This window comes from Geotrypetes seraphini, chromosome 2 (genome assembly GCF_902459505.1).
Source record: "Geotrypetes seraphini chromosome 2, aGeoSer1.1, whole genome shotgun sequence".
Lineage (NCBI taxonomy): Eukaryota > Metazoa > Chordata > Amphibia > Gymnophiona > Dermophiidae > Geotrypetes > Geotrypetes seraphini.
Genome location: NC_047085.1, coordinates 263,860,445 through 263,982,340, shown reverse-complemented (window position 1 = coordinate 263,982,340; position 121,896 = coordinate 263,860,445). Strand labels below are relative to the sequence as shown.

General features: G+C 43.6%; 1 protein-coding gene and 1 long non-coding RNA gene across 6 annotated transcripts; one reads left to right on the top strand and one right to left on the bottom strand.

The window, feature by feature from the left end:
- Positions 1-6,589: 6,589 nt before the first annotated feature.
- Positions 6,590-32,005, bottom strand: LOC117353527. Its single transcript, XR_004537968.1, has 3 exons — positions 31,874-32,005; positions 23,787-23,894; positions 6,590-6,990 (listed from the first exon to the last, which is right to left on the bottom strand). It is a non-coding gene; the product is annotated as an uncharacterized LOC117353527 (long non-coding RNA).
- MAFF (MAF bZIP transcription factor F) lies at positions 12,711-111,903 on the top strand. 5 transcript variants are annotated; one of them, XM_033929530.1, is made up of 3 exons: positions 12,711-12,854; positions 108,772-108,837; positions 108,989-111,903. In XM_033929530.1, exons 2-3 carry the CDS (start codon positions 108,808-108,810, stop codon positions 109,415-109,417), a joined length of 459 nt encoding a protein of 152 aa, XP_033785421.1. In that variant the 5' UTR covers positions 12,711-12,854; positions 108,772-108,807; the 3' UTR covers positions 109,418-111,903. The 5 variants fall into 5 exon arrangements, with proteins under 5 accessions (XP_033785421.1, XP_033785419.1, XP_033785420.1 ...); XM_033929528.1 differs by lacking the exon at positions 12,711-12,854 and adding an exon at positions 23,115-23,168; XM_033929529.1 differs by lacking the exon at positions 12,711-12,854 and adding an exon at positions 32,098-32,325.
- The last annotated feature ends 9,993 nt before the right edge of the window (positions 111,904-121,896 follow it).

Sequence of the window (121,896 nt, the reverse complement as noted above, 5' to 3'; positions counted from 1 at the left end):
GTTTTTGTGCAGGACATGGCCAAGGCTCTCGGGTTGGACCTCTCGGTGGGATCCCAGTATTCCAAGGAGTTCCTTGAGGAGCAGGACCTTCCAACTCCGCCTAGGGAGGCTCCTCGGCTCCCATACAATAGGGTCCTCCTGCAGACTTGGTTAAAAAATTTGTCAAACCCTCTTACAGTCCCGTCCGTCCCGTCCAAGATGGAAGGCAAATACAGGACGGTGCCGGCTAAGGGGTTCGACAAGGCGCAGCTCTCTCACCAGTCTTTGCTGGTGGAATCTGCCCTTAAGAAGTCACAACCTTCCCGGGTTTCTGCGGCGGTTCCACCTGGTAGGGAGGGCCGGACCCTGGACAAGTTTGGCCGTCGCCTTTATTCCAATTCCCTGATGGCCACCAGGGTGTTAAATTATGCCTTCACTTTTTCCTCCTATCTCCGGGGTATGGTGAAGGACCTCCCTCAGTTTCGTGACTCCCTACCGGACTCCCAGAGGGCAGGTTTTGATACATTCATGTCCAACCTGTCTCAACTGCGGTTGTACCTGTTTCACGCCTTGTACGACGCATTTGAGCTGGTTTCGAGGGTGTCGGCCTTCGCGGTGGCCATGCGCCGTCTGGCCTGGCTTCGCACCCTCGACATGGACCCAAACCTGCAGGACCGCCTTGCAGATTTGCCTTGTGTGGGGTCCGAATTGTTTGACGAGTCATTAGAGGCGGCGACCAAGAGGTTGTCTGAGCAGGAGCGCTCGTTGGCCTCCTTGGTCCGGCCCAAGCCTAGACCCCCGCCGCAGAAACCCTTCCGCCCTCCCCCGAGGCGGTACCCCCAAAAGTCTACTCCGGCTTTTTCCAGACCGCCACCTAGACGCCAGGCTCAGAGGGGCAGAGGGGGACAAACGCAAGCCCCGGCGCAGGGCCCTTCCAAGCCCGCGCCTTCTTTTTGACGGGCTGGGCGGATGGGGCAGGTCCCCCTCCGCGACCGCTCAGGAATCCCTGCCTATAGGGGGGCGTCTTCGGTCCTTTTACCCAGCCTGGACCGAAATAACATCAGACGCCTGGGTGCTCCGGATCGTCTCCGAGGGCTACTCTCTCAATTTGTTGTCTGTGCCACCGGATATGCCTCCGGGACCTTCCACTTGCAATCGGGGCCAGCTTCCCATCCTGCTGGCCGAGGCCCGGGCCCTGTTGAAGCTTCGGGCGGTCGAACCGGTTCCCGCAGATCAGCGGGGGACCGGGTTTTACTCCCGCTACTTTCTGGTCCCGAAAAAAAACCGGGGACCTGCGCCCTATACTGGACCTCAGGAAGCTCAACAAATTCCTGGTCCGGGAGAAGTTTCGAATGCTGTCTCTCCCGGTTCTATACCCTCTCTTGGAGGAAGGGGACTGGATGTGCTCCCTCGACCTGAAGGAGGCATATACTCATGTTCCGGTGCATCCTGCCTTCCGGAAGTTTTTGAGGTTCCAGGTGGGGGACGTGCACCTTCAGTACAGGGTCCTGCCTTTCGGCCTAGCCTCGTCCCCTCGAGTCTTCACGAAGTGCATGGTCGTGGTCGCGGCGGCCCTGAGAAATCGTGGGCTTCAAGTTTTCCCCTACCTGGACGATTGGCTAATCAAAAGCACGACCAGGGAGGGGGTTATCTCAGCGACCCGACAGTCTATCGCCTTCCTTCAACGACTGGGATTCGAGGTGAATTTCCCCAAGTCACAGTTACAGCCGGCCCAGTCCCTTCAATTTATAGGCGCAGTGCTGGACACTGTGCGCCGGCGTGCGTACCTCCCGCAGCCTCGCTTGGCGGCCTTGGTTCGGCTGGGGCGGTGGGTCTCGCAGCTTCAGGTGGTATCGGCCCAGCGCATGATGATGCTTCTGGGCCACATGGCATCGACGGTCCACGTCACCCCGTTTGCCAGACTGCACCTGAGAATCTCTCAGTGGACCCTGGCCTCCCAGTGGCGTCAGGATTGCGATCCGGTGTCCCGTCTCATTACGGTCACTCCTTCTTTGAAACGATCGCTCCGTTGGTGGACCGACTGTTCCAATCTTTCCGGAGGGTTGCTGTTTCTGGCCCCTCCCTTTCACAAGGTCCTGACCATGGACTCTTCGGAGTATGCGTGGGGGGCCCATCTGGACGGGCTACGGACCCAAGGTCTGTGGTCGTCGGAGGACCGTCGATGTCACATCAATGTGCTGGAACTTCGAGCCATTTACATGGCGGTTCGTGCGTTCGACCACCTCCTTCGCGATCAGGTAGTCCTAGTTCGCACGGACAACCAGGTAGCGATGTACTATGTCAACAAGCAAGGTGGGACGGGCTCTTGGCCCCTCTGCAGGGAGGCACTTCGCCTTTGGGAGTGGGCAATCTCCCGAAACATCTTCCTACAGGCGGTCTATATCCAGGGAGACCAAAACTGCTTGGCAGACAAGCTCAGTCGGCTTCTTCAGCCGCACGAGTGGTCTCTCCACTCCAGAGTCCTGCGCGAGGTCTTCGACCGCTGGGGGACTCCGCAAGTGGACCTGTTTGCCTCCTCGGAGACTCGCAAACTACCCCTATATTGTTCACGGATATACTCCCCGGACCGTCTGGAGGCGGATGCCTTCCTCCTGGACTGGGGGGGGAGGTTCCTGTATGCGTTTCCTCCTTTTCCCTTGATCATGAGAACGTTGGTGCGTCTCAAGTCATCCACGGCCACGATGATTCTCATTGCGCCTCGGTGGCCTCGTCAGCATTGGTTCTCCCTGCTTCTTCAACTCAGTGTCAGGGAACCTCTGCTTCTGCCTGTGTTTCCCTCTCTGCTATCTCAGAGTCGGGGTTCGCTGTTGCATCCCAATCTTCAGTCCTTGCACCTGACTGCTTGGTTCCTTTCCCCTTAACTTCGATCCAGGTTTCTCAGCCGGTGAGGGAAGTTTTGGAAGCCTCGCGCAAGGTTTCGACCAGGCTTTGTTATTCCCAGAAGTGGACCAGATTTTCATCTTGGTGTTCCTCGCGTCATCTGCATCCTGATTCGGTCCCGCTGTCTTCGGTTTTAGACTACTTGTTACATTTGTCTAATTCAGGTCTGAAGACGACATCTGTCCGGGTACATCTCAGTGCCATTTCAGCTTTTCACCGGCACTTGGATGGTCGTGCTCTTTCGCTTCACCCTATGGTGCAACGGTTCATGAAGGGGCTAATCAATGTTTGTCCCCCTCTGAAGCCTCCTCCTGTTGTTTGGGATTTGAATGTTGTCTTGGCTCAACTGATGAAACCTCCCTTTGAGCCTATGGACATGTCTCTTCTCAAATTCCTTACTTGGAAGGTGGTTTTTCTGATTGCTCTCACATCGGCTCGGAGAGTTAGTGAGTTGCAAGCTTTGGTTGCGGATCCACCTTTCACGGTCTTTCATCATGACAAGGTGGTTTTGCGCACGAATCCGAAATTTTTGCCAAAGATTGTATCGGATTTCCACTTGAACCAGTCCATTGTCCTTCCTGTGTTTTTTCCTAAGCCCCACTCCCATCCTGGCGAGACGGCGCTCCATTCTCTTGACTGTAAGAGGGCGTTGGCTTTTTATCTCCAACGTACCAAGTCTCATCGGAAGGTTCCTCAATTATTTTTGTCCTTTGATCCTAATCGTCTGGGACATCCGGTTTCCAAGCGCACCTTGTCCAACTGGGTGGCTGCTTGCATTTCTTTTTGCTACGCTCAGGCTGGTCTCCCGCTCTCGGGGCGTGTTACGGGGCATAGGGTCAGAGCGATGGCAGCTTCGGTTGCTTTCCTCCGATCTACTCCTATGGAGGACATTTGTAAAGCTGCCACTTGGTCTTCGGTTCATACGTTCACCTCCCACTATTGCCTGGACACTTTGTCCAGAAGCGATGGCCGGTTTGGCCAGTCGGTGTTACGTAATCTGTTTTCATAAATTGCCATCCTCCCACCTGCCCTTTTTTGGTTGGCTTGGAGGTCACCCACATGTGAGAATATCATGCCTGCTTGTCCTGGGATAAAGCACAGTTACTTACCGTAACAGGTGTTATCCAGGGACAGCAGGCATATATTCTCACAACCCACCCGCCTCCCCGGGGATGGCTTCTTTGCTAGTGATGGAACTGAGGACCACGAGGTGGAACGCGCCCTCTAGTGGGCGAGGAAGCAGGCACATGCGTGGTGCAGTGTGCAAACTTGAAACTTCTAGCAAGTTTGCTTGAAAAGCTGTCCGCGCTGGGGCTCCATAGATGACGTCACCCACATGTGAGAATATATGCCTGCTGTCCCTGGATAACACCTGTTATGGTAAGTAACTGTGCTTTCTTTGCTCTTCTCTTATCCCTCCCCCCACCTTGGGATATGGTATATAACTCCCCTTCTTCCCTCCTCTCCACAAAAATCCAACATCTCGTTCTCCTCCCTCCCCACACAGGCCAGGCATTTCTCTGCTACTCCCACCCCCTTCTTTGATCCTCAAAATGCATGTGGAGTGGATTGCCAACAGAGACAGTGATTCAAACAGGCTGTCTCTGCCTGGCCCACCTGGAGAAGAGATAGCTCAAGAAGGGATATGATAGAGATCTATAAAATACAGAGTGGAGTGGAACAGGTGTAAATCACTTGTTTACTCTTTCCAAAAATAGTAGGACTAACTAGGGGGCATGCAATGAAGCTACTAAGTAGTAGATTTAAAACAAGCCAGAGAAAATAATTAAACTCTGGAATTTGTAGCCAGAGAATGTGGTGAAAGCAGTTAGCAGGGTTTAAAAAAGGTTTGGATAACTTCATAAAAGAAAAATTCATAAACCATTATTAATTTGAAGGGGGTGTGTGAAGGGACAGTGAGCGAGCGGGAAAACTACATAGTTGAATAGGAAAGAGAGGGTAAAACATTGGTATAGACTCTGCTTCTTGACTGCCAAAGAGCACTGGGAAGAGGGAGCAAGTGAGCATGCTAATGCAAATGCTTACTATCCCAGCTGAATTATTGCAATTCCTACTATGCAGGTATAAACTCTACTCTCCTGAACAAACTACAGGTGATTCAAAACACAGCAGTCAGACTAATATTCAAACTAAAAAATTTGACTCCGTCTCACCCTACTGTAAGAACTTACGTTACATTAGAGATTTCTATTTCACCATTACCTTGCGGTTCAAGGCGGATTACAAAAGATTTATGAATGGAGGTTACAATGGAAGAACATTTGTCATTTCTAGAGTTGTAACAAGTAGATCATTTGTCATTTCTAGAGTTGTAAAGAGTAGGTCATTTGTCAGTTCTTGAGTGGTAAAAAGTGGTGAAGAGTAGGTAGACATTTAAGAATGGAGGGTAACAAGGGAGATCATTTGTCATATCTCAGGTTGTACAGAGAGATCAAGTAGTTTCAGTGTGGTGGGAGGAGGGAGGCAGCCAGTATCACCTTCAAGCAATTCCAAGTTCAGATTAAGGTGTTTTTGTTACATACAGACTTCGCATTCATATAACAGTAAGGTATTGGTAATGGTGATAAGTGATGTTCAGATCTTTCATATGTGATGGGTTTCAAAGTTCTGCGTGTGTTATTGTGATTTCTATGCCTTGGTTTCCTGGTATATAAAGTAATAACTTTTATATTATGTGGTGCCTTGTCAGCACAGTTTAGCAAACATCTCTGGGATTGTGTTTTTGAGATTTTGGTCTAAATGTAGTCCTAATAAGCTTCTGATGGCCATCAGCCATAGGCTTGCAAGTAGTAACCATATCCTTGTGTGTAGGTTAATATGAATGATTCTAGGATGTACATTAAAAAATAAATTAATTAAATCAATGTAGTAGCATCATCGATTGTGGTATTTTGGAATTTTGTAAGTTGGGCTATTAGGAACCTCTATTTTAACTCATTCAGTTTATTAATTTTCTCAGGGAGCTTTCATGGTTAAGAGTCTCTAATGGGTTGTGTTTGTGTCTCCATGTTATTGGTGGAGATTGTGGATTGTTTGGGCTAGAGAAGTTCAGAACAAATACTAGATTCCACAGATAAATTCTAAAGTCCAGAGCATCTTTTTATTCTTAATCTTCTGACGAGAAATCATTGATGAACTTTAAGCCACTTTGGCCAGAAGAAAAACCTGATAGTTTGTGGCATTCAGAACCATCATAAATCCCAAAACTACAAGGACCTAATTTATTGTTAAACTCCATAGGATAGAATAGATGGTCACCTAAAGATAACAATAATAAAAGAAATGTGAAACAAATCAAGGAAACTTATAAAAACCCAAGAAAACTGAAATGACATCTGTTAAATAATAGAACCCCCCCCCCCCAAGCTATTTTGTAGAAAAGAACAGGGAAATAGGATGCCTAAGTCATAGCTTCATCAAGATAAAACATCAGGATGAGCCAAGACCTGTCCATCAAGGCTGCCTTTGCACAATGGTTTCACAGGCCAGTGCATGTTCCCAAAAATCTGTACCTCGACACACTGCTAACATGACATTTTGATATGACATCACAGTTTCTTGTAAAGGTGATACTTTTGCATATCTATGCTTGCTTGCAGTAAATAACATATTAATGTCCATTTTCAGAGGTCATTTATGTGTAAGTCATTTTTATTAAGTAGTAAATTGCAAAAAGACAATTGCCATCACACAAAACATCAGCCAAAGGAAGGATAAAAGATACCTAACAAACTGTGCTGCTATACAATGGTATACTAACAACAGGAAAAATAACACCCCTCCCCCAAAAAAACACACACTCAAAAGATATGAGGCAAATTATAATAACACATATTCAAAAAGTCTGCTTCTCGCCTTAGCAGGAAACGAGCTAAAAACCCACTCCAAATCCTAGTAAAGCACTTTCCAGGGACAGAATCTATATTGTGTATTTGAGTACACTCCAACTTAAGTAAAGTAATCGTATGCATCAGCCATTGCTGCAAAGAGGACTGATGCGCAGCTAGCCAACAGAGCAAGGTCAATTTCTTCCTCATTAAAACAGATCGCTGCAAAAAAGCTGAATATCCGCGAGGTGTAGGTCGGAGTCTGTAAGGAAAAAACATCAAACAAAATGCAAGATTCCAGCTTTACTCCACAATTTCAGAAAGAGGATATACACTTCACCCTCCCGATTCATGCATTTAAGACTCATGACTTTGATTATTTATTTGTGAAATTTTTATAAAACCTAGAAGCACCCCCGCCTCCCTGCCTCCCGGACCTCTATACAGCTTACCTGGTGATCTAGCAGTGAAGTGGGGCAGCAGCACTCTTCCTACGCTCCTGCCCCATGCAGAGCCATCCACAAAAATGGCTGTGTGAGTTCCCATGGTCTCACAAGACTACAGCGGGAATTCACGACAGCCATTTTTGTGGACGGCTCTGTATGGGATAGGAGCGTAGGAAGAGTGCTGCTGCCCCACTTCACTGCTAGACCACCAGGTAAGCTGTATAGAGGTCCGGAAGAGAGGTGGGGGGTGGGTCAGAGTCGGCCCTAAAAGTTATTAACATTTTTTTAATATTCGTGGGCCGGCTCTTCCCCTAACCCCCGTGAATATTGAGGGGGAAATGTAGAGTGAAGCAAGTTCCGCCAAAAGCTTTGAATATGAGGGTAAAATCAAAACATATGTCCCAATGAAGTGGCCAGGGAGCCGCATTTCGGGCACCAATGAGAAACAGCAATACCAGCTAATTGGGCCTGCCACGGAGAAAAAAGGAGTCTCAATGCAAACTTATATTGTAATTCCCAATTGTTGATGCTGTCTGTCACTTTACAAATGGATAGGACAAAAGAGTGATAAACCTTTTTAGATAGGTTAAAACCCAGATCTTCTTCCCACGCCTGGGCGTATGAATGGTATGGTAATTCCTTCTGGTGGTATGATAGAGGCACCCCATCTTGAGCTCCCAAGGTATAGAGAGAAGTCAAATCAGTCCAAGGCAAGCTGGCAATGTAATGCTTTAATTGTAAATATAGAAAAACATCTGCAGCTGTTAAGGAAAATTCTGTTTAAATGTCCTTAAAGGGTTTCATTTTTGCCTTCTATAGTCACAACTTGTAGCAAATATTTGATTCCTTTCTGATCCCAGTGCTGGAGGGAAGGAGGGGTTAATTCAAATAGGCCAATAAGGAGAGACTTCCACTGAAAAGTGGTGTCTCCTATCCACCCTTCACTAGACAGAAATCACTGAAGGCAAGATATGAGACAATGTCAAAATGTCAGGTTGTTGCAGGCCCATTGAGTGCAAATAACAACTAAAATGGATGTTATTCATCAAAGATAATCTCAAATGACAAAACAGTAAAGTCTCCAGTCAAGCGATACCAGTCATTTATGTGTCGCATTCCACAGGCAACTGTAAGATAACAAATGTTTAACAACCCAAGCCCCTTATACAAAGATGGTATACATACAACAGAAAAAAGGACCTAGCCCACCGCCCTTGAGATCAAATAAAAGTTTGCAATATTTTGCACAATCTTTTCTCATCACTGGCTTTGAGGAATAAAGGTAACATTTGAAAAATATAAAGCCACTTAGGAGCCAGCAACATATTAAAGAGCTGAATGCGACCAAGCAGGGAAAGCGGGTAGGCTCACCAGATGTTTAATCTAACACAGGTCTCCTGTAACAAGTAGGACACTTTAACAGCATGCAACTGAGATAATTGGGCAGGAATACGTACTCCTAAATAAGTATGGTCTACCCACTGTAAAGGAAAGATCCCTTGCCAAACCGCCTGTACTTTTGGAAGTATGGGAAGTGCTTTAGATTTAGTTAGATTTAAAGAGAAATCTGAAAAACTGCCATACTCGCTTATAAGTATTAAAGTGGGGAGAGACCAAGAAGGGTCCGTGAGAGTTACCAAAAGATCATCTGCATATGCTAACACTTTGATGGGTGCTGAAGAGAGATGGACCTCTTGTATCTCCAAGGAAGATTTAAGAACATGAAGCAGGGTTCCAAAGTAAGCATAAACAGGAGGGGAGACAATGGACACCCCTGCCTCGTGCCTCTCTGAATAGGGAAGGGTAGTGTTTGAACCCCATTGAGTTGGGAAGTCATATAGGGTTAGCAAGACCTGTAAGAACCAGCCCTGAAGGCCCATGTGGGACAAGACAGCATACATGAATCTCCTGGAATCTTTATCAAAAGCCTTCTCGGCATCAAAGCTAATTGTGAGGGAAGGCAATTTATGGTGCTGACAATAAGCCATGGCTAAAAGTAACTTCTAGACATTCACAACTGACTGACATACATGAACAAACCCAGTTTGCTCATCACCAATAAAAGTGGGCAACACCTCCACCAGCCTGGAAGCCAACACACTAGAGAGCAACTTGAAATCTACATTGATTAAGGAAATGGGATGATAAGAAGTTACTAATTCCAGGGAAACATTACACTTAGGTAGTAATGTGATTAAGGCCTTGTTCTCATGCAAGAGAAAGGATCCATCCTGAATCACGGTGTCATAATATGCAAGTAGCGGACCCAGAAACAAGCCCTGAAGAAGTCTGTAAAATCACTAGAAAAGCTGTTGGGGCCTGGGGCAGAGCCCAGTTTTAAAGATTTTATCGCTCGCTATAATTCCTTGGCTGTAAGTGGGGAAATCCAACTGAGACAGGTGGTTTGGGGATAGTGTACCCAAGCCTAGCTGTTGTATATAAATAGTATCACAGAATACAGTTACAGTAGAGACCCAATTGTAATAGAAAAAAAACTTCTACGATGGTCGGATATCAGTTGTCTACAGATGGAATAAAGACAGGTGCAGGTTCAATGTAGATATCAACAGAGGAAAAAGCCTCAGACAAGGGCCCTCCCACCTCCACAATGGTGGAATAGCGGTGGTAAGGCGTTCACCTCATTGGCTAAAAAAACCTCCTGAAATAGTGTGTATATAAATAGTGTGTCATCTGTAGTCGGTTGAGCCCCAAAAGAATAAAAGGAAGTGAAATAATCTTCAAAAACATGGGCAATTTGATTGGCCTGTGTATGAGTCTGATTTTGCAGGTCCTGAATTGCCACAATGTGTCTATTAACCCCCCACTCCACAACTTAACTATTTGAGCAAGCATCTTCCTAGGCATATTAGTGCCGTATTTATAAAATTTCTCTTTGCGATACAAAAGCATATGAGAAATACGCTCATGAATCAAAGAATCTAAAGGTATCTGAATAGCATGGAATGTGTCCTTGTTACTATGGGAGGGACTCTTTTTAACCTGCTGCAGTTGGCGTTCTAAATTTAATATGCCTGCCACCAGGCATTTATTCCTAGCACTCATATAGGCAATCACATCATTCCGCAGTACTACTGTAGCTGTAGTCCAAAAGAGCTTCGGCTACATCAGTGGTTCCCAAACCTGTCCTGGGGGACCCCCAGCAAGTCAGGTTTTCAAGATATCCCTAATGAATATGCATGAGAGAGATTTGCATACCTGTCACGTCCATTATATGCAAATCTCTCTCATGCATATTCATTAGGGATATCTTGAAAACCTGACTGGCTGGGGGTCCCCCAGGACAGGTTTGGGAACCAATGGGCTACATGATATGTTGAGAGTTGTTCCGAGCATAATCATTCCACTTAGCTTGAAGATACTGCAAAAAATGGGGGTCTTTGAAAAGATACCTTGGTAAAAGGCTAGAGGGTCCACTTCTACCCACATCATACAGTGATCTGATATCTCCCCAGGGCCCACCATTGCCATAGAAATAAAGGGGGAAAAATGAGTGTGAGCAAAAATATAATCCAACCGGGAATAAGTACAGTGGGCCCTGGAGGGTGAAACGATCACCATGTATCTACTAAATTTAAGGCAGAGGTAAAAAATGTTAAATCATTAACAGATTCTCCATTCACCAGAGGAGATCCAGTGGATCTATTCAGCTGAACATTCATCACCTGGTTCATATCACCTACTACACAGAAAAAAAGAGAAAAAAAACTAAGGGCTCCTTTTACAAAGGTGTGCTAGCGGTTTTAGCGCGCGCCAAAATGCCGCATGCGCTAGCCGCTACCTCCTCCTTTTAAGCAGGCGGTAATTTTTTGGCTAGCGCGCACTAATCTTGTACATGCGCTAAAAACGCTAGCGCAGCTTTGTAAAAGGAGCCCTAATTCAATTCAATAAAATGTTAAAAAAGAAAAAGAAATGAGAGGAAGTTCATGTGTTTATGGTGTATTTAGATATTTCAAAAACAAGGCAAAGGACCTCAAACGCCCAAACCTCACCCTCCAGTGATTAACACTCTAATGATTCTTGAGAAAAAAACACACCATAAATATTAGGGAAGACCAAAATACTGGCTAGTATATCCTTAAATAAAAGATCTCTACTGATCAAACATTATCATTTGCAATTCAGTTTGAATTATTGAATGAATGTGTGATGTATATAATCATGATAAGCCCCCTTTAAAAAAGGATGATTATTTGAATCATTAAAGAGTGTTAATCATTGAAGAGCGTTAACACCAGTTGGAAATCCACATATTTACCCCCCTCTTCTACAAAGCCGCACGGTAATGGCCCCGAAGCCCATAAAGATTTAAAGGGGTTCAGGGCTATTGCCGCGCGGCTTTGGAGAAGAGGGGGGGTTAATGTTTTCATAACATGTCCCTGATGAAGCAATGAAATTGTGAAACGGTTAAGCCGTCGGATCTTACAGCAGATTCCAAAGGGATCTTTGCAGGCCTTTCTGGCCCTGAACCATATAAAGCTAAGTTCTTTTTTGGTTGTCTCACAAATATGTGGATAGAGTTTTTAAGATTTTGGGGTGAAAATTTCCACTTAATTTTGAAATAAATTAATTTTTAAAACCAACAAGGTTTTTGGACCGATGATAAAATTCATACCCCAGTAAGACACTCACTGGAGGGTGAGGTTTGGGCATTTGAGGTCCTTTTCCTTGTTTTTTAAATATCTAAATACACTTCTCCCTCCGTATCTGCGGTTTCCATATCTGCGGATTCGCTAATTCGTGATTTTTCAGCTGCTGGCTCCGCCCCTTAATTTTCATCACTGAACCTGGCGTTTCACATTTCAAATCGCTGCTCCCGGTGGTTCCTGGAGGAAATCGCTGCTCCCGGCGTACGGAGCAAATTGCAGGTCGAGTTATTCATGGTTTATTATCTTTTTCAGGTCTATTTTACCAAAAAACCACAAATAACATGCAAAAAGTTATTTGTGGTTTTTCGGTATTCACGGCTATGTTCTGCCTGCAACCCCCGCAAATACGGAGGGAGAAGTGTACACCATAAACACATTAACTTTCTCTCATATCACCTATTACCATTAAATTGTGATGTTCATAAGGAAAACAAAGAGACAAGAAGTGTCTATAAAAGTGTTTATACCTATACACTGGACCATATAACACCAACAAGACCAACTCCCTGCCCTGTAAATCAAGTTGAAGTAATAAGAATCTGCCTGCCGTGTCCGTCTGCAAAGGTGTTACTTGGCACTGCAAAGACTTATGAATTAACACAGCTACTCCCCCTCATCTACAGCCAGAAGAGGAATAGAATAAGGGGTCATTTATAAAACTACATGGCTGAAGAGCCCTAGCCACTTTAGCCTTTCCTCATAGGGAAGTCATCCCATCCCTTTTATCATTTTCATTGTCCTTCTCTGTACCTTTTCTAATTCTGCTATATATTTTTTGAGATACGGCAACCAGAACTGCACACAGTATTTGAAGTGTGACCTTACCATAGTGATACAAGGACATTATAACATTTCATCAACATTTTCAGAGCTGACGTAAAAGGGAAGGCTTGTGGGTCAGCCATGTGCAGCATGTCAGAGCTGCTGCCTGCATCCCTGTGCGGCTGAAGGCAAGAAGGAGCAGCCCAGCTGGATGCCACTGAAGGGAACAAGTACAGCCCTGGAACAAACAAGTAAGGGAGAGAGGGGACATATCGTGGGACTAAGGGAGAAAGGAAGGGAGGGGGAAGGGGTGCTTTGGGACATGGGAGGGGCATGAATTTGGACAAAAGCTGGAAGGCAGGGAGGGGAGCTTGAACTCAGGATACAGAAGAAAGGGAGGTGCATAAACATGAGACATGGGAGGGAGGAAGTGGGCACTAACTTGGGACATAGGAGGGAGGGAGGGAATAGAAAGGGAGAATTGTTGAGCATGAGTGTGTGAGTGAGAGGGAAAGAGATGGAGCGCCTGGGGAAAGGAACAAAGAGGAAAATTGGGCATAGAGATAGAGAGAAGTGAGGTAGAGATGCATGACGAATAGAAGGCTGAGGGAGAAATGTTGGATATAGTGGTGAAGAGGGACCAGACTCTAAGGGATGCAAGGGGGAGAAATGTTGGACATAGTGATGGAGGGAGAGATCTGGCATGGTGCTGGAGAAGAGTGATATTGGGTATTTATAACAGGCTCTGTGTGATGCAAAAACTAGTGTCACAAAATAGATGAAGTTGAAGTTTTTTTTCATCTATTTTGTGAAACTCTAGTTTTTGCATCACATAGAGCCTAAGTTATAAATACCCAATATCAAGGATGTTTTTTTCTGCCTATGAGGTTTTAGCCTGAACACCTTATATCCATTCGTGGATGGTGGGAAGGGCTTGTATCTGAGGCTTTTTCCATCCTTGACATATTGTGCTTTTGGCCTGTGTATATGCAATTAATACCTTGTTGCACAGTCCATGCAGATGTGTAATTTATTACTATAATTGGATTTTCACTATATCTGTGTTTTTTTGCTATTGCATATTTTAAAGTCATCTGCCTTGACCGCTTTGGAAAAAAAAACCAAACCCAAATATGATAATTAACACATTTTCTGCATATAGCAGAGGTGTCAAACTCAATCACATTAAGGGGCCGAAATCCAAAACATAAGCTAAGTTGTGGGCCAGACTCCGCCCCCCATAATAGTACTAATTGTAACTCCATTTTTTTCATTCATTTTTCATACATACACACACACAATATAATCTTATTAACAATACATAATGGTTGGAGAAAGTTCCTGGCCATTTGGCCTCCTGTTTGGGATAGTCTGTCTCATGGAGCCCAAAGTGCCCTGTTGAATTTTTGATTTTTTTTGGCGTTTTGACACTAGAGTGCTGGGGAGGGGGGTATGGAGTGGGATTGGGGGGGATGGTTTTTGACTTGTCTTGTTGAGGTCTTTAGTCTCTGTGCAGAAACCCCGCGGATGACTATCTTATCTTTAGCTTTGTATCGGTTATGTACATGTTCCGACTGTTGTATTTCCTTTGTATGTGACTTTGTTAAAATAAAAATTTTGGAAATAACAACCCCCCAAAAAAAAAACCAATACATAATGGTTAACCACAAAATGAAACTACACAAAGCACACTGTTTGCTTCTCAACATTCATTCCTACCAAAACACAGATAAACCCTATGCAAATACAGGACCAAAAACTAAAAGTATTAATATATATAAATGAAACTCTAAGATTCAAGACTCTGCGTGCAGTACAAACCCAGAGAAAAAGAAACAAATGTATTTCTTCCTGAACAGTGCAAAATACAGACAGCAGATGTAAATTCTGACACAATTCAATCACTAAATTCAAAATAAAATCAATTCCCCTACCTTTGTTGTCTCCCTCCCTCCATGCTGTGCCTCAACTAGGTGCCTCCCTCTGGCAGGTGTCTTACTTTCTGGCCAGCTCCCGCCTGGCTGTTTTATGCAGCCCGCGGTGCGATACCCCCGGTGTTATCTTCTGGCTGGCTTCCTCCTCCTCACTGCCGCAGTGTGCACAAAGCCGCAAGCAGCGGCTCCTTGCACATCCTGCGCTTGAACCAGAAACCTTCTCTCTGACATCGCATCGTCAGAAGGAATTCTTCCAGATGAGGCATGGGAACTGGTGAGGAACCTCCGCCTCCAGTAGCTTTGTGCACGCTGCAGCAGTGAGGAGGAGGGAGCCGGCCAGAAGATAACACCGGGAGCATCGCACCGCAGACCTCATAAAACAGCCAAGTGGGCCGGATTCAGCCCGTGGGTCTTGAGTTTGACACCTGTGGCATACAGTGTGCTTTGTGTCTTTTTTTTATTTTGTAGTTACCATTACGTATTAATTAGATTATATTGTGTGTGTATGAAAAATTAATGGAAGAAATTGCATTACAATTAGTACTATTATTATGGGGGTGGGGTCAGGGATGGAGCTTGGGTGCGTCTGGGGCGGAGCTTCGGCAGGGGTATTCGGTTGATATTTGTTAAACTAAGGGGGCACTTGGCTTGAAGAAGAGAAACACTAATTTAAGAGACACATCATTAGCTTGAATAACCCCTTGTACGCAGAAACACAACTTAGGTTGGGTCAATAAAGACTTTCCTTTTCATTGAGGCTCTTTGTGCTTTTTATATGAGCGAAGGGTTTGAAATCCGATGCAATTTACTGACATTTTTTAGAGAGAGAGAAGGCAGTTATTGGTAATATAAGTGTGTACTTTTAGCAACACGTTAGCAGTTAGCACTTTTAGTGGCTGACAGCAACATTTATTTATTTACTAATTCATTCAATTTTCTATGCCATTCTCCCAGGGGAGCTCAGAACAGTTTTTATGAATTTATTCAGGTACCCTAGCATTTTTCCCTGTCTGACATAATGTATGTAGCCGTCAGTAGTCAATATTGGGCACATGATGTAGGGAGAGCGTGTGAGGGTTTCACTAATCATTTAAAATGGTTCAGAAAGCAAAAAAGGTTAAACCTCCTCACCTATATTTTCAAAGGAAGAAAATTCTAAAGCCTGCTCTTGTGCGGTATTTTAGAGGTGATACATTTGAGAATGGGCCTGAGTACCAGAGGCTTTTCAGTGGGGAAAGTTATCCAGAATGGAGGAGAGCTGAAGGATCCCTTTAAGTTCCAGGCTGCTGAGTTGTTCCTGCTTTTCATGGCTGGCTAGGCTTTGTACAGTAAGAGGGTTTTCCCAAATCAACTTAGCCAAGCCAGTAAAGAGGAGCTGAAGGGAATGCATGCAGACTTAGGGGAGGTTTGAAAGGCTGGATTCATACTATACAGCTGTGATTAGCTACAGAAAGCAGCAGATGTTTACAGGCACTCAGCCAGAGCCTCTGAAAGAATTTAAGCTGCAAGACTGAACTTGAGCACTTTGAAAGGTTTGTGAAACCTATAGGGTGCATCCCTTTAACATCTTAAGAAGTTGTAAGGGACCAAAAATCTCAAGTACACAGGGCAATTAGCTGGGGGATGCACTAAACTTAACGATTGTCGCTAAACTGATCGATCGGGTTGCCCGACCCGATGCACAAAACTGCTGTCCGATGTGTTTCTCCAAGTGCTCACTCAGTCTATGATCTGAGCATGTTAATGAGGGGATTAGTATTGAAATGCCATGCAAAGTAGGCAAGCAATTGATGCTCAAAAAGGCTTCAACCAGAAGAAGAAATACCGATGGGGTTTGCCGATCTGAAAAAGAGCGATTAGTGGAGACCAGTCGCTCACTATCTTTGCCAACTCTTCTGCCCTGAAATATCAGTATCAAGGTTACAATCCCCCAGAATTAAACTATAAAAATGATAAAAACAACCATTAAAAATAACTATAGATATGCACAAGAACTCATTTGTGTGTTATATGTTGTATCATGTGCGCATTATGAGCGTGTGTTTAAAGCGCATGTTCAAATTCTGTTAGAAGCATGCCCGTAGGCTGCGTACACAAACCAAAAAAATATAAGGCATGGCGCCAAAGAGGGGTGGTCACAAATCTTTCCTTTTTAAAAATTACCAACTAGTAGGGCCAGCACTAGTAAATTGCATCCATCCCTCCCCCTTCCTTATGGGCTTGATGGTCACGTGTATATGATGTCACAGGTCGCATTGTCTGCTTCACGCTTCACAGCACAAGAAGCCACAGAGCATCATGGGATTGCTATACTGTATAAAAGAGCGTGTGATACCAGCGTTTGTTAACCAAATGTGTTAGCTGTGTGTACTTTTGCCTGCATGGGATGCATCCAACAGCTCCTATGCTTTTACAGGAGCACCATCCAACAGTTTGTGATTGCTCCTTCCAAACCTTCAAATGAACTCCGTCCAACAGCTCCAATGAACTCCAGCTCCATCCACAGCTTCAACAGCTACCACCAACTCCCAAGACAAGGGAAATCTCTTTCGGTATTCCTTATATTACATTTTTCACAACAACAATGCTTTGCGGCCGATGCATTTGACATGCACCAATTATGTCCCCGAATAAACCACACCTATGAACTGCTTACAACAGGCGCATGCATACATTGCATCAAGAACCAACATGAATACTCTGCACATGCGTTTAAATCGCTCTTTCAGTGATCGATCGGATCGCTGTAGAGCGTGCATCTGCTCAAATAATTTGCATGTAAACTCAATTGTGCATCAGTCGCTCAGCAAAAATCAGTCAGAGAATTGGCCAACAGCGATCCCTTCGGTAATACTGACTGGCTTTAGTGCATCTAGGCCTAGGTATCTTGCTAGTTTTGTCTTCCCCTTGTGTTTTTCCCCAATAATGCAACTGTGTTTTGTGGATTGTACTGTATTTTGTTAGCATTTTCCATAGTAACATAATAAATGTCAGCAGATAAAGATCTGTACAGTCCATCCAGTTTGCTCAACAGGTTTGCCAGAGTTGTATTTGGCATTCTGCACAGGTTACACTTCTTCATGATTAAACACTGACATCGTAGACAGGGCAGTTGGCAACTTGCCACCTTGACAACCTCATAGGTAGAGGCAGTTATATGACTGAGTCTAAACATGATGCCATTGCTTTCAACCCTAAGCATGTCTCCCCACAACCACCGCTAACTAGCAACATTTATTTGCTAATATCAACTTTATGATTTTATCCTTCCCCCTACAGAGGTAACATATGCTGTGAATGTGATATGATATATGCATACCTAATTTCTATCACTCCCTATAAATTTTGCTTCACAAATGTAGAAGTCTGTCTGGAACTAGTTCTACATCCCAACTATTGGAGTTGTCATCGAAGCCCACTCCAACCTTAATCCTGATCTGTTTTTGCCATTTACACAGGGTTACTATATGACTCCAGAAAAAGTAGGATGGATTGAGACATCTGAATTTTATTTCCATTGCATTCAATGAAAGTAAAGCCTGGATGTCTCAATCCATCTTCCTTTATCTTGAGCCATATGATAATGCTGCATTTACAGGACCCAGACAGTATTTATTTATAGGAACAAAGGACACGGACCTGCGGCTGGAGAGATAGACATACACCAGGGACACGGACCTGCGAATGGAGAATCAAGAGAAGAAAGAGAGGACAGCAATCGTCGTGAGGGACTCTATCATCATGCAAGTTGATAGCCACATAGCGGGAGGAAGACTGGATCAACTGGTGACCTGTCTACCCAGAGCTAAGGTAGAAGATGTAGTGAGCTGCATCGATAGGATTGTCGATAGTGTGGAAGAACAGGACACGGCAGTGGTGATCCATGTGGGGACGAACAATGTGAGCAACAGGAACTACAACAGAGAAGTACTGAAGGACCAGTTCCGGATGCTAGGAGAGAAGCTGAAGACCAGAACGCAGAGGATAGCATTCTCGGAGATCCTGCCGGTACCCAGGGCAGATGAAAAGAGACAGATAGAGCTGCAAGCAATCAACGCGTGGATGCGGTGCTGGTGTGAGGAAGAAGGATTCCACTTCGTGCACAACTGGACAACGTTCTGGGAGAAGAGCAAGCTATTCAGGAAGGACGGACTCTATCTCAGCAGAGACGGAACAAGCAACATCAAGAGAGAAGTTGATAAGTTTTTAAACTAGGAAGAAGGGGAAAGCTGACAGTCGACAGAGAGAGAGAGAGTTGATGATTCAGGAACCGGTATACCCGGAGGATACCGTGCAGGAAGATGGAGAGGAGGACTCACCAGATCACGGTCAGGACAGACCGAAAGAGACACAAGAGGGAAGGACACGCAAGAAGGGAACAGGCTGCAAATTCAAGTGTATGTACAGGAACGCAAGGAGCCTTAGAAATAAGATGGGTGAACTAGAAGCTGTGGCACAAAAGGATGATGTCGTCATCATTGGCATCATGGAAACATGGTGGACTGATGAAAATGCCTGGGACACAGTGCTACCGGATACAAACTATACCGCAAAGACAGAGTGGCTCAAAAGGGAGGAGGCATTGCCATATACGTCAAAGAGGGAATTGAATCTACTGGAGAGAACATGACACAACGGACAGATAAGTTAGAGTCTCTATGGATCAAAATTCCAGGAACAAATGGACCAGAAACGAGGATAGGCATCTACTACCGACTCCCAGGGCCGTCCGAAGAAATTGATGAAGAAATGGCGGATGAGATTGAACGCAACTGCAAGGGACACAATGCAGTTGTCATGGGCGACTTCAACTATCCGGGGATAGAATGGAACCTAGGCACCTCCGACTGTGCTAGAGAGACCAAGTTCCTAGAAACTGTAGGTGATTGCTTCCTGGAACAACTTATCAAGGAAAACACAAGAAGAAAAGCAATTCTGGACTTAGCTCTAAATGGGCTGCGAGGACCGCCACAGGATGTAGAAGTAGAAGGGATGCTGGGAAACAGTGAGCACAATATGATCCGCTTCAACCTAGAAATAGGGGGCGAAACGTCGGCCCAGAACGACAGCCATGGCCCTAAACTTCCAAAAAGGAAACTACGAAGGGATGAGACGCATGGTGGGGAAGAAAATTAAGAAGAGGATAAACAATATAAGAATGCTGGAGCAAGCTTTGTCTCTTTTTAAGGATATGGTCAACGAGGCGCAAAATCTATATATACCACATATCAACAAGGGATCAAAGAGGAAAAAGAAAGAACCGGCATGGCTCACTGTAGAGGTTAAGGAAGCCATCAAAGACAAAAAAAAACCTTGTTTATTGAATGGAAAAGATCAAAAACGGATGAAAACTGGAGTAAGCGCAACCAACGCAGGTGCCATAAGGCGGTAAAAGTGGCAAAAAGAGACTAAGAAGAAAAAATAGCCAAGGAGACGAAAAACTTCAAGCCGTTCTTTCAATATATTAAAGGAAAACGACCCACGAAGGAAGCGGTGGGACCGTTGGATGACCAAGGAATACAGGGAGCGCTAAAGGAGGACAAAGAAATCGCCAATAGACTGAACACATTTTTTGCATCTGTATTTACCAGAGAGGATATACACAGCATACCGGAACTCATCAGGTTATATGCTGGAAGTGAAAACGGGAAACTGACAGGGTTGACGGTCAGCCTAGAAGAGGTATACAGGCAGATTGATAGGCTTAAGAGCGATAAATCCCCGGGACTGGATGGCATCCATCCGAGAGTCATCAAGGAACTGAAAGGGACCATAGTTTAACTATTTCAACTAATAGCCAATCTATCGATCAAAATGGGAAAGATTCCGGAGGACTGGAAGGTGGCGAATGTTACGCCGATCTTCAAAAAAGGTTCGAGGGGAGATCCTGGAAACTACAGACCGGTGAGTCTGACCTTGATACTGGGGAAGATGGTAGAGGCGCTGATAAAGGACCGCATCATTGATCACCTTGACGGACACGGTCTGATGAGGACCAGCCAGCACGGGTTCAGCAAAGGCAGATCTTGTTTGATGAACTTGCTGCACTTCTTCGAGGGAGTAAACAGGCAAATAGATAAGGGTAACCCGGTTGATATTGTATATCTGGACTTTCAGAAGGCGTTCGACAAGGTTCCACATGAACAACTACTTCGGAAAATTGTGTGCCATGGAATCGAGGGAGAAATACTCCCATGGATTAAAAACTGGCTGGAGCATAGGAAACAGAGAGTGGGGATGAATGGGCAATACTCAGACTGGAAGAGCGTCACCAGTGGGGTGCCGCAGGGCTCGGTGCTTGGACCCATACTCTTCAACATCTTTATAAACGATCTGGTGATGTGGGAGTGGAGGGATGTGACTGATATGTCTTCTCACCAGGGCCGCCTTTTCCAGTCTACTTGGGAACCTTTTTGGTCTACTTTGACCTCTCTGGCTCGTAGCCGGATACTCAATTGATGCTCTTGTTCGTATGTACTCTTTTGTTTCCTTTGGTGTTTTACTCTCTTTTCTCATTTTTGCTACCATGTGTTTTGAAGGAGGACCCAGGGGTGGGATTGGGGATGGGGGGGGGGTTGTTTTGGTTGGGGTTATGGGGGGGGTTATTGGGGCCACTTTATAATCTATTGAGCTGGTTTTGTATTTTGTTGTGTTGCTTGTTGCTTTCTTGATTGCTCAATAAAAAATATATTTGACCATAAACGATCTGGACATAGGTACGACGAGCGAGGTGATTAAATTTGCGGACGACACAAAGTTATTCAGAGTAGTGAAGAAGCAGAGGGATTGCGAAGATCTACAAGATGACATAACCAGGTTCGAGGAATGGGCATCGACATGGCAGATGAGATTCAATGTGGATAAATGTAAAGTAATGCATGTCGGTAAGAAAAATCTCAGGCAAGAGTACAGGATGTCCGGGGCGGTACTTGGAGAGACCGCCCAGGAAAGCGATTTGGGAGTTCTGATTGACAAGTCAATGAAGCCGTCCACACAATGTGCTGCGGCGGTGAAAAGGGCGAACAGAATGCTAGGAATGATTAAGAAGGTCGGAGAAGGTTATCATGCCACTGTACCGGGCCAAGGTGCGCCCTCACCTGGAGTACTGCATCCAGCACTGGTCGCCATACATGAAGAAGGACACGGTAATACTCGAAAGGGTCCAAAGAAGAGCGACTAAGATGGTTAAGGGGTTGGAGGAGCTGCCGTACAGTGACAGATTAGAGAAACTAGGCCTCTTCTCCCTCGAACAGAGGAGAATGAGAGGGGACATGATCAAAACATTCAAGATACTGAAGGGGATAGACTTAGTAAATAAGGACAGGTTGTTCACCCTCTCCAAGGTAGGGAGAACGAAGGGGCACTCTCTAAAATTGAAAGGGGATAGATTCCATACGAATGTAAGGAAGTTCTTCTTCACCCAGAAAGTGGTGGAAAACTGGAATGCTCTCCCGGAGGCTATCATAGTGGAAAACACCCTCCAGGGATTCAAGACAAAGTTAGACAAGTTCCTACTGAACAAGGACGTACGCTGGTAAGGCTATTCTCAGTTAGGGCACTCGTCTTTGACCAAAAGGGCCGCCGTGTGAGCGGGCTGCTGGGCGCGATGGACCACTGGTCTGAGCCAGCAGCGGCATCTCTTATGTTCTTATGTTACATGAATTTATTCAGGTACTGAAGTATTTTTCCCCATCTGTTCCAATGAATTCATTGTTTCATCTCTTAATATTAAGACGCCCTCTCAAAGTCAACCTTTTACCTTGGAAGTCATCTCTCTGAACACCTTTCTGTTCCAATATAAAAGGAAACCTTATGAGGCGCCTGATTGATCTGTGATGATGCTCTCCCCCTACCCCCTTTCAAACCTTGAATTCACCAGATGATGTAGAGGCTGGAGAAGAAGACCATGGGTGGGTGAAGGGAAAGGAAAGAAGCACCCCCTCTCTTTCAAACCTCGTAGCTTCAGCAAGGTAAGCACCCGCCATTACAAGAGCCACAATTAAACAGCTGCAGTTAAACGGCATCCTAAACAGTCTACACTGAAATGGCTGTGCTGAACTGGCCGTATTGAATCGTCCTAGGCCCCTACTCCCCAGGGTCAGTATAAGTTGGGCAATTAGAATGTTAGTTGTTCAAAAAGGTAGTAAAGTTTTAATTGCATTGTTCAAAATTACGCTGGTGTCTCTTGAGCATTCCAAATTCATAAACCATTTTCCAAGTTTATTTATTACTCGATATACCCCTCTATTATACAATAACTAAACAGTTTACAATAATTTTGTAGTAAAATACAACTAAAAAAAATAAATAAAAACAATGCTAAGTACAATAAACTAATATAGCTGAGGTTTACAAACCAGAATAAACTGACATTATCAAGCTTTTATCAAGATATGATTGAACTGAAAGCCTCTTTTTTAACAGTAAGATACTTCTGCAAATGTAAGATGATTTGTGGAAAGGATGTACATTATTTTGATCTTGTTAACTTACTATCTTTGTGGAACACACATAAATCAGTGGGAGAAGGTGAATTATTATCTTTTTATTCTTTTTTGCAGACGTGTTCAGCTTTAAATCTTATTTAACCAGATGTGGGTCATAATAGAGGGAAACTGGAAGGTGTCAATGGTAAGAAGTGGTGCGAGGGAATGACCTAGAAGGAAATGAGTTGTGGGGAAAAAATAGAGAGGTCTAGAAAGGGGTAGAAGGGATTGAAAAGGATTGCTGACAGGGAGAATTATGTTGTGAATGGCTGGAAGAGGCAGAAAGGAGTTGTAAAGGGAAGAGAGGCTTCATAATGGGGATAGGCTGTGAATGGAGCTGTAGGGAGAGGAATTGGAAGGAGTTACTGCCTGGGAGTGAGAATATTGCTCTAAAAGGCTAGAAGGAGCAGTTGGGAGATGGGCTGTGTCATTAGGATAGGCATTGATAGTGGAGTTGTGATGATGGTTAAGAGGGCTAGGAAGGGATTTGAAAGGGTTATTGTCTGGGAGAGAGAATATTGCTGTAAAGAGCTTGAAATGTCTGAAAGCAAAAGGGAAAGGAGCTGGGAGAAGGAGACAGAGATACCAAGAGCAGTCCATCCCAAAGCTGGTGTTTTACCACTGCTATAATGGAGATTAAAGGCCAATGAGTGAGTTTTGTCTCGCAGGCCCCAGTCATATCTAAAAATAGTTCTGGTAGAAGCACATTCCAAAAACTGACATATTCTAATCAATAAATTGAAAATAAAATTATATTATCTACCTTTATTGCCTGGTCATTTTATTTTTCTTATGATGTTCTATTCTCTGGTTTCCTCTTTTTTTTCTTAACTGTCTTGTCAGAGTCTTAGAAAATAACAGGGCAGGCAGTCTGCAAAATCAAAAATGATAGTCAACGAAAAGCAGAGCAACACAGAAGAGGCAAGAGATTTGTCTATACCAACTCACAGTTACATTTATTAAAACTGACAACAAATGTCCTTGAAAAAAAAAGATCATATGTGGTCACAATGTAGGAGTTCCAGGAAAGTCCCGACTAGGAACTGAGTTTCGGCAAACAAATTGCCTTTTTCAGGGGACAACAACTGAGCTCTAGAAGTCAAATGGTAAACAAATAAATAGCATGCCGGCGTCTTCATATTCCAAGCATGCCAAGAGCCAACGAAAAGCAGCACAGCTAAAAAATGTGTAGAAACCAAGTTTAATTTTATTGTGCAGACATTAGATAAAACTCATCACATAAAATCCAATACAGGCCATGTTTCGCCCACATTTGCATCAAGGGTTAATAAAACTAAAAAACAATAACAAAACCTGCGACTGGTTCCGTGACTAGGAAGTGACTTCAGAGGGACGGCCAAGGCTGGCACGAACAGCAGGTTGGAGATGCTGCTCATGCCGGTAAAGAGTTACAGGTACGGGAGAAGGGGTGTGCACATGGTGGGGGAGGGGCAGGAAAGGAGCGAGGAGGGTGAAGAGAAGTGCTGGCATCCCCACCAGGACCGCTCGGGGTGGTCCAACCCCCTTTCCCCCCCTTATTATGTCACTGCCTGACAGGAAACTGGCTGCAAAAATCATTGACTGACTGATTCTGTTATGGAGAGTGCAATAGGCTGTTTATTGTGCTGAGCATGTGCTTGGTTGAATTGGCAGCTTATTCCATGCATTGTGAGAAATATTATTTTATGGCTGTTGTTAAGACTTGGGAGTTACTTTGTGCTATGTTTCCTACACTTCAGCCTGTCCTCGTCCAGGTGAGATTTATGACATCTATCCAGTTTTGATTCTTTACATTTATGAGTCAAATTTTGGTGAGAACTAAGGTGTGCATTTGTGAGAGGGGCATAAGACTTTTTTAGTGGTGCAATTTTCTCTAGGGCCTTAGCTAAGCATGTAGGCCAAATATTAGCCGGTTTTGACACTGCAATTTCAGCCATATCTGGATAGTCCACGGCCTTTAGGAAATTCTCAGTAGTCAGCTTTTTTGGTCTTTGATCTTCTAAACTCTGAAAAGTGCCATTTGTTTTACATAGAGAAAATTTTGATTTAAAAGAGGTCTGTCCATGATAGAGGTGTTATTTTGACATGGGCATCGGAACGGGGGAGGCCCCAGGGCCAAGGCCTCACCAAAGACTGTCAGTTGGAGGAGGCAGTTATAGGTGGCTTTACTCCCCCACCCACCTCCTCCCTGTCATTGTAATTTTAAGTCTTTGGGCAGCCGCCGTGCAGCGTCAACGAGCGTTGCTGTAGAATGAACACTTTCGGGCCAGGCCTGCTCATTGATGCTGCATGAAGACTTAAAATTACAGTGACCAGGAGGAGGTGGGTGGGGGGAGGGGGGAGTCAGGAGCTGGAGAGATGTGCTGCAGGATCCTGTTGGGTGGAGCTCCTGCACCTCCCCAACAAAAAGCATTCCACTGCCTATGTTTGATACTGTTATACTATTCCTTTCACCAAATCTAGTATCATGGTTGGAGAATTGACTACCAGTGTGAATCCTAGTGCTGTCACTGTGACCAGGATGTTCACCTGTTATAGCAATTTTATTTCCTGAAGCAGATTAACACCCCCCCCCCACCCCACTAGGATATTGGGATGAGGGGGATGGTCTTGTAGGCATATACATCAGCTTATTAGACCTGTGTGTGATGCATCTTGTGTTCTTGCTTGCAGGGCCAGATTAAAGGGTAGGCCCAGTAGGTACGGGCCTAGGGCCCGAAATGGTTAGGGGGGCCCACCGGGTCCGTAACCACCCTTCCTATTCTCAGGGCTGGTGTTAGGGGGTGGAAAACAGGGCAGCTGCCTGGGCCGCACAGCTCAAGGGGGTCCTGTGATCCAGGCAGCTCACTTAGCTGCCATCAGTCCTGCCTACGGCAAAAACGAAATTTTCTGTGTATTAAGAGTCCTCCACTCTTTGGGCCGAAACTGAGAGAAAATAAAACGGAACCCAGTAAGAAGAAGGAAGGGAAACATTAAAGCTAGAAAACAATGTTCTCCTGTTTATCCCATCACTCCGAAGGTTAATTGTTTGAAGGGGGGGTGCATATCAACCATAAGATTCCCACAGTTTCGGCAGCTCCTATTAAAAGTGTTTGAGTATGCCGAAAAGCTTGGCGCTCTGATTTTTTTTGTTCATTTGGTTTTTTTTAATCCCCAGCCGGACAAGTGGAAGTATTGGCTTGGAAAGCAACCTACTCAAAGGACTAGCTTTGTGGGAGTCATTGACTTGGCCACCAGGGTAGATCTGCAGATAAAAGCCAATGCCCACCGTACAGTAGAGACTCCTCAACCCGCTGCCCCTAAGAGCCACCGAGGAGGGGGAGGTGGAAAAGTGAATCTGCTGGTTCGGCCTCAGGCTCTCGCTCCAAGTGGCACTCTGGGTGCCACGTGCTCTTTTTCTATCCAGGCGATAAGGATCAGGTAGAGAAGCAGTAAGAGCAAGCTTATTCTTCTGGCGGGAGGGGTCCCGAGGGCATTTTGCTGCTCCCTTTTCCCCGCTGTAATTTACTGGGGTTCTGTGCTTAGGAACACACGGGTGCGCGGGGGTGGGGAGTAGATAAGCAGTCTGCCTCGGGTCTCCAAGGACTGGTGTTATGAACTTCTTCGGGCAGCAACAGCGTTTACAATTCACTGCTTCATTAGGTAGGACCCGACAGAGAAGAAAGTCCGAAGCCGGCAACAGCAGCGAATTGTGAATGCTGCTGCTGCTGCCCGAAGAAGTTCATGACGCCAGGCCTTGGGTGACAGAAGGAGGAAAGGGAGCAGAGGGGGAGAGAATTGCTGCACCCAACTGGAGGGAGAAAGAAGATGAGGGAGGGAATGAAAGGAGATGCCAGGGTTTGGAGGGAGGAAGAGATGCCAGGGCACGGAGGGAAGGAGGAAGGTATGCCAGACCAAGGGAAAAGGAAGGGGGAAAGGAAGGAGGAGATGTCAGAGCATGGAGGGGGAGGGGGAGATGGAAGGAAAGGAGAGAGATGCCAGGGAATCAGGGAAGGGAAGATGCCAGACCTTGAGGTGGGAAGGAAAGAAAGAAGAGAGAGATGCCAGAGCATAGGGGATGGGGTGGAGACAGAAGGGTGGAGAGGGGGTGAAGCTGAAATGAATCATGTACAAAGGAGAGAAGGGGCACAGGATAGACAGTTTATGGAAGGAGCATAGAAAGAGGGAAGAAACCATATGGAACAGACAGAGGGCAGACAGTGGATGGAAGGAGCAGACAGAGGGCAGACAGTAAATGGAAGGGGCTGTTGCTGCATGTAAGACAGTGAGAGGACAGATGCTGGCTAGAAAGAAGAGAGTGAAGACAAGATGATTAAAGCAGAAACGACAAAAGGTAGAAAAAATATTTTTTTTTGTTGCTTTAGAATAAAATAGTATTGTAGTTGTATTGATAAATATTTTATAAACAGAAAATAAGGTAATCTTTTTATTGGACTAATTTTAATACAATTTTTAACTAACTTTTAGAGATCAAAACCCCCTTTCTCAGTTCAGTATAATGTAATAGCAGTATACTATTTTGACCTGAAGAAGGAGGCTATGGCCTCTGAAAGTTAATTGAAAAATGGATTAGTCCAATAAAATGGTACATTCTTATTTTCAATTTTTGTTTTATTTCTATTTGTTAATTTGTAAAGTGGTGATTGTTTATCAGTTTCTTCAAATGTACATCTGCTATATTTATATTTTGCAGAGTATTAGGGGGCTATGTGTTATTGTTTCTGTGGTGTTTAACTGTATGCAGTTTGGCTTCTTGGCTGTTCAGTTTAACCTTTATCTACATATTTCTATTTTTAGTTTGTAATTACTTATTCCATATTGGGTGAGGGTGTATCTGAGTTCTGTGTGTATGAAAGATATGGTTTTCAGTTAGTGTTGACTAGCCTTGTTTCGCGAAATGCATCGGGCATGGTTCTTGGGAGCACCTTGAATAAACCTGATGAATCTCCTTATCTTCTGCCGATCTTCTTTTGTTTCATGTTGGATTCTTTGGTGGACTGCTTGCCTTGTTGTTTCATTATAAGTTAACATACATGGAGTGGAACGAACTAGAGGAGTTACAGATTTGGTCGTTTATCCATACATATGGGTTACGGTTGGTTGACATAGAGTGAGGCAGTTGAGAGGCTTTGTAAACTTGGTTATTAATATAGACTTATATTTTGGATAGTATTACTGCTTTATGATATATTTGAACACTTATATATGTACGGAAAGGGTTCTGAGTTAAAGTCCTGGATGAGTAGGTGGAAAGGGAAGGAAGGGGGATTTGTTCAGAGATGTTTGGGGGTTGCATAGAAGAAAAACTGTGCACTGGTATGCTAATCTTTGTTTGTATTTAATTTAAAAAAAAAACAACAAGAAGTGGAAATAAAGAAGTAAATAAGAAAACATAAGTGTGGTTGGGGCATAGGCAGAGCTAGGGGGCAGTGGCGTACTAGGGGGGGGGGGCGGTCCGCCCCGGGTGCAAGCCGCCCCGGGTGCAAGCCATGAGGGGGTGCTCCCGGCCTTGGAGTCCCTTCTCATGGCCCGACCCCAAGGCTTTCGCCTCCCTTTACGCGCGATTCCTCTACAAAGCAACCTGCAGAAAGGATCGCGGGTACTTCAGCGATCCTTGCAGGTTGCCATAGGCCTCCCGAGTTGTCCCTCTGCCACGGTCCCGCCCCTCCTCTGACATCAAGGGGGGACAGGCCTTCGGGGGGGACAGACCTTCGGGGGGGACAAGCCTTCAGCTGGGGGTGCAGGCCTTCAGAGGTTCAAGGTGGGGACAGACCTTCGGGGAGGGGACAGGCCTTCAGGTAGAGGTGCAGGCCTTCAGGGGGGTGCAGGCCTTCAGGGGTTCAGGGGTGGACAGGCCTTCACTTGGGACAGACCTTCGAGGGGGGAGGTGCAGTCCTTCGGGGGAGGGGGGTTGCAGGCCTTCAGGGATGGGGTGTAGGCCTTCAGGGTGGACAGACCTTCGGGGGGAGGTTCAGCCCTTGGGGGGGGACAGACCTCCAGGGGAGGGGGTTCTGGTGTAGAAGTACACGGAGGGAGGGAGGGAAGGGGAGGGTTCAAAGATACGTGCATATGCCGGACTTTGGGAGAAGAAATAATGGGTCTAAAAACAGAGGAGTGGGAGAAAGATGGTGGATAATGGGATTTAGGGAGTGAAGGAACAGAAAGGGAGAGAAGTTGGACACAAGGGATGGTGTGGAGGGGGGATAGAGATACTGGATAGGAGGATAGTTGGGAAGAGAAAGGGAGAGATGGTGGACCCTGGGATGGTGGGGAAGGAGGGAGAGATCTTGGATGAAAGGGTAGTTGAGAAAAGATGAATCTGTGGATGGAGACCAAAAAAAAGGAAAGATGCCAGACCTCCGGGGGAGGGAAGGTAAACGGAAGTGGAGGACAGAGATGGCAGATTGATGGTCAGCACGGAGAAAGAAAAAAGAAGGAGACCATGGCAAGCAAGACAACCAGAGCCTGGGACCAAGAAGAGCCTGGGACCAACAAGATTTGAATATTGACCAGACAACAAAAGGTAGAAAAAATAATTTTATTTTCTGTTTTGTGATTACAATATGTCAGATTTGAAAAGTGTATCCTGCCAGAGCTGGTGTTAGACCACAATTGTGAGCTAGGATTTAACAGAGAGGAAAAGTCCTTTTTGTTTCTTTATTTTGTTTACACCACTGGTTCCCAACCTTGTCCTGGAGGACCACCAGGCCAATCGGGTTTTCAGGCTAGCCTTAATGAATATGCATGAGAGAGATTTGCATATAATGGAAGTGAGAGGCATGCAAATCAGCTCCATGCATATTCATTAGGGCTATCCTGAAAACCTGATTGGCCTTGTGGTCCTCCAGGACAGGGTTGGGAACCACTGGTTTACACCACAGCGCCAGTGTGTTAGGAGAAGCCAAAGGGGGTGAAAAAGCTATAAAATAAACCCACCAGGATGTTTGAAAAAAACACCCAATTGGGCAGGAAAATCGAATTGAAAAACCAATTCAATAGGCTGAATCGAATCGAAATTTTTTTTCCTGAATCGGGCAGCACTAGTTTGCGCTACTGTCTTAGACTTTAGGACCTGGGATTGGGGAGAGATGGCATCCTCAGTACTTTATAATGCAAGTGAAACAAGGATTTGATCAGACTTTTGAAGGGTCTGCAGAAGAAAAATATTGTATAGGCCGGGGGAAATGGGAACTTTTCTTCCTTCTATTTTTGTGAATGGCAAGGCTGAGGATGTCGGAGAGTTCAGTTAAAAAATGTGCTTTATAAGAAAATATAATAATGTGTTTTATAACGTTTATAAGCATTGCTGGCCTACCCGGTGAGGTGTTCCTAATGGTGGTGATGGTGGTGGCAGCGTGTCAATGTGTTGAGAGGAAGAGGTGGTCTGGGAAATTCTGCTGAGCAAACACCGGGCCCATTTCTACCCCACAGTTAGTCCACTCCACTCAACTGGTTCACACACTGAGTGGGTCTTTGGATGTTGTGCCTGGGTGGTTGTTTTGGGATCTCTTCCAGTGGTTTGTCAGTATCTCCTTGTGGTTGAAGGAAGGAAACTTTGTTAACCTTAGCATTGACCTTCAGAATATGTTTGTAACAGCGCTGCTTGTGTGGCATTAGGCTATGTAATGATCGAAAGAAAAAACCAGACCTTTGCATATTTTTGCACTATATGGTGGGTGTATGAGGAGATTCACATTTCCTGCACAGCTAAGTTACCTTATGCTGTATTTGACAGCTAGCAAGGTCTCTGTTTGGAAGGAAAGATCTAAGCTTAAAAATGAAGTGGCCAGAAGTTATGGTAAAAGCAGATAGTGTTGCTGGTTTTAAGAAAGGTTTGGACAAATTCCTGGAGGAAAAGTCCATAGTCTGTTATTAAGACATGGGGGAAGTGTCTGCTTGCCCTGGATCAGTAGCATGGAATGTTGCTACTCTTTGGGTTTTGACCAGGTACTAGTGACCTGGATTGGCTACCATGAGAATGGGCTACTGGGCATGATGGACTATTGGTCTGACCCAGTTAGGCTACTCTTATGTTATGTTCTCATCTTTAGAGGCCTTTGTTTTCACTTCTTATTTTAATGTATTTTTTTTCTGGGAACTTATCAATGTTTTTTATAATGGGAACAAAAATGGAAGAGAATGAATGTGTGTGGAATGGGGAGTAATTAATTTATTCAGCTAAATAATTCAATCCACCTCAACCAGACATAGGAGAACTCACGCACCATTCACATACCCTCCAACCAAAAACCTCAAAAGAAAAAAAGTTTGACAACCTCCTAACATTCGACCCCCCAACTCTACAACCTATTGACCTCAACCACAGACTACAAAACCTTCAAAAAAGAAATAAAAACCCTTCTATTCAAAAAACACATAAAACTGAACTAACACAATCAGAACTGTCCCAAGCATCACCTACAACTACTCCATATGTACTTCTGATGTCATGACAATTCAGACATAATTTATGTTATGGTATGTTTGGAATAATGGTTACATATATAAGGTTCAATAAAAGAAAATTTTCACTTCCTGTTTCTATTATGACCATTTATTCCAGCATGGTTATTACAAAAAAAAAAAAAAATTTTACATGGGGGGGGGGGGGGGGGGGTGTCAAAAAATGATGGGCCCTGGGTGCCACATACCCTAGGTATGCCACTGCCAGGAGGGGCCCAGTGTATTTGTGTGTCTAGGGGCCCTCGAAGAATTAATCCTGCCCTGCTTGCTTGCCCGCCCATGCACACACTCTGTTTACAACTTTTGCACACTGCCCACAACATTATTTCTCTCAAGCCTGCGTTAGGAAGCCGTGCTTTGAGAAAAGACAGGACTTTCTGCACCGACCTCTACAGCACTACCAATGACAAGACAGCAAACGGCCCTGCTGTCACTGCTGCGAGCACCCCACGGCGCTGCGTCAGCTCCCTAGAATCCACGCGCCACCACCTCCGGCAAAAATGCAACAACACGTCCAAGCCGCCCCCTTACGTCAACGTCTTTACGTACGTCAAACGTCGTGCCCCGCCCCTCTCCCTCCCTCTCGCTCCCTGGGGCGGGGAGGGGGGTGACGTAAGTGCATGACTGTGTTTTTATGAATGAAAGGAATCTCTGAGTGAGTAATTCCAGGAAACGCGCCTCTTACAACTCAGCAAAAGAAGCAGCAGCTCCCAAACAAGCGGCGCTGGGAGCGGGACGAGAAGCAGCATTGGTGGCGCCGCCGAACTACAGTGTTTGTTCGCCGAAATCTAGAACCACCCGCCACCCAGGACGGGGGGGAAAAAAGTCCGGATCAGCAGGTGAGCCTCTGCTTGCTGGGCAGGGAGGATCGGCGAGGGCGCTCAGTCTGGGTTTCGGTGTGTTGCAATTCGGAAGCGTGTTTGCCTCGCTTTGGGAGGAGGAGGAAAAAACAACCTGCCGCCGCCAGTTCCCCCCCCCCTGTTAGGAAAAGGAGGGTCCGATCCAGTAGCGGCCCCCACCTCCATGAGTTGATACCGTGAAAGGCAACAGACGTAGATTCTTGCCCTGGCTTCATTTTTTTTTTTTTTTGGAAGGGGGGAAGCGATCTGTTCGTGGCTTGACGTGGGGAGGGTGCGGGGATAGTTGGCTTCGTTTGAGAAGACCCTCCAGAAATGGAAAACGTGACCCTTTTTTTTAATGTGCCTTGTGGCTGAAGCCGATCGAAAGAGAATCTCTTGAACGCAAGTAGTGGTTGTGTCTCGGCGCTGTCTCTGGATTTTGGTGAGGGGAAGGGGATGAGTGCGCTTATTTTCTGCGGGTACTGGAAATAAGTCACAAAGTTGATCCGGCCCTCGCAGCCTTGATTTTTTTTTGGGGGGGGGGGAAGAGGAAAGGACAGTCTAGTTCCATGGAGCTAAAAATAATGGTAGACTGTTGGGCGTGACGTCAGCGGGGCTCTGCGCGAGCTCTGCGCAGGGCTCTGAAGCTGCCTGTCCCGGGCGGGGGTAAGTGCAGGTACAGCCTCCAACACGTTGGTGTGTCATTGCGTACCTGAAGCAGCCAGGACACCATCAACATGTCTCTGTGATAGAAACTTTACTAAATAAATAAAACAGAAAGAGAAAGCAAAGGAGCAGTTTCAGAGTCCTAAAACAAAAATGATTGTGGGTGATAAAAATCCAAAATGCTTTAGAGATGATATATATATATATATATATATTTTTTTTTTTTTTTTTCCTTTCCAAAATCAGCCCTGTTTTTAAAATGTCAAACTTTTTTTTTCCAGTTCCTTGTTGGTAGCTCACTTGCCTACTGTACAACCTGAGTTCCAATCCTACACTGAGATTTCTGTCAGAAAGCTAGCCTCTGGCCAACTTGGCTATCCATTTATTTTCGATTGGCAAATGAGTAGCAGGCCCTAGTATGCAGGGTAAAGATAACTGAATAAGGTAGTTGCCAAGAAACCATTATACATTATATGGAGAAATTGAGAGGGGACAGGTTTAGAACAAACGCGAGGAAGTTCTTTTTTACCCAGAGGGTGGTGGACACATGGAACGCGCTTCCGGAGATTGTGATAGGCCAGAGCACACTACAGGGTTTCAAGGAAGGTTTAGATAGGTTCCTAAAGGATGAGGGGATTGAGGGTTACAGATAGATGTAGAGGTAGGTTACAGAAATGGTCAGGAACCACTTCACAGGTCACAGACCTGATGGGCCGCCGTGGAAGCGGACCGCTGGGCGCGATGGACCTCTGGTCTTACTTACTTTCGTACAGAGGACTACCTCTTCTTTTCTGTCTATTGCCAAAGCGAGATGACTATAATTACTCTAAAGAGCCACAAATGCTGCCCTTTTATTATGGGTTTTCACTATTCTCCCGCAAGAGCCTTAAGAACATTTTACACTTACTTTTGGAGGCTCTGCACTTCTAAGTGCTACTATATTAATGATTTTTTTTTTTCAGCCATAGAGCTAAATATTAGATTTTGGAACATTTAACATAATTATCTAGTTGTAGTTAGGTAGCATTAGGCTGGGAGTAAAAAAAAATTTTTATTCCTGCCGCAGTGGGAGTCTACACTAATCATCCAGGCTCTCTTTTACTAAGCCACCGTAGAGGTTTGCACTGGGGCACTAAATACTCTGATGCTCACAGGAATTCTATGAGCATTGGAGCATTTAGCGGTCCGGGTTGCAGTACAGATATCTACTGCAGCTTAGTAAAAGGAAGGGACTTTTTCTTTTGCTTGTAACTGTAGTGCAGTATCCCTAAGCCTAGTGATTAAACCAGTAAACTACTATGAGTCAGCATATATGACTCTCAAGTCTTTGAATAGGAAGTATTGTTTCTTAAAATAAATTATTTACCAACATATCTAGATTATATTTATATATTTCTGAGAGCTATGTTACATAAGTTCTTCAGGTGGTGGTCTCTGTTTTCCTGCAAAACAGAATAGATCTGCAACAGTGACAACATCCCTTTGTGTACTTGCAACACTCTATAACAGTGAGTAGGGTCTGACAAGTTGACAGGTAAAAAGATGGTATCCTCAACAGATCCTGAGTTTAGTGATATGGTCAAAAATAAGATACTTTTCTTTACAAGTAGATACAGAGGTTCATTTTCAAAGCACTTACCCTCTAAATCACTTGTGGTACTTTGTGGGCCAAATTCTGTAAAGGACTAATTTTAGGCATCCACATAAAGTGGATAAGTACAATTAATGACTTTAACAGGCATTAATTGGAACTTAGGCATCTAAACATTGGATGCAATTCTCAAAAAATCATCGGAAAAAATCATGCCTAAAAATGGGTGTGGCTTAGGCATGGCATGGGAGTGGCTTCAGTATGGATGTCCACTTACAGACTCGCATGCTGCTTGGCACCCAAACACGTCTACCTAACACCTAAAATGTAGGCGTTGCAAAACCAGTTCTACTTTTGAGCGTGAGCTGGACGCTAGGTAGACGTGAGTTAGGTGGACATGACTTAGATGTCACATAGGTGGCTTTTATTTTGGGGGGTATAGAGGACTCCAGGTTGATATTAAGCTCCAGGTTGATATTAATAATGCATTTCTTAAGCAAAGCACATGAAAAAAATGTATATATTGTATACTAAACCTCATATCCAAAAGGTTAATAAAAAGAAAAAGAGATACACTACTCTCAACAATGGCTGTGCTTCAGAGCAAGTGGACTTGTCTGATGCACTGTCTTGACATCATCAATATGCACCTAGATGCCATTTTTACTGCTAACAAAAAATAAAGGGAGTACAACAATTATTATATTCCCATATTCACTGGACACTGTAAAAAAAAACAAAAAAAAACCTCACTAAATAGGGGGTTATACATACAAAATCTTTTACTGCTGCCAGAAAATAGGCAATTTTTTAAATTTTATTTTATGACTTGATTTAACCATGCAATAAAATCCCACCCCCCTTATTTGTTTATTTATTTTTTTAGACTGGTATCACAAACCTAATTGGCTTGGGGTAGGAAAAGCCTCAGAGCAGCAGCCATTTAGAATTTCTTGGCCAGTTGCACACTTCAATCATCGTCAAAAAAATCTCCCCCAGTTTACTTTCTTCTTCTGATATAAATATTTACTTCAAAGTTAGTAAAGTTATTAAATTTTCATATTTTTCTTATATAATACAAACCTTATTCCTCTTCTCTTTGAATTTTCTTTAGATCATTGATATCTAAGGGCTCCTTTTACTAAACAGCACTAGAGGTTTTTAGCGCGGGCTGGCGAGGTAAATGCTCCAATGCTATAGGAATTCTGAGTGTCGGAGCATTTACCTCGCCAGCCCACGCTAAAAACCTCTATCGCCATTTAATAAAACTCAGCGTAAATCACTTGTCTGTCTTATGAAAATTTTATCGGCATTTCAGGCCACTCCATATTCCATTAGCGCATTAATTTTAGCACTAATTGGCACAAAGCAATATAGATGCACTTATTTAGGGCAAACACCCCCCCACCCTCCCAGAAAAATTAATTTTTGTAGCACCTGGCTGGTATGTGCACACACTCAGAACTTACCACAGAATGCCTCGGCCCTTCCTTGCTTACCACAGCTTAGTAAAAATAGCCCTATGTCATACTGCCTTCAGTTGTGTTAGCCCATCTCTGTGGAGTGCACTTCCAGTGGATAGCAGGCTCGAACCTTCCATTCCCGACGTAAAACATGCTGTTTCAGAGTACGTACCAGGATGCAACCGGAATGCTTTTCTCCTGCTTCCCTTTTGCATTTATTTTACGTTAGGGGAGGAATTCAATAAACAAGAGGCCAAAAGAATTTTGCACTAATTTTATAAAGGGTATGCATTTTATATACGAGTAGAATAATGTTTAGCATGGATCCCGCACCTAACTTTTGGACACCAGACTTATGCCTGCTGAAACCTGGGGTAAAAAACAGTTCCTAATTTAAGTACACACCAGACCACAAGACGTTCAGAAAAGAAATAAAAACTATACTCCTCAAGAAATTCCTGAAACAGCCATAACTTCAAACTTACCGTCCTTTCTCTCCCCCTCTTCCCGCCACACAGAAACTACATAACCTACTCTTTACCTCTCTAGAAAGGACAAAAGTTCTTCCATTGTAACCCAACGTTTTTCATCTCCTTTGTAATCCGCCTTGAACCGCAAGGTAATGGCAGAATAGAAATCTCTAATGTAATGTAATGTTTTGGAATGCTCATGGCCATGCTCCCTTTTAAGATGCCCGTCATGGGAGTTAAGCTTTATAGAATTGTACACGTCCCGGAGTATGCGTACATTTTTAATAAGTACCAATTAACTTTTAATTGATTGTTGGCATCCAGGTATTGATGTTCAGACCTCATTTCAGAAGCGCACCCAAAGTTGGACACCATGTATAGAAGCAGGGGTAAATGACCTGACTTTATTCCTCCTTTAATTGGGATTTTCCCTTCTTTCTTTGCTCTTGTCCTTTCCTCATTTACCTACTGTTACTAAAACTATTGCATGCCACATGCCAAGCCAATAAAGCACTTTATTTTTCTGTACAAGTGATATTTGGATTGTAAATTGAAAATTATAAATAAAAAATAAAAAAAACTATTGCATGCCACTTTGCTGGCGTATATCAGGTCTCAAATAAGTGCTCGCACCTAACAGCACGGCATGTTTGTATCCTGTTAAGGTAGCATTTTATAAAAGGAGACACTTGCTTTCCTTTCTAGAATTTGTACTTATTGGGCACCTTACAGATGTCTTGATATAGACGCAGTTACTCAAGTGATTTTGGAGGGTAATTCTACAACATTGCTATAGGGCAAAGTGGATCTCAGTCCCTCAGATTTACTGCAAGTGTTCACTTGCATTATGCCAAAGAGAGTCGCCTCCTGGAGTTTAGAGGGTATAATACTTGTATAAATGGGCAACTTCAAGATACTGGTAAACTTTAAGCTAATGGCACCCAATTTAGTTGGAACAGTTTGTATCTTTCTGCTATATTTGTTTGGTCTCTGATTTGCAGTTGATGTTCGGTACTGCTAACATGTGCAGGAGCATTCTTCAAATATTTCTCCTTTGTCACAATGTTCAGTTTTCTTCTACGGAGCTTGTCATGGATGGGAGTAGGAATGGTTCAGGTTTTTCCACATTTCTGCCAATGTTGTGATACTGGTCTTTTTCTAGTACCATGATGTTAGAGCATGTACACAGATTTCCAGTGGATGAGCTGTGTTACCTCATTTTGCCCTTTCGCATGCTTGACATCAGCATGTCACACCCAGGGACAGGATGTGGAACTGTTTCCACTCTGCCTTTGGATGTTCACTGGATATTTTCTTTGCTGACTGTGAACCATCTTGTCTGTATGCTGCTGCCTTGTTCCACGGTTAAGCTCTCAGATTTAGCTTGTTCATGTCTGTAACCATTCCTGTGTCAGGCATTTGAAGTAACTCATTGAGTTTTTTTTTCTACTGTCCATTTGTGCTTTAATCACTGATTCTTGTTTGCTTAAATAATTTTAAAAATTTTGCCAGTTTTGTTTGCTTCTTTCCCCGTATGTGCCAAAGGAGTGTCTCTCATTCCATTTTGGCATAATGCTGTCCAAGTGTAAGAATAAAGACCCCCCCCCCTTTATGGAATTTACTTTCATCCTTGAGCACATTTGTTTATTTTGATAGTTTATAAAACAGTCTAATATATGATGTGCTTATATGCCCAGACAATTCTTAGAAACATGTTTTCTGCTTTTTGAATTGGGCTGTTAATGAGGGCATATCACACCCTGGCAGTGTCCAGCATTTCTCTTCCTCCCCATTGATGACTGACTGGATTTCTCATACTTCTTCACCCAAGGGTTGGGGTGGGGGCTTTGAGCATGTGCAGATGCCCATGGTCCCACACCAGCCCAGTGCCATAACCTTGATGGCAATATCAGTCAGGAGAACAGATAAGAAGAGAAATGCAGTCATCAGAAGGGGGTGGAGGAGAGCAACAAATGACATTTCTGTCTCCCCCCCCCCCCCCATGACTGGTATCACAAGTGAGGGGGAGAAATAGGTAAATTCCAGGATGAGCAGTTATTGCAAGAAACTAAGTTTTGTATTGTAGACTAAAATTACAAGGTTTTTTTGGTTCGGGGTGGGGAAACTATTAAAAAAACCCAACAACATTGTACTTGATATCCACCTTTCATCAATAGCACCAAAGCAGCTTACAGTTCAGTAAAACAAAGGGTAGGAACAATCAGTCAACTGAAAAGATGAACGATGGATCAAGACAGGTTACATTGTTAGCAAACAGGACTATCCTCCACTTAGCTTAGGCCATAATCTTCCTCACCACTAGATTCCAGCCTTTCAAGTTCAATCACATGAAGTTGAGGGGTTGGGGGAAGGAGTCTAAGTTTTTTTCAAAAGTTTCCTAAATGCTGCTTCCTTTTTTTCCCCTCATAGCTCATACATTAAGGCTGGGATTTCACTGCATTGGAGCCTGATATGAGAATTCTGTGTGATCTGTGAATAGACGGCTAAAAGGCTCTCAGTTTGACCAAGTGATTAGCTGAATAACTGGGTTGACCAGACCAAAGAATTTTCAATGACGTTGAGCCTGGAGGTTTAACTTAGTGGCTGTGTATAACCTCTGTCTGTACCACTTTCAGCTTTTGGGATGTACTGTCGTGGGATATACTGATTACTAATTGAGCAAGGAGGAGTTTATTTTCTTAAGATTTTGATGAGGCCAATCCCCCAAAAATCTAAAGCCGTATGACAGTAGGGAGCTTAGTTGGCAGTTTGTATCTTGTTCATGCTGATAAGCACTTAAGTGTCGCTTTTGGTCTATGAGTATGCCTTGCTGCTGTTTTCTGTCAGTAATTTCTGCTGGATTCTTGCTCCTCCTTCTACTCCCAGATATTTATACACAACTTCCTGTTCAAGTTCCTTTCTGTTACAATCTTTAGTCAGAGAGCCATTTTTAGTTTTGCTGACTTTTTTTTTTCCGTGAAGAAAGGTCGCCTTAGCACATTTTTGGCCAAGCCAAAAGTTATCCTGATGTCATCCGAGAAGCTTGTCACTGCTCAGTCGTTCTGCTAAGTGACAGTAACAGGAGCTGCAAAGCTTTGAATCATCTACAAACAGCAGGTGCGATGTTACTGGTGGGTCATTACTATCTCTGGACTCAAGGCTAAATCTGAAGGCCCAAAGAGTGAATAAATTCTTTTTCTGTTTGGCTCTTTACATACTCTGTACTTTTATTCCCTCCCCCTCCCCCCCCCCTTGTAGTCGGCCTCTCCTCTTTAACACTGCTCACTCATTGTCTGTCCATGCACTCATTTTCTTAGTAGACTCTTCCACCTTTTTCTTCCCTCCTTCTATTTTGTCTCCGATTTTCGTGTTTTTAGATAGTGATTTTCTCTTCATTGCCATCACTTATTCAGTGAATTCTTTCTCCATATCTCTGAAGCGCTTGGAGCAGTAGCACTCAAAATAGTGAGTGTATGTTCCCTAACGTGTCTCCTCTTCCTACTGGCCTTTAATATCCATCCTAAGTAGGAAGAAGGCATCAGGAGGCAGAAGCTTACTTCTGTGGCTGGTGGGATGGTATCACGCTACGGACCATAGGAGTATTTTTTCCATTCGGTGGTTGGCATATTACATCAACTGCTCATCTCTCATTTGTCAATACCCTGCCTCGATTACCATTTCATTTTTTATTTTTTTTGTCTTATTTATGTCATGTTTTGATTTGGGGGAGTAAAATGAATAACAGTTTGTAATAGCCACAGACCCTGTTTTTTTAAAGTGCCCTTTAGCTGTGGGCTGTATCAGCTTTTTCCACATGTCATAGATGCTCTGATGTGTAGACTCCTAAAAGTGTAAGCAAGCAGGCATTTTCAAATCGTTTGAAGCACTAATAATCTTCAGAATGAAGCATAAATAAAATGAAAAGAGATGTGTACTGTTATAAACAAGAATATTTATGATCCCACTCTCCACCTGAAACAAGAATGGTGAACTCTAGACTTACCCCCTCTTCTATTAAACTGCGCTAGCAGTTTGTAGGCAGAGAGATGCGCTGAATGGCCCGCACTGCTCCCGATGCTCGTAGAGTTCCTATGAGCGCGGGAGCAGAGCAGGCCATTCAGTGCGGCTCTCTGCCTACAAACTGCTAGCGCAGTTTCGTAGAAGAGGGGGTTAGTGTCAGACAGATCTGCCTTTGACACTTCACACTGAAAAATATTCATGGGCTAATTTTTTTTATACGCATGCTCCAAAAGCTGCATTTATTTTCATAATCAATCTATCCTGACATTCAGACCTAAGAATTAAGGATATACATTCTCCTTCATGAACCTAAAAGGAAAACTTATTTTTTTAAACTGTGGCCTTCACAGTTGGAGGCACTGCAAGCACATATGTCATGTATATTCACAAAAGGTTTGGGAACCACTATTATGCATATTAAATTTGTCGTGACCTGGGAAGCAGCTGCCTCTGCCTATCCTCCTCTAGGTGAGCAGGTGCCTCCCATAGACTCAGCAGGGGGCTACAGTCCTGCAAAGGAAGGAATAAGACCCGATCTTCTCGGACTTGTCCGAGGCAGACATGTTGTCAGGATAGCTCCCACAATGATCTGTATGTGATCATTTTGTTGACTTCTCATGCATAGATATCCTGAAAACTCTTGTCTCCCTATCACAGGTTGGAAAAGCTCTGAAATGGTCATGCCCAGCCCTTGAAGGCTGCAAACAAGTGAGGTTTTCAGGATCCCTTTTAAGAAATAATTTTGAAGTAGATTTGCAAGCACTCTGCCTCAGTTCTATACACTTTTCAAGCATAGTTATTCAGGGTCTTGTGAAAACCTCTGAGTTGCCACATACCTCCAGGGCTAAGCTGATCAGATCTGTTTTTGCCCCATTGCATGCAGGGATCTGTACCGTAGTCTTGGGGAAGTCGGTAGGAAGACTGTAACTATAAATTCCTGCAAAGAATTGGGAGGGGGGGTTGGATCAGTACCGAACCATCTGGTGAAACTGCCTGTAAAAGAGGCCAAGCTTCTGCCACAAGGAAAAACAGTTTCTTCTGGTGAGTTGTTGCACAGTCACTACTAAGCTTTAATTTTCTGGTAATTTTTCAGTACTGCTCCACAGCATGCCCTAGAAACAAATGTTTACATTTTTTGATGTTTGATATTTCATAGAATCTTAAAGCATTTTCCACCTGTTGCTTTGATAAACTTCAAAAGGAATCTGTAAAATGAAATTTACTGTGTTTCTTCTCCTGCAGCCTCTCTAGTGTAGGGGTAAGGCAGTTAACAGCAGAGTAGGACTGTGCTATACGAATAGGCTGCATTACTGCTACTGGACATATTTGCCTACATGTGTTTTCTACTGAGAAACATGTTGATTTTGCATGACACACACACTTCCGTGGGAGATGACTCCATGCTTTGTAGAAAGTCCATGAAACGTTAAATACTAGTTCTCACTGCCAGAGCAAGTGGTAAAAGCAATTAATGATGCTGGATTAAATTTTAGACAAGTTCCTGGAGGGAAAATCCCCCCATCCCATTATTAAGACAAAGAACAGCCAGAATTCATCAACAGATTACTAATCTCATATTAACCCTCAAGAACATTAAGATCGCAAAATTAGAACCTTTTAGTAATACCCACACCATAACAAATAATTTATGATACTACATGCTCTTTCATATTTTCAGTCACAGCCCCACAATTGGGGAACTCCATCCCCTCTTATCTCCGCAAAGAAACTTCTATGGATAAATTTAAATCGAACCTGAAGCCCTTACTCAAGGATGCATTTGATTTATGAGCTGCTTTCCTTCTCCATATCTTCTACACAAACGGAATTCTTGCCTTCCCTAGTGTATTTACCTTAAATGTTTCTTTTTTTTTTTTCCAATTCTTTATTCATTTTCATATCTCATAACAAGTATACAATAATCATTCAATATTCATACAATTCACTTGTATACTTCATATAATATTAAATCTTATATTATCCCCCCTCCCCCCTTCCCTTCCACACATATCAACATTTTATTTGAATCTCACACATTATACCCTCCCAATCCCATATCATATTATTCTTCTATTAAAAAAAAGTGTCTAATCATTCGAATATTCAATCAATGGCCCCCAAATTTTTTTAAACTTGTTATAATTTCCTTTTTGCATAGCAAGAATTCGTTCCATTTTATAAATATAACATATAGAATTCCACCAAAAAGTATAGTTAAGTCTTGTATAATCTTTCCAATTTCTAGTTATATTTTGAATGGCAACCCCTGTCATAATCATTAGTAATTTATTATTATTTGCTGAAATTTGACTCTTTGCTCTCATCATTGTTCCAAACAAAATTGTATCATATGACAGAGCAACTGGATTTTCTAGAAAATAATTAATTTGAGACCAAATTGATTTCCAGAAGGCGTTAATACAAGGACAATAAAAAATTAGATGAACCAAAGTCCCTGCTTCTAGATTACAGTGCCAACATTTATTAGATCTAGAGCTATCAAACTTTTGTAAACGTACTGGGGTCAAAAGAGCTCTATGCAACAAAAAGAACCAAGTCTGTCTCATAGATGCCGACACTGTACATCTAATTCTCCAAGACCAAATTTGTGGCCATTGAGAAGCAGAAATTTGATGCTTAATCTCAATGCTCCAAATGTCTCTTAGACCCGTTTTTTGTTTTTTATTTGTAAAACCATATATCAATTTATACCACTTAGCGGCTTGGTGACCCAAGAAATCCGCCTGGAAACACAGGATTTCCAAACTATATTGAGTATCAAGATCTTTCCATTCAGGGAACCCCTCCTGAATAGCCTGCTTCAGCTGCAACCATTTAAAACTTTGTGACTTAGTAAAACCATATTTATGTTGCAGCTGTGAAAAACTAAGCAGCTTACCATTTGAAATAACATCATTTAAAGTTCTTATTTCTGCAATGATCCATTGTTTCCAGAGAATTTAAAATTGTAGTTCTCCCCTCTAATCCCTTGTAATTAACAAAATGAATGTTATGTCTGTCCAAAATGTAAGTGTTATATTTGTTTTCCATATTTTATAATTTGACTATTGTACACCGCCTAGAAGTTACTATAGTCGGTATAACAAGTTTTAATAAAACTTGAAGGTAGAGCTGGATCTGCTCTTTTCATTCTACCTTCCCATTCATGATAATCAAAGGTGGGAGCTAAATGATTAAAAATTGGGACCATAGAACTGGTGGTTCTATTTTTTTAATGTTACATGGGATGATTGATTGCATTATGAAGTAGTAAATTTCTAACAATTTCTTTTATTTTTGATTTCTCTCTGTGATCCTGAATAAAAATGTGTTTCTACATTTGACCTGGGAAGCTACTGCTTATCTCTGAAGTTCAGACTCCTTTCTACTACTTGGGACTCTGCCAGGTCCTTGTGATCTGGACTGGCCACTGTTGGAATAAATGGACCCTGGTCTGATTGACGCTTATGTTTTTAAGAGGTGTTCCTTTGCTGCATTGGAACTGTGTTTAGGATCCTAGTGTTTGTCTTCATTTGTGACCTAGGGATTTATTTTTCTCTGTTTGTCTTCTTCCACTTTCCTTCTATGCCTGTTACTGCAGTAATGATCCTTGGCTAGAGGCCATGAAGTGTTGGACCTTAGATCTGTTCAATAGATACAGCCATTCACAATGACTGGTATTGCTGGGAGTCCAATTCAGGTCCTTATCTCTAGTACCACCTTCAGGCTCCTGGGGCCTAGTTCATTTATCTATTTCTAACTGACATTTCTCTAGGGGTTTGTTTGTTTTTTTGCTGTCTTTAAATGTAAAAATTAAACTAAAACTACCAGTAAATCTTATTTTAATTGTAGGTTGACTTAAAAATATACCCCCTTTTTTTTTTTTTTTTTTTTTACAAAAGATAGTGCGGTTTTTAACACCGCCAGCCACGGCGGTAAGAGCTCCAACACTCATAGGATTCCTATGAGCGTCGGAGTTCTTACCTCTGTGGCTGGCGCTAAAATCACGCTATGGTTTTGTAAAATTGGGGGGAGGATAGTTAATTATTTTCTAAATTAGCTTTGTACTAGTTCCCTGGCTAGATGGGTTATACATCAGAGGATGTTTAAACATGCTGGGGCTCATGGCAGAACTTTAGCAGGGAGCCCTCAAAGCCCACCAGCAGGCTGTATGTCCTTCAACTTCAGGTAGGCTTGGGGCCCAGGGTAGTTCCCCTGTTTGCATCACCCTTACGCTGGCCTTGCTATAAGTACTGAATTAATTTAACACTAGTTTTTTTAGCCCATTCCATTAACAGGTGCTAGAATAGATGTGTAGACTTTCTTTCCCCCCTGTCCAGAAGCACCCCTTCCCTGCTCCCCCTGTCCAGCTGTAGCCCTTCTCCCTTACTTTTACCTTCCCCCTGTCTCTCTCAGGCAAGCTCTCCTCCCTTTTACCTCTGGCTCCTACACAATGCCGAAGAGTCGCGGCCATGTTCCCACACGCTGTCTGTGCGCCTGGCAGTGATACCTTGACCCCTAGAGGCCTGGACATTTGCCGTTCATTGAGGCGCAAGCTGGCTGGGGTGTGGGAGAGGGAAAGCCATTGCCGCGTATGTGCATGAGAACGAAACCGCCGCAGGCTCCTACTGCGCATGCGGCGTAGCGGATCACGGAGACATGCAGATTGAAGTGTGCATGTGCGCTAAGGGTTTTATTATAGCGGATGCAATGCCTAGGGTTACAATATAGTTCCAGAAAAAGGACAACGGATCGAGATATCTGGGTTTTACTTCCGTTGCTTGATCCATTCTCCATTTGGGATATTTTATTTATTTTTAAATCCTTTTAGATAGGATAGGATATTATATATAATGGTATGGAGCTAGTTGAAGTGTTCAAGCTGGGATAGTAGAGGTCAAAACTAGGCCTCTTCCACTACAAATAGTATACACGAGAACCTCAGTTTTAAAGAAGTCTGCCAATATATATATATATATATATATATATATATATATATATATATATATATATTTTTATTTATTTTTAAATCCTTTTAGATAGGATAGGATATTATATATATATATATATATATATATATATATATATATATATATATATATATATAATATATAGATAGGATATATAATATTTAGATAGGATAGGATATTATATATATATATATATATATATATATAATATCCTATCCTATCTAAAAGGATTTAAAAATAAATAAAATATATATATATATATATAATATCCTATCCTATCTAAAAGGATTTAAAAATAAATAAAATATATATATATATATATATATATATATATATATATATATATATATATATATATATATATATATATATATTGGCAGACTTCTTTAAAACTGAGGTTCTCGTGTATACTATTTGTAGTGGAAGAGGCCTAGTTTTGACCTCTACTATCCCAGCTTGAACACTTCAACTAGCTCCATACCATACACTTAAAGTGCAAAGCCTGCAGTTCAAATAGCTTGCTGGGTTGTAAAAGAGAGAGCCTGCTGCTGTGAAGTACAACTTGCTCTGCAGAACACTGTGTGTAAGTAGTGGTGTCGGACAGGAGGCAGATTGTTGGCTCCTGGTACTGGCAGCACATGTCACAAGTCCTCACAAAGAGCTGAAAACATGGTATGTAGTAGCTGAAATGACTGTTCGGGCTAATAGGGCCAGTTCTGAGCTGCCTTTCACCAAAATTCAATAATGAAAGCGGATGGGGTGCTCTAGTCAGAAAAAAAAGAACGCTAAGCACATTTTTTTAAGATAAGAACACTTTCCAAAATATTAGCTTAATAGCCTTTATTTCTTGTTTACATAAGGAAAAGTGTTTATCTCCCTACCAGACCTCAGTCCCAAGAGTTTATATATCAGGGGTGGGCAATTCCGGTCCTCGAGGGTCAGAATCCAGTCGGGTTTTCAGGATTTCCCCAATGAATATGCATGAGATCTATTTGTAGGCACTGCTTTCAATGCATATTCATTGGGGAAATCCTGAAAACCCGACTGGATTCTGGTCCTTGAGGACCGGAGTTGCCCACCCCCTGGTCTATATCTTCTCACAGCCAGAGATGACCGGGATCCTTTGTAACACCGAAAGACTCTGACCGGATAATAATAATTTTTTAAAAAACCTCAAGCAGAGCAGACAGGCTCCCTATCCTTGCTTGTAGAGAGTAAGATCGATGGGGGTGGAGCTCGTCCTACAGGGATGGGAGGTAGAGCATGAAAACAAATAGTGGTCTCTCTACAACTCTTGGAACTAATGGGGGTTTATTTAACCCGATGGTCAATACGACCAGTCCTGTTGCACAAGAAAAGTAGCTTAAAGTTTACAAAGTGCCAACTTAGCTGCAAAACCTTACATTGTTCCAAACCTTACAGTGCCCAAAGTCACAAGGAGCAGACTGGGATCAATCGCACAACCTCGGGGTGTCGAGGCAACCGTTCTAACCACTAGTCCGCTTCCCTCCCCATTTGCATGATTGAATCAATGTGGTTGCCAGACTATATTACTTGATAATAAAAGTGACAAAAGAAATAATCTCTCTTGGTAATAATTAAGCCAAATAATCGCAGTTCAGCTTTGGCAGTATGATTCCACTAGCTGGGACAGTGACTTGCTTATATGTCTCTGTTATGGTCTCTGCTGTTGCTTACAGGGCATTAGAATAAACAAACTCCAAGACAGGGACGTGTCCAAAGGGGAAGTTTCAGATGGACACTATTTTCTGCTAGTTTTCTAGGGCTATTCTAAAAGTACCTTATTGTTTGTACTTTAACTTAAACTGCATTTTTCTACATGCATGACTGATGCTCCCAGGCATTCTACCTGTACCTGGTGGTGATTGCTTGCTATGGCTCTCTAGTTTTGAAGTGATATTTTAAGCTTCACAAACTTCCTCCAGAGTCCTCTGACAAGAATGGTGAGGCCAGAATGCTACGATCTCTCCCACCTCTTATCCGCTTTTTCTGAAGTCCAGCCAGGAGCATCTTCTGCTGCTGATGCTAGATGGCCAAACTACATAACACTGTCGTGTCCCAATGCAGAACTTCCTGTGCCACCTGCTAGTGCTGTAGGTGTTGGTGGCACAGTAGAGCCATAGGGAAGCCCCCCCCCCCCCCCCCGCCCCCATCTCAGCTGCCCAGTAAGATTGCAGCAAAGTCTTAATACCAGACAAGCTCTCCTTTTGAGGGGCTAAAGGAGTGCTGTACCTGCTGGGGGAATTGCACCTTAGAAATCTTTCCTAGCTTTGTCTTCTCTCACTCACTGTCTCTTTTTTCTTCATTTTGATTTGTTTTTTTATTGTTGTTGTTTTTTTAAATACTTTTAACCGCATCGAGCTCCTTGTTTGGAGATGATCCGGTATACTAAGGTTTAGTTTAGGAGGAGGGAGTTTAAAAAGTTAAGTCAGATGAAGGGAAGCCCTTCTTCCATCATTTGCCACCTCCCTAAGCTAAAAATTGCCCTGTTTCCATATACAGTGTTGTAATTGCTTCCCGTCCCCCCCCCCCTTTTTTCTCTCTGCAAGAGTTTAGTTTAGCTGATGGGAGGGAGGGGATTCATTATAGGGTATCTGGAGTGGAAGAATAGCCTGTTGGGTAGCACAATGGGCTGAGATCCTGGGGAACAGGGTTTTAAGCCCCACTGTGGCTTTATGTAACTCTGGTCAAGTCACTTAACCCTTAGTTACCCCAGGCACAAACACATAGAGTATGAGCCCATTAGGGACAGGGAAAGTACCTACATATAATAAGTGTAAACTGTTTTGGTTGTACCACAGCAAGGCAGTACATCTGTCTTGAAGGTTCAGCTCTTGTATCCATAGAAAATAATATTAAAAATCCCATGATACTCACAATTCAGAACTTTCTAAGGACGTTCTTGCTCTTATAAATTTTTTCCACCCTTTCATCGTAGCTCTGCCAATTGTATTCACTGTGGTAGTTCTTGACTGCTGGAACCCTTCTTGTTGACAATTGATCCCAAAAGGCAGAAACTGTTTGACTTTTTTTGTCTTAGTTATCAGCTTTGAAACTTGTGATTGGACCTGTTGACAAATTATGACATCTTTTAGATTTACACTGTATATATGGCGTGGTCAATAAATAGATATCAAATAATCAGCAGTAACCCATACAAAAAACCTTTGTTATCTATACATTTATAATTGTAATCATCCTCAAATTAATCTTTTAAATTTTTGACTTTTAGAAGGTAGGAAAAGCCTCCAATATTGGAGCAATGTATCGCACACAGAGAAACACCTACAATAATCATCGGCAATATTTCAATTAATTATTTTTAACTAAGTCTACAGAAATTTAGATAATCTTGTCTTCGTACATTTAGCTAATCTTCTTTCATTTAATTATTCTTATATTGTTATATTCAAGGTGGTCTTCTTTTGTTCAAAAGTAACCTCATGCATAACCCAGTGGATAGAACCATAAACGCTCAGTATGGAAAAAACAACTGACTTATCTCAGAATTAACATGTTTGTTTATTTGATATTTATCTTTTAGTCACAATTATTTCACTTTCCTTTTTTATTTCTTGCATATTGCAGCTGTTATTGTTTCTTCCTCCTGCTTTGAATTCATATTCCTCTTGTAGTCTCTCTTAATGTAGTTCACATATAAGCTAAATATACTGTTTACTAGTTTTTTAGCCCATTACATTAACGGGTGCTAGCAGCTCTTCTCCCTTCCTTTTACCTCCCCCCTGTCCAGCAGCACCCCGTCCCTGCTCCCCCTGTCCAGCAGTAGCCCATGACCCTTCCTTTTACCTCCCCCCTGTCCAGCAGCACCCCTTCCCTGCTCCCCCTGTCCAGCAGTAGCCCTTCTCCCTTCCTTTTACCTCCCCCCCTTTCCAGCATCCGCTAGCCCGGGCAGCCTCGGGGCTTTTGCTAGGCCAGCCTGCCTCGCATTATCGAAGTGGGTCGGCCTAGCAAATGGCCCACAGCTGCTTTATGAAACTGCGGCTGCTTGCGCTGATGGTCCGGCCTCAAGCTGGGGAAACGCCACTAGTCCCTGTCTGTGCGCCGTTCATCAAGGTGCAGGCTGACTGGGGTATGGGAGGGGGGGAAGCCATTGTCGCATATGCGCATGAGAACGGAGGCTGATGGAGAAACTGCCGCAGGGTCCTACTGCGCATGCATCGCCACGGAGGCAGGGATTGCGGCGTTTGAAGTGTGCATGCGCGCTTAGGGTTTTATTATGATAGATGGTGAAAGAATACAACCTCATCTTTTTCAGTTGAAAACCAATCTTGACTGTTGCTGCTTGTCCAGAGTAAGGACTCTTCATTAGAGTAATAAGATGTTCAGGAACATACATTTTCCTAAGGGCTTTCCACATGTTAATATGATCAATACAGTCAAAGTTCTTGATGTAGCCGATAAAGCACATGCCCATTGGATAATCAAAAAGCCAAAGAATACCAGAAGGAAGTACACATTGGCAAGGATGGCTTTTTCCCCCTTTCTAGGAATCCTGTTCGTACATAGGGCAATTCCCTTTCCTTGTGCAGCTGCAGCTTTTAAGGAATAGCATTATTTTGCTAGTATGAAACTAAGGAGATAGTATGATTCTTTGCGCATTCCTTTAGGTCTTCCATGAAAGTTGTATGTAGCCTGACCTTTTTCAATCTGCTGGCTGTTTTTACAGTTTTCCATATTTGTTGGCAGATATTGGTGTAGCCCCTGGACTCCTACGACTGGTTATGTGCACAGGAGGTAGGCCAGAAGGTAAAAAGAAGGTAACTAAGACAAATAGAAAATCTAGCTTCTTAGAAAGATTCTGTCTCTGTGTGTGTGTGTGTCTCTCTCCTCCAAAATTGTTTCCTTCCCCTTCTCCCACCAACTGCCTTCTGCTCTTGGCAGTGGGAGGAGTCCATACAGTGTGCGTGATAGCTTCACTGTTGCTATGACAGAGGCCTGCCTGCTGAATCTCTGCACCTAGACAGATTCAGGGAACACTGGAATCCCCCTCCTCACTACACTTTAAAACATGCAGTGAGCATAGAAATCCCTTTCCTCACGTTGGTAAGTACTTTGATTGAGATCTTAAACAGGTTGTAGCAAAACAATTGCAATGCCATCTATTCCTGTGGCCTTTTCTTTCAGTAGTTCATCAAAGTTGCTCTTCCAAAACCTGTGGGTTCATATGTGTAATCAGTGTTCTCTATGGCAGGCCTGCACAACTCCAGTCCTTGAGGGCTGAATCCGGTCGGGATTTCCCCAATGAATATGCATTGAAAGCAGTGCATGCAAATAGATCTCATGCATATTTATTGGGGAAAACCTGGCCTGGCGAGGGCCAAAGTTGTGTAGGCCTGCTCTAGAGTATTGTCTGTGTCGGTGTCCCTTCTGTACAGATTCCTATATATTCTATCTACTTTTGCTTGATCTGCAGTGTTTTGCCCATTGTTACTTTTCAACATACCAGTTTGTGGTTGGAACTTCTTGATATCATGGATTTGTTGAAAAATAGTTCTTATATTTCTGAAACAATTTGGAAATATAAAAACTATTTTTCAACAAATCCATGCAGTGGTTGTGTCTTCTAGACCTGTAGAAATCCCTCTAGTTCTTTCATAAGATCTTTTCTCTCTTCTTTCTGGTTTCTTTCCTCTAATGTTATATTTCTACCAATATCTCAGTCAAAGCAAATGGTTATCCGATCTTGATTTATAATCTTGATTCATCTTTTATATTCTATTTCTGGCCATAGTTCTTCTGTATCTCTATTGAATAAATTTAACTCTGCAAATTGATTTTGGAATACTTTCAAGGTCATATTTTGGTAGCAGAATGAGATTGTTCTTCAATTTAACTTTGTACTTTATATACAAGGAGTTCATGATCTGTTCTATAATCTGCTCCAGGCCTTGTCTTTTTGCCATCTAAATTCTATCGATTTCATGCTGCGAATGTAGTCGGTCTGGGTTTGATGTTCTTTGCCTGAAATCCACATCTTTAAGTGTGTTTTGGCTGAATGAAGAAAATAGGTCATTGGCTTAATAAACAAAATCCTCTTGCTTCATTTTTTGACCCCCCCCTAGAGACCATAAGGTACTATTATATTATCTGCCTTTCCATTACCAATGTTGGTATTCCAGTCACTCAATTAATAGCACATCCAGTTTACATGTTCTATCAGTTTTTTAGATTGAACTTGTTCATAAAATTGGACTAAATTTCTTCTTCATATGCATTAGTTGTTGGAGTATAAAGATGAATTATTGTCAAGTTAAAGGTTTGTCCATGAAGTCTGATTGCTATATTGGTCATTAACCGCATTTATATTCCATTACTGTCCTTGCAAGGTCATCCTTTTTTGTGTACTGAGTAGATTGTATATTTATCTGACCAAGAGTATCTAATTCCTATCCATTCCAGCTTGCTAGTGCCCAGATTGTCAATCCTTAGATGGTCCATTTCAACATTACATGGTGTTTTCCTTAGTCCATAGTTCCACTTGAAATTCTAAGTTTACAGCTATGGATTTTATTTCCATAATAATGGCAGCCACAGCAGACACCAGGCTAGCTACATTATATAAAAAAAATCTTGGCTCTTCCTCAGTGTCTTCCAACTGGAGGGTCCCATCTTACAAGCACTATGATATTCTTTACTATTCAATTCTCCATACCGTTTTCTTGGCCATATGAGCTACCCCCATACTGCTGTTGCCTATTATGGAGGTAGCGTGTCTTGGTCTGACATCGCTGCTTGATCTGTCTGCCATGTGAAATCTTATCGAGAGTTAAAACTGCTTACAACCTAGCTTCAAAGATAGATACGAATCTCTACTTGCACAATATTGATTTGATAGACTACCATTCAAAACATCATAGTAACTTTAATCTATTTTTATATGCTTCTAATAAGGTTGTAAGTTCAATCCCAGCCCACTCTGTGTGACTCTGGTCAAGTCGCTTAACCCTCCATTGCTCCAGGTACCACAGTTAAATTGTGAGTCTGCTGAGACGGATAGGAAAAATACTTAGAGTGCCTGATTACTATTCAAAGTATTGTAAATCATTTTGGGTGAATCTCTTCATGAAAAGGCAGTTAATAAATCCAAATAAATAGACATTATGGAGGTAATTCTCTATAGGTTGCTTAAAATTAGGTGCCAGGATGTTGTGCTGAGCGCAGATTCTAATAACGGTAATTGTACTAGGGCTATACCAAATATATAAATATTTAGAATAAATAAATATAAAAGAAATAACTTAAATTGAACAATTAAATGGTAATTGGTTTTAACATGATGTGCATGCAGTTTCCAGAACATGTAACAGCAGAATATTTCCCGTTACGCACTTAAACTGCCTAGACTTAAGTCTACTTAAAGCCCAAGTATATATGGCTGTAATATAGTGTCCTTAATATCAGTCCAAGTATTGAAGTATCACATTAGAAATGTGGACCTAGATTTCATTCTAGAGTCGGATGGCAGTAGCAACCTCGGGAGACCCTTGATAAAGCGTAACAACGCGAAACATGTCGGGTCTGACTCCCAGGTTTTGGCGGATGCAAAGATAAGTGCATATCAATTTTAAAAGAGTTATATAAAATATTTAAGTTTTATTTATAAAAATATCAAAAAACGTATATAAAAATGATTCACATAGTGGAACATAAGAATGCGGGACAGCCAATGATGAATGGCACCACGTAATTCTTCCCGCAGTTAGAAAAGCTACAGCGGTGGAGTAGTGGGGCTGAGGCTTCCTCATTTATTTATTCACTAACCTAGAAGAGGGTGTAATATCTAGGTCCACATTTCTAATGTAGACTTAAGTCTCTGCATTTACACCAGCCATTTGGCTAGTGCAAAGTGCTCATACCTAAATTTAGGCGAGTAACTGTGGACTTATGCAAGTATTCTATAACGGCATATTTTACTATTCGGCCGAATACAAATAATGGGCATTGAGCTCTAACATAAATGATCTGATTTTACATTGTTTCTTTTATTAGTTCAGTAGGATTAAGCACAGTAGAGCCCTGGATTATTCATATTCAAATTTAAAATCACTATTCGGTCAAATACGAATAATGTATTTTGAGGCTGAATCAAATATGAATGCTGCTTATAGCCTAAGGAGTTTACATTCAGGGACTCGCGTAATTCTTCTATGTGTCCCGGTGGGCTCACAATCTGACTAATGTGCCTGGGGCATTGGAATGTTAAGTGACTTGCCGAGGGTCACAAGGAGCAGTTCTGGGCTTGAACTTGCAACCTCAGAGTGCTGAGGCTGGAGCCCTAACCACTATGCCACTCTTCCATGCCAGCTGAACTTTATTCTGCAAGTTAGGTACATAACTTTTTACATATAAAGGGCTCCTTTTAGAAAGGTGCGTTAGGGCCTTAACGCGCGGAATGGCGCACGCTAGCCGCTTCCGCCTCCTCTTGAGCAGGCGGTAGTTTTTTGGGTAGCACGCACTAATCCGGTGCGTGCGCTAAAAATGCTAGCACACCTTTGTAAAAGGAGCCCAAAGTGTCAAGCAGTGGTACAGCCCAGGTGGGCACAGACCCAACAGCAGCACAGCTGTAATGTGGCCGATGGGGGGATCTCCAAGCCCTGCCAGCTAGAGACTGCTGCCATCTTTCCTTCCCCAGCACTGAGCAGTGACTCGTGCCCCAAGCCTTCCCCTGACACAATTTCCTGATCCTGCCTCTGTAAAACCAGAAAGCTGTGTTAGAGGAAAAGCTTGGGGCCAGCATGAGCAGTCAGTATGAACCTTCAGCTCACTGCTGCTGAAGAACTGAAGGCTTGAAAAGCTATTGGGGGGGGGGAAGATAAGGAGAGATGCCAGAAGGAGGCCAATGTTGTGCCCACCCATTTTGGGCTCAGACCTAGCCTGTGCAATTTTATAGAGAGAGGGGGTACATCCTTTTCAAATACACCCATAAGATAGCATTAACAAATTTTACAATCCAAATTAAAGACATTAAAATTGTTAGGAACTGCAGTCCCTTGTCAGTATTCAATAGAGTTTCTTTTTATTAAAGGCCAGAAAAAAAAAAATCCATGTCTTTAACCCTTGTCTAAAACTCTCTAGTAAATTCCTGATCTTAAGAAAATCCAGACATAACCCACCTCTGACTTAGTTACCTGCTTTTTATCGATTGTGGCTCTCGGTAGTGTTTAGTCTTTATAATAAGGTCACCTGACGACCCCTTGACGAGTATGATGGTAACTGAAACTTCTTATAACCAAACTGACTCCCACTGAATTTGGGAGGGGCAGTGGTGTGTTAATGGATAAGGAAGGATAGCAGAAGATTATAGTATTAAGTTTAGGTTACAGCCCTCCCCTGTAGTGAGTTGATTTTGAAACCTAGAAGTGCACCCCACTTAATTCCTCAATCTAGAAACATACTTTACTCCCCATACTAATTATTGTATGAAAGGCTTAAAAAAAATAGCTGTTTAACTTATAGGCATCTTATTATAATCTGAAGACATTATTTCTTTTATCATTTATAGCAAAAGTATGTTGCAATGTTTTTCTAATATGAAAATTTTTCAATAAATATTATTTCAAAAAAGGAAAATGTTTCTATAGCAGCTGGCTAGACAGGTGCAAAATAAGCATAGCTGTATGGCTAATTAGATAAACCACAACTTGCTTCTCAAGGAATACTTCAAGTGGTTCAGCTAACTGAATGACTAAGTGCTCTCCAGGAGTAATTTGTGGTTTAAATAATTAATCCAATATCTGTGTTTACCTTATACCCAGCCAGTCGCTGTAGATATTATGACAGGAGATAGGTAAGTACTTGCTGAAATTCAGTGGCAGAGAGGGAGTGAGAGAGAAAAAATACTAACAGTGGTGAGAGGATACTCCAGTTTGAATACTCCACCCCGATTATAAAGTGGTGGTGTCTGTGGGATTTTATTTTATTTTTTACTATTTTAAAATCTGGTTTTGGACTTGATGGAAGCCATTCAATAAATTGGTGCCTCCATTTAAGCGTGACAAATACCGCCTGGTAGGCGCCAATCCTATAATGGCAGCTGTGCGCCAAGATACTGTTACAGAATATTGGCATAAGCCAACACAGGCATATCTTAAGTTTTTAGGCATGACCATTTTGTCAAGGGCAAGTATCAGTGATGTGCATAACTGATAGTCTTTCCTAGAAGTTTCGTGCATCACCCATGGTCCATCCGAGTATACTCTTCCCCCTCCCCTTGCAGTTCTGCGCTAAAGCACTTTGTGCACCAGGCACTATTCTATACGGTAGTACCTTTCATATGTAGCTACCAATGATTGGTGGGGCCCACATTTAGGTACCAATTTATAGAATTACCTCTAATACAGTGTGTCGCAAACTGTGTGCCGCGAGATGCTGGAAAGGAGGAGAGGTGCCATTTGACTGCTTACAGGATGTGCCTCTCCCCCTCTCTCCCACCGGTGAATGTCGACGTGGCTGCGGCACTAGGTTTAGTGTGCCCCAGTGCTGAAAAGTTTGCAGGACACTGCTCTAATATGTAGGAGTGAGACATTAAGATCCACTAAATACAAAAAGTTAAATCTGATTTAGTGGGATTTAATTTCCTGTTTAATTTACTTTGCCAAAGGTCATAACATTGTAGAGGTTTGGCCTTTAGAGGGAAAAAGCAGTAGGCTCATAGGCTAGGACTCCTCACATCGATCTTGTTCATAAAGAAAAATATTGACCGTTGAAACCATAGGAAAGATTTGTTGTGCTAGTCCCACACACCAAGATCTGGAACTTCTTTAGTTTGAGTCATTAAAGCAGGGGTAGGGAACTCCGGTCCTCGAGAGCCGTATTCCAGTCGGGTTTTCAGGATTTCCCCAATGAATATGCATTGAAAGCAGTGCATGCAAATCCTGAAAACCTGACTGGAATATGGCTCTCTAGGACCGGAGTTCCCTACCCCTGCATTAAAGGTAAAGGGAATGAGACTTTTTTTTTTTCTGTGTGGTTAGTCAAAGCAGTTTACATATTTTAGACAGGTACTTTATTTTGTATATGGGGCAATGAAGTGTTAAATGATTTGCCCAGAGCCACAAAGAGCTGCAGTGGGAGTCAAACTCACAATGCTGGGGCATTAATTACTACATAAATGGCCGTGTTCCCTCCCTGCCCCCTTCCCTTTTCCAAGGCATGTATGAAGGTTCTCATTCATGTACCTGTCTGTAACTAACCTTGAGCTACTACCAAAGAAAGGTGTAAGCTAGATCCAAAATCCCTTTCCTCAAAAAGTTAGTAGCCAGTGAAGGGGACATGGTTAATTCCCAAGTAGTTGCCTCTGCAATGTGCCTGCGGCAGTGCTGTTTTTATGCAAATATGCTTTCTGTTTTAACAAGAAAAAAAAGAGGATTGAATCTCGATTAAACTGGTAGTTAACTTCCTCTTAAACTTCCTGCTTTGGAAGTCTCTGGGTTTAGTGTGGTCTAATGATTAACTTGAAGTCACCCTCCCTTTCAGTTTGGAATTATCTCTCTTCAGGAGTGCGGGGTCAGTCTTAGGAAGAGTTCTTCCACTGTTTTGTTATATTAATTATCCAGAAAACCCATCCCGTTCTTGATTTTTAATGTCCCTCCTTTCTGTAAAGGGATACCATGAACCAGACTGACACGATGAGGGATTTAGAGGAATTAATTTTTCTAGCATGCGGAGCTTCTAGAACTTGATGGAAAACAGACTACTATGGAGCCTTCTTTCATGCACCTGTTCTCTAGATTTTCTTTGCTTTGGAGGTAGAATTGCTCTAGACCAGTGTCTCTCAAACCTTTTTTTTTTTTTTTTTTTAGCTCCGGCACACTAAACGGAGCAAATGTTTTTTACGGCACATTATAATTAAAATGATAAAATTGCAAAAACAAAAAAAAATTAAAATTTTGAGTTATTTAAAGTTCTTCAAGCTTTGTATAGGTAATTGTAACAAATGGTGAAACTAAAGTAGATATAATAGAATTGCTAATCAATGCGATGGATGAGCTTGTTTTAGAGTTCAAATGATGCTTGGTAGTTAACAATTAAACTTGCTTTTCATCATCCACAATTTGCAGTGGTTTTCTTTTTCGATTTAATTTGTCAGAGCTGAAAATCCAGGTTCGCAAAGATAAGAAGATCCAAATGGTATCAAAGCCTTAATTGCTTTGTTGTTCAAGTTAGGATAACTACTGCATAAAAAATAAAAATACAGCTAAAATTACTTGTTAGTTTTCAAGGACCATCACGTCAAAGAATGATGCTTCTCTGGATGGTTGTATCATTATGCACACTCATAACATTGACAGACTTTTGCATACGTGATGTACATGTCATCTATTGTAGTGTATACCGTATTTTCACGCATATAACGCGCGCGTTATACACGATTTTACAAACTATGCATAACCATGCGCATTATACGTGTGAGCGTGTTTTATAATTTTTTTTTTTACATTCTGATCCGGCATTCCCCCTGCGAACCGGCATCCTCCCTCCCCTGCGATCCTACATCCCCTCCCAGCACCGCAAAGACAACTCTTACCCGATTGGGCACCAGCACCAATGCACAGCATGTGCCAGTGCCAGTGGCCGAAGATCCTCCCTTGTTGGTTTGGGCTGGGCTGGCCTGGGCTGGCCTGGGCCGGGCGGTGCGAGAGAGATCCTCCTTCTTCCTCTGCCGGGCTGGACTAGGCTTTGAGCATTTGCGCATGCTCAAAGTCTTCTGGTCTCACTCTCTCGCACCGCCCGGCCCAGCCCAGCCCAAACCAACGAGGGAGGATCTTCGGGCACTGGCACATGCTGTGCATTGGTGCTGGTGCCGGTGCCCAATCGGGTAAGAGTTGTCTTTGCGGTGCTGGGTGGGATGTAGGATCGCGGGGGAGGGTGGGTGACGCGAGCGGGGGGGGGAGGATGCCGGTTCGGAGTAGGCGGGAGGAGGTTTTAGCATGCGCGGTAAACGCGTGTGCACGCTATATTAACATTTTATTACATAAATTTGTGTTCCCCGCGCGGTATACTCGTGTGTGCGTTTTACACGGGTGTGTGGTATATGAGTGAAAATACGGTACTTATGAAGGGAATTTTTGAAAATAAAGTAAAATTCTGGAATTTTTCATGGCACACTCAATCTCTTCGGGACACACAGTTTGTGAGACACTGCTCTAGACTGTCTTCTAGCTGTAGGACCAGGGGAGGGGAATATTCCTCCTCATCTCTATCTCTTATCTCAGTTAAATGGTATAGTTTCAGCGAGGACAAGCCCAAAACCTTCTCTTTAAGTGAGATCCTGAGAAAGAGTTGGGGAAAGCCACCAAAAGTGGTATTAATTCTGGTCCGTTAGTAGTCCCTGGTGGGAGAGGATGGATTCCTTTGTTTCTGGTCTGGGAGCTCTCTTTAAAATTGTCACTTGGGGCCCTTAAGTTAGTCATGCCACTGAGCAGCAACATACCACAGAAAGCAAATGTTAACATTTATATAAACAAAATTTGTTGAATATTTAATAAAGGACTTCTGATTATTTTCCTGTGGATTATCTGTTTTTGTTGTTGCCACCTTGCAGTTTGTAGACTGCCTGCTGCTTTCTAGGACCACCTTCACCCATAATGAGATTAAACTTGGACTTGATCAACCCTGTCAGGTGAATCTGGAACCAGTTGGCAACCATAGTGCACAGATACAGAACTAGCTAGCCCTTCTACACCTCACATCCCCGCTTAGAAATTCAAGCTCCCTCCAACTTTTCCGCAAACACCTGAAAACTTGGCTCTTTTCTAAAATGTAATACCCCCCCCCCTCTCTGGTACCTTGGCCCCTCCATACCCTCTTAGTTCCTATCCTATAACCCTTCATTGGAGTTCCTTTCCATCCTAACTCTGTAAACCGTGCCGAGCTCTACGCTTGCGGAGATGGCGCGGTATACAAACCTAAAGTTTAGTTTAGTTAAAGCCTCAGTGTTGTGCTCATCCTTAGTCTTTTTGTGCATTTCTCTGCAGCAGGACAAAATAACTAATAGCCTCATTACCAGCGTGATTTTATTTTATATTTTATTTTTTAATTCACTATGCACTGGTGTCCAATTTAAGCTTTTGCACAAGGTTAGCTTCTGTGCAAAAAGCAAAGTTACTCACTTGTAGCAGGTATTATCCGATGAGAGCAGGCAGATATTCTCACATGTGGGATAACTTCATCCACAGAGCTCAGTACAGACAGTGCAAAAGTGTAGTGTCAGTTTAAAAATCTTGAGACTGCCCATATCGTGTGTATACAAGTGCCATCCCACCTAATCCTGGCTTACGGGACTGTCGGTTCAGTAGAATAGCTAACTAGGGAAGGTAGATGGGTTATGAAAATATTTGCCTGCTGTCCTTGGATAATACTAGCTACAGGAGAGTTACTTCACTTTATCCGAGGACAAGCAGGCAGCATATTCTCACATGTGGGACTCATAGCTGCCAGGATCATGCCTCTGAGAAGAGAGTTATTAACAACTACCATGAGCCTGGCGAAACCACAAGGGTTGGAGGGAAGTTAGCATCAAAGTGGTGAATAAATTTTGTAGAACTAATTGGACAAACTGGCTATCCCATCTGGAATGATTCTCCAAACAATAGTGGGATGTGAATGTATGAAGAGAGGACAAGATGGCTGTTCTAAAGATGTCCTCAATGGGAGTGGAATGTAGCTGAGCTACTGAAGTCATTATGCACAATAACCAGAGCCTTCAAACTTCAGCCCAGTCTGAGCAAAGCAAAAGGAGATACAGTCCTCCGGCCATGTGGAGATGGTTCTCTTGATGACAGGAGCAGCTTAGTTGAAGTTCTGTGAAGTTTGGTGTGACTTAAGTGATAAGCAAGAGCACATTTACAGTCCAATATGTGGAATGCAGGTTCACCAGGGTGAAAATGTAGTTTAGGAAAAAATATAGAAAGAACAGACTGGTTTAGATGAAATCAGAGACATCCTTCAAGAGGAACATAAGAATAGCCTTACTGGGTCAGACCAATGGTCCATCAAGCCCAGTAGCCCGTTCTCACGGTGGCCAATCCAGGTCACTAGTACCTGGCTAAAACCCAATACAGGACGAGCAGTTGCTTCCCCCATGTCTTTCTCAATAACAGACTATGGACTTTTTCTGCAGGAACTTGTCCAAACCTTTCTTAAAACCAGCTACGCTACTGTTGTACCGGGCGATGGTGCGCTCGCATCTGGAGTACTGCGTCCAATATTGGTCACCATACCTAAAGAAGGATATGGCGATATTCGAGAGGGTTCAGAAGAGAGTGACACGGTTGATTAAAGGTATGGAAAACCTTTCATACGCTGAAAGACTGGAGAAACTGGGGTTCTTTTCCCTGGAGAAGCGGAGACTTAAAGGGGATATGATTGAGACTTATAAGATCATGAAGGGCATAGAGAAAGTGGAGAGGGACAGATTCTTCAAACTTTCGAAAACAACAAGAACGAGAGGGCATTCGGAAAAATTAAAAGGGGAACAGATTCAGAACCAATGCTAGGAAGTTCTTCTTCACCCAACGGGTGGTGGACACCTGGAATGCGCTTCCGGAGGGTGTGATAGGACAGGGTACGGTATTGGAGTTCAAGAAGGGATTGGACCCCTTTCTGAAAGTAAAGGGGATAGAAAGGTATAGATAGAGGGTGACGTACAGGTCTGGACCTGATGGGCCGCCGTGTGAGTGGAATGCTGGGCATGATGGACCTCTGGTCTGACCCAACAGAGGCACTGCTTATGTTCTTTTTGTGGTACAATGTTGTATAAGGTGGATCTGACACAAGCACTTGCTTCCCTAGCCAGCAGTTAACTATCCCCTCTAACTGTACCCCCTACCCTGGTATCCAGTTTGTCTGTTTTGATTGTTTAGATCACATGTGTCAAACACAAGGCCCGCGGGCCAAATCCGGCCCGCCAGGCCTTGCAATGTGGCCCGCACCGCGCTGTCATCACTGCACGCCGCTGCGTTCCATCACAATGACGCGCGGTGACATAGGAGGCTTGTGATCTCGCCGGCCGTACTTGCTATCTATCTCCCCCCATCGACCGCCCCCCCCCCCCCAAGACCCTCCGACCGCCCCCCCAGCCGACCCGCGACCCCCCTGGCTGACCCCCACGACCCCCCCACCCCCCTTCCCCGTACCTTTCTGTAGTTGGCCGGACAGACGGGAGCCAAACCCGCCTGTCCGGCAGGCAGCCAACGACGGAATGAGGCCGGATTGGCCCCGCCTACTGGTGGGGCCTAAGGCGCCTGGGCCAATCAGAATAAACCCGGGAGCCTTAGGTCCCACCAGTAGGCGGAGCTTTGAGACGGATGGGCCAATCCGGCCTCATTCCGTCGTTGGCTGCCTGCCGGACAGGCGGGTTTGGCTCCGGTCTGTCCGGCCAACTACAGAAAGGTACGGGGAAGGGGGGTGGGGGTCGGCCAGGGAGGTCGGAGGTTCTTGGGGGGGCGGTCGATGGGGGGAGGGGGGTTTGCGTCGAGGGCAGGAGGGCCTGGGATCCCTCCTGCCCGTAATGTAGTGCGGGGTGGGGGTAGGGGGTCGCCGTGGTCAGGAGGGTTTGGGCTCCCTCCTGGCCCGAACAACTAGCAGGGGGAGGTCGCCAGGGCCAGGAGGACTTGGGCTCCCTCCTGGCCCGATATTGTCGGGGAGTTGGGGAATCAGCAGGGCAAGAGGGCTTGGGCTCCTTTTTGCACCGATCGTGTCGGGGAGTCGGGGGGGCAAGAGGGCTTGAGCTCCCTCTTGCCCCGATCGTGTTGGGATTCGGGGAGTCGGCGGTCCTTCGGGGTGGGGGTGCAGGTGCGTGCGAGCGGTCCTGCTTGGGGTGAATCGGACGTCGGGGGGGGGGGGGTGGAACTATGTAAAAAAAATACACAGCAGAAGCTGCCAGTTCCTGGCATAAAGTGTAGGCATAAAAATCGCAACAGAATCTGCTATCTGTACCCAGCCAGGCATTTATTGACTGACTTTTTCATTCTAACGCAGATTTCCAATAAACTACATCTTTTACTGCCAATATTGATCCCAAAATGTCCAGGAAAAGAAAAGTTGACGGTGAAGGCAGACAATTTAATGACAAATGGGAAAATGAATACATGTTTGTGCTTAGTGAGGGCAAACCAGTGTGTATATTGTGTTATGAGACAGTGTCGGTGATGAAAGAGTACAATATACGTCGTCATTTTGACACCAAACATAATGTTAAGTATGGCAAATATACTTTGGAAGAAAAGCATAAAATTGTTAAAGAACTAAAAGGCAAACTACAATCACAGCAGCAAATGTTTACAAAGGCTACAGCGAAAAATGATGCTGCAGTGAAAGCAAGCTTTATAGTGGCTGAAGAAATTGCCCGTACTTCAAGGTGTTTTTCAGAGGGTGCCTTTTTGAAGCAATGCATGCTAAAAGTGTGTGAGAAAGTATGCCCAGACCAGATACAGAGTTTTCAAACTGTCAGTTTGTCAAGAAACACCATTGCAGACAGAGTTCAAGAACTCTCAGGAAATCTATCATCACAGCTGGCCGAACAGGCATGCAGTTATCTCGCTTTTTCACTTGCTATTGATGAAAGCACAGACAACACTGATACAGCGCAGCTGTCCATCTTTATACGTGCTACGAAGACCGACCTCTCTGTCACTGAGGAACTTTTGGATGTAGCTGCCATGCATGGGATGACGACTGGTAGAGATATATTTGAGGCTGTGGAGAAATCTATAAATAATTTTAAATTACCCTGGGAAAAGTTGGTGGGGCTAACTACCGATGGCGCACCTTCAATGTGCGGAGAAAAGAAAGGCTTGGTTGGACTAATGAAGGAAAGAATGCAAAAAAGTCACTGCCACACACCCTTGATTACTTATCATTGCATTATCCACCAAGAGGCTATGTGTGGAAAAATTCTGGACATGAATGACATAATGACCACAGTCATTAAAACTATTAACTTTATAAGGGCACGTGGCCTGAATCATCGCCAGTTCCAGCAGTTTTTACAGGAGGTGGGTGCAGAGCATGGAGACGTGCCATACCACACAGAAGTAAGATGGCTGAGCAAGAGCGCAGTCCTCAAAAGATTTTTTGAGCTCAGAGAACAAATTGCTCTTTTCATGGAAAGTAAAGGAAAGCCCTTGCCTGAACTGTCGGATCCCGCCTGGCTATGTGATTTTGCTATGATGTGTGACATATGCGAGCATCTCGCCCAACTGAATCTGAAGCTGCAGAGACGCAAACAAGTCATCACGAAGATGTCTGACATGATCACAGCATTCCAGCGTAAACTTCAACTATGGAAGTCCCAACTGGAACAGGCAATCTTGCCCACTTTCCCGTTTGTTTGAGTATCTCAACCACTATTTCTGGTACTTTTCCTTGCAGTCGGCTGGCTACCAAAGTTAGCCGTTTACTAAGTGAATTTGAGCGGCGCTTCTCTGACTTTAGAATACAGCACTCAGGCTTTGACATCTTTGCCAATCCTTTTACAGTTGATGTCAACAATGTGCCCCATCACCTTCAGATGGAGATAATCGAGCTTCAGTCTGACAGTGGCCTGAAATCAAGGTTTCAGGATGTTGAAATTGAGGACTTCTACCCTCTACTGCCCCCTGACTCAATGCCAGAGCTCCGACTTCATGCTGCCCATATTCTATCCATGTTCGGGAGCACCTATCTTTGTGAACAGATGTTTTCAATAATGAATCTGAACAAAAAAAAGCACAGATCACGCATTACCGATGACAACCTCCATGCTGTTTTGCGGGTTGCTACAGCCCAAGAAATAAAACCGAACATTGACTCATTGATACGGGGAAAACGGTGTCAGACATCTAGCCAGAAAACAAAACAATGAGCATTTTAGGTACATTCCAATATTACTGTTTTGCTTGATACCAATATTACTGTTTTGCTTGATAGCATGTGAGTTGGTTAACAGCACTGTTAAGGAAAAGATTGTTCCACTCATTTTAAATTCACATTTCTGGTTAACATTGTCAGTTTATGACTGTTCAGTAAACCATTCGGCCCGCGATTTAGGCTGGATTTTAGATTTTGGCCCCTTCTCTGATTGAGTTCGACACCCCTGGTTTAGATTGTAAGCTCCTTCGAGCAGGGACTTCCTTTGTGACTCTGTACAGCGCTGCATATGTCTGGTAGTGCTGTAGAAATAATTAATAGTAGTAAATTCACTGACTCTGCATGCAGATGTGAGAGAAATGAGAAATACAGTTTTTTCAAGTGAGATATTTGAGGGATGAAGTCAAGAGCAGTTCAAGTGGAGACTTCATTAGAGTGGATAGTATACATTTAAGGTCCCAAGTCATCAGTGGAGGCTTAAGAGGAGGTCTTGTATGAAAAAAGCCTTTCATGAATTTAGAAACCAAAGAATGTCCAAACTAGAGAATGACACGGGGACAAATTTGTCCCCAACCCTGTTGGATCACTCTATCCCCATCCTGTCCCCATGAGTACTGTTCCTGTCCATCCCTGCAAACTCTGTTCTCATCTACATAGGCCTCAAACACTTTGAGGACATAGCTTGCAGGGATGGGGACAAATTTGTCCCTGTGTCATTCTCTAGTACAGACAATATTTTTTGTCTAATTTGAGTATGGAAAGCACTAATAACACTGAGATGAACTCTGAATTGTTTTTAGACCAGAGTCAGAGAGATGTAGAAGATAATCTAAGACCAATAGAAGAGGATAGGTGATTGGATTAGTGAGTTATTACACCAGATTGTAAAACGAGTCCATTTGAAATGATAGCAGTGCTATGTAGAAGGCTTTCTAGAGACTTCAATGATGGCTGACTCTTGTGCAGATACTGCTAAGACATTCAGTAGTTTGGAGAGAGATACCATGCTGTGAGAGCTAGTAAATGTAGATTGGAATGGAGAAGAGAGCCCTCGCTCTGTGTCAGCAAGGTTGGAAAGATTTGAAGTGTTTTGGGTTCCCTTTACTGAGTTGTAGGAGAAGAGGAAACCACGGTTGACGTGGCCACCAAGGAGCTAGGAGAATCATTGTGGCTTGTTCTTGACAAAGTTTGAGAAGTGTTTTCCTTGGTAGAGAATTGGAAGGAAAGCATAAAGAAACTTGTTTCACCATTTGAGGACAAAAGTATCCGACTCCAGACAGTTGAAGTTTGTGATTGTAGGGGGAAGCAAAGAGATCTAATTCTGGGGTTTCCCAATCTGCAAATATCTAATTGTAAGGTGGTAGAATTGAGTGACCAGCAGAATTCTACTCAATTTGTCCGCCAAGATAATATGCTTTCAGGAAAATGTTGAAGTATTGTCCAGGACCAGATTTTGATCACTTCTTGACAGAGCAGACAAGACCCTGTTCCACCCTGCTTATTTACGTAGTACATGGCTACCTGGTTGTATGTGCGGATGAGCACCATTTGATTGAGGAGATGATCCTAGAATGTGTACAAAACATTGCGAATTGCCTGAAGCTCTAGGATATAGAAAGCTTTTTCAGGAGGAGTCCAGGAGTCTTGGGTATGGAGGCCATCGAGATGGGCTCCTCCTCTGACCATGGAAGCATCAGTTGTCAATATCTTTTGATGTAGTGGTGCTTGGAATAGAAGGCCCCTGGAGAGATTGGTTGGTGATAACCACCACTGAAGAGACTGAAGATGTGAGGTTACTCTGATCTTTTGACATAGTAGCCAGTGGCTTGAGACCACTGGGTTGAAAGTGCCATTGCAGTTCCCTGAGATGTAGATAGGCAAATGGGGATACATGTACTGTAGAGGCCATGTGGCCAAGGAGTTGGAGACTTTCTGACATATTTGAAGCAGTGTGTTGAGTCTTTGTTGAGGTAGAAAGGCATGAGTTTTGGTCATGTCTAAGAGGGTTACAATGAACTCTAGAGTCTGAGTGGGTTCTAGGTATGATTTCTCTTAGTTTACTGCAAAGCCTAGGAGTTCTAGTAGACAAACTGTTATATTTATGGCTAGAAGAGCCTTTTGAGAAGTCGAGGCCTTGATCAACTAGTTGCTTAGGTAAGCGAACACGTGTAAACCATGTGAGCAGTGGGCTTCCGCTACTACCATCAAGCATTTTGTGAATATCCTGGGTGGTAAAGCCAGTCCAAGTGGAAGTACTTTGTACTGAAAATGAACTGGGAGGATGGGAATATGTGTGTAGGTGTCTTTTTAAGATCTAGAAAGCAGAGCCAGTCATTCTTTAACAATGGTAACAGGGTTCGCAGGGAGACCATGCAAACTTTCTCCTTCACCAAGTATTTATTGAAAGCTCGGAAGTCCAGAATAGGACGAAGACCTCCAGTCCTCTTTGGTATAAGAAAATACTTTGGCCCATCTCTTGCATAGATATTTGTTCTATGGCATTGAGCTGGAGGAGGGCTGAGAGCTGCTGAAGGAGGAGGGCTTTCTGATGGGAGTTGAAAGAGGACTGGTTTGGAGGTATTTAATGGAAATGAAGGGCATAATCCTGACTAATGTTAATCAGGGACCACTGATGAGAATAGTGGGTGAGTTGACCAATACCTGTATCGGTAACATAGAATATTGCTACTCCTTGGGTTTTGGCCAGGTACTAGTGACCTGGATTGGCCACTGTGAGAACGGGCTACTGGGCTTGATGGCCTATTGGTCTGACTCAGTAAGGCTATTCTTATGTACTTAAGATTGATAAATTCCGGCAATGCTCTCTAGTATGATGTTGAAAAGACTGCTGTTGCTTGGGCTCAGGCTTTGGCTGGGTCTTTTTCTGCCTTTGCTATCTGAGATGCTTCTGATTTTTAAAGAGCAAGTGGATGTGGAAGGCTGGCTGTATTTCTATTTGGCATAACAAGTGAAACATCTGGAGATAGTAGAATATCTCCATGGTGCTTAAGACTGGGTTGACTAAGAAGAAGACAAGGTGGTCATACAATCAGTATGTCTTTTGAATTGACTCTTCTATTCAGTTTCCAAAAAGATTATCTCCTATACTGGGCATATTGGAGAGTTGATCTTGTTTGTTGACGTCTAGGTCTGAAAGTTACAGCCAAGCTTGTCTATGCATGGCAATAGACACTATGTCAAAAGCATCAAAAGTGAAATGCAGTCTGTACTTTCTAGTCTCCAGAGAACATTAATTAGTCAGGTGTTGGTGCATATCGATCAAACAATAACATTTTTGGATGAATGATTTCATGTTGTAGTTCACTTTTCTGTTAGCCAGCATGGAGCCTTGGAAAATTCTGCACCCAAACTTATCTAGTGTTCTGCCTTCTCTGCCTGAGGGAGTACTTGCATAAGTTCTGGAACTATTAGCTCTTTATAAGGCAGATTCCACAACCAAGGACTGGTGTTGCAACTGCGGTTTGTCAAAGACTGGATATGATTGGAATCTGTAAAGAATATCCAATTTTCATAGAGCTACTGGGACAAAGTTGAGCTTCCCAGTTCTAAAATAAGGCATCTTTCATAAGATTGTTTAAAGGGACCTTTATACAGTCCTTAGGCCACTCTTTGTAGTCAAGAGCATTCAAGTGCTCTGCTCGAGGCTCTAATTCAGATCCCATATTACTAGGAAGTGCCTGCCTCATTTGTCTGGCAGCCATTGAAGAGGTGTAGGAGATGAATCAGTAGGATTCTTCTGCAGACAAGTCAGGGTAGTCGCTAGAAGAGCGTGGTGATAAGTCCGAGTCATACTCCTCCATATCAGCCCTAGTATATGTAGAACATTGAGGAGAGCATCAAGAGGAGTGTCGAGATGAGCTGTGCTCCCTAGAAGAAGATGGAAGTTTCCTAAACCTAGAAACTTTACGTTGATGTCTGAGAACGATTGCCCGATGGAGTTTGAGGATGGTGCTCAATCTGGCTGAAACTGGGTGCGTTGAAGCAGATTTTTGCATTGTGTGACTGCAGCAACTTTATTAGTTCCTTCTGCAACAGCCCTCAGAGCTGATCCTGCAGTGATGGTGCTGGTACTGATATTGGCAAGGGTACAGTAGGCGCAGTCTGTATCGGGTGTCAAAGCATTGGGGACCTCAGTTGTTGAGGCATGCTTCAGAGGAGACACCAATTGTAAGAATGGCATGATATTGGCATGGGTACAGTAGGCGCAGTCTGTATCGGGTGTCGAAGCGTTGGGGGACCTCAGTTGTTGAGGCACGCTTCTGAGGAGACACCAGTTGTAAGGATGGCAATCTTGCATCGGTGTGTCAACTCTTAGAGTGCATCAATGGTGATGACACCTGGGACTATGCTGATATCTGTTAGAGGGAGAAAGATATGTATGCTTTTTAGACTTTTTATGAAATTCCCCTGATGCAGGTGTTGATGTCATCAGTACCAGTGTCAATGCTGGTATTGATCGATGTTGATATCGGCATCTAAAGCCATAGTTGATGCAGTTGACCTGAAAAAATTTCCAAACTGCAATTTCCTAGCCTTAAGCGACCTCTTCTTCAACTTAGAGTAAGAAGTATCCTGATGAGAACCAAGACCAGGGGTGTCAAACTCAATCACATAAGGGGCTGAAATCTCTAACATAGGCTTAGTCATGGGCCAAACTTTTTATTAAGATACTTAGGGGTCGGGAGCAGTTACCGGCTGGAGGAGAGTTGTGGGGTGACCCGTGGCTGGTCCTAGATTCCACAGCGGCGGCTTCTCTTCCTGCTGGGCGGCGCAGACAGGCATTCACAGAGACGGACCTCTGACGTCACTGGGTCCGTCTCCAACATCGCTAAAGGCAGCCGCTGCTGTGGCAGTGCTTGGAGCAGTTACCGGCTGGAGGAGAGTTGTGGGGTGACCCGTGGCTGGTCCTGGATTCCACAGCGGCAGCTTCTCTTCCTGCTGGGCGGCGCAGACAGGCATTCACAGAGACGGACCCCTGACGTCACTGGGTCCGTCTCCAACATCGCTAAAGGCAGCCGCTGCTGTGGTTGCGGCCGCAGGCCCCTTGGGAGCCCCTTAGGAGCCACGTGGAGACCAGGAGCCCATAGTGGGCAACCTTCATTAGGGGTACATAGATCCAGCTTGGATCCTGCTTCCTATTATTGGATCCAAGAAGTTTATCCTATGTCTGCTGCAGTGAGGACGTCGTTGGAATTTTTCTTATTTTAACAATGCCGAAAAGACGGGGAAGGAATACCGGAGGAGCCTCCCGGCGATCCTTAACCCCAGCGGTTACTATTGATGATTTTCTCCGACGCCTACAACGGGAACAAGAAGGGTCGGGTTCTAGCTCGTTGGGGACACCGCCGGAGAGCGGTGCGGTGGGTGCCCCTGAGCATGATGTCACTCTTAGTCCCGATGTTAGGACGCCACCCCTTCAACCGACGCCACAAGCTGCAAGCTCTCCAAGGGACCAGAATCCACCTGAGGAGGTGGGTTTCTCTTTGTCCACAGAGGCTAGTATGGAGAGCTCGCTGAATATGACAACGCAGAGAGGAATGATCTCTCTGCAAGGACTTGTGACCGGGACAGAAGTTGGGGGAATACAAGACGTCACTGAGGTAAAGCTAATTTCAGAACATTTAGTTACTACACCATTACAACTTTTCTCACCTACAAAACCTCCTACAGTCACACTCGAAGCATTATGGGACTTGGTGGTGAATTTGGGAAATTCCTTAAATCCTCAAATAAAAAGTCTGGATAAAGAATTAAAAGAACAAAAGGAAGAAATAAAAGTTTTAAAGCAGGATATGTTACAATTTAAAACAGTCACAAGATACAAATAAGGAGTTAATGTTATTAAAACAAAATCAAGATATGTTGTTAAAAGATAATATATTACTCAGGAAGAAGTTGGAAATGCAGGAGAATAATGGCGAATAAATAATTTGAGATTTATAAATTTTCCAAAGATCCTGTCAACTTCTCCCAGAGAAATGGTGAAAAGATATTTTATGGAAATTTTGGAAATTCCTGAAAATTCCTTACCTCCTCTTACAAGAGTGTATTACTTACCTGCTAAGCCCCAATTCAAAGAAGAAAACATGGAGGAACCCCGGGAGAGGTCATTGGACATTTCAGCAATATTGGAACAATCAGATAGAGAGTTGGCGGTTCCAGCTACTCTCTTGTTGTCTGTGGCTTTGGCTCCAGACAAGGATTGGATATTAAAACTTTTCTTTAAAAATAGGTCTTAAAGACTTCCTGGGGCAACATATTCAGATTTTCCCTGATGTCTCCAGAGAGACTCAAAAAAGAAGGAAAGAATTTTTAATTTTAAAACCTGGAGTGACTCAAATAGGGGGTAGTTTTTTCTTGAGATATCCATGTAAATGTGTAGTTAGATATTTATCATTGAAATATATATTTACAGAGCCATCTCAATTGATTAGTTTTCTCTCAATGAAACGTCTTGAAAAAGGAATAACAACGTAATAACGCCTATGAGAAATTAGTTCCCCGCACTTTAGTTAGACAAGGATTTTTCTTGCTTAATTAATTTGAAGTATATAAGTTCTGCTCTTAATAATGGATCCAATAATATTGAGGACTAGTGTGAGAACAGCTAGATTGGTATTTCCTTGTAGCAAATATTAATTTTGGAATTATAGTTTAATATGTAGTTTGATCTCACTTTTCTGTACAAGATGTATATGCTTGGTAATATTGTAAAATGTTATAAATAAAATATTAAAAAAAAAAAAGATACTTAGGGGTCCTTTTATTAAGGTACGCTAACCGAGTTAGCGTGCGCACCTTAATAAAAGGACCCCTTAGTCTTAGTAGAAGTATAGGGTTACAACCTCTCCAACCCCACACCCCACTGTGATGTAAACAAAATAAATAGACTTTTCCTCTCAAGTTCTAGTTCACGCCTGCTGTCTAACCAACTCTGGCAGGATACATATTTCAAATCTGACATAATGTAATCACAAAACAGAAAATAAAATTATTTTTTGTAACTATTGTTGTCTAGTCATTATTCAGATCGTATTGTGGTCCCAGGCTCTGTTGTCTTCTGATAACTCGCTTGCCAGGGTCTCCTTATTTCTTCTTTCCTTCCCTCCCCCGGAGGTCTGGCATCTTTCCCTTTGGCCCGAGATTTGGCCCTCCATCCTGGTCTTACATTAAAGCAGCCTGTAGAGGATAGCTGGTCAGCTGTAGCGATCCTAGGAGCCGTCAGCCTCCGCAGCACTTTCCCTTTGCCGCAGTCCCGCCCCTCCTCTGACATATTGACGTGTTGATGCCCTTTTAATTGTATACATTTTTAAAGATATGTGCATCGCTTAGAAATTTGAGTAAGCGATTAATCAAATATACAATAAACTTGAAACTTAATGTTGCTTGTTTTGTTTAGTTTTATATATATGCTTTTAATGCATTGTATTTGCACAATTTTAGCCTACAATGCTGTTTTACATTTAAAACTGTAATTAATAAATGCTACATTCACTAACCCCATCAAAAAAATTTTCATTCATTCAGTTCATCCACATATAAACGCTTCAGAAATAGCGAATAAATATCAAAATATGAAAAAAAAGATTTTTAATGACCTCAGCGGCTACACTAAAAAAAAGCTAGTTATACGGTAGCCAGCCTCCTCATCGGTCATTCTTATATATCTTATCTTATAAATAAATAACTTAGTAGTGAAACCTTTAAAGCCCAAAGTGACTTATCTTATACAAAAAGCTTGGAGCTTGTATAAGATAAGTCACTTTGGGCTTTAAAGATTTCTCTAAGTTATTTATTTATAAGATAAGATATATAAGAATGACCGATGAGGAGGCTGGCTACGGTATAACTAGCTTTTTTTAGTGTAGCCGCTGAGGTCATTAAAAATCTTTTTTTTCATATTTTGATATTTATTTGCTATTTCTGAAGCGTTTATATGAAAATTTTTTTTATGGTGTTAGTGAATGTAGCATTTATTAATTATAGTTATTTATTAACTTCACTCAGAAGGAATAGTTTTCTAAACTACCTAAGGCCGATATAGAATGTGGTTTTACTTTATATACATGTTCCATGATGCTTTTGCATTAAGATGCTCAGTCATGTTTTGTTTTTAATTATGTTTTGTTTTGTTCTAACCTGGTCTTTTTAGATTCTTAATAAAGGCATGTATGCCGAATGGTGTCAGGTCAAAAGCGCGCTGGGACAAAGGCACGCCCAGACAATTGAGCGCAGCACGGAGGCGCACGCTGCTCTAAATTACTGTTTTTAGGGCTCCGACGGGGGAGCGTGGGGGGGGGAACCCCCCCACTTTACTTAATAGACATCGCGCCTCGTTGTGGGGGGTTTGGGGGGTTGTAACCCCCCACATTTTACTGAAAACTTCACTTTTTCCCTGTTTTTAGGGAAAAAGTTAAGTTTACAGTAAAATGTGGAGGGCTACAACCCCCCAAACCCCCCATAACGCCGGCGCGATGTCTATTAAGTAAAGGGGGGTGTTCCCCCCCACGCCCCCCGTCGGAGTCCTAAAAACAGTAATTTAGAGTGGCGCGCGCCTCCGCGCTGCGCTCAATTGTCCGGGCGCACCTTTGTCTTTCGCGCCATTGTCTATGAACCATGCCGAATCACTGCCAGTGTTGAGTCTTTGAGTTATTGTGACATATTCATCAATAAAGTGACTTTTTGAACTATACGCCCTTGGCTGGATTTCTGACATCTTGTCTTCACGACTCCCTGTTGTGTGTTCCTGTCTCATCGTTGAGGCCAGTCTTTGGCTTCTGATTCAGGACCAGCTTAAGTGAAATTGTAATTGTCTAGTGGGCCAAATTTTATTACACCACGAGCCAGAGTTTGACATGTCTGACCTAGACACTGGATCCACCAGTTATGTGGATCCTTACCTCAAATGGTCCTGTGACACTAAGTGCATCGTTTGAATCCACTGGGCACTTTGGGTATGGAGGGAAAAGTCTATAAAAGTTTATTAGGATTTTATATACCGCCTATCAAGGTTATCTAAGCGGTTTTACAATCAGGTACTCGAGCATTTTCCCTATCTGTCCCGGTGGGCTCACAATCTATTTAACGTACTTGGGGCTCTGGAAGATTAAGTGACCTGCCCAGGGTCACAAGGAAGAAGTCACTGCTTGCCCTGGATCGGTGGCATGGAATGCTGCTACTATTTGGGTTTTTAGCAGGTACTTGTGACTTGAATTGGCCTCTCTGAAGACGGGATACTGGGCTAGATGGACCATTGGTCTGATCCAGCAAGGCGGTTCTTAAGGAAAAACCACTGATGTGAAATCAAAGGACTCAATATTCCGGGGAGGTCAAGTAGGTAGTAAACTGAAAACAAGTCGATGCTCCCAGCCTGAGAACAGGCTGAAAAGTGCCCGCAGGTCCAAAACAAAAAAGTAATCAAAAATTGAGAATTTTGATATGTAACAAAAGAGAACAGAAATAATGACACAAATGATGGGAAGGCACAAAAAACGTACAAAATATGAGCACTTAGTAAAACCTAAGAACAGCTCCTCCGTTCTGCAGAAAACTAAGGACGGACAGTCCCATGAACCAGAATTCAGGAAGGCACTTCCACATGCGCGGTACTGGCAGTCTCAAGATTTAAAAAGTGACAGTACACTTTTGCACGGTCTGTACCAGGCTCTTTGGATGACATCGCCCCACATGTGAGAACATGCTGCCTGTTTGTCCTTGGATACACATTTTCTTCTGCAGTGGCACCTGTGAGGATTTAATGCCTGCTTTTTCCGGAACCCGCTAGCTTTTGCTTGACCTTCATAATAGAGCATTGGTTAAAAAAAGACAGAATGGGGGCAGCTGTGCTGAAGAGCTGGTTCTGTTTTCGGGGCAGCTAGAGCTGAACAGAAAAAAGTTGTACCCGAAACATCTGTATATGTACTGGAATGCTATTCTGTGTATTAAATGTTTGCAATCTAGCAAATGTGTGCTGAAAGATTTTTCTGTTCAGGCATGAACACACCATTAGCTGCCTTAGATGCAGAATCATATATGCGTGCGTCAGTTGTGCTCTCTGTTAGCATAAAGTTTATACACAGATCATATTTGCATACAAGTTGTTTACTGCATCAGTGCACAAATTTACCATTACACTTGTGTCAGGAAGCTGTGCACTCTACTGTAAGCTTACTGCATTATCCTGTCTATATGTATATGCCAGGTGCCCAGGTTTGTAGAGATGAAATCAAAAGATGGCAAGATTTGGCTTCAGTATGAATATAGCTGCATCCCTAAAGTGAAAGAGAAACATAAGAACATAAGCAGTGCCTCTGCTGGGTCAGACCAGAGGTCCATCGTGCTAGCAGTCCACTCACGCAGCGGCCCATCAGTAATCCTCTATCTATACCCTTCTATTCCCTTTTTGCTTCAAGAAATTATCTAATCCCTTCTTGAACCCCAAAACCATACTCTGTCCTATCACACACTCTGGAAACGCATTCCAGGTGTCCACCATCCCGCTGGGTGAAGAAGAACTTCCTAGCATTGGTTTTGAATCCGTCTCCTTTTAATTTTTCCGAATGCCCTCGCATTCTTGTACCGTATTTTCACGCAAATAACACGCACCCGTATAAAACGCGCACACGTGTATAGCGCGCAGAAACCACGATGATAAGCACAAAAACTTTGGTATAACGCGCTCACGATTATACCGCGCATGCTGCCCGACTCTCCGTTCACCCACCCTGACTTCCGTGCACTGCCCCGCCTCTCCGTGCGCTGTCCCGCCTCTCCGTTCACCCCCCCCCCTGACTTCCGTGCACTGCCCTGACTTTCCGTGCGCTGTCCCGACTCTCCGTTCACCCCCCCCTGACTTCCGTGCACTGCCCTGACTTTCCGTGCGCTGTCCCGACTCTCCGTTCACCCCCCCTGACTTCCGTGCACTGTCCCCCCCTTGAAGGTCTGTCCCCATCCTGAAAGCCTGATGCCCCCCCCGACGTCCGATACATCCCTCCCCCCGAAGGACCGCCGACTCCCCAACAATATCGGGCCAGGAGGGAGCCCAAATCCTCCTGGCCACGGCGACCCCCTAACCCCACCCCGCACTACATTACGGGCAGGAGGGATCCCAGGCCCTCCTGCCCTCGACGCAAACCCCCCTCCCCCCAACGACCGCCCCCCCCCAAGAACCTCCGACCGCCCCCCAGCCGACCCGCGATCCCCCTGACGACCCCCACGACCCCCCCACCCCCCTTCCCCGTACCTTTGGTAGTTGGGCCAGAAGGGAGCCCAAACCCTCCTGGCCACGGCGACCCCCTAACCCCACCCCGCACTACATTACGGGCAGGAGGGATCCCAGGCCCTCCTGCCCTCGACGCAAACCCCCCTCCCCCCCAACGACCGCCCCCCCCAAGAACCTCCGACCGCCCACCCAGCCGACCCGCGACCCCCCTGGCGACCCCCACGACCCCCCCACCCCCCTTCCCCGTACCTTTGGTAGTTGGCCGGACAGACGGGAGCCAAACCCGCCTGTCCGGCAGGCAGCCAACGAAGGAATGAGGCCGGATTGGCCCATCCATCCTAAAGCTCCGCCTACTGGTGGGGCCTAAGGCGCGTGGGCCAATCAGAATAGGCCCTGGAGCCTTAGGTCCCACCTGGGGGCGCGGCCTGAGGCACATGGTCGGGTTGGGCCCATGTGCCTCAGGCCGCGCCCCCAGGTGGGACCTAAGGCTCCAGGGCCTATTCTGATTGGCCCACGCGCCTTAGGTCCCACCAGTAGGCGGAGCTTTAGGATGGATGGGCCAATCCGGCCTCATTCCTTCGTTGGCTGCCTGCCGGACAGGCGGGTTTGGCTCCCGTCTGTCCGGCCAACTACCAAAGGTACGGGGAAGGGGGGTGGGGGGGTCGTGGGGGTCGCCAGGGGGATCGCGGGTCGGCTGGGGGGCGGTCGGAGGTTCTTGGGGGGGGGCGGTCGTTGGGGGGGAGGGGGGTTTGCGTCGAGGGCAGGAGGGCCTGGGATCCCTCCTGCCCGTAATGTAGTGCGGGGTGGGGTTAGGGGGTCGCCGTGGCCAGGAGGGTTTGGGCTCCCTTCTGGCCCAACTACCAAAGGTACGGGGAAGGGGGGGTGGGGGGTCGTGGGGGTCGCCAGGGGGGTCGCGGGTCGGCTGGGGGGGGCGGTCGGAGGTTCTTGGGGGGGGGCGATCGTTGGAGGGAGGGGGGTTTGCGTCGAGGGCAGGAGGGCCTGGGATCCCTCCTGCCCGTAATGTAGTGCGGGGTGGGGTTAGGGGGTCGCCGTGGCCAGGAGGGTTTGGGCTCCCTTCTGGCCCGATATTGTCGGGAAGTCGGCGGTCCTTCGGGGTGGGGGTGCGAGTGGTCCTGCCGGGGGGGGGGATGTATCGGACGTCGGGGAGTCGGCCGGGCAAGAGGGCTTGGGCTCCCTCTTGCTCCGATCGTGGATGCGGGTGCGGGTGGGAGCGCGTGCGAGCGGTCGTTCGGGATGGGGGTGCGAGCGGTCCTGCTGGGGGGGTGAATCGGGCGTCGGGCGGGGGGTGGGAACTATGTTTTAAAACTTTTGTATACCGCGCTCACGCATATAACGCGCGAGGGGTATGCGCGGTAGGTAAAAACGCGTATAACGCGCGCGTTATATGCGTGAAAATACGGTAGTTTTCGAAAGTTCGAAGAATCTGTCCCTCTCCACTTTCTCTATGCCCTTCATGATCTTGTAAGTCTCTATCATGTCCCCTCTAAGCCTCCGCTTTTCCAGGGAAAAGAGCCCCAGTTTCTCTAATCTTTCAGCATATGAAACAGTTCTTCAAACAGAAGCCCTTCTTCCCGGTGACACGTAATTGGTTTTATTGTTTTGCACCAGAGCTAGTTCCTCCCTCCTTTCACCAGAACTAAGATTAACTAAAGCAATACCTGTTTCTTGCAATAATGAAACTGAAATAAAGGCAAGTGATCGTGAAACCTGACGAGCAGAGAAATGCAGCAGGTGCGAAGGGCCCTGGCATGAGATGAAAGCTATTCTCTGTCATTTCTGCTGGAATCCTGAATTAACAGCCTGCTCATTTACCAGTATATTCCTCTCTCCATAGGCTCTGTGCTTCTTTATTGCATATTTGTGAGGCACTCTATGGTATCGGTTTCTTTCTACTTCTCCATCTAAATAGGAACAAGCTTTGACCACAGAAAGATTTAATGCATTTTAGAGAAGTCTGAGAAACTGAAGTTTGCACCTTAGTTGATGGCAGCCCTACTTCTTTCTTCTAAATTGATTCTGCCTTCATTTTCAATTAGGCTGTGGGTGATGATCCCGGGGTTGAGTATTTATCTGCCAGCAGGTGGATAGAGCATAGGTTTGCTTATTTGCACCTCTGCTCAGCACAGAGAATGTAGGCGGAGCCTGCTGAAACTTTCAGTGGTTATTATATACAAAAGATATGGCCTTTACGTCCATAACTGATACCCTTTCATGATCCTCTCTTTGCCTTTAGTACAACAGAAGTAAGCTGTTAAGAGTTCATTATCTTGTCTGGCTCTTAGCAGTTATGGCTGCCTCCTCCATATTCGAAGCTGTAGGTTACCTTAAAGGCATGTAAGAACGCTGTAATATCTGTAGCCAAAAGTACTCTTTCCTCGGCATACAGATTGTAAAGGGTTCCCTGCTATTTAGTGTGCTTACAATTATTAAACATAAAAAGAGTTTAATACAGCAAATACCAAAAGTAGAACGCTGGTGACCAGAGTGGCTTTATGATAAAAAAAATAGTCCTTTTATTGGGTACTACCTATATTTTAACATACAACATAAGAGAAATAAGACATGGAGGGGCAATTTGAAACGTACATCTAAGAGCCTCTTCTATCAAACTGCACTAGCAGTTTGTAGTGTGGTGAACTACGCTGAATGACCCGTGCTGCTCCTGACACTCAGAGTTCTATGAGCGTCGGGAGCAGTTTGGGCCATTCAGCACGGCTCTCTGCACTAAAAACTGCTAGCGCGGTTTGATAGAAGAGGCCCTTAGTCCGATTTGGATGTATAGCACTAGATGTCCAGAGTCAGCAGTAAGAAAATGCCTATTTTCGAAAGGCAAACCACTCACCATACGTGTAGAAATTATTTATTTATTTTTTTTTTTTTAAATCCTATATCTAGACGTCTGGGCCATTGGGACGCCCAGACCGCCAGGACGTCTTGTCTTTATACCACATTTTCAACCAAAATTTTGTCCAAGTCCCAAGCGCCCAGAACAAGACCATTTGCACATGGGGTGGGGGGCCAATCCTGTAATGGACTGGCCACCCAGATATGGCAACAGCAAAGGGGCACCTTACAGGGTACTGCTGTGAACTTCACAAAAAGAGAGACATTAACATCTCACCAGAACTCCCTTATAGGTTTTGGTGAGCCCCCCAATACCCACCTGCTTTCAACCCCAATAATCCTTATGGCTGCAGGTGGCACCTATATGGCAGTAGAGTAGGGTTTGGGGTTTTTGGTGGGCTCACATTTTCCACCATGAATGTAGTGGCTTAGGGGCTTGCTACTCCTCTCTGTAGTTAACTAACTAACCCCCCTCCCCAAGGCTACTTAAGACACCTGTGTGCAGCTCAAAAGGCTTTCCTATACCAGGCGCTGGTGTTCTGGAGACAGGTATGTACGTTTGTATTCTGATTTTTGTGGGTCTAAGGGGGGGTGTCTTACCTTGATGCATGCAGTGGTCAGTTTGGGCACCTTTGTGGCACTTAGCCCCTTCTAAAACAGGTCTAGTTCCAAACATATAAGTTCTGTCCAGGATGTCTTGCAAAATGTTTGATTATCACAGCAAGACGTCTATGTCTAACCCACCCTTGAGACTGCCCAAAACATGCTCATAACATACCTCCCCCATGCCCATCTCGTACTCTGAACGTACAGAGGCTGGAATACCATGGTAGATGTAAGAAAGACGGTTTTGATTATCATCAATTGGATGTCTTGGCAATTAGGACATCCAAATGCAGATTTAGGATGCTTTTTTGGATGTCTGTGTTTTTTGATTATGGGCCCCACAGTGTCCATAATGTTAAAGCAAATTGATGTTCAGTTAGTGAAGACATTCTGTACAGTAGCTGTTGCTTCCAATTAGTAGTGAATATGTAGAAGGGTGTCACGTTAAAACTGTGAACTCCTCCCCTTCTGCAGTGGAGAGTTTTTCCTTCTGCAAGTGAACTCAGAAGGTGTGTTCTGTTCTGCTCTGCTTCTTTTTTGTTATTTTTAGGTATTTTTGCTGTCTTTAGATTTTTCTGCGTGGCTTCGATTCTTGGAGGTCCTCTTCTTGGGCTTAGCCCGCCAGGGAAAGGACGCAGTCCCATGTGGATGGATTACTGCTCCCAGCCCAATCTCTTTTGAGTACCTGTGGAGCCAACCTGTTGGGTGCCCTTTAGGAGCTCAGGATCTGTTCCCCTGAGAGCTACTTGCTTACTGATTTATCAGAGGCTTGAGCACAGGCTGTGGGGCCCCTGTTTCGCAAGGACTTTTAGGGGTGGGAGTCCTTGGAGTCTGCCCATCCGACAACCAGAAGAGCTCGGTGAACTTGTGCTGGCTAATCTCTGAGGCAGAAATCCTTTCCCTGCAGGCAGGCTAATTCAAGCCAACAGGCACCAAAAGTCATAGCGAGTACTCCCATTATTCCCTATGGGGAAAATGTGGGTGGGGGGAGACTAAAAAACCCAGTTATGAAGGTTTTAGAGGTTAAGTTTCCCAACCTCCAAAACCCCCCCCCCTTTTTTTTTTTTTTTTTTTTTTTTTTTTACTATTTCTAATTTTTTATTTTTCTGTTTGGCTTCAACGGGCTGTTTTTTTTGGCACAGTGGGTTTTTTTGGGTTTTTTTTCAAAGTCCTATTTTCTGCCTCAAAACCCCTCATTTTGCCCATCTGTTATGGATGTCCTAGGTCAGACTAGTCCCAATTCCTGTGTTTATTGTGCAGATTTACCAGCTGAGGAGCAGCCATGTTCCATGTGCTGCAGGGTGTGTGGGGGGGAAGAGGTTAGAGCTTTGGGCTCAGCCTCTAATCGGTCCTCCAGGGCACTGGAACCCCAAAAAGCCTGGTCTGGGAAGAGATTCCACAGACCAGGAGGTGATGATGATGGAGGTGATAGAGGAGAGCCTTATTCCCCAGTCTGGGGTCTTCAGGGGCATGCCGGCTCTACATCTTGGGGATCCTTTTCCCAAGCAGTTGTCTCCACCTCATACCATGCCGGCTCCTAGTGTCAATGACCCTTCGAAGCAGAATTAGGATGATTGGAAGTCTCTTTCCATGCCCTTATATTTACATGGCTCCTCTGCATCTGTGGATGATGTGGGATCCCTTTTGGAGTCAGGAGGGGATGCAGATCAGCAACAATCTCTCAGTGCATTGCCTTTTCAAATCAGCTTCTATTTCTTCTATTTCACATGTCATTTCTGACACCCTCTCTGCGCTAAAGTTTGTTGCCCAGCAGCCTTTCACCTCTCGGTGCTCCACTGTGAGCCATACTAATGCATATATGACCTTTTTTCTTGCTTATTCGGACATCACTTTCTTAGTCACTAACCAATAGGAGTCCCTTGAAGGCTCTCTAAAAGCGACCAGAGCTATGTCTAGGCTCTATCCTATGGTTCTGGACTTCCAACAGCTGTTTGTGCAGCCGAAAATGGATTCCACAGTATTGCAAGTGACCAAGCGCACATCCCCTTCCTAGTGAGGATAGAGTTGACGTGGTCCTTAAAAAAAAAAAAAAAAAAAAGTTTGAAGCACTGGCTTTGGGTATCAAAGCTGCAACAGCTGTCACCTCCTTGGCATGGGCCTGTCATACCAGATTGTAGACTAGTTCCTCAAAACTTAAGAATGCCCGTCTCCACATGTTTAAGGAAGGAGTGGATTAGATGGTCAATGTTTTTTGATATCATCAAAGTCCTGAGTAAGGTTTCGCCTTACTTCATTTCTGCCTGCCTGCCAAATGCTCTGTATAAGACAATGGGTGGGTGACTCAGCCTCCAAGGTGACTCTCGGCAGATTACCTTTCAAGGGGCAGATGCATTTTGGCAAAGGGCTGGATGACCTCATAGCCAGTGTGGTGGATTGTTGTCCCAAGTCCCTCCTGGACAGCAGGAGCCATCATTCTCCTGGGGGCGACAGAAGCAGTTTTTATGCCTCTAGGAGATCCTGCCAGTTTTCCTTCGGTTAATCTTTAGAGGCCCTTTCAGGGGTCCAGACAGGGATTTGGCAGATACAAGCACCAGCAACCCACAAGTTCCTGCGGTTGCTTACTTGATTAAGATTTGTAGAGCAGCTACTTGGTCTACTTTCCACACAATTTTAAGCGATTATTGAAAAGGTATTTATTTTGCAAGATGAAGTATGGGGTTTAAGCTGCTCGTGTGTATTTGAGCGCTGCCACCAATTTGTCCTTTTGTCTTAAATTTGTAATGTATGTATTAGTATTTTGTTTTCTTTTGCTTTTGTGTGTGTTATTTGTTGTGAACTGCTTTGTATAAAGCAGGATACAAACGAATAAATTAAAAATTACTTGTGCAAGTTCGACACAGTGGATGTGGCAACTCAAGAGGATGCCGCTTTTGGGTCCTCGGCATTGCGGGCAGGTTCATCTGTGCCTAGTTAGATGTCTGGCACTGCTTTGGTATGTCAGCTACTGTAAAAAAAAATCCTATGTCTTCGCTACTGAATGAAAGATTAGGTTCTTACCTTGCTAATCTTCTTATAGATAGAAGACATAGGATTCTGTATGCTCCACCCTTTCAGAGCCTTTGATTCACCTGATTTCTGCCTCGGACATTGCCAGAGTCCCTCACGACCTTCTCCTGTATTTTAAGATTAAGGAAAGACAATACTATAGGAACAATTGGGCCTCTATTCCCTTTCTCCTTTTGGGGTGGGGGTGTTTAAAACTCCTACTAGTTGCACTTAGCAACAGGGAAGCTGGATGTTGGGGAGTCCCTGGACATCGTATACCTGGACTTTATCAAGGCATTCGATAGCGTGCTACACCGCAGGTTGCTGAGCAAGATGAGTTCTATAGGATTGGGTGACACATTGACTAAATGGGTTGGGAACTGGCTTGGAGGTAGGCTTCAGAGGGTGGTGATGAACGGCACCCCCTCCGAGATGACGGAGGTGATCAGTGGAGTGCCCCAGGGCTCGGTCTTGGGCCCGATCCTATTCAACATCTTTATAAGAGACTTGGCAGAAGGGCTCCGAGGTAAAATAACATTATTCGCCGATGATGCCAAACTAAGCAATGTAGTGGGCTAAAGCACAACGGACAAAAATTCAATGCCCGACAACATGACGCACGACCTACTCCTACTGGAGCGCTGGTCTAGGACCTGGCAACTCAGCTTCAACGCCAAAAAATGCAAAGTTATGCACCTGGGCAGCCAAAATCCATGCAAGACTTATACCCTTAATGGCGAGATCCTAACAAGAACGGTAGCAGAATGAGACTTAGGGGTGATCGTCAGTGAGGATATAAAGGTTGCTAAGCAAGTGGAGCATGCTTCATCTAAGGCAAGACAAATTATGGGTTGCATACGCAGGGGTTTCGTCAGCCGTAAGCCTGAAGTCATTATGCCATTGTATAGATCCATGGTGAGGCCCCACCTGGAATACTGTGTGCAATTCTGGAGGCCGCATGATTGCAAGGATGTGCTGAGACTGTAGTCGGTCCAGTGAATGGCCACCCGGATGGTCTCGGGACTCAAGGATCTCCCGTAAGAACGGCTAGATAAATTACAGCTATACTCGCTCGAGGAGCGCAGAGAGAGGGGAGACATGATCGAGACATTCAAGTATCTCACGGGTCGTATCGAGGCGGAGGAAGATATCTTCTTTTTCAAGGGTCCCACGGCAACAAGAGGGCACCCATGGAAAATCAGGGGCGGGAAACTGCGCAGTGACACCAGGAAATTCTTTTTCACTGAGAGGGTGGTTGATCGCTAGAATAATCTTCCACTCCAGGTGATTGAGGCCAGCAGTGTGCCTGATTTTAAGGCCAAATGGGATCAACATGTGGGATCTATTCACAGAGGAAAGATAGGGGAGGGTCATTAGGGTGGGCAGACTGGATGGGCCGTGGCCCTTATCTGCCGTCTATTTCTATGTTTCTATAGCAGGCTGGTTCCTAGCTACTCATGTGCGGAATTGTTTTTCAGTGTTAAATGTTTGTTAATTATTATTCTTATCATAAGTTACAGAACATAATTTAATTTGTTGCCAAGGACCCTCCCTGTACCCCTCCTTCTCTTTTCAGTGCAGTTTGATTGCTTTGGTACCATCTGAAGAGGGAGTTTTCTTCACTGCAAAAGGAAAGGAGTTCAGAGTTTTAAAGTGACACCCTTCTGCAGATTTGTAACTAATGGGAAGTAACAGCTACTGTACAGAATCCTATGTCTTCTAATCTTTCAATAACACTGGTTATAACACTATTTTTTTGTTGTTTGAATGTCTTTATTGAATTTCATAAAATACAATAATTCAACAATTAATCTAATGACATTTAAGCCCTTCCTCTCTCCCATCAAAATTGTAAAAGTAGACAAATTGGGAGTACAAACAAGAAAGACAAGTCAATTAGCATGTTTTCTACAATAGTCATCTAAAAGAGCCCAAACCCTCTTGAAATATTGAACTGAACATCACCTAACATCAGCTACTTCTTCATATTTATGCATAGGACAGACTTCTGCCCACCCTGCAAGAAAAGAAAGAACTGTACTACATTTCCATTCTGATAAAATATGCAGAATTGCTAGACCCATAAGATCATCAAATAATTTGGCCTTATATTTTTTTTAACTAAAGGCGAAAGATAACAGAATGCAAAATGACAATTTCATGTCCGCTCTATACAGAATCCAAAGATTTCTTTCGCTTGCTGCTAGATTTCATCCCAAAACATTTAACAGCATGGCATAACACTTCTACCATTTCTTGGTTGATAGTCTCCTTGAAAGAATTTCTTTTGCTTCCAGCTCCAAGCTCTCATACTTAGTAGTAAATATACTCCTTACTTTCTAATATTTATCTCCACATCTATCACAGCTATTTTGTATACTGTCTCCTTTCAGCTAGATGTTATAGTACAGTGTTCTTCAACTGCCGGTCTGCAGAAAATTCCTTCCGGTCCGCACAGGGCTGGTGATTGGATTGGGGCCATCGGCAGCGTCTGGGTGCCCCCCCCCCTCGCAACGCAATTCAAGTTCGGCAACGGGCCTCGTTCTCCCCCCAGCATCAATAGCACTTCAGATCGGCAACGCGGTACTCAATCCAAAGCTTCCCCCTGACTCAGCTTCCTGTTTCTGCCCAGGCAGTTCGAGTCAGATGGAAGCTTTGGATTTAGCACTGCGTTGCCGATCTGAAATGCTGTTGATGCTGGGGGGGAGAAGGAGGCCCCGTTGCCGATCTTGAGTGTCATCGCGGGGGATGGGGGGCTCGTATATATGAATGAAACTTGAACTTTTGAGACACCACCACTTTTTGAGAGCAAGGAGCCAATGAGAGGGACTGCTATTCTGGATTTAATCCTCAATGGGCTGAAAGGACCTGCCAAGGAAGTGGAAGTAGTGGGACCATTAGGAAACAGTGATCACAACATGATCCAGTTCAAAGTAGAAATAGAAATGCCAAAGGGGAAGAGAGAACCATTGCAACAACGTTTAACTTCAAGAAAGGGAACTATGATGCCATGAGACAAATGGTGAAGAAGAAACTCAAGAACAGCTCCAGGAAAGCGCAGACAGTGGAGCAAGCCTGGTCTTTATTCAAGGACACGGTAAACGAGGCGCAAAACCTGTATATACCCAGATTTAGAAAAGGGTGCAAAAAGAATCAAGCAAAAGACCCGGCATGGATAACCAATGTGGTTAAGAATGTGATAGGAGACAAGAAAAAATCATTCCAGAAATGGAAAAAGGATAAAACTGAGGAAAATTGGAAAGAGCACAGGAAGCATCAAAAAGAATGTCACCGCGTGGTCAGAAAAGCAAAAAAAGAATATGAAGAGAGCCTTGCCAGGGAGGCACAAAATTTTAAACCATTCTTCCGATATGTGAAAGGAAAACAGCCGGTGAGGAAGGAGGTGGGACCTCTGGATGAGGGAGACAGGAAGGGAGTGGTGAAGGAGGAAGAAGAGGTGGCAGACAGGCTAAACATGTTCTTCTCGATGGTCTTCACAAGAGAGGATACATCCAACGTACTGGAACTGGTAAAAATCTTCAAGGGAAAATTATCATGCATGGAGGTAAGCCTCAAAGACGTACTCAAACAGATAGATAGATTAAAAATTGACAAATCTCTGGGCCCAGACGGAATCCACCCGAGAATACTGAAAGAGCTCGGAGATGAAACAGCGGAGTTACTGCAGTAGATTTGTAACCTATCCTTGAAAACAGGGGTAATCCCGGAGGACTGGAGGATAGCGAATGTTACACCTATCTTCAAAAAAGGATCGAGAGGCTACCCAGGGAACTACAGACCAGTGAGCTTAACTTCAATTCCAGGGAAGATGGCCGAATCATTGATCAAGGCCAGTAACAATGAGCATATAGAAAAAATAATCTGATGAGAACAAGCCAGCATGGTTTCTGTAAAGGAAGATCATGCCAAACGAACCTACTGCACTTCTTTGAGAGGATAAGCGAACAATTGGACAAAGGTGACCCCATAGACATCGTATATCTGGACTTCCAAAAAGCCTTTAACAAGGTACTCCATGAGCACCTACTAAGGAAACTGTGGAACCACGGGGTGGAAGGGGACGTGCAAAGATGGATCAGAAATTGGCTGGCAGACAGGAAACAGAGGGTAGGAGTAAAGGGAAACTACTCTGACTGGAATCGGGGACGAAGTGCGAAGTTATAAAATTCGCGGACGACACAAAACTCTCCAGTAGGGTTAGAACTGTTGAGGAATGTAAAGAACTACAAAGGGACCTGAACAAACTGAGTGAGTGGGCAAATAAATGGCAGATGAGCTTCAATGTAGAGAAATGTAAAGTCTTGCACATAGGGAAAGGAAACCCGATGTATAACTACATGATGGGGGGCTGGTATTGGGGGAAGGCAACCTAGAAAAGGACTTGGGGTTTTAGTGGATAAAACAATGAAGCCGGCGGCACAATGCGCAGCGGCCTCAAAGAAGGCGAACAGAATGTTGGGCATTATCAAAAAAGGTATCACTACCAGAACGAAGGAAGTTATCCTGCCACTGTATTGGGCGATGGTGCGCCCGCATCTGTAGTATTGCGTTCAATACTAGTCGCCGTACCTTAAGAAAGATATGGCGATACTCGAGAGGGTCCAGAGAAGAGCAACAAGGATGATAAAAGGCATAGAAAACCTTTCATATGCTGAAAGGCTAGAGAAGCTGGGGCTCTTTTCCCTGGAAAAGCGGAGACTTAGAGGGGACATGATAGAAACTTATATGATCATGAAAGACATAGAGTAGGTAGAGCGGGACAGATTCTTCAGACTAGCGGGGGCAACAAAAACAAGAGGGCATTCAAAAAAATTGAAAGGAGACAGATTCAGAACAAATGCTAGGAAGTTCTTCTTCACTCAGAGGGTGGTGGACACCTGGAATGCGCTTCCAGAGGAGGTGGTAGGGCAGAGTACGATTTTGGGTTTCAAAATGGGATTGGATGATTTCCTGAAGGAAAAGGGGATTGAAGGGTATACCGTATTTTCACGCATATAACGCGCATACGTGTATAACACGCATACGCGTATAGCGCGCGGGTCCAAACCATTTGTATAAAAAAAATTTTATATAGCACGCACACGCGTATACCGCACATGCTGGTATAACCTCCTCCCGCCACTCCCGCTTACTCCCTCTTCTAGCCTGCGAACGGCATCTTCCCCCCCAGCACCGCAAAGACATCGGTCGCTTACCCGATTGGGCACCGGCACCAGCACCAATGCACAGGACGTGCCAGTGCCCGAAGATCCTCCCTCGTTGGGCTGGGCTGGGCGAGGGAGATCCTCCCTCTTCCCTGTGCCGGGTTGGACTGGGCTTTGAGCATTCGCGCATGCTCAAAGCCTTCTGGTCTCGCTCAGAGCAAGACCAGAAGGCTTTGAGCATGCGCAAATGCTCAAAGCCCAGTCCAGCCCGGCACGGCACAGGGAAGAGGGAGGATCTCCCTCGCACCGCCCAGCCCAGCCCAGCGAGGGAGGATCTTCGGGCACTGGCACTGGCACGTCCTGTGCGTTGGTGCTGGTGCCCAATCGGGTAAGTGACCGATGTCTTTGCGGTGCTGGGGGGGGATGTAGGATCGTGGGGGAGGGGGGGTTACGCGAGCGGGGGGGGGGGGGAGGATGCCGGTTCGCAGGGGGGATGCCGGATCGCACTGAAAAAAAAATTGTATAACGCGCGTGGTCATACTCGGTTTGTAAAATTGTGTGTAACGAGCGCATTATATGCGTGAAAATACGGTAGATAGAGGGTTACTATACAGGATATTAAATAATTAGGGAATAAAAAGTTTTAGGTAAAGGATTACTTACAGGTCATAGACCCGGGGGGCTGCCGCGGGAGCGGACTGCTGGGCATGATGGACCCATGGTCTGACTCGGCAGAGGCGATGCTTATGTTCTTATGTTCCCTGACGCAGGATCAAAACGGGCCCCGTCGGAACCTTTGATCAAGCTAAGTGTTTGCTTGTGACAGTTCAAAGTATAAGATCTTTTTCTATGCTAGTTTGCAGCAATGAATTTTGTTTTCCACTAGAATTTACAATATGCAATGATTGGGTGGTGAGGCAATGATTGGGGCTGCGGCTCCATGTTGTTGCCTTCGTGTATCTGAGCATATTTTTGAATTCTAAGTTCTAGAAGTATTAATTTCACTATTACACCTGTTGAGTGATTTTTTTTGACTTCTGTATGTTTCCCTTTAATCACTCTTCTTAGTAGAGTACCAGTTTTTTGGTTTTCCCCATATATATTTGGACTTAGGCAGAGGGAGTAGGCATCCCTCCATCATAAGGTAAGAGGGATGGAGGGTGGGTGTGGCGCGGCAGCAGGAGGGAGTGGGCATCTCTCACTCTCTGCCTGGGTGGATTGTCAGGAGGGCTTTGCTTGTCGGAGGGAGCAAGCATCTCTCCTGCTGCAGGGGTGGGGGCGGTTAGTGTCAGGTGATCTCTCCTGCCGATCTTCAATTTTTTTTTATTATTATTTAATTTAAGTGGGGAGAGGGGGAGTCTGAGCTGTTACTTTCCTGTTGGTGCCTGAGGCAATAGGCGCTCTGGCACTGATAAGAAATTAAGGCCACGACCCGCAAATGTGGCACAACAAGGTTAGAGAATCACTTAGAGTGATAATGTTAATACTACCTCATTGTACTACATTTGCATGGCAGTATCAGAGACTGCTAGAAAAGTCAGAGAAGATCTCAGTAAGCTGTTTTTATAATCTGCCGCTAAAATACATGTATGCTGAACGGGTTTAACGAGCATGTTAAAGGCAGACTTTAGCTTTGAGAATCTGCCTCTTAGTTCCTTATTCAGGGAGCTAATATTCTGACGGGCGCTGGGTGGAGTCTCTTCTACATGCTTCTTGAGAACATAAGAATAACTATACTGGGTCAAACCAATGCTCCATCTAGTCCAGTATCTCACTTCAAACAGTAGCTATTGAAACCGTGAATAACTAGAGACTCTGCAGCTGAAGGTACCTGGGAGTGTGCCGGATGCTGCGTTTGTGAGCACCTCTCGCTCTCTCTCGATCTCGCTGGCTGGGCTTCGTGCAGGCTCTGCTTCTTCTCCATGTCGCAATGAGAGAGAACGGGAGTCTGCGTGAAGGACGCGTCAGTTTTCAAAGCGCTCGGCGCTTGCGTTTCCTGTCTTCTAGGTTGTTATGTTGCCCTGTGGATTGAGTGGAGCTGTTCTCCTCAAAGCTTCGTAGATTCGCCATCACACAGGTGTTTCTGTCTGAGCCCTCCAAAAGGTTCTGTTTTTACTTTAATTGCTCTCTGTGATGTAACTCAGATTTTGCATGTGAATATTCAGTGGGTGAGGAAATGAACTGTAGTAGCCCAAGGCAGAAGCACTCCTCGTTTGTTTTCATTTTTATTTGAATCAAGAGTGGCAAGGCAAAATGTATCATACAGGACGATTCTTTTACTTGAAGGTTGATCACCTGCATCTTGGTTTCAAACGTAGTTTGGGTTCAGAGTTGATTTATTTTTGGGGGTGGAGTCTGCATGTGAAAAATTGCGAATAAGCGAATCCGCGAGTGCAGAAACCGTGAATACGAAGGGAGAAGTGTAGACAATTTTAGGGAAAGGACCAGACTTGTTGGATGCTCTGCCTCCTGAAAATAGAACTCTTATTAGTTATTTGAAGTTTAGAAGCTGGGTTGAACCCTGGTTATTTCAAAGATATTTGGTTTTAAATATTTTATTGGTGATGTCGCTCGCTTTTAGTTGGTATTTATGTGTTTGCTTAGGATTTTGCAACGCCAAACAGTATATCACCTCTTTTGGACAATACTTCAGAACACAGCATCAATGATTTTATGCTGAAAATGCTAAAAAGGGAAATTTTAAGACAATCCAGGAACATAAGACCTTTGAAATCAAAATGATAAAACATTTTGACACCCACCAAACAGGACTTAACAAAGACATTGGTTTTCTATCACATTACAAAACATGAATTTATACTATTTTGTTACATTCATATCATCTATCCATATCATCTGTCTCTCATCCACCACCCAGCCCTCCCTGTTTCTCACCTTGCCCACCCCTCCTTTCTGTGAGACTGTCATTAATTTGGAATGTAACATACATAACATAGTAACATAGTAGATGACAGCAGATAAAGACCTCAATGATTCAGTCTAATAAAATTGTTGGTTTTTTCTTCTTGGCTATTTTTGGGCAAGAATCTAAAGCTCTGCCTTGTACTGTTCTTAGGTTCCAACTATTAAAGTCTCTGTCAAAGCTCACTCCAGTCCATCTACACTAGTGTTATCAAACCTGCGGCCCGAGGGCCACATGTGGTCCACCAGGTACTATTTTGAGGCCCTCAGTATGTTTATCATAATCACAAAAGTAAAATAAAGCTGTTTCTTGATCATATGTCTCTTTAGCTTATAAATTACAATATTATTATTAAGACTTAGCCAAAAGGAAAGATTTATAAACTATAAAGAGTTTTACCTCATGCAAAATTGTCATTGCTTTAATAAGACATTAACTATTTTTTTCTGAGGCCCTCCAAGTACCTACAAATCCAAAATGTGGGCCTGTAAAGGAGTTTGAGACCACTGATCTACACCCTCCCCGCCACTGAAGCCCTCCCCAGCACATCCTCCCCCCAAATGGCCATATACAGACACAGACCATGCAAGTCTGCCCAGTACCAAAGAAGTGAAGAGAGCGATAGGTGATAAGAAGAATTCATTCAGGAAATGGAAAAAGGGCAAAACTGAGGAGAACTGGAAAGAGCACAGGAAGCATCAAAAAGAATGTCACCGTGTGGTTAGAAAAGCCAAAAGAGAATATGAAGAAAGGCTAGCCAAGGAAGCACAAAATTTCAAACCGTTCTTCAGATATGTTAAAGGGAGGAGGTGGGACCGCTAGGGAGGAGGTGGGACCGCTGGATGACGGAGACAAGAAGGGAGTGATGAAGGAGGAGAAAGAAGTGGCGGAAAGACTAAACATGTTCTTTTCGTCTGTATTTACAAAAGAGGAAACATCCAACATACCAGAACCTGAGCAAATCTTCAAAGGAGCCCAAACAGAAAAACTAACATCCATGGAAGTAAGCCTTGAAAACGTAAGCAGGCAGTTAGAAAAATTAAAAACTGACAAATCGCCGGGCCCGGACGGAATCCACCCAAGGGTTCTGAAAAAACTAAAGGAGGAAATAGCAAAACTACTACAGCAAGTTTGCAATCTATCCCTGAAAACAGGCGTGATCCCAGAGGATTGGAAGATAGCCATGTTACGCCCATCTTCAAGAAGGGATCGAGAAGTGTCCTGGGGAACTACAGACTGGTGAGTCTGACCTCGGTTCCGGGGAAATAGCAGAAGCGCTGATAAAAGACAGCATCGATGAGCATTTTGAAAGAAATAAACTTCTAATCACAAGCCAACATGGATTCTGTAAGGGGAGATCATGCCTAACGAACTTACTGCACTTCTTTGAAGGAATTAGCAAACAGATGGACAAAGGGGACCCCATAGACATCGTATATTTAGATTTCCAAAAAGCCTTTGACAAGGTACCCCATGAACACCTACTTCGGAAATTGAAGAACCATGGGATGGAAGGAGACGTACACACATGGATCAGAAATTGGTTGGCGGGGAGGAAGCGGAGGGTAGGAGTAAAAGGCCACTACTCAGACTGGAGGAGGGTCACGAGTGGTGTTCCGCAGGGGTCGGTGCTCAGACCGCTGCTATTCAATATATTTATAAATGATATAGCAACAGGGACGAAGTGCGAAATAATAAAATTTGCAGACGATACCAAACTATTTAGTGCTGCTCAGACTAAAGCGGACTGCAAGGAATTTACAAAGGGACCTGAATAAGCTAGGGGAGTGGGCGACGAGATGGCAGATGAAGTTCAATGTAGAGAAATGTAAAGTATTGCATGTGGTAAGCTGAAACCCGAGGTATAGCTATACGATGGGAGGGATGTTATTGACTGAGAGTACCCACTTGGGGGTAATAGTGGATAAGACAATGAAGCAGTCAGCACAGTGCACGGTGGCCACTAAGAAAGCGAATAGAATGCTAGGTATAATCAAGAAGGTTATTACAACCAGAACGAAAGAAGTTATCCTGCCGTTGTATCGGGCGATGGTGCGCCCGCATCTGGAGTACTGTGTTCAATATTGGTCGCCATACCTTAAGAAGGATATGGCGATACACGAGAGGGTTCAGAGGAGAGCGACGTGTTTGATAAAAGGTATGGAAAACCTTTCATACACGGAGAGACTGGAGAAACTGGGGCTCTTTTCCCTGGAGAAGAAGAGGATTAGAAGGGATTTGATAGAGACTTACAAGATCATGAAGGGCATAGAGAGAGTGGAGAGGGACAGATTCTTCAAACTTTCGAAAACTACAAGAATGAGAGGGCATTCGGAAAAGCTGAAAGGGGATTGATTCAAAACCAATGCTAGGAAGTTTTTCTTCACCCAGCGGGTGGTGGACACCTGGAATGAGCTTCCAGAGGGCGTGATAGGACAGAGTACGGTAATAGGGTTCAAGAAGGGATTGGACAATTTTCTGAAGGAAAAGGGGATAGAAGGGTATAGATAGAGGACTACTACACATGGACATGTTGGGCCGCCGCACGAGCGGACTGCTGGGCACGATGGACCTCTGGTCTGACCCAGCATAGACACTTCTTATGTTCTTACTGGCCTTAGTTCTTCAATATTTACTATTATTTTCTGATTCTAGATCCTCTGTGTTCATCCCACGCTTTTTTGAACTCCGTCACTTGTATATACTGATATTTGTCAACATTTGCTTATTTCTGATCTTAAGAAGTGTTACCTTTGAAAGCTAATAAAAAATGCATTGTTAGTCCAATAAAAAAGGTATCGCCTTATTTTCTATTTTGTTTTGTTTTTTTCTACATATGCACTTTTAGATAGACATTGATCCTGTATTAAACAGACGTGGGACTTTGGGTTGCACTGTTACCTGGAATTTTATATATTAATTCTTTCCTCTCTCTACCATACGCATTATATTCAGGAAATTGTTATTTTGTTATTGTGGCCCACTTTGGACTTTTGGTTAGGAGGAATATAGCTAAAATTCAATTACTTTCCCTTTGAAAATCACCAGCTGAAATAGTACTCGCAGATCCCTGAACCTGCATTTCCCATGGTTACTTTTTCCGACCAAAAGTACAGTATGTGTGTTGCTGTATTCCCTGTCCTATCCCTAGGAATGCGTCTACTCACAGTAGACCTGGGGGCCACCTCGGGAGCGGACTGCTGGGCACGATGGACCACTGGTCTGACCTAGCAGCGGCAAATTCTTATGTTCAATTCAGGTCACAAGTACTTGGCAGAATCCCATGCTACCAATTCCAGGGACAGCAGTGGCTTTCCCATTTCTATCTCAATAGCAGGACTCCTTCATGGGAGGAAAGAGCTATGGCTCCTCCTTGTAACTGAGTTTTATACTTCCCTCCAGATCTTCTGTTGGAATCCAATTGGATCAGAATCTCTACATTAACACCTACTATTTCCCTTTGACACAAACTTTGGAGCAAGGGCCAGAATGTTCTGTGCAACTGTTGACATAGCATCTTGATGAGCTCCTAAAAATACTGTAAATAGACACGCATACCAGATGCCAAGTGCAAGCAAGTTCCCTCAAGTGCAGGGAAATTCAATTTCTAAATGAATAGTTGAGTTGAGTCTATCCTATTTCGCATGCCCTCTTAACATGCATGTACTTGATATAACAATGCAAAGCCATTCACTTCAGTGTTTACACCAGGACCTAAGAAGAAGTGATTAAACCTTTTTCTAGTTGGCTACTGTCTGGAATGAGTTGCTGGTGTTCAGTTCCCATCATAAGAATCAAGATGCCTAGGTCTATTTGTTTCTTTGTTTTGTGTGCTAGCAACTTTATCTGCCATGTGACTTGGAGCAGGGTTGAGATGCTATGGTGGTGCAGTAAATAATGTAATCAAAACATCAGCAGCCTCCCTAGACAGAGCAGTAAATTATTCAACTTCATCATGTGCACTGCTTTGAAGTAGCAGATAAAAGTACTTATTTTTTCTTCTCTCCCTCTCACCAACACTTTTTCTTACACTATGACAACTTCCAGTTGATGCACTGATCTTGATCTACTCCCTGACTTGTCAATTCTGGGATGAAATAGTTGTAAGGTTTTAAACCTTTGTCATCTCTCTTCTGTCAGTTCTAAACTGTCGCAGATCCAAGCCTGCCCTCTTGTTTCCTCAGGAAAAGGAAGTTTGTCTTTTTTTGGTTTCCGGAGGCAGGATGTCCAGTGTGTGTGTGTGTGTGTGTGAGAAGAGGACAGGGAGTGGCAAAGGTGAGATGAGGATGAAAATCTAGGAATTAACAGCTGGAGTAGCTGGTGAGAGGGGGGGGATGGGTGGGAACTAGTAAGATGAATCTTTACTCTGAAGTCTAAGTATTCACAGTATGCCCTTGTTAGTAGTCCGTAAAAGGAATACACAACCCTTCTGCAAACTCCCTATACTCTAACACAGGAGTAGGTAACAATATAAGATACTAGCTGATGCCCCGGCGTTGCACGGGTATTTAATTATAGCAATAACACAGTAAATGGATTGAAATAAAGATACTTTATAGTGGTGAATGAAATTATTTTTTTACAGCTTTATAAAAAGTACAATAATCAAATTATAATGTGAAATATTTGACAAAATGAATACAATACAACTAACACAAAACTTGATTATAAACAACAATTTTAGTTTCACCTCCAGGAGCAAGAACATATAAATTCTTGGGTGAACCCACCCTTGATCAAGCAACATAGAGTTGTCCATGGGGAAAACAGGGGGATCTTAAATCCACTCCACAGTATGTAATAGTCTGTCCCTGTGATTTGTTGATTGTGATAGAGAATGCAAGTCTCACTGGAATTTGCAATCTCTTAAACTGAAAAGGAAGATCTGTTGGAATAAGTGGCATCCAAAAGTTTCAGTATTGATTTAAACAACTCAATATGTGGAAACTCAGGTTGAAAAGAAACTCCATGCAGTTTGTTCCCGGTTCAGAATGGAACCTGTGTTCCTAGTTCAGGATATGTGAGTACTCATGTAATGTAATAACATTATGAACTGGGGTGCATGAAGGAAACAGTTACAAACACAGTTAGAACATACAAACTCTATATGTATGGTGTCCGTGGTAGAATAGAAACGATGTCCCTAGTGGTTATAGTGTCATAGAAAGTGTTTTATAGTTGGAATTAGTGTTTTATAGTTGGATTTTCTGTTTGTAGCTCCGCCCACGTGTGCAGGTGGGCCGCGAGACCCCCCAGAACATATCACCCCAGGTAGTGAGGGATCTGCATACCAAGTTACGTTCAAATCGGTCAAGTCGTTTTTGAATTACTGTGAGAATGGCAGCGTTTTACATTTTTTCCATTGACATGAATGGGTGAAATCCGATTTTATGTTTGTAGCTCCGCCCACGTGTGCAGGTGGGCCGCGAGACCCCCAAAACATATCACCCCAGGTAGTGAGGGATCTGCATACCAAGTTTCGTTCACATCGGTCAAGCCGTTTTTGAATTACTGTGAGAATGGCAGCTTTTTACATTTTTTCCATTAACATGAATGGGTGAAATGTGAATTTCTGTTTGTAGCTTTGCCTACGTGTGCAGGTGGGCCGCGAGACCCCAGAACATATCACCCCAGGTAGTGAGGGATCTGCATACCAAGTTTCGTTCAAATCTGTCAAGCCGTTTTTGAATTACGGTGAGAATGGCAGCTTTTTACATTTTTTCCATTAACATGAATGGGTGAAATGTGAATTTCTGTTTGTAGCTTTGCCTACGTGTGCAGGTGGGCCGCGAGACCCCAGAACATATCACCCCAGGTAGTGAGGGATCAGCATACCAAGTTTCGTTCAAATCGGTCAAGCCGTTTTTGCGTGATCGCGGCACATACACACACACACACACACACACATACATACATACACACATACATACCTCCGATTTTATATATATATATATATATATATATATATATATAGATAAAGAAGTCCAAGTGCTGAAGCCTCTCAATGAGCTGGTCATCAGACCAAAAATGTGTCATTGTTTAACTGTTTCTTAAAAACTTGCAAGATATCAAATAGTCACAGGGAGTCTATACCATTCTAAGAAACCTGCACATGAAAAGGAACCCTTCCTCATAGACTGTAAATGCATTTGTTGACTAGAAGGCACAAGTCCATTTGTGGTAGCAGAACACAGTGTCCATGAAGGCACATAGACTTTCAAGCATATCTGCAAATATTCAGGTGATATAAAATTTAAGAGGGAAAAGGAAAAAAAAGGTGAAGGAAGAGAGACAGAAAGGGAGGAGGAGAAAACAGTTGGGGGAATGGAGAAAGGAGGAAAGTTAACAAAGGATATCTTGAATCCTTATTCACTATATTTAAATGCCTCAAGTCTGAAGTAAGAGGGCAATGAATTCCAGAGTTGCAGTTAAAGGTATGTGAAGACATTTTCCTGAGAAATGATGGGATAGAGGGAAAAACATGGCGGAAGATAGAAAAGGCCACTGTCAGAAGAATAGAAAGTGTGACTGGGAGAATAGAGAAAGAATACTGTTGATGTATGCTGGAGTAGTAGGGAAATGACCTTTTGAAGACAAGAGTATTTTGAATTTAATCATGAAAAAGAGGGAGTTAGTGTTCAGAGTGTAACCAGAAGAGTGATATGATCAAAACAGGTGGAGGAGCTTAACAGTGATGGACTGAATGAGTTGGAGATGTTTCAAGGGATAAAGGGGGAGGCCTGCAGAGAGTTGCAGTAATTTAGATGGGCAATGTTGAGGCTCAGGATTAAGGTGCAGATAGAGCATGGCATGGATACTGTGCAAAGCAAAAAAAGATTAAACAACACTAATACATAGAATAGCAGGTTGTACACCAGAGAAATCAGGAGTTAAAAACCACTGGGACTCCTTGTGACTTTGGACACGTCATTAACTTTCCATTGTCTCAGGAAGAAACAAATGTTAAGGCCCCTAGAGACAGAAAAATACCTACAATACCTGAACGTAACTCACTTTGAAGTGCTACTGAAAAAGAGCAAGCTAGATCCATTTTGGTATACAGTGCTACATGTGAAGGAGAGCAAGCCTGAAGATGCGCAGTGGGGGAGAGCGTTTGCAGAAATGATGTAAAAAATCTAAAGGACCTGGGAAGGAGTTTAGAGGAGCTGTAAAGCGACAAGGACTGGAAGGGGTAAGATGTGGAAATGAGATTGGAGAGCAGAGGTGTGAGGAGAAATGGGAAACGAGGTAGGAGGGTAATAGAAAATAAGAGTGAGTGCCAGGAGGGGTTTGAGTGAAAGCAAAGGAGATGAGGCTAGGGAGGAAATGAGAATCAGAAGGTGGTAGATGAGGATTTGAGAGGGGGGGTAAGTACAGAGAATGGAAGTGGGCAATTGAGTGATGAATGAGACAGCAGAAAAGGTAGGGAGGTGGTAGGAAACTGGTAGGGAGGTGAAAAGATAAGACACTTTTTACCCCTCATTTCTGAATAGAGAGGCAAAGAAGAGAGAAATGTAGAAAAAAAGTTACCAACCAGTATATGACATATGTAGAGAAGGAAGGGAAGACAAGAAATATAAAGGAGACCCTGGGAAAGAACTTAGGAAAGTAGAGGAAAGACTGAGACCAACCTGATTAGAAAAAAAAATACCCAGACAACAAAGGTAGGTGGGGGGTGGTGAATGTAAATTTATATGGTCTGAATGAAGTCAGGCTTGGGAAATCGCAAAATACAAAAAACAGATGCACAAGTATTGGAGGAAATGCATTTGTTTCTCTTTTACCAATACCAAATTCAGGTACTTCAATTTCAGTTTTGCCAGTATGTTAATTTCTTATTTATTCTATTTTCTATACTGTTGTCCCAGGGGAGTCCAGAATGGTTTATATGAATTTATTCAGGTACTCAAGCATTTTTCTCATTTCTAATTTGTGATCTCCTATTTTGTATTAGCTGAGGGTTTGTCCATGTTTATGTAACAAGAGGTGAATGATTTTGCTAATCTGCAATGATCTGTCTCATTCAGACTTCGTAGTAGGAGGCGTACGAGGGGCTTTCAGTAATTTATCTACCTCCAGTAGGAAACAAAAATTTTCAAAAACATTTTTGTCCTATTTTTCAGTATCGTCCCCTGATAGCTCCATACGCTTTATTCACTTTTGCTGCAATGACTTTAACCCCTTTGAAAAGAATTCCTCTGTCTGACTTTCAAACCAGGACATCAGTTTCCTTGACATCTTCATCATTTGAAAACTGTTGTCCATGGAGAGGTTTCTTCAAAACCCAGAACAGGAAATAATCTGAGGGAGCCAGGTCAGAACTGTAGGGTGGATGGTTCAGCTGCTGAAACCCACATTCTTGTATGGCAGCCTGTGATTGTCGTGAAGAAGCAGCATGCCTGCTGTGAGTTTTCCTCGTCTTTTCTCCTTGATTGACTCCTGCAAAGCAATCGTTGTGTTGGCATAACTCTCCCCAACTTATGTGGCATGAACTCCAGAAGCAAAAGTCCTTCATTCCAGAAGACAGTTGCCATGACTTTGCCTGCAGATTTTTCTGTTTCATTGACTTCTGCTTCCAGTGCATTGACTCCATTTTGGACTCAGGATTTTTGATGGACCTAAGTCTCATCTCCAGTCACCAAACGATGAAAAAAATTCACTTGGTCTTCATGGAGCATCTCCAAGTTCTCCTGACAGCACTGGAACCTCGTGGCCTTCTGACATGGCAACAGCATTCTTAGAACCTTCTTATACTAACCCTGCCCAACTTTTAATGAATTAAATTTTCCAAACTGTACCTGCTGAGATGCCCATTTCGTCAACTATTTGGGAAACCTTAATTCATCTGTCTGACAAAAATTAAATTCTTGACTTTCTTGCACATTTCTGCAGAAGTTGCTTCCATAGGCCGTCCAGTGTGAGGGTTATCTTCAATGGACTCTCTACCACACTTAAACTGCTTGCTCCAAAATTTTACTTTGTAGGATGATGGGGCAGACTCGCTATAAACTGCAGTCATGCGTTCATGGATCTCCTTTGGCTTTTTCCCTTCTTTTGTGAGAAATTTTATCACGGAAATCTAGCAGTTTCTTACTTGATTCGCATGAGGATTCTGACATCCTGCCTCTTGGAATGTTAGAGTCACACTGAGCTGCAACTGTGCATGAGTAACCTTGAGACATGTCATAGCATGCACAGACTTGTTTCAACATGTTTGCTACTTTCTTTCATACTCGGGTAGATAAATTAAACAACCTTTGTATTAATGTTCTAGAACAGTGTTCTTCAACCACCGGTCCATAGAAATTTTCTGCCAGTCCATAGAACCGGCACGTCCATCAGGCAGAAGAGTGTTCTTCAGCCGCCGGTCCACAGTGCGATCGACACAGCGCCTTTGGGCCGGCTCTCCAAGTGCTGCAGTGCACAAAGCCGTGGGGAAAGGCTGCTAAGCGCGTCCTGCGCCTGAACTGGAAGCCTTCTCTCTGACATCACGACAGAGGGAAGGCTTCCAGATGAGGTGCGCAAGGAGCCACTGCCCACAGCACTCGGCGAGTCGGCCAGAAGATGCCGCGTTGATCGCACCGTGGACCGGCCCAAAGGGGGGGGGCAGGCCAGAAGGCAAGGCGCAGCATAGAGGGAGAGAGACGACAACGGTACAGGGAATGCTTTTAGATTGATTTACATCTGCTGTCTGAAGAAATGCATTTGTTTCTTTTTTTTTTTTAACATTTATTAAAATTTTTGGTAATAGAGAGCATAAAACAATACACAGGTGAACAAATCTAGGAATGTACAAAATATGAAAAATGAATGGAAAAAATGGTGTTACAATTAGTTTTATTATGGGGGCAGAGATTGGGTGGAGATGGGCATGACTTAGCCCAATATTCTTCAACTGCCACAAAATAATTATTTTATTTCCGCCGGTCCAAAGATGTCAAAAGGTTGAAGAACACTGTTCTAGACTATTGGTCTTCATTGCAAGGCCAGCAGGCCAATGGTGGCCCTTTGAGATCTCTGGGGTAGCCTGCAGAGTCTGTCCAGAATTTCATCCCCCACTCCCATGGGATCCGGCACTTTTCTACCCTTTTTCCCTAGCGTTGCACTCTTCAGGCCACAGACAGCATGAGTGACCTTTGGCCCTGGAAGCTTTCCTTTTGCTGCATCTTCCTGTCCCCATGGAATAAAGCTGTAGAAAATGGAAAGCTTCCGGGGCCACTTAAGGCAACATGTTTACTTCACTCACGCTGCCTGCAACCCAAAGAGTGTACACTTCTCCCTCCTTATTCACAGTGATTAACGGACCCGCGAATACAGAAAAACCGAGAATAATTTTCATAAGTTATTTGCAGTTTTCTATTAAAAACCATCGTGAATATGGTGAAACCGCAAATAACAAGAGACCACATTCGCGATTTTAGTTGAAAACATTTACAGCATTTATTGCAGTTTTTAATAAGTGTTGTACATTAAATATTGGTGATACAGTATAGAGTACAGTACTTATCTCTTACTCAGTCGGTGTCTTCCTCCTCCTCGTCCAGTACATGTACTGCATGCAGTGCAGGAGGAGGAGAAAAAGAGGATAAGTGAGCACCAGGTGCCTCCTCAAGCAGTGGAAGTGGATCTTCAGTATGCGTTACAGGTATAGAAGGAAGATGAAGAGATGAAGGGGATACCTCATGGGTGGTAGAGGTGGATGGACAGGCAGTGACTCCAGGTATCTTTTGCAAATACATTGTGATTTCCGTCTGGCTCTTCTGCTTCATTTCTTTATATATATAATTTGTATATATACAAATCGCTGCTTCTGCTAACTCCTTCACCTTTAACACACATACCATGGATGGGTCGATTGTCATAGAAAAAGTCCATTACACCATTGAACCTGTGTATGCCCTCTGCAGTATTATCCACTGTAAACTTGTCTTCTAGCACTTCTTCTACTCCTTCCTCCTCTTCATCTGGTATTGCCTCTCCTTCAGGAGCAGTCAGGTCAATTAGGTCATCTTCCGTTAGTTCTTTTGCTCTGGTGTCTCTTCCGTTAGTTCTTTTGCTCTTGTGTCTAAGTCTTGAATATCCTCAATTCCATATTTTCAAAGCCTTCCCAACCCACCTGCTTTGCCAAGTCCACGATGTCTTCCATAATTTCTTGCAGCAAAAATCCCAAGACAAAAATCCTTAAAAGACACCAAAATATAAGTTGGGCGTGCCCTAGGGCATTGCAGGAAAGTTGACTCGCTAGACTCCACACCAGAAAAAAAAATATATACTTCAATTCTAAATTCTTGGATAGGCTCTGTGATATTGAGTGGTCTCCCATTTTACACATTCAGGCCAAAGATTTTTCCAGCACAAGTTCAATGTCTCTGGCATCCATCCGAGGGTAATCAAGGAACTGAAAGGGGCTATAGCTGAACTGCTTCAACTAATAGCCAATCTGTCGATCAAATCAGGAAGGATTCCGGAAGACTGGAAAGTGGCAAATGTTACGCCGATCTTCAAGAAAGGTTCGAGGGGAGATTCGGTAAACTACAGACTGGCGAGTCTGACCTCGGTACCGGAAAAGATGGTAGAAGCACTGATAAAGGACCGCATCATTGATCACCTTGACGGACACAATCTGATGAGGACCAGCCAGCACGGTTTCAGCAAAAGAAGATCTTGCTTGACGAACATGCTGCACTTCTTCGAGGGAGTAAACAGGCAGATAGACAAGGGTGACTCGGTCTACATTGTATATCTGGATTTTCAGAAGGCGTTCAAGGTCCCACATGAACGACTATTTTGAAAAATTGCGAGCCATGGAATAGAGGGTGAAATACTCATGTTGATTAAAAGCTGGCTGGTGGTTAGAAAACAGAGAGTGGGGGTAAATAGACAATACTTGGGACTGGGAAACGTGGAGTGCCGCAGGGTTCGGTGCTTGGACCTGTGCTCTTCAAAAATATTTATAAACGACCTGGAAATTGATACGATGAGTGAGGTGATTAAATTTGCAGACGATATGAAGTTATTCAGAGTAGTGAAAACACAGAAGGATTGCGAAGACCTGCAACGTGACATAAGCACACTCAAGAAATGGGTTGCGACGTGGAAAATGAGGATTACTGTGGATAAGTGTAAGGTGATGCATGCCAGTAACAAAAATCTTATACACGAATACAGGATGTCCGGTGCAGTACTCAGAGAGACCCCCCAGGAAAGAGACTTGGGAGTACTGGTCGAGAAGTCAATGAAGCTGTCCGCACAATGTGCAGCGGCGGCGAAAAGGGCGAACAGAATGCTAGGAATTATTAAGAAGAGGATCACAGACAGATCGGAGGTTATCATGCCACTGTACCGGGTCATGGTACACCCTCATCTGGAATACTGCATCCAGCACTGGTCGCCGTACATGAAGGACACAATACTACTCGAAAGGGTCCAGAGAAGAGCAACTAAAATGGTTAAAGGGCTGGAGGAGTTGCCGTACAATGAAAGATTAGAGAAACTGGGCCTCTTCTCCCTTGAAAGAGCAGACAAAGGGGACATGATCGAAACATTCAAGATAATGAAGGGAATAGACTTAGTACATAAAGACAGGTTGTTCACCCTCTCTCATTCTCTAAAGTTAAAAGGGGCTAGATTCCGTACAAACGTAAGGAAGTTCTTTTTCACCCAGAGAGTGGTAGAAAACTGGAATGCTCTTCCGGAGGCTGTTATAGGGGAATACACCCTTCAGGGATTCAAAACAAAGTTAGACAAGTTCCCGCTGAATCAGAAAGTACGCAGGTAAGGCTAGTCTCAGTTAGGGCACTGGTCTTTGACCTAAGGGCCACCGCAGAAGCGGACTGCTGGGCACAATGGACCACTGGTCTGACCCAGCAGTGGCAATTTTTATGTTCTTAATATTGATGGCATCAGCAATAGTGAAGTCCTTCCACTTTTTCATGATGTTCTCCACATTTGTGCCTTTGTCCATCACATGGACAATCCTCTCCAATGAATACCGTGTGTAGTATGCCTTGAATGTCCTAATTCCCTTGGTCAAGAGGCTGGTTGAGAGATGTTGGGCTGGGGGGCATGTAGAAAATCGTAACACCCTCAATGTGGAACTCAAGTGGGTCTGGGTGTCCAAGGGCATTGTCCAATATCAAAAGAACCTTGAATTCCATTCCTTTATTGGCCAGGTATTTTTTTTTTACTCCAGGCACAAAACACTGATGAAACCACTGTTAGAACAGTGCTCTGGTTGTCCAAGCTGCCTTGTTGCTCATCCAGTAAACAGGCAGCTGGAACTTATCTTCTCCCTTCAAGGCTCAGAGGTTCACTGCTTTATAAATCAGTGTTGGCTTTATTATATGGCCTACTGCATTTGCACAAAGCAGCATGGTTACTCTATCCCTTGCAGCCTTGAAACCTGGTGCTTGCTTATCCTCTTTGCTAATGAAAGTCCTCTGTTGCATTTTCTTCCAAAATAGAGCAGTTTCATCAGCATTGAATGCCTGCTCAGGTTCATATCCCTTCTCTTCAATAATTTCCTTAAAGGTAGCAAGGAACGCTCTAGCTGCCTCGTGGTTGGCAGATGCTGCTTCTCTTCTCACTCTCACATTACGCAGACTTTACCTGTGATGGAATTTATCAAACCACCCTTTGTGACAATCCACCTTTCCTGCTCTTCAAATTATCATACAAAGACTTTGCCTTTCCTCTTATCATCCCAGAGTCTACCAGAATTTTCTTCTTGTAGCAATCCTGTACCCACAAAAATGTTGCAGCTTGCATACAAGAGAGATTACATGTTGTGCGAGATGCCAATGTCTTCGCACCTGCAGGAAAAGCTGCTGCAACAGCTTCATGGATTGCTTTTTCATTCTTCTTTATGTACCTAACGGTAGACTAATGCCATAATGCCACGCAACAGCAAAGGATGACTTTAGCCTCTGATGCATATCCAATAATTCAACCTTTTCTTGTAAGGTTTTCACTTTTTTTCCCTCTTGGGAGCACTTTCAGGAGCACCTGAAGTCTTGTGCTTTGTAGCCATGGTGGGATACATGGCCTGTTCCTGAAGGAGAGGCAAAACACGGTGAAGAAAGTGCTGGGAATCAGCGATTTTTCTATGTGCACGGTGGGAATCAGTGCTTAGAAAAACGTGCCAAAATTTTTATCTGCACTCATGGATAATATGAACTTTTTTTTTTTTTTTTTTTTTATTTGGGGGGGGGGGGTGCCAAATCACGAATACAAAGGGAGAAGTGTAGTGCTAAAAAAAAAGGGTAATTGGATTCTGCCAGGAAGAGGGCACTACAGAGATGCTGGACTGTGGAGATGGGGAGGAAAGGGTAAGAAGATGCCAGACCTCCTATAGGAAAAAAGAAGGGAGGATAGCGATGCCAAATCACAAGGAGGAGGAGGGGAGAGAGAGCAGACCAAGGGGAGGGAAGGAAGGAAGGAGAGAAAGAGATGCTAGGGAAGGAGGAGAGAGATGTCAGACTACAGTAGGGGGGAGGAAGGAGGGGACAAATGCCAGACCATGGGAAAAGGGGAAGGGAAAGAAAGAGATGTCTGACCACTGGAAAGAGGAGGGGGAAGGGAAACAGAGAGAGAGGTGCCAGACAACATTAAGTGGGAAGGGGAGAGATATGCCAGACTGCAGGAAGGAGAAGAGTGATACTAGATCATGGGGAGGAGGAGAGAGAGAGATACTAGACCACAGTAGGAGGGAGAAAGGAAGGGAACATGGGAATAGAGATGCCAGACTGTGGGAAGGAGAGAAGAAAGATGCCAGACCATAGGAAGGGAAAGACAGAGATGTTGGAACACGGGAGAGAGGGAGGAGTAGGGAAGGAAATAGATGGAAGAAATGCTGTTTAGGATTGATGGGAACAGTGGAGGAGATGGTGCACATGCATGGAGAGCAGAGGAAGACCATGGAAAAATAGATTGAGAAGCAAATAAAATGGAAGAAAGATGAATGTTAAAAAGTTAATGTCAATGACAGGGCAGAAAGTGTAGGAGAGAAAAACAGCAGATGGATAAGAAGGTCCTGGAAACAGAGTTAAGAGCACAGACAGAAGGAAGTGCGGACAGACAAAGCTAGTGAAAATGTGTTGTTTTTTTTCAATCAGTGATTTTGAAATATGTCAATTTTGAGAATTTACATCTGCTATCTATCTATATTTTGCATTGTTCAGGAAGAAATGCATTTGTTTCTATTTCTCTGGTGTTGAACTGGCTGCATGCATGGTCTGGCATATTAGAGCTTCGTTTGTGTATATTAGGACTTTTAGTTTGTGGTCCTATATTTGCATAGGATTTATCTATGTTCTGCATTGTGTGACCAAGGCCAGGTGTTCTAGTAGGAATGAATTTTGAGAAGTGCTATTGGCATCATGGCCCCAAGTAGGAAGATACTTGTTGGCTCTCCTTTAGCCCTTTTGGACCTAAAACTGTTCTCATTTAAAAATTAGTGAAGACAACTGTTCTAGGCTGTTTGTCTGTTTAAATTGTAAGCTCTTTCGAGCAGAGACTGTCTTCTTTGTGACTCTGTACAGTGCTGCATACATCTGGTAGCGCTATAGAAATAATTAATACAAGAAACCCATTTGTTGTCAGTCTCCTGTGCTGTTTTCTGGCTGCTCTGTTTTATGATTATTCTGCTCCTGGTTGTATGTTCCTTTGCAGTTGTTAATAAATATAATTTGAAAAAAAATAATAATAATTAATAGTAGTAGTAGTAGTAGGACCTAGTGTAAATATTTACATTGCTACCTAAGGTAGGGTCCTTGCAATTTGGTCCTGATAATTAGGACTGTTATATTTTACAGCTACTGAATCTTTTACAGGATTTTGTGCTGCTTGTCTGGCATTAGGAGAATGTTGCTGGTATTTCTGTAGTGACACCACAATTTGGAATGTTAGTTGATTTGGAATGGCATGTTTGGAAGGGCAGATGTCCTAGCTCTGGGGAATGTGGCAAGGGTGCTACACATCTGAAAGGTGCACAGTGTATATTAAGATTATATTTTAGCCTGTACGGATGCCAGACGTTACTGGTTGAATGATGTTATCAAATAATTGTAATAAGTGCTATTGAGTAGCTGAAACTAGCTGAGGGATTTCTTTATGTAGAGGAGGCTCTTGGGACATTTTGTTTTTAATGTATCTTATACCTATACCTAATTTTAAAAGTGAGATAGGAATATAACATATGGAAAGTCACCTTTTGTTTGCCTTGCCCCCACAAATATTCTTATCTAGAAACCAGGGTTGCAAAGTCAGCAGTGGGGAAAATGTCTCGACTCCAATTCCAGCTGTAAAAAAATTGTCAATTTAGATACATTAGATCCAGGACTTAAATATTTATATCTTATATTTACCAAAACTTTAGCCCTGAATCTAATGCATCTAAAACAGCGGTCTCAAACACGCGGGCCGCCTGTGGCTCTCCAAGTTTTATTTGCGGCCCGCAGTCTGGACTAGATCATTCTCTTCCTTTTGGAGCAGCAGTGTGTCCGGCCGGTTCGTTCCGTTCAAAGTCGCAGGTTGGCGGCTCCTTGCGCTATCCACTCTGCATCGGAAGCCTCTCTGGCATCACAACATCAGAGAGGCTTCAAACGCAGGCGCGGATCTCGCAAGGAGCCGCCACCCGCGGCTTTGAATGGAACGAGCCAGCCAGACACACTGCTGCTTCAGTGGCGTACCAAGGGGGGGGGGGCGGTCAGCACAGCTGGCCACCCTCCACTGTTCTCCCTAGAGTGCGGCTCGTCTAGAGCAGTGGTGCCCAACTTGCTTCCCTTCTCACCGCTGCCATCGGGGAACAGGCCAGCACCATGCTCTTTGATCTCCCTGCTTCTCTTGCCGCCCGACCTCAATTCTGACATCGAGAGGACGTTCTGGCTAGCCAATCGCTGCCTGGCTGCCTAGAATGTCCTTTCCGACGTTAGAATTGATGTCGGGCAGCGAGAGTTGGTCGGCCCCATGGAGAAGAGAAGCGTGGAGATCTCGGCCTGTTCCTGATGGTGGCGGCAGCAGCAGCAGCCTATTCCCCGGCGGCGATGGCATGGGGAAGGGCAGGAAGGAAGGAAGAAAGAAAGAAGGGGGGGGGGACAGGGAGCCAGAAACAAAGCAAAAAATGGGACACGGAATCAGAGAAAGACAAACAAAGAAAGAAAGAAAAAGTTGGGGGAGGGAATGAGGTCTGGAGGAAAGGAAGCATACAGGAGGCTGAAAGAAGGGAAGAAATATTGGATGCACAGTCAGAAGAATAAAGCGCAACCAGAGACTGATGAAATTACCAAACAAAGGTAGGAAAATGATTTTATTTTCAATTTAGTAATTGAAATGTGCCAGTTTTGAGAAAGAAAAGATATTAAACTTTAAATATGAGTGCTGCAGAAAAAATAGAGTACTTGGAGGGCTGCAGAAAAAATAGTTAATGTCTTATTAAAGAAATGACAATTTTGCATAAGGTAAAACTGTTAAAGGAAAGTTTTATAAACTATAAAGAGTTTAACCTCATGCAAAATTGTCATTTATTTAATAAGACATTAACTGTTTTTTTCTGCGGCCCTCCAAGTACCTACAAATCCAAAATGTGGCCCCGTAAAGGGTTTGAGTTTGAGACCACTGGTCTAAAATGACAATTTTTTTACAGCTGGCATTGGAGTTGGCATATTTTTTTCTTGACCCTGATTTCACAATCCTGGTCTTTAGATATATTTACCAGTACTTTAGATCCAGAACAAAAAAAATTAAAGTCTAATACGTTAGAAGTCTGAGCCAAAAGTTTGTTGTACCAAATAATGCAGCCCTGCTAGAGACACCACAGTTATTTTACCATTTCTCTCTGTCTTGGAACAAAGTACTATGTATCATTTCTTGAAATTTAGTCACTGTACAGTTGTGTAACTTTCTTTTTTTTTTTTTTTAACTAGAAAGCAGAGTATAGTTTGGAAGCCTTAAAATACAGTAGTTACAAATAAGGAACTCCGACATCTTTTTCATTAAAAAAAAGTGACATTTGGCAGAAAAGAACTATTTCAGATTAAAAAGCAAAACAAAACAGTTTTTACTAATCTGGCATTCATGTAGCAAGCATACAAATTGAATCAGTCTGTATAATTTTTACACACTGAAGTCTATTATAGAACACATTTTAAAATATATTAGTACCAGGCTTCTCTGGATGATGCTCCAGATTAGAGACTTCAGTTCAAGTCAGAAAAATGAACTTGAGAATGAAGGGTTAAGTACTGATAACGGTGGGCAGATGTAGTAATAACTAAAACTAATAACCAAAATTAAGAGAATTCAAGCATGTATATAGTGGGGAAGGTGGTAACTGAAGATAGAATTGGGTGAGTGGTGAGGTAATGTAGGAACTAGGGGTGAGAGGTCCTTACCCGCAAATGACACCCATGTAAAGTGGCAGACAGAATTGATGTATCTAACATCAGAGTCAGGCTCTGTTCAGATTTCAAAGGGGGGGAGGTTGTAAAATTAAAAAACTGTAACCTTAAATAGAGAACATTTTAGAAAAATAAATGGAATTTAAATTAACTTTCTGACTTTTTATTTGTAGAGACACCAGGTCCAGTTATACCAGTGGGAAATATCCATGGATGGGATATCAACTAAAGCTCTGAAAGTAAGAAGAGACCCTGTCAAAAACATTCTTTAAAGCCTTCTTTGTCTTTATATGTCTCCCTACTTTAACTTCCTGTTTATTACTTGATATCCTTCTTTTTCCTTCAAGTACTCTGCTTATGTAAAGATCCTCTCGCTCTTCGACTGAACAGGTGAAGCAGGAGATGGGGGAGAACGTGCCTGTCCTATCTGATGAAGAGCTGATGAACATGACCGTCCGTGAGCTCAACCATCACTTACGTGGGCTTTCCAAAGAAGAAGTTGTGCGACTGAAGCAACGCCGACGCACCTTAAAGAATCGAGGCTATGCTGCCAGCTGCCGTGTGAAACGTGTCTCTCAGAAAGAAGAGCTGGAGAAACAGAAGACAGACCTGGAGCAAGAGGTAGAAAAGCTGGCCAAGGAGAACTCCAGCATGAAACTAGAGCTTGATGCATTGCGTGCCAAATATGAGGCCCTGCAGAACTTTGCACGCACTGTTGCCCACAGTCCCATCACACCTGCCAAAGTAGCCACCACTAGCGTCATCACCATTGTCAAATCCACTGGCAGCATTCCTTCTAACCAAGCCACTTATTCCTAGTCTTCAGCTTATCCTACCTCTTAATGTAAGCCTTAACCAATCAAGTACTTTTTTTGGTCTTATGATGCCTATTTCCCAGAATGCACTGCAGACTCCCAACTTCACAACTTAGTGGTTGACAAATCCAAAAGGGGAAGGACGTGCTCTCATCATACGAGACTGGATAAAACATGTTTGAGTAAGAGAGACCATGTTTCAGTGAATATCCTTCCTCCATGGAAGAAAGCAGGATTACAAAGTCTCGCCTTGCATTGACCATTTCTGCGGAAAGGGAGACTGTGAAGTGAACCCTGCCATGAGGAGTAGGGGCGATGCAGCAACCGAAGGATCACCCTTGGTATTGTTGCGACATCAACTCAATTGGTCATGAAGCATAAGTTTTGGTTAAAAAAAGGAAAAATTTAAGATGCTTTTTCTTTATTCGAAAGTGTCAGCATTTTATTAGCTGGATTATGGGCAGACTAGATAGGCTGTGTGATCTTAATTGATACTCTTTTGCTCTGTTTCTTTTTATCATTCAGATTTCTTCATTTTATTTTCCCTTGTGAGGAGACAAGAGCCTTATGGATGAATAGCAAAATGTTGGGTCTTCTTTAATAATCCTTTACATTATTTCTAGGCAGTTACTGTGGTTTTGTCCCTCACTCTGCTGCACAAAGATTTCAGCTAGGAAGCATTGAAGGTAGGGTTACTCCTCCTACTACTATTAATTATTTCTATAGCGCTACCAGACATATGCAGCGCTGTACAGAGTCATGAAGGAGACAGTCCCTGCTCCTTTTGTATAGGGACAGGAAGGGGGAAGATAATGAACAATATGGATGGATAAGGTAGGCTTGGACGAGGGAAAGATGGTAAGGGGTGCATTTACTGAAGAAGAAAGATGGTAGAGGCAGGTAAGAAGGGAAGAGAATGTAGTAGCAAGGAGCACAAAAGACAGGTGTTATGGCAATACCACACAGGAAAAAAGGTGAGGAGAGGAAGAGTGTACAGATAATTTCTCTGTCTGGTAGTAGGCTTTACTTAAGTTGTAAAGACAGATAAAAGGTTGGGTGAAATCCAGATTTAGAACCCTACCTCTATTGTCATTCATTGTGAACATAGGGATAAAGGATGTCTTCTGCCACCTTAATGCAAAATAAACTTTTCAGATTGTCTGTGATTCTACCAATGCTGGTTCCCAGCCACAGCAATCTTTTTACACATTAATACAAAAGAGAAAAAAAAAAAGGACAAGGCCCTAAAAATGTTCATATAACAAGCGGACTTCCATGACATGGAAAGAGAAGACAACTTTAAATATGCCAGTGAGCATGCAATAATGAAGTTGGAAGCAGGGTCAGAATTCACAAATACCGAGGACTGTGGTAAGGGTGGAAGATCAGAGACAGAACAGATCAAGGAAACGGGATGGACTAAGTGTGTGAAAAAGGTTAATATCCACAGCGATACTCAGTTTAGAAAATGTCAGCAAGAGCGGGGTGGTGACAGCCTATGGCATTTGTAGGTGCTGTTGGATGGATGTTGGCAAGTGACAGCAGCCGAGTTCTCATAAATGCTGTGACTCACCCCGGAAGCGTGGCCCTTTTTGACAAGCTAATAGCGACCATGGTTAATTTTTACCCATGCCTGAACTATGGTTTCATGAGGGATGCTCCAAGGTATCATCTTTGTTTTCTATAGCACATAGGAGCTTCCTCCTCATCAAGCTGGAACGAGGGACTGTTTTGATGATTAATTAGTACCCTTGATAATCTCATCTCTGTGGGCTGTACCACCCACTCTATCTCAGCAGAGGCCAGAGCTCCAGCCGCTTGGTAGTGTCCTCTCAGCTAATAAGAGGCACAAGAGAGACTGTAGAGTTTCTTTAGCGCCCAATTGCCTAATATCGGCTCCATTTTTGGTAAAGCAGCGATTGTGCATAGGGAAAGTGTGTGTTAAAGTGTGCTGTCTTGTAGGTAGTAAAGTGTAAGCTAAAACGCACCCAGCAGAGTCTCCAGTTCCTGACTTTTCTCTCCAGTTCCCAGCCCCTCCCAAGACACTTCATCAGGAAAAAGCAATGTTTAAAGCAAACAAACCTTAGCTTTTACCCTGCTCCTTTCAAAATGCTCTCGCTCACCTGTTTCTTGATCCTGGTACATTCCTGCCCATAAGTGGCAGCTTTTTGCTGGGCATTTCACTGTCAGCCTGTTGCTCTTAGAATTATTTATTGTATGAATATAAATTATTTTCTACCTTCACCGTGGAGGATTACACTGTGTCCTAGTGATATAATGCTAGTATATACAAGTACTGTGGGTTTTATTTTGTATGTGTTTATATAAATATATATATAAATATAAAATCTCCTTTTATTACTTACTTTCTTATATGGCAAAATTTATTTATTTTTCAAATTTCAGTAAATACCTTCACCCCTCATTCCCTCTCCTAGATGCTTGTATTTTTTGTATACTGTTTAAATAAAATTAACTTTTTCATGTAGACTAGAGGGTTTTTTTATTTTTGTTAAGTTAACTTTTTAAAAAGGGGATAGCACGCTCGCCTTCATTTACTAGGCTTACCTCCATTCATGGTGAAGAAAACAAAGGGGATCCTTTCACTAAGGTGCTCACCTTAGTTAAAGGACCCCCAAAATTTAGTAAAGCAGAAACTACCATATTTGTTTGCTCCATAAGACACAATTTTTTTTTTTCCACCTTTATTTAAAAGGGGTTTCTGACTGGTTCACTGTTTTGCCTTTGACTGGGTATCTCCCTGCTGTCCCAACCTACCACTAGAGGTGAGGAGGGGGGGGGCAGGTTGAAGAGCCTGGCAAGAAGTGTGGGGTTGGGTGCAGGGAGTGAGGGGGGCTGGGTACAGAGCATGGTATATATTAGCACACAATTTGGTTCAGAATGGGTTTTTTTTCTTGTTTTCCTCCTCTAAATCTAGGACATGTGCGTCTTATGGAGCAAAAAAATACGGTATATGTGGTGACTAATACAGACTGAAGCCTGGGCTTGCCAGACATGCTTTGTGTGTGTCTCTGTATGTGCGCACCCGTAGGCACAGCAGCCAATTCTGGGGGTGCTTGAGCACTTCCAATATTGAGAAACGTCTTGATTGTGTTCAGGGAAGGGTCATTTCTATTGAATTTAGCACCCCCCAATCACTTTGAAAGGTTGACTCCTATGCACATAGAGGGAAAACAGATTCACAAGCAAACAACATTGAGGGAAATTTCAAATGGGGTTTGTTTGTTTTTCTTTATTCATTTTGAATGCAGGTCATAAACTAAATTCTTTGCAAACTGTTTATTTCTTATCCAAGCAAATTTATGGAGGCTAATGTAGCTTTTTATACCTTATTGGTAAGTATAGTATATTTTATGGACTTTCTGCCGCAACTATTTAAATGGATTTAGCTCTGTACTAATAAAATTGCCTGTCTATATTACACTGGGCCAAAACTGTCCTCAGAGCAGGCTTTCACTGTGTGCATGCTTATATTAGAGTACAAAGACATTGGAGGGGATCGTTTAGATCAGGGAATAAAGTACTTGTGCATATTTTTATGTTCACATACCTTGGATGCAGTTTTAAAAAAAAGAGGCTCAGTATTTTGCTTTGAAAAGTGGCTTACAGATTGACAGAGAACAGAAATACCTATGTACTTTGCACCACTGGGCCACTGAAAACTGCATACTTTTGTGTTAAGGGCACCAGTTTTTTAAAACTTTTTAACCTTGGTCTGTTTGTTTTTCAAACAAAAAATAGCCTCGGTTAAAAAAACATTTTCCCCTCTATATAGAATACTCTAAAGCAGTTTTCATATTATAGGAAGAGTAGTTGACCTAGTGCTCAAAGCAACAGGCTGAGCAGCAGGAAAACCATAGTTCCCACTTCTCCTTGTGATTATGGGCAAATCTCTTTATTACCTGAGGTAATGGACAGTCTTTTAAGGTTAGTATGGAGTTGTGCCTAACTTCTACTAATGCTGTAAGACACTTTTAATCATTTTGGAAAAGATAAACTAAAACTGTGAAAATTGATTACATGTGTAAAAAAAAAAATAGGTGGCTTAAGATTTAGATCAATGACATGAAATAGTTGGATTCTGGCAAAGCTTTTTGACACTGCCGTGCTTAGGAGATAAGAACATAAGAAGTTGCCTCCGCTGGGGCAGACCAGAGGTCCATCCTGCCCAGCGGTCCACTCCCGCGGCGGCCCATCAGGCCCACTGCCTGAACAGTGGTCTCTGACTAATTTTGTAATTTACCTCTAATCCTGTCCCTATAACCTTACCTCTACTCCTATCTGTACCCCTCAATCCCTTTGTCCTCCAGGTACCTGTCCAGACCTTCTTTGAAGCCCTGTAGCGTACTTCTGCCTATCACATCCTCCGGCAGCGCGTTCCATGTATCCACCACCCTCTGGGTGAAAAAGAACTTCCTGGCGTTTGTTCTAAACCTTTCCCCTTTCAATTTCTCCGAGTGCCCCCTTGTATCTGTGGTTCCCCTTAGTTTGAAAAATCTGTCCCTATCCACTTTTTCTATGCCCTTCATGATCTTGAAGGTTTCTATCATGTCTCCCCTGAGTCGTCGCTTTTCCAGAGAGAAAAGCCCAACTTTTTCAGTCTGTCAGTATATGAAAGGTCCCCCATACCTTTTATTAGCTTAGTTGCTCTTCTCTGGACTCTCTCAAGTACCGCCATGTCTTTCTTGAGGTACGGCGACCAGTACTGGACACAGTATTCCAGGTGCGGGCGCACCATTGCACGATACAGTGGCAGGATGACTTCCTTCGTCCTGGTTGTGATACCTTTCTTAATGATACCCAACATTTTGTTCGCTTTCCTTGAGGCTGTGGCGCACTGCGCCGACGCCTTCAATGTTGTGTCCACCATCACTCCCAGGTCTCTTACAAGGTTGCTCACCCCTAGCGGTGATCCCCCCATCTTGTAAGTGAACATCGGGTTCTTTTTCCCAATATGCATGACCTTGCATATCCCTATGTTGAAGCTCATTTGCCACTTTTTGGCCCACTCTTCCAGCGTTGTCAGATCTTTTTGGAGGTCTTCGCAGTCCTCCATGGTTATGACCCTGCTGTATAATTTAGTGTCATCCGCAAATTTAATAACCTCACATTTTGTTCCCGCCTCCAGGTCGTTAATAAATATATTGAACAGGAGCGGTCCCAGCACCGACCCCTGTGGAACTCCGCTCGTGACCCTTTGCCAATCTGAGTAATGGCCCTTTACTCCAACCCTCTGTTTCCTGTCCGCCAGCCAGTTTTTGATCCATCGGTGGACCTCCCCTTGCACCCTGTGGTTCCATAGCTTCCTTAGCAGTCTTTCGTGTGGTACCTTGTCGAAGGCTTTTTGGAAGTCAAGGTAAATGATGTCTATGGATTCCCCTCTATCCACCTGGCTGTTCACCCCCTCAAAGAAGTATAATAAGTTCATGAGGCATGACCTGCCCTTGCAGAAGCCATGTTGGCTCGACTTTAGTTGCCCATTGTTTTTGATGTGTTCCCAAATGCTGTCTTTAATCAGCGCTTCCATAATCTTTCCAAGGACCGAGGTCAAGCTCACCGGCCTGTAGTTTCCTGGGTCTCCCCTTGAGCCTTTCTTGAAGATGGGCGTGACATTTGCTATTTTCCAGTTCTCTGGGATCTCTCCAGTTTTTAGGGATAGGTTGCATATTTGTCGAAGTGGCTCAGCTATTTCGTTCCTTAGTTCCTTGAGTACCCTTGGGTGAATGCCGTCCGAACCTGGCGATTTGTCGCACTTTAGCCTGTCTATCTGCCTGAGGACATCCATCTCGCTCACCTCTAGTTGGACCAGATTTTCATCCTGATCTCCTTTTCCGATCTCCTCGGGTTCCGGAATGTTGGTTGTGTCCTCCATTGTGAAAACTGACGTGAAGAACTCATTTAACCTGTCAGCTATCTCCTTTTCCTCTCTTACCACTCCCTTTCTGTCTCCATCATCCAAGGGTCCTACTTCCTCCCTAGCTGGTTGCTTCCCCTTGACATACCTGAAGAATGATTTGAAGTTTGTTGCTTCCCCTGCCAGTCTTTCTTCGTATTCTCTTTTTGCTTTCCTAACCACTCGGTGACACTCCTTTTGGTGTCTTTTATGCTCCTTTTGGTTGTCTTCTGTCTGGTCCTTTTTCCATTGTTTGAATGATGCCTTCTTATCGCTTATTGCCTTTTTCACTGCATTTGTTATCCACACTGGGTTTTTTGTTCTATTTTTCTTGCACCCTTTCCTGAACTTGGGGACGCACAGGTTCTGTGCTTCGTGCACCGTGCCCTTGAGTAGGGTCCAGGCCTTTTCTACGGACTCTATCTTCCTTGTATCGATGAGTTTCTTTCCTACCATTTTCCTCATGGCATCATAATTCCTTTTTTTGAAGTTGAGTGCTATCGTTGTGGTTCTTTTCACCTTTGATGGTCCAATTTCTAGCCTGTACTAGATCGTGTTGTGATCGCTGTTTCCTAGTGGGGCTAGTACCGTGTTGGTTCCGTGACCAGCTGTTCCATGAAACAGTCCCTCGTGACTTCCATGAATTTGGTCTCTCTCGTACAGCTTGAGTGCCCGATGCTCCAGTCTATTCCAGGGTAGTTGAAGTCCCCCATCACCACCACACTTCCGCTTTTGCATAACTGCCTCAGTTCGGCCTCCAGGTCCTGGTCGATTTCTTCTGATTGTCCAAGTGGGCGATAGTACAGACCCAATTTTATGTCTGTTCCTGCTCCTCCTGGTAGTTTAACCCATAATGATTCCAAGTCGTCCGCCCTTACTGTTGTTTCCATCCTGGTTGAAGGTATGGAATCTTTTATATATAGCGCTATTCTTCCACCCTTTTTGTGTGACCTATCTCTCCTGTAGAGTTTGAACCCTGGTAAAGCCACATCCCATTTATTGTCATCAACTCCTGGCGTCCCCCCTCGTCTCGGTCATCCTCCTCGTGTGGTGTATCTGTTTCCTCCTCAGCTTGTTTCCCCATTATTGGTTGTCCTTCTGGGATCCGTTGTTCTCTTTTAGTCCTGCTTACCAAAGACATTTGTGCCCTAGACTCCTGCGATCTATCCTTAGGTCCTTTTTCAAAAAATTCCAACTCAGTCCTGAGCCCTCTTTTACAGTGCCCTTGTTCAATATCCTTGGCCCTGGTCCTCTGCATTGTGTCCTTAGGTCCTTTTCCTGAAAATTCCCACTCAGCCCCGGTCCCTTTTTTTACAATGTCCTTGCTCAATGTCCCTGGCCCTAGGCCCTTGTATTGTTTGCTTAGGTCCTTTTTCCAAAAATTCCCACTCAGTCCCATGTCCTCTTTTACAATGTCCTTGCTCAGTATCCTTTTTTGATACATTTGTCCGATGTGTCAGGTTGACTGTCGGCTTTCCCCCCTTCATTAATAATCTGAGCCGCCTGAGATTAGTGCTGGGGGGCACTTTAGAAACCATTTGAGAGACAACAGCTGAACGTGGTAAATAACATTTACACCAAGGTGAGAAGTTAATTAGCAGAATATCTCAGGGATCATTCCTTGACCTGGTTCTAGGCAATAGCTTCAAGACATTGCAGTGGAACTAGAGGCCAAAGTTTGCTTTTTTTTTTCCTCCGCATACGACACTAAAATCTGCATCAGAATAAACACTTCTAAACTAATAGGCAGATTGAAGAGGGACAGGAAAAAGCCTGAAACGTTAGACACTTGGCAACCAAGAGAATACAAAAAAGGGCAGAGTCGTGCATCTAGGGTACAAAAATGCAAGAGATCAGTACACAAAGGGGCCCTGTTATAAATGGATATACCCAGACCAGGAGAAACACCTCAGAGTAACAAGTGTCTGATGATTCCAAGGTCATGAAAGTGTGTGATAATATGCTGACCAAAGCTAGTGGAATGTTAGGGTACCCAGGGAGAGACATAATCAGCAGAAAGGAGTTGGTGATCATGTATACTGTCCAAAGTCTATAGGTCATAATTGTACAGATAAGAACATAAGAATTGCCATCTCCAGATCAGACCCTGGGTCTATCAAGTCCAGTGATCCGCACACACGAATGCCCCGTCAGGTGTACCCTGGCATAGTTTTAGTCCCCATATCACTGTATGCTTCTCAAGGGAGATGTGCATCTAATTTACCCCTTACCCATGTCACTCTATGCCACTCTTAAGGAGATGCGCATCTAGTTTACCCTTAAATCCTAGAACGGTGGATTCTGCAATTACTTCCTCTGGGAGAGCATTCCAGGTGTCCAGCACTCGCTGCATGAAACAGAGCTTCCTGATATTTGTCCTGGACCTGTCCCCCCTCAGCTTCAGTCTATGTCCTCTTGTCCGTGTCACATTAGACATAGTAAATAACTGCTTTCCCTGCTCCATTTTGTCTAATTGGTTTATAATTAACATCTGAATAATTTATAATAAATTGAAGGCAGGCCTATTCAAAGTAAGACAAACAGTTTAGAAAATTAGCAGAGAGAGAAGTGTGAAGTCTCACTTCTGATTTTAGGTTTTCACTGCTAAAACACCCCCTAAAAAAGGTAACCTAGATGGCTGGGATGCCCTTTCACAGGAAAAGGTGGGGCCAAACACTGATGGAATTCAGAAGAGCGACGGATAAACACAAGAGGATCCCTATGTAGTATGAAGATGGAATAAAGGTATCAAGCATGTCTACACACAGTAAAACTTACATTAAAAAAGGCAAAGAATGGGATAGATTTCAGCAGGAGTCAGTTAAACCCTACAGACAAGGGGGGGATGAATAACCTACATGGAGTCACATATACAATGCTATTCTGAGCAGACTAGATGGGTAATGCTGGTCTTATCTGCTATCAACATGTGTAGATGTATATTGGGACAACATCACATCCCCTAGTACAGTGGTCTCAAACCCTTTGCAGGGCCACATTTTGGATTTGTAGGTACTTGGAGGGCCTCAGAAAAAAATAGTTAATGTCTTATTAAAGAAATTACAATTTTGCATAAGGGAAAAAATTCTTTATAGTTTATAAATCTTTCCTTTCGGCTAAGTCTTAATAATAATATTGTCATTTATAGTTAAAGAGACATATGATCAAGAAAATGTTTTATTTTACTTTTGTGATTGATAAGCATACAGAGGGCCTCAAAATAGTACATGGCGGGCCGCATGTGGCCCCCGGGCCATCAATTTGAGACCACTGCCCTAGTGCTTTCTCACTCCCCCTAACTTGTTTTGTATCCTCCACTCAGTTTTTATACTTTTTCTGGGCTGATGATTCCTCAATGGCAAAACATATCAATTTAATTACAGTAGAAAACTTGTTTAGCAGTAGAACCTGTGGTGCAAAAGTCCAACTTCTTTTTTACCCTACAAGAGCTTGAAATTAGCTAAACAATAAATGCTTGCTTAGAAGGAGGGATGCCCAAACCCTGCCAGCTGAAGTGGGCCACCCCCTGGTGCAAACACATCGATGACATGCTTTCTATCTGCTGACACCATCACTCCTTGTACAGTCTCAGTTCATGCATACAAACTAAGCATGTGCAAGGAGTACTGGTCAGCCCCAAACAGTTAATGGTATGAATTTTACTGCACTCTTGAGAGAACTTTCACAAAGCAATACAGTAATTGTAATACTGAACAGCAGTAGTACATCCTAAGAATGGAGTGACCTTCCTGGAAGGACAATAGCTGAAACAAACAAAAATTGACCCTGGATTCTCCACAGAACATCAAAAGCAAAAAACACGGTGGAGAAGATGGCCAAGATGCAGGCTTTTAGTGAAGGTACAGTCATATAATCCACATGATAGATGTCTAGGACCCAAAAGATGGGGATGTTTGGACCCAACACGGTCCGTGTTTTGACTTCCCTGTCTTCCTCAGGGATCCCTAGAAATCCGAAGGCAAAAACACATGGATCAAAAGGCTAAGAAGAACAGTCCTGCTCAGGAGTGCTGTGCGATAAAATGTAGCTGAAATGCTATAGGACAATAGCTAAAACTTGAACGAGTATAGGGAAATTAGAGGTTTTGGGTAATGCCTATATAGACTGTTTAAAACAAAACCTTGATCATAAAATATAGATGGAAAACTGGATGTTGAATTCAGTATTAATGTTGGAAGACTCATAGATAACTGACTCTTGTAGTCCTCTATCATAGTTGTAACAAATCCTGGGAAAACTTGGGAATAATATGGAAGGCAGTACTGGGAAAGGGGTGTGGGGAGAGTCAGCAGATTTTAGAAACAAGCAGATAATATTTTATATTTTTTTTAAAAAAACAAAAACCCTTCACTATTGCTGGTCAAAAAGTGAGCTAACATGTTTCTCCTTTTCAGACAAACCACTAAAATCCCAGCCTCTTATTGGGATTTATTCATTAACCACCTTCATGAAGAGACTCAACTAAGGCAGCTTAAAGTAGGTTCTCATATGCTACCATGAACTATGCACAACTTTTGTTGTTTCCTTTAAAGAGGATGGGCTGACAATCTTATGAATAATTTATTTTTTAAAATGATAGAGGCAATAGCATAGCTGAATGTAGGGGTAAAGGGGGAAGGATACAGTATGGCTGGAAATGATGGACAATGTACAATGTGCATGAGACCATATTGTATTTATGTTCAGAATATACATTTATGTTTCCAATAGAACAGGGACAATGTAACAAAAGGAGTCAGAAAAGAAACTTGGCTGTAATTGAAAAGATTGGCTCAGGTAAATTGAACCAACATGTGAGAAGGACCCGCTATACTTTAACTTAGCTCAGAGATATGTAACTCTGAAGAGGGGGAGGTTACCCCCTCTTGGAGTAAGAGTTTTTCATCCAATCATAGCATAATCATTACTAAAAACGGATCCGACTCATGAAGGTATGAAACCATTGAAAAACTGTATATATAACTTTTGAATAATACTGCTTTCAAAAAATTTTTTAAAGAGTTCAATGGGTAATTGCGTTCAGGTTGTCACTAGAGGTGTGAAAGTGTACTTAACTTGTATACGAAATACAGCTTCTCAAGGTCCCGACGCGGCCCCGTTTCGGCGTCTGCTTCAGGAGACCCCGCCAACTGAGAGTGAGATTTTTGCAAAAGAGTCACACCATGTATACGTTCTCTAACTGTGATCTGAAATGCAAAAACAAAAGAAATAAAAATGCACCAGGAACGAGCACTGAGACTCTGAAGGCTACTGTAACTGTGCAAGGTAATAAAGCATTAATAACTGACAAGGCTGGAAGAAGCACAAAAGATACATACCAGTCAAAAATTAAAGAAGTTCCGTGCAACGGAGAACGCCGGCACCCGCTCCGATTTTTAAACCGGAGCGGGAGGGAAAAAACCGAGCGTAAGAACGTAATGACGTCATAGATTCACATTGCAGAAGCATGAAAAAAATTTTTTTTACAGGTGGGGAGCTGTAAAAGAGAGAGAGAGCCAGACGTGATCAGAGGAATGCTACCCACTCTATCTCATTGTTGAGGCCATTCGGGTGGAGGGTATTTAAGTTGAAAATCCATTTTTGTTCTCTCCTCCACAACATACGGGTAATGTCACCTCCCCTGGGGCAAGATATGCAGTCCAACACTGTAAATGTAAGATCTTGCAAAGTGTGATTAACCTGTTGCCAATGCTGCACCAGGGGGCCATGGGCTGGGAGGCACATTCATACAATGAGCAACAAGCATCGGATCTATTATCAGCTTTTCATTTATTCACTTCAGAAGACAGTACTGTTATACCTACTGATTGGGAGCATTTAGAAAATTTACAGAAGCGTATTGTGCATGCCGAATTGCACGCAGCCACATTAGCAGAATACTGCAGATTAAAGAGGATCCCTCGTGGGCTTCGCCTGAGGACAGAACCTAGGCTGTGTTCTTAGACAACACGGCATTCCTAGACAAATGGAATGCGATTCTTAATAAGTGTTCATTAGATCTTATGCTTTTAGTCATAGAGACTACCAAAATAGAATTAGACACCTATCAGGAGGAATTTCAACAGGCTAAGACCACTCTTCAAAATAGTACTAACACTGATGAATACACCAAATCTTTACAGGAGATTAATTCCAAAATTGAGGGGTTTAAGGAGGATTTAAGGAAGACCAAAATTAAAAAATTACGCCGGGATGAGATGGACCATACCAAAGGTTTTGTTTACGCATGGATGGACAAGGCCCGTAATATCAAACGCCTGAAACATCCTACATACACACAGACGTCCTCAGATTCATCAGAAGATGATCGTAAAACACGACAGGGGTCCGCCCAAAACCAATCCCATAATGTCCATTTTCAGGGGGGTTCCAAACCACCCAACAAAAGACCGGCGAGGTCCAAACCCACAAGAGCGCAACCTTAACATCTAATATTTTCAACCTCTCACACCATACTCTCTCTCCCATAGAGGCATCAGTATTGAATAAGGGACTTTCTTTTGTCCCTACTAGTCATTATTATGCCTTTGACACAAGAGTGGCTCTGT

Excerpts from the sequence above, each read along its gene's own strand:
- MAFF (XM_033929528.1), top strand. The coding sequence starts at position 23,130 with ATGTGGGTCATAATAGAGGGAAACTGGAAGGTGTCAATG. Across the intron at positions 23,169-108,771 it reads GAAACTGGAAGGTGTCAATG|AGACACCAGGTCCAGTTATA; the intron begins GTAAGAAGTGGT and ends TTTTATTTGTAG. Across the intron at positions 108,838-108,988 it reads TATCAACTAAAGCTCTGAAA|GTGAAGCAGGAGATGGGGGA; the intron begins GTAAGAAGAGAC and ends TCGACTGAACAG.